The following is a 144,179-nucleotide window of genomic DNA, read 5'->3' on the forward strand; positions in this document are numbered from 1 at the left end:
AAAGCAGTAACAATGAATCCCATGTAAACATACCGTATTTTCCGCACTATAAGGCGCACTTAAAATCCTTTAATTTTCTCAAAAATCGACAGTGCGTCTTATGTATGAATTCTGGTTGTGCTTACTGACCTCGAACCGATTTTATGTGGTACACGACCCTGTCAAAAATGCTTTAGTCCGACTTTGGTAAGCTACGAAGCTGCACCGCTTGATGGATTGTCAGAGAGTTGTCAGGCCCCTTGACTACGGCAACTGTAGTCAAGGGGCCTGGCGGAGTAATCTGGGTCCTAAACTCCGTTTGATTCAGGTCCCAAAGTCAAACAAACACTGCGGCATCACTGAGAGTTAAAAACTGTCTAAAGTCTTTCATCTTTAATAAAACGATCAGCGTTGCTGCTTTACCAGGTGTAACAATTAAGTTTAACATCCAGGCATCCATGAAAACAGAATTTATTACATTTAACGGAGTTAGAAGTTAGCAGGAAGTTAGCAGGAAATTAGCTCGCTAGTTTCCACCTAAACATGATATAGCATGTTCTGACTGAGAGATTTGTTAAAAATTCAAACGTACAGCTCTGCTATCACTTCCACCATAAATGAAGACAGAAAACTAGACAGAAGTGACGTTTGTAGGGTTACTGAAGTTGGACTAGCTGGTATATGATGATGATATGATCATCATTATATACCAAAGAGTGATCGCCAGCAACACAGCTTGTTAGCATAACATAAACATAGTGAAGCTGGAGGATGAACGCTAACTTTTTTCCACTTAATAAAAGTTAACTTGAGGGTTCCTGATGGTCAGGGACAAATGCAATCGCATGGCAGGATGCTGTAAACAGACCAAACTTCAGTCAGAAGAACAACTGAGATAATCCATCCACAATACGAAGCTAGTCATTAATATACTGCAACAACATGGGAATAGAGCAGCTGTGAGAGAATTCAACAGTAATGAATCAATGGTACGGAAGTGGAGGAAGCAAGAAGAACGAGTTGAGTAAAGTTTGACCTATCTAACTGTTTTGTTTCGCTTAATGCGCCTTATAATCTGGTGCACCTTATGGTCCGAAAAATACAGTAAGCACGAACATTTCAAAATAAGACATTGTGAAGAATGGACTTGTCCCCCAACTCCCTGAATCGCAGAGGTTCTCATCCTCTCAAGCCTGATCTCACACAGTGCAGCATCATCACCTGAGGTGGTTCACCTTAACACAAATGTTAAAATTATGGAAATCTTAAACCTCTATGCATTATTAATCAGGCATGAAATTAATTTTAAACCAAAAGTGGACATCTGAAGTTTTCCGATCTCATGCACCGGCACGGTCTCGCTCCTTGCTCCATCGGATACCGATGTTTGGTCGGGATCTAGAGCCCCATGAGTGCCATTTTCAAGAAAGTAGTCTAATAAAGTTCAGCATGAGTCTCTTAACATCTGACATAGACGCTGTGGGACTGAGTGTCACAGTGCTCTGTGGTAAAAGGGTGAATTTTAACCAAAACCATGTATTTCCCGAAATTTTAGTGATTAAACCTAAACAAGTAGTCTTGTTGTCTAAGGCTAACCGTGCAGTTTTGGTGTAAAAATAATCTCATTACTCAGACTCGTCTGGTTGGCAGTCATGTGAATGTGCCATCAGGCGCTCCATCTGTCTCATAGTGCAGACTTTAGTTGGTTGTTGTGTTCACATCAGAGAAAATGCTCCTCAGCCTGTGTGACAAGGCACCCGAGAGGACCAATCATCAACAATCAGTGCTCATCGCCAGGTCAGCTCTAGGCAAAGAAAATGTTTTCAGTTAAATAAGTACTTTGATAAGGTGAGGGAGGTTTGTTGTCATGGTTACGCTAATTAACACATGGTTAAGGTTTACAAAACAATTATCGTCATGATTGAAAAAAACTTACTTACTAACTTTTATTTTCTGGAAATAAAAAGCAGACAGTTGCCTTCTTTTATAACCTGATCCTCCAACACGCCATCCTGTAAAAATCCCCAGATTTTTCTCCAAGCAAAAGAAAACGTGAGTGAAAAAGATAAAGTAACTACAGCCTCCTGGATTTAAAAAAAGACCTCACGATCAGTCGTCTGTTTAACATTTAAAAGACATCATTAAACTCCGGTGGCTGCCTCTGGCTTTGGAGAAAATGGCAGTATTTGACTCCCTGCGATGAAAAGGCACGGGTAGCACCGTGACCCCAAACACCGGTGTTTGCATCCAGGTTCTGATCTGTGGATGGGTGTGAAAATAAAGGTGCTTTGAGTAAAGACTGAGAAAAGATCAAGCTTTGATTAAAACTTTAATAAAGTCTTTGACTTTTTTTTTTTTTTTTAATATTTAACCAAGGTTATGATCTTCTTCTAACCTTAAACAGAAAAAGTTCATCTTGCTTCAGTTTCTAAGACCAGCCGTTAGCAGGAATACAGATAAAATAGACTGCCTATCAACATTTTCCTTATGTGGCTCACTGGATATCTTACTTATATCAACACAGATGATGTTGTTGCATTTTTATGGATTAACAGTCACATATATTAAGGCACATTTTTAGTCTCTTTTGCATTGGAGCTCCTTTCACTCAACCACAGGTAACATCCTCTGTTTTTGTACCTTGTACAAATGCACACAGGCGCACAAAGGTACCACAAAATAAAATAAAACCACACATCCAAACATGTCGATACACATACATGCGCTCTTAAAGGCATTCATCTGTCACTCTCCATCAAGCAGTGAATAATACACCCATCGTTCAGCAGTCCAATAAGCACACGCTGCCCTGAGCTGCTGATAAATGCACAACACAGTGAAAAACAAAAACTTTCTCAAACACACAAAGAAAACCACACAAGTACAAATAACCCTGCATCACACACATAGACAAAACCCCACATACTGTACACACACACTGTGAGTCATGATTGATGCTTCGAGGCTCTGTATACATGTGAAGCCATGGGGGCATTATTATGAAATTATTGATAGTGGACTTTCATCCCCTTGAGAGGTAAAAGGAAACACGCACACAAAGGAAGCCTGGTGAAGACAGAACTGGCCTACATCATACATCATTATTTTTCTTTCCTTTGGCATCATTATGTGACATTTTTCATTAAAAAACATCACAGAGCACCGGAAGCCTCTTTTCCCTCTAAAGAATGACACGAAATGCTGCAAAGAGAACAAAGGCAGCTATTAAATCACATTGTTGCTGGCAGGTGGTAACAGTAGTTTCAGGCCTGTATGCAAATTGATCACAATAACTTGCAGAGTCCATCAGGAACACATTTGTAGATCTTCCTGTAATATGTCTGTAATCATTCCAGCTGAACAAATTGTCCCTGACCCGACTTATATTGGTTTTATTTCCTCTTGGACAACATTCAAGCTTCCTTAATCCCTACTATCATTTACTAATAATCATACCATTCAAACTGCGTACCACAGGGATGAGTGTGTAGTAACTGGATACATTAAATGCCTTTTTTAAAAACCCTTTGTTAGAAAGTCCTTTGCAAGCAACAAACATCTAAAGCCTGAAACTGATGGATGTGAGTAAAGAATGGGTTTCCTCCTTTGGCAAGCCTCCACTGCAGCTGTGTTCAGCTGTTTGTTTTCCCCTTTAGCTTTCTCTTTAGGAAGTGAAATTTCTGTGAACAGTTGCAAAATATTTGACAAATGCCCAGGTTTCCCCTCTCACTGTGTCTCTTTGGGTTATTCTCCATCTGTACTGGAAACTGAATGAAGAGCTCTAAATCTGACAGAAAATGAAAGAATGAGTGAAAGCTCACACATAATCTCTGTGTATTTTCTTAATGGTGTTATTGAATTTAAAATCCTGCTCCTCACATACAAGGTCTTAAATAATCAGGCCCCATCTTATCTTAATGACCTTGTAGTACCATATCACCCTATTAGAGCACTTCGCTCTCGCTCTGCAGGCTTACTTGTTGTTCCTAGAGTATTTAAAAGTAGAATGGGAGGCAGAGCCTTCAGTTTTCAGGCCCCTCTTCTGTGGAACCAGCTTCCAGTTTGGATTCAGGAGACAGACACTATCTCTACTTTCAAGATTAGGCTTCAAACTTTCCTTTTTGCTAAAGCATATAGTTAGGGCTGGACCAGGTGACCCTGAATCCTCCCTTAGTTATGCTGCAATAGGTGTAGGCTGCTGGGGGACTCCCATGATGCACTGGGTGTTTCTTCTTCAGTCACTGTGTGTTAATAGACCTCTCTGCACTTAACCATTAATTATTATTAACCTCTGTCTCTCTTCCACAGCATGTCTTTATCCCATCTTCCTTCTCTCACCCCAACCGGTCGCAGCAGACGGCCCCGCCCCTCCCTGGTTCTGCTGGAGGTTTCTTCCTGTTAAAAGGGAGTTTTTCATGTGATTGTTGGGTTGGTCTCTGTATGTATTATTGTAGGGTCTACCTTACAATATAAAGCACCTTGAGGAAACTGTTGTTGTGATTTGGCGCTGTATAAATAAAATTGAATTGAATTATTATTTAGCGATAAAATTTGGTGTAATTTTGCATCTTTGTGGTGTTAACTGCAGATCAGTTTGTCGAGTGTTTAATTTTGAATAAACAATAAGTTACATTTTAAAATCCAAACACGTCATTCAGTGTAAAACGTTTTTATTGCAGTTAAAGTGAACTTACTGAACCTGAATATTAGGAACCTGATAAAAAAAATGCTGGACTGAGGTTTTTGTATCTAAGCTCCTCATACATTCAGTCTGTTATTGACACTGATGATTGGCTGGACCTTGTTGTAATGAATTATATGTCTGCCTCATGGAGAGTGCTCTTCATGTGGCTGGATGTTGTGAAGTGGTCTTCTTTATGATGCTGTGATCACATATCATCGTGTTTCAGACACGTTTGTGTTTGTGCTGCAGAACTCCCCGGTGCAGTAATTGTTTGAATATTTTTGGCCACCCTTAATGTTCCCTGTTATCTCACCAAATTATTGTTTTGTTTCTGCAGCCTAAGGATGGCCTGCCTTTCCTGTTTTTTGGTGTTTTTTGTGTGCTGGGATCTTATTTGACCACACGTTGTGACAGCAACAGCTTCCAAATGCAGATGCCAAACTTGGAATGGTTTCGAGACAGTTTAGCTGCTTTATTGATGAATAAATAGCCCACACCTGTCCATGAAGCAGCTTTTGATCACTGTCCAATTACATTTGGTGCCTTGAAAACAGGTCGCTACATTTCCTGCAAACTCTGTCTCCGGTTTATATGTCGATACTCTAGAATTAAAGCTTTGTAGGATAAGTTATGTCTAAAGGCAGAGAATGGTTTGTGTTTTTTCTGTACATCATTTTAAATCTGAGCATGAAAGCTCAATAACAGATTTAATGGATGACATACTTAAACATCCGTCTCTGCACATTACTTAAGCATAACCTCGAGAGCTTTTTGCCTCACATCAGTGAAATTATATACTGTTTCTATGCAGTTTTCCATACATAGAGCTGTGCAGACTTCCTCCAAGTGTTTATTTTAACAAACATAATCAGAGACAAACAGGTGAGTGTCCAGTGGGGGCACCCTTCCCCACGATACTGAGAGCCAGAGCTAAACCGGAGTCTAATTTTGTGCAACATTGAAGCGAACACGCAGTGCGAGGCTGCTCAGTAGGCAGATCGAGTTTGATCCAACACATATTGACAGGTATGTGTGGGTACGAGCCTTTGCAGTGAGGTAAAGTTGGTTGTGTGGGTTAGGAGAGGAAGTACAAAACACAGGCTGCTGGTGCCAACAACACCCCCTGAAACGCACACACAGAAACACAGACACACACACGTGTGCGCTCACACTTGTGCCACCTACCCAGATGAAAGAGTTGGCTCTGTGGCAGACCACTGCGCGGCCCTCTTGAGGGTTACTGCTGCTATTTCTGGGATAAGGAGTCAGCAGGCAGGCCTGTGTGCATTGTACAGCATGTTATTTCGCAGGCATTGGAGTATGTTCCATATCTGAAGAGAATGTGTGCGAGTGACTCCTGCTGCAATCATACTGAGGCTTGAGCTTCATTATTAAGTAAACACACACACAGACACACACACAGTCCTCCGAGGGGAGAAACCACAGCCTCGGATTGCTGAAGAGTCTTAATGTCAACAACTGCCTCTAAAAGCACAAGTGTTTGTGGCTGAGCAGCAGTTTAAGATAAGCCGAAGGCTACTGAACGGAAAGACTGATATCATCGCAGCAGAATGTGCTTGCTGTAATGGTGACTGATGGCACGTTCACGAATTAATCAAGAGGGGTAAAAAATGAAATATGGAAGCAGCAGGTGAAGAAGACACTTGTGATAAAATGTTTCATAAGAGAAGCGATGCAGGAACGAGGGAGGCATGTTTGAGATGATTTACAGTAAGAGAGAAGACATGTTGGGGAAAAAGCACAGGTGGTAAAGGAAGAAGAAGAATGATGCAATGAATGATGCGATCTGCAGTCACGGAGACAAGAAATTACACAAAGAGCAGAGGCTTCATTTTAACAGCGAATCATGGTGTTAGTCATGATTTGGGCTCCTAAGTATTTTAGTTTTAGTTGACTAAATATCATGAGATCATAGTAGACTAAATATAAACTCAGACTGTCGTGTTTTTACCAGTGTGGCGCTCCACACAGTCTGCAAAGTTTTCTTGAGAGCATTTATGAAATGTGTCAATGTGTCTGCTCTTTCTTTCTCCCAAGCACTGACGCTCTGTCATGCTGTCGTGAGAAACCGGGATCTAATTCATCGAATGTGCGCATCTGACTTTTCTGCACAAGGAGGCTACTTCTGATTGGACTTATCGCTCCAGAGTATTTTCATCTCATTTTCATTTGTTAATGAAAGTGTGTGCACATTTCATCATAGTTTTCTGTCCTCGTGCGTTAGTTTTTGTTTAGTTATCATCTTGTTTTGATGAAACAGTTTATTGGTCAACTGGAAGCCCTTCTAAACAAGTTCAGTCTTTTTTTTACTTGTGCTGTCTTTGACCTTTAACATGCTAACTGAGGTCTGTAGAGTCTGAGATGGAGCTCTGGGGTTTTTTCTCAGTTTCTCTGAGCAGTGCACGGTGTGACTTCCGGCTGAATTGGATGGGACGTCCAATCCTGGGATCTTTAAGTCTGACGTCATTAGCTGTTTCCGGGACCAAACTCCGCTTCAGGTCCCAAAGTCAAACAAACACTGTGGCATCACTGAGAGTTAAAAACTGTCTAAATTCTTTCATCTTTAATAAAATGATCAGCGTTGCTGCTTTACTAGGTTTAACTATTAAGTTTAACATCCATGAAAACAGAATTTATGAAGTTTAACAGAGTTAGAAGTTAGTAGGAAGTTAGCTCGCTAGCTTCCACCTAAACATGATATAGCATGTTTTGACTGAGAGATTTCTGAAAAATTCAAACGTACAGCTCTGCTATCACTTCCAACATAGATGAAGACAGAAAACTAAACAGCAGTGACGTTTGTAGGGTTACTGAAGTTGGGCTAGCTGGTATATAATTATGTGCTACGTGGTGGCTAGCTACACAGCTATGTTAGCATAGCATAAACACAGTGAAGCTGGAGGACGAATGCTAACTTTTTTCCACTTGATAAAAGTTAACGTGAGGGTTCCCAATGGTTAGGGACAAATGCAGTTGCATGGCAGGATGCTGTAAACCAGCGGTCACCAACACCCGGGCAGGTCCGTGAGTCATTTTGTGAGTGGATTTATTTTTTTGTATTCATCCGCGACACCTTAAAGGCCGGTCTGTGAAAATATTGTCGGACATATGGCGCAAAAAAGGTTGGGGACCGCTGCTGTAAACGTACCAAACTTCAGTCAGGAGAACACTGAGATCATCCATCCACAATACAAGGTTAGTCATTAATATACTGCTGCATGGGCTGGGCTGTAGTTTCATTGTAAGGGTTTAAAAACTGAGCTTTAAAATGAACAGTGGTAATAAAAACTGAGAGAGGCCGACAGTGATCACTGACTGTTTTTAGGGGCTTGTTCAGATTAAACACAAAACATTAAAACATGTTAAAAACACAACAGCCTTGTAGTTTGGACCAGAAAGCAGAGTTCACACGTCATCACTTAAAGACCGGATTAGCAGCTGTTTTGAATGGTTTCCACTTGGCAATAATCTTTCTTACTGCACAACGATGGACTTTAACGGTTTATAAATGACCTTATAACCCTGATAAGCTTGATGAACAGCAACAGTTGCTTCTCTCAGATGTCTTTCCAAACTGCCAAAACATCTGCTTTCATCCAGGTGCCCACACTTACTGATGATGATTAATTAGTGCATGTGAATAGCATCACCTGGTTGCAGTCCAGGTGTACTTTGTTTTTGACTCGCTGCTTCTGCAATTTGGCTTAGTTTTTGTTATCAAAGAGACATAAAGACAAAAACCATTTTATTTCACACAACCAATTCACTCAGGTGAGTCCCTCAGTTTACTGCAACTTTTTAATTTGGCTACTTTTTCAGGCACACTTGCCAGCACCTGGCAGGAGGCCAAACAAATAAAAAGCCAGAAATCAGAAAGCAATAAACCTTATGCTGTGATTAGATTTACAGCAATCTTATTTGGACATGTTTAGCGAGGAAAAAAAAGAAAAGCTTTTGTCTGATGAAACATAATTTGATTTAGCAGCGTGCAGCCAGTGAGTTTGGGACATTAGCAGAGCAGGGTGCTGGAAGCTGCCAAGACCGTCTCACCAGGCGCCCACCCAGGTGGGGAGGAATTGATTTTATATGGTAAAGAAAATATTTTGCACTTAACTTCCTTTCTGTCCACTACAAAATGCCAAAATCTGATTTAGCAAGAGAGACTAATGCATGCAAATCAGATTTCTACTGCATTGTTTTAAATATCCTTTTCTGTTCTGTCCACTCCTCTAAAATATCATTGCAGCTTTATTCAGTCGATATGATAATCATATAAAGTGCAATGGAAATGATTATGTCTATAAATGAGAAGTTATTGTAGGCTATTAAGGGAACAGTTATAATACATGTTTTTATCTACACTTCCAACAAAGCTGAAAAGGATAAATGTCCTTCTGCACAGTGCACATCGCTGCTCTGCACACACATAAGAATGCAAGCTCACGGGGTGATGTGTGAGGTCGTAATACGGCCAAAAATTGAACTATTTAATGCACCTTCCTTTTACTGATATGATTTTGTTTATTGGGGTTGTTGCTGCCGTGTTGGGTTAAAGAAAAATGTTCCCAAAGCCGCTGGATTTCTGCTCGTCCATTTGATCCTTGAGTATGGATTTATGCACGTAAGCAACCCGAGCCAACAGCTGGAACAGTTTTATGCAATGCAGAGTCGGTTCACCTAGCAGCTCGGTTTTACTGTCTTCTAGTAAAAACACAGACTTACTGTATGCACAGGGCTGCCAGTTGCTGATGCACGCTATTCAGCACAGAGGAGAAAAAAGTAGAAGTTAGGTACCAGTTGTGGGGCATCTGCCTCCATGATATCTAAATGCAAACTTATCAAAGCCAGAGAAGGACATCCAGACTGAGCTTTACTCGGTAATAGCACCAAACTTTAAAAAAGCATCTATTGTAAAGGTCCAATTAGTCCAAGACAAATTGGCTTTTTCTTTATTTTTTAGAAAACAATTTCAGCACTATCAAACAATATCATATGAACATATTATTACTATTTAAAACATTCTTTGTTCCCCATTTCTTTGTCTGATTTATTGCCTTGCTATCAATCACCAGAACAGCTCCAGTTCCATCCAGAAACTTTTGGTTTTGATCAAGAGAAACAAAACGATGAAACATGGAATATGTCCTGTGTGTGTGATCAGTGATTCGTGCTTCTGAGCAGAGTTAAAATCTGTGTTAGTAGGTTACACTCTCAGCAAATGCCAACCACAAGAGACACGCCTGAAGTGTGAGTACAAAGTGTGTGTGTGTGAATCTACAGGCTTGCAGACGTTCACACTGGTACACTTGAGTTTGCATGAGCCTCTGTTCAAGAGCGTTGGCTCAGTGCTCGTGCAGAAACTTTGACTTGTGTTCATGCGTGTGCTGTTGTGTGTTTTTATGTCAGCAGAAAGCGTGAGAACCAGGTCGGTCTCCCGAGAAGAAGAAAAACAGTGAAACGATGGAGTGATGAATAAATGAGGGCAGGAGCGATGAGAAGAAAGAAGAGAAAGAAATGCTGATGCCGACAGGTCAGTGGTAACGGCTCTCTGAGCTAATTACACGAGGCTAAGAGCAAACTTCAGTCGTACTGCACAGAGTTACAGCCAATTAAAAACAGTATAGTGCAGGAGCAGTGCAGGAGAAATGGTTTTCCTATATTGGACCTTCTCTCACTGTGGTTTCATATAAACTGCTGGTGTGCTGCCTCCGTCTTAAATCTGGTGCTTTATGATGCACACACACACACACACTCTTGTAATTGCACACAATGCATGCCGTGCCCAACTGTAAGGCAGTTATCCAAAACTGTTGTCACTTTGGGCCCATCAGTACTCTCACTGTTAAGATAAATTATTTGAGTGGGTGACAAATTTCCTGCTGTGATCTTCCAGCTAGTCTCCATCAGGCGTGTGTGCTTTGGTGTGTTTTCATGGGTGCGTGTTAATTAGGAGCAAGCTTTCACGACTCGATTAAATGAAGAGAATCTTTGATCGTTCCTTCTTTGCCCTCTCACGGGTACAAACTCCAAAACAGCCTTAGGACACAAAGTGTGAGGGTGGAGGAGCGAGTGGAGGTGAAGGAGAGAGGGAGCGTAGGAACCAGGAGAGGCAGCGCTGGTTTCTCTGTCTGCTGGCTCGTTCACGTGCTCACAGACGTCTGTGGTTCATAACACCTTCTGACCTCTGCGTCCTCTTCACTTCTCAGCAGCTCAGTTACATTTGGTGAAGCTCAGCCCTGCTTTTGTTCCACTCATCCTGCTGCAGCACATGTCCAACAAGTGGAGGTGTTCATACAGCCAGCATAGCTCTGATCTGTTCATGGAGACCCCTCAGTGATGTAATACCCAATAATAAAATGCATGTGAGCTAGTGAACGTCCTATCAGCTGCAGCTGGGCCTAATAACAATGAACAAATGTTAGCATAATATGCAAAATTAAGCTTTAATAATGTCAAAATAGAGACATTATTATTATTGTTTTTACACCAGGAGTAACTACATTTGGAGAGAAGGATGGAGAGCCAGGCCGTCAGCTGCAATGCTAATAATCTCTGAATGATCTTGTAATATAAAACTAGCTGCCCAGCAAATCATGACAAACTAGTTGAGTTCAGTTTTTGTGTAACTTGGCTTCTTGACAGCTGCCTTTCCGCTCAGATGATTTCTGATGAGGCTTCAGTGAACAGCAGATGGATCAGCTGAAGGTCCAAATGCAGATCTCAGGTCCTTGCTGGTTTTTTCCTGCTTCTTAAGGACGTGACTTTTAGGTTTTTAGGTGCCTGAAAATATGATTTCAAATTTGTTCTTTGCTAAGATTTCTGGGTTTTATGTGTAGACAAAACACCAGTTCATCCCATCTCGTAGGTGTGTTTTTTAAATCCCTGAATGATTCATAGTCCAGAGTTAATTGTCTTAACAAGCAAGTAGACATTCTTTTGAAAATGCTCAGGCAGGAGGACTAGACTAAACATGAGTGGGGGGAAAGCCAGTGCCCACAGAAAAACTTTAACAGCCCTCCAGAGAGCCTGGACCATCAAGACCAGTTTAAATGAGTCTGCATCCTTGGAAAAAGCAAAATACAGAGAATATAGAGACGCTGGCTCAAGACTTTTGCACATGTGATGGAAATTTCTTTTATGTATGTATGTATATATGAATGTATACATATGAATATAAATAAACACAAAACACCAGACTACATGTTGTTTAGCCTTTATTAAATAATAATAATAATAATCATAATAATAATAATAACATTAAAAAAAGAAATTTTTCTGTACAAAGTCTACAAACAACAGTTTGAATAATCTGGCCAGTGCCGTAGGTTTGTGTTGATGTAGTGTACATATGTGTGTCTGTCATTAGTGTGTGTGTGTGTCCATCGAGACAGAAGAGGTAATACTATGTGGACTTCCAGAAGGAATGAGTGAGTAAAGTCACGCAGGAGGAGAGACAACTTCATGAGTGTGTGTGTCTCATTGTTTCTATAGAACTGTTGCAATATATTCTCTAGTCATGTTTACAGTGTGTGTGTGTGTGTGTGTGTGTGTGTGTGTGTGAGACAGAGAGAGTAAGATATCAGTTGGGAGAGAGAAAGAGTGAGAGAGAGCAAGCAAGAGAGACATAATGAGAGAGCTCCAAGGCACTTGGAAAACAGTCCAATGAAAACACAGTTAGATGGACAGAAAACTCTCCGTCTCCCTCCATTGTTCCCTTCCTTCATCTCTCTTTCAACACCTTTTACTATTCCCTTCATCTTCTTTGTTTCCTTAATAGGCCTCCTGGCTATATCGATGCGTGCCCTTGAAAGAGGAGAGAGGAAGACAGAGAGAAAGAACGGGGGCTGCAGGCAAAGATGCACCGAGCGCGACACGTTCTCCTCCTACATCCCCCCCGTTTCCTCTGCTCTTTGAGTTTACACCGTAGAAGATAACAACGTGATATTTCACAGGTTCAAAATAAAATCAAAACCTACTTCCTAGGATTAAGGTTTCATCTGTAAAAGAAAGAGGCGGAGTTCAACGTTTAGTCCTCCAGTCTGAAGTCGTGTGTGTCTCTCATCGTCCACCTGTCCTCCTCACGCTCATCTTCTATCTTTTATTTTGTTTGCTCTTTACTTTCGCAGTCTTTGGATACGCTCACATGCACAGAATAACTGGATTGGATATTAATTTGATCAAAGTTGATTTAATGTTCCCAGTTGAAACTTTTTGGATGGATTTTCTTCTATTAAAAAATATTAATTATGCTCAGTAATTTCTTAAATAACACAAGTGAAGTTTGCATTAGAAAAATCTATATTTCCCCAAACTTTTCTCTGTCTGAACACAAGGTTTGCAGATATTTTTAACATCAGTGTTTTTTTGTTAGAGCACTTCGGGGAATATTAAAGCCGACCTCGAGTCGGCAGGACTCCAACCAAACATGGTTTCTTTTTAGAAATGTCAAACAAATTACTGGGCGTTGATTCGGTTAGATATTCATTTGCAGCACTTTCATAAATGATTAAACCTGTGATAGAAGCTGCATCTTTATCCTGCTTTTCACGTGTTGCATCACAAAGTAAAACCTGTGTTTTTTGTCAAATTTGCACGTTTACCTGCTTTTTCTTTTGCAGTCTCACTAAATGTTTTGCCACCAATAACATTTCTTTATTTTGTGACTCAATTGCGTGCATGAAATACAAACAAAATAGAAACACAACAGCAGAAACACACCTGGGATGCTATCAGCTGTCGAAGATACCTTTAAGAAAGGTAAGAAAGGCTCAGTTTAGGCTAAATGATCGATTGCTTGGTATTTTTTTTGAATAACACATTTGGCACTTGCATGTAAACACAACCATTTATTTGTCTTTGCCTCTGTCTTCCTCTCTACCTGTGTGTGTGTGTGTGTGTGTGTGTGTGTGTGTGTGTGTGTGTGTGTGTGTGTGTGCCTCCTCCTGTTTATCAGTCTCTCCAGCAGCACTGGCCCTCCTCGATGGCTGTCCTCCGATACAGCGTATACTGTAGTTAGCTTAAGGCTCGATTGTGTGTCCAAAAAAGTCGACAGTGCGATTTCCGTTCTCCTCCTGTAGTCTTTCTTTCGCCTTTCATCTTTGAGCGGCCTTTGTTTAGAAGGGTAAAGTGGTGGATAAGCGGCGTGACGACTCATCGCTCTTAATCCCCGCAGCCCTACCGTGCACATACAAGGCTCTTTGGCAATCCATAGGTTGCAATAAAACAATCACTGACATTTTCTTCACACAGTGTCTGTCCATCATTTGGGCATCGTACAGTTTGGAAAGCAAAAAAATAGAGATATATACCAAAAACAAACTCTAGAATACTGAATCTAAAGCACGACTCCATAACAGCATGTTAGATTTTGATAAACCTCTCATTTTCTGCCTTACTTTATCTTTCCGCTACTCTTTGTAAAGACTCATAATCTGTAATGGAAAATAGGCCAAAATAGCTAGTAAAGGACTGAAAGAACACGTAAGACCGTGGAGTCCAACACAATGCTAAAATAAAAGGCTAAAAAAATGGCATAAGAGCTCTACAGGGCGGCTACGAACTGAAGCTGGCTTTTCTTTACCTTTTTTTCCCAAAGAGACACAAGTCTAAAACAGAACAAAAACAGTCACCATTACTCTTCTATGCCACTGGTTTCACGAAGCGCAGACCGGGGCAGACAAAGGAGCGAGCGAGCGCCACATGGCAGGCTAATGGACGTTAAAAACTCACAGAACTCATATCCAACACTTTCAGAAACAAACCAAAAAAAAGAAAATGTCCTTTTTCATACTCCTTTCCTTCTTTGCCATTAGAAATCTAGATCATTTGAGTTGTGTGGTTCAATATCTTTTTTAACTTTTTTTGGAGGGGGGGGGGTTAGGCATTCACTTGATATGTGTTGATTTCAGTCAAAAATGACCCACTGAACCCACCCACTGGTGCCCTGTGGAACATGCTTCTGCTGTTCGCGCTGAAGTTTCACGTCTGCGTCAGTCACGAGGGCGGATCATCAAATTCCTTTCTTCATCAAGAATCCCAACATTTTAGCCCAGACTGTGCTGCCATTTGTAGTCCAAATGTCCAGACTGTCACAGGTGCTGTAGTCCATTCTTCTCGATGTCATCCCAGTGGCTCGTGGGTAATATTCAATGGTAGATCAATCATTAATACTCTTTTTTTTTCATTCCTTCATTCAATCACAGGCTTTTAGAATCGAGCAGGCTGTCTCCTGCAGGCAGAGGAGAAAATGGACTATAGGCGGGGGGAGACGGGGGTCACATGTTCCCCTAGTTTAGGCCTCGTAGCATGTAGGGGAGATAAAGATCACAAGTTCCCACTGGCACATAGACAATCGGGGAAACTCCGGGTTCACCCCGTTAGACATCAGAGCAAGGGGTTAGCGGGGCATTAGGTAGGGGACACGGGGGTCGAGATTACAGATAGTGCTTCGTTTTCAAATTGTCTGAGAACAAGATGACTTGCGGGGGCTCGCGTCTTCCCCCACCATCACTCTCCAGAGTTCCCCTCTGAGTTCTCATGCCTCTGAGCAGCACCTCTGCTGGTTCATCTTAACTTTATGCTTGATCCCGTCGTACAGCTCAAAGTTGTAGTTCTCCAGTGTCGTGGAGGAGCGCGAGGAGAGCCCGCTGTAGGAGCACGTGCAGTAGAGGAGGAATCCCGCGCACACCGCTCCCAGCAGGACGCCTAACGAGCTCATCACGATGATGGTGAGGAGGATCGGGTCGAGCGTGTACAGCCAAGCGTTGTCCTTGTCCTTCTCTGACACCAAGGTGACGGAGGGGGGGTCCATGTTGGAGGAGGGGGTGGAGAAGGAGGATGGCCACCCTGGGAACACATAGTCTGGAGAGAAAATAGGAAATCTTAGCAAGCTGATGTATTCAAGACCACAGTTGTTATTGATTAGCAACTTTGGAAAACGTAATGCAATTAATTACTCTAAAGGTACGATCTGGTGCATGTGGTGAGGGCTGAAGTGTGCACTCCTACTTAGTAAGGCAATCGGGCTAATCCGAATAATGAATGTGTACACACGAATGAGCCAATCCACAATTAAGTGCTGCATTTGGAGTGTTTTATGGAAGCACACACTGCAGACAAGCAGGAAAGCTGTAAACAGACAGTAAACAGACTTGTTTAGCGAGCTAAAAGCTGAGTACTCTCGTCTTGTTTCTGTCAAGGGGGTGAAAGAAACAAGGAGCAGTGGGCACACACACACATGTAATCTGTGATTGTTACAGACAGATGTTTTTCTCGGTGCCCAGAAGGAAGCTGTCTGTCTCACTTTGTCTGCCGTGGAACATGAAAGAGGAGGAGGACGAGGAAGAACGCACACCGTATGCACACGCAGACATTCGCTTTTGCCAGCTCGCTCACACTCGTCTCCTTTCTTTGCACACAGCAGAGATTGTCTGTCACCGTTGCCACGGGCTCTTTTCTGGAGGAGCCATAGGCACGCCTGTCCTTAAAGAGCAATTTCACTTGTCTTTGGGTGAGACTTGTAAAACAGCCAGTATAGCCCGAGGCTGCGAGGAGAGAGGAGGATAACCTCACCTTCGTTGATGGGGGGCTTGTGGTTGAAAACAGGATCTTTTTCAAAATCTATTGGCCTGGGATCTGTTAAAGAGACAGAAAGAATAACAGTATTAATCTAAACCGTCTGGAGCTACTTGAGAGTCCCGCCGCGATAACGTCGCTCCGTGTCTACGCTGCATTTGTAGATGGGTATCAAACAGCTCAAAGAGTTTAAACTTTCTGAAGAGATCAGGGAAGAAAGCTCCTCCAAACTGTTTTGTTCCGCGCTCAGTCTATCGGCGAAAAACAACATCCAGTCTTACTGAACTCTTCTCCCAGACTACCTGCGTAAAGCCAGCAACTTCCATTATGTGATAAGCATCAGTGCTCTTTTTTTATTTGCTTAGAAATGAAAAGAAAGACGCGAGTGGAGGCTGAATTTTAAAAAATGAAAGCACACAAAACAGTTTCATAGAAAAATATGACCTTTATTACCTTCACATTCACCACAGTTTATTTTCTTTTTATTCCAAGACCGTGAAATTCAACAAGCTAAAATACCACTTTAAATGTTCGAGGCAGGCCAGAGTGCAAGGCTTTGGAGGTTTTGAGGGCTCGATTCTTCTTCAGTTTTATTCAAGGAAATTGACGTTACAGTCCCCAGAAATAAATGGAGCAATATCTGAGCAGCTGATAATCATTTACTGCCAGAGCAGAGGAATCAAAAACACATTATGAAGTGAAACTGTAATAGATATTCAGAAGATAAAAGGTGAAAAACTCATTTAGAACATATGAAAAAAGCTTCATTTCCTCAATTAGATAAAGTTGTTCGTCTGTGAGACAGTTTTGGCATCTTGCGATTACACCTTCAATAAACTGCATTTACAAACTTTGCATATTTTCTTCAAAGCTTACAGATGAATTCCTTTAAATGACACCTGCTGCACTATTCGCTCATGAATGTCGTAGAACTGAGTTTAAATGAAAGACTGTTTTCTAAAAATTGATTTTCAAACCCAATTAGAGAACAAACTAAAGGAATTAACCAAATTTTAATTTCATTTCAAATATTAAAACGACAAACAAATCCTATGCTAATTGAGTGCATTCAATTTAGCAAACAGTGGAGCGTTTCTAAATGTAGTTATTTGACTGACATCAATATTTAATGTCCTCAAAGTGCATGACATTGAAAGACAACCATCAAATCTTGACAGAGGCAGAGAAAGTGCACAAAAGCAATATAACAGCAATGTGGCTTAGGCCGGGGATGAAGAAGTTTACAGCCTCAAGGCTGATTTTACTCAGGCGGAGCGAGTGAACTAAACTCAGCTTCATCTGAGGCCGTGTTTCAAAATCATCAAGCCTCTCTGCTTCCAACAGATTTACAGAAGAAACATTTAATTCATTAAGAAATAAAAAACAAAGCTATACACTAAAGTAAGATAAAATCTCAAAGCGTGGTTGTATCTAAATTTACAATCAAGCTGAAAGCATGAAAGGTTGCAAAACTAAAAAGTGATTAAAGAGAGCGTCAGCAGCAGACTTTAATGAATTAATACTCTCGTGTAATTAGATGTAAAAACAGTGCAGTTATTCAGAAGTTAATGAACCTGGTAGCCGTGCTGTAATTATGTTTTAAAGGTTCCTACTGAAATGCAAAAGACGACACGTCTGTAAATCTGCTGCCTGACTACAGACCCTCCACGCTCTAAATTCTCCTTTTTCACTGCAAGCATTGACAAAACATTAAATCACTTAAAGAAAGATAAGAAGAAAAAATCAGGATAAAAACCAGAGGTTTGGACGCTCTTTGGATGACTGCTGAACGCTTTCTAATGATCCTGGCTGAAAGCCCTCGGGCGAGGATCCTGAGAAGAATCATCGCATGGATCTGAAAGGAGATTAAAACTCCCCGTAGCCCCATTTTATCTCCCTTCTCCAATTAGTAAAGAGAAAAATAAAAAAGGATCTTTTTTATTCAGGAAGAGACAGGGATGGCTCTTTGGCACCATTCGCTGTTCCAGAGGGGCCCGAGGACCTGTTAGAGTGCTTGTACGATAATATTTCCACAGGAGGAGGAGGAAAGAGAGAAAAAATAGAGATGGCCTCAGGGCTAGAAATGCTTACCGCAGGGCTTTATGAATGCAATCAGCTCCATTATCTAATTAGAATTATTAAAAGGCTTCAAAGTAGTCTGTGATGGAGAAGGGAGAGGGAGGGAGGGAGGGAGGCTGATTTATAAGGGCCGCATGAAAAGACGCCAGAAACTTGCAAAAGTTCGATAGAGAGTGAGAGAGAGTGCAGGGGAAAAGTGCACGGGTAGCACAACATAAATACACCCGTATATCACTCCTCTATTTGAATCCAGCCCCACATTGATTGGGTTATGGCACAAGGCTGCTAGAATGAGTCATATAATGTGTAAATCATACGCGAGTCGATTGATATGGAAGGGAGAGGGGCTCGGCACACTGGAAATGGATATGCAAGCACAAAATAACTAAAATACTTGTTGACTAAGGCACAAAACAGCATTTTATAAGATGCAGCATGATGAAATAAGCCAATATGGGGAATATCTGCAGTGTGGAAAAAATGCCTGAAACAATGATTTTGATAACGGTGTTTTGAGAGCTTGCTGCAAATCTGGGTTCTTGGCTAATAGAGGTCTGCGGTGGTTAGATGGCGTTTGCTCGTCTGTGTGTGTGTGCAGTGCAGTGAGGCTTCATCACGCTGTCTATTCTGCCAAAAGACTTCTTTCATCTGCTTTTGTGTTTGAAACAACCTGCCCTCCTCCATCTATTCTCTCTTTCCTTCAATCCAAACCACAACCTGCCTCCCTGTTAGCCTCCCTCTTAGAGTAAAAGAAAGATCTATCTTTAGAAAGTATAGAGAGCATTTTTTTCCTTTTACTTCTTTCATCTCCCTCCATCTCTGGGCACATTCTTTGGAGAAAAAGGGGGCTCGCTTAATGGGCCCTTCTCCTCTGAGAGATTTTGCTCCCCTCCATTTCTGCCTCTCATTTTCTCTCCTGTGTTTTTCACTGGGAGGATTTGCAATGAAGGGAAGGAGAAGAACAGGAACAAGTGGGTTTTGATAAAAAGGCTCAGGGATTTGGGCATGAACAAAATGATGTAGGGGGTAGAGATGCTGTGAAGTCCACTCTGATACACCGTCAGCTTCACAATCTAGATAGATTTTTTCTGACATCATGTGAGCATTCTTCATAAAACACGTTAACACTTTAGATTTGCTTTATTATGAGCTCCTATCTTATTCAAACTAGAAGCTTTAAAAGAGCTTTCAAAGCTTTCAAAACACTAAATGACACCGAATAGTTTTTTTCATCCCAGTGTGCAGAATCAATATAATTTTTAGTCAGCAAGTATAAAAACAACTATAGTGTGACTAGTGTGCACCAGCAACACAGAAGGACAGAAAGAACATTAATCAATTTATGAAAAGATTCACAGTAGATGTAAGTAAATTAAGAAGAAAAGTGCTCATGTTCTCTACACTGCAAAAATATGAACCCGCTAATCAGAAATGCATCATGTTACACTTGCTGATTAAATACACAATCAAACTTATGAAAGCAGTCCTGTTAAAATGCCAAGTAAGACCAAGACGAAACATTCAATTCATTTCAGTGTTGTTAGTATTCAAACAATAGTCACATCAAGGTCTTTATAGTCAAAAATAAAGACCTACAGAGAAAACCCCAACAATCAGACACCCCTTATAACCAAGCACCTGGCGACAATGGGAAGGAAAAACTCCCTTTTAACAGGAAGTTACCTCCGGCAGAACCAGGCTCGGGGAGGGGCGGGGCCATCTGCCGTGACCGGTTTGGGGGTGAGAGCTTTCTTTAATATGACTTGTAACTTGTATAGTTCAATTTAAAAACAAACTGTTAACGTTTCGGAGGGAATAAATAAATAATGAAATAATGAAATAATGTGGTTGCACGTCCTTTTATAACTGGTTTGCATAGAAAATTAACCAATGACATTCAAAATCATGCCAAACAGTAGTCAGCACACACCTGCCATCGGTTAAAGAGATTCTGACTACAATCAAATAAAGTTCAGCTGGTCTAACACGACTTTTCTGACACTTGCTTAGTTAACACTTTGTTACTGACTAAAAGAGACCGGGTGCCCCTCCAAAGTGGTCAGGGAGGTTGCCAAGAGGCTGACCGCGACGTTAACCACACGTGACAACAATTTCTGCATCCTTCACTTCTTTCATAAGCATGTGGGAAAATGTTCTACGGTCTGAATTCTGTGGCCACAGTCCAGAAAGTGCCCATCACCAAAACACCACCAGACCCACTGTGAAGCACGGTGATGGCAGCATCATGGTTTGGAGCTGTTTTTCTTCAGCTGGCACTGGGGAACTTAAATAAATAGTAGTCAAGGTGCAGGGAACAAGTCTCAAATACCAACCAACGTTGGTGCAAAACCTTCAGGTGTCTGCTAGAAAGTTCTAGATCGATATGAATTTCACCAAGTCATCAAAAATATCATCACCAGAAAAGCTGAACCCAAAAGAAAACCTGTGGGGTGACCTGAGGAGGGCTGTGCACAGGCGACACCCTCACAACCAGTTTGGAGAGGGTCACTAATGTTAATTTACGATGTGCCATGCTGACAGAGTACTACCTCCAAAATGCTGTGTAATGCAACCAGCTTACTTTAAATGTGAGATTTCCCTCCTTTTAAGGATTTTAGTTTGTTTTCCATGTGAACTGTACAGGATAAACTGTCGGTCACATTAAAGATGGAAAATGTTGGAAATGATTTATCTCGGTCTCAATAAAACCTGACATTTTAACAGGTGTGTCGACTTTTTCTATCCACTACACAGACCATCATTGCAGTGAGTGACAGATGCCGATTAGGGGTGTAACAGTTCAGAAGCAGACACTAAATTTGCGATACATCCACGGCCTCGTTTGTTAGACCTCACCGCCGCTGCGCTCTCATCTTGTTATTGATACGATATGGAGATGATGTAAAAGTTAAGTGCATCAACTCAGTGCAAGACTGTAAATACAGACAGACCATACGTGACAGCCATGGCAGACTAACTGCAGGGTCACGTCTGGTACATTAGCCAAGCTTTGCTGTAAAATCCAGTTTAAATGAGCGTCTGTTTACTGGAGCATTTTTGTGTTAGTATAAACAGCATGCGTTTGCAAATATGGGATGAATATTAGCAGCTGACAGACAGATGTTGCGTCCTGTAATGATGTGCTAAATAGACATGACTTTGTATTGCTTATGATAGCTGGTCATGTGGAGCTGATTAAAGGCAGCTGTTGCCTACAGGAGAGGATTAGGGCCACTGAAGATGAAAAAGTGACGACTCAAAAATATTTTCCTCAGTGGCCCTAATCCTCCCGTCCAGTGATGTCCTGTGAAGGTAGGTAATCGTGTCAAAAACCTGTTTGCTGCTTTTTCTCGTTAATTCAAAAGAAACATGAACTGTACCGTGGATCTGGAGAATCGTTACACCCCTAACAGAAAATACATAAAGAAAAAGTTACATTGTTGCTGCTCTAGAATCAGTCGGCAGTCTTTAAGCAGATAAATGATTTTCCAAAAGGCTTCAGTTGTAAAATGCTCTTTATCAAAGCAAGTTTGGTCTCATTTATCGGACTGGATACCAGTGTTGGATGTGTTAGAAACAAAAAAGGCCTTGGCAATTATGTGCAGAAAGTAAAGACTGTTTGTAGATTGTTGTATTTGCAGAGATTTAAGAAAAACAATATTCCACATTCAAATGATGCACGATAGTACTTCTTTTCTTTTTGTTTCATTCACCCAACCTAATGTGTGCAAGACATACACGGGTGTTTAGTTTGAACATTGACAGACACAGGCATCAGATTATCCACGAGATCCAGGCAACAAACTGTAGAGTCAAACTGCATCCATTCAGACTCTTACTGGACACAGAGGCACTACCTCATATCGGAGGTTATAGGTTTAAAGCACGTTTTTTAGAAAGGCATATCCAGAATGTAATGAAAAACACACTCAAAGTAACATGTGAGACTTGAAAATCTCAGAAGTGTCCGTGCATATATTGGTGCGCGTGTTTCAGCTGATGTGATGCGACGTGAGCCGTCTCAGAGCTGCAGGGTGCATGTGCAGCTGTCTATCTGTCACAGCTGGACCGGCAACACTAATTCTTCCTGTTTTTTTGTTATTAATCTGTCTCTGTCACTATCTCAGTCTCGCAAACACACGTGGGCAAATAAAATTGGGCTTCATTCAGTCCCGGAGACGCAGCCATCACTCTTAATGCTGCACACAAATACAGCGTGTCTTTTCTACCTGTGTGTAAATCCTTCCTCTGTCTGACGGGTATCTGGAGACAGGCAATGTCCAAGCTGCAGATCAGAGCGGGGCAGACAGACAGATCCTGCTCTGACATTTACTGAAGGTGGGGGATATGCTGTTACAACCCTGACATTGTACGCTGCATGTAAATGCAGTGTGTGTCATCCACAGCCTGTTATTCATACTACCTTTACTGTGATTTACTGTGGTCATAATCCAGCTCGCTTTCAGGGTTCAGGTATAGAAGCCAGTCTACGCTCGACATAAAAAAAATTGCCCCACAGTGTCGTTATCAGGCCCTCTTCAGCCATCAGAAATACAACCGAAGCTCTGTCATCTGCTCTTCAGGGGTACAGTTTAATGTCAGGACTTCTTTCTACCAGTTTAGTGTACGCCGATCAGTTAATTAGATCAGCCGTCAGCAACGTGCACTGGAGTGCCTCTGTGCAGATCCTCATCAGTGAAGAGCAGTGATTATGCTGAATACGGCTTCTTTTCACACCCCTTGATCGCTTCATTTAAAAAACATACTATTAAATCAGATGGGCCTTTTCAACACTGGGAATCGTAGCTGTCCTCTTTCTCCAGTGATATGGTGAGCATGGGTTCCAGACTCGGCCCGGTGCTTGGGTTCAGGTTGTTTTGGTTAGGGCTATGGATCAGATTACAGCCTGGGTTTTGGCTCTGGTACCAGTTTTGGCGACCTTGCTGATATGGCAGTTGGTTGTTGCGGTACGTCACCGAATGATGATGACTACTGCTGGTCTTCTTGGTCGCCCAGTGGTACCGGTGGCAGCACAGTATCACCAGCACGGTTATACTGACCAGCACCAAGAGGGCACCGCCTCCCGCCAACACATAGTACCAGAAGGCAGGGACTGGCTGCACCACCACTGTGTCTACTGTGGGCTCCATTCCAGATATGGCACCCCCTGGAGGGCAGGAGGACACATTACTGGTTGGCTCAGTAGATGAGCAAGGCAGGCATGCAGACTGCATTAAAGAGTTCAGATTTAGAGATCTATGTTCACTTCACCCCTGTCAGAGTGTGAGTGAGCATGGCAGGTCTGTCAAACTCTGAGCATCTCCACACACTGAAGCATGCTGCTGCAGTAAAAGTGACACTTTTTCAAACATTATAACTTCAAACTGCAACACTAACATGCTTGGCTAACTTTCCTATTAATAATAATGAGTTTTATTTAAGGCAAACACACTTTGTTCTGGTAATAAACTAAATATATTAGTTTGGCTATCAGCTCACGTATGCTAATAGTCGTTTATGTTAGAAAAGCCTCCTTATCATAATTAACAATATTAAAACTAGAATGACTGTTTAGTTGGACTCTAATTTGTGGTTTCGTTCCTAATTCTACTTGGACAGAATTTTCCACCTGGAGCCTGAAAAGGCTTCTGAATGTGGCCGAAATACCTTCTTAAAAAAGATGGCAGCATTTGATATCTTCTTTATTTGCACATCTTTCACATCTATAATTAAGGTGTGAGAATCCAGACTGTTTGTAAGGGGAAATTTAGCTTATTATATCCATATTTAAAATGTGTTTTGCAGCACTTTAAAAGAATTCATTACGAAAACTAGGAGCGTTCAAAGTCTTCTGAGGACAGAAGCAGAACATTTTTGCTTATTCAGCTTTAATTAGAGCTAATTTATTATAGCGTTTGCCTAAAATCATTGTAAACTTGGAGAGAACAAAGAGCTTGACAGACCTAACAACAGAAGCAGGGGTCATTTACTCTACAGGGCAGTGTGCCGAAACTCTCGTGCTCGCCGCTATTTAAAGGTAAGAAAATAAATCAGGCAAAAACCACTTTAGCTTTAACATTTTGCTGTGTGTTAATATTTAAACAACCAATTAAAGGCTTCATTTCTTATAAAATATTTAACTTACTGTAACTCTTCTCTCTCTTTTTTTGATTTATGCAAACATCACAAGCATTAGCTGCACATTGACACGCAAAGGCCCATGCCATGCGTTCAGATTGGATCAGAGAATGCAAAGCCTTGATTATGCAGTGCTTGGGCGACTTGAACAAAGGGCGGGGAGTGTTAAGTGGGTGTATTTGCTGGGATGCGGCATTTTTATCGGGGCAAGATCAGACCGAAGTTGAGTGCGGAGAGAAAGAGATGGAGAGGGAGAGGGGGAAATTACAGGGGCAGAGAAAGGATAAGAAAGAAGGCATTATTGGAGGAAAGAATGGAGTGAAATAGAGAGGGGTGGTAGAAAGTGAAAGGAGAGAGGGTGCAAGGGTGGGGAAGAGAAGGCAGGGCGCTAATCCTGCCATGATATCTTTAATCCTGCATTAAAGGGTTTGTCTGAAAGTTCAATACTCTGTCAACTCGCAGTGAAAGAAACCCGCTGAGAGAGAGGTTATAGAAGAGAGAGAGAGAGAAAGGAAAGGGGGAGAATAAAGGAAAGACGGTGCATGAGCAAGAAAGACAGGAAGGAAAAAAGAGGAACTAGAACTGAGGCGAGCGAGGACTAGATGGGATGAGAGAGAAGGAGAAAAAAAGAGCTGAAATAAGAGATGGAGGAGAGTTGCAAAGCAGGATACAAAACCTCACGGAACCAGTAAGCTTAATTTAGTCTTTTTTTGAAGTTCAGACGCACTCTTTAAGGGTTTAAAATTGGCTGTGATTGTAAAGCTGCGCTGCACGGAGAGTCTTCCCACCGGTGGATTAACTGACAAATAATTTCCAGGGCTGAAAAAGTTGACCGTTACTTTGCTTTTTGAGGTAGCAAAGGGGAACGGCTGCTAAAGCTAAAATGTGTAGCTTTCAAGGGATGCTTGGTAACTACAGCTTCTGAATCACTTAATTAGCATCAAAGCCGGCCTCTCACTTCACAAACAAAGCAGAAAACCAGAGTAAGCCCCTTTTCTCTGTGTAGACGCACGAGTGTGTGTGCAATAATCAACCGATAGCTTCCAACAGACACTTTCAAATGTTTCTGTGAGCGTCTTCTTAACATCAAACTTTTTCTAAATATATGTATGTATATTTTTACTGTACATTTTAATCCACCGGGAAGATTTTATAGTAAAAAACTTGCCGTCTGTCTGGACTATAATGTGTAGTGAACGCTCTACGAATTAAATATGAGTGCTGCCAAATCAGCGTCTGACCAAATGCGATTTGTCACCATCTCCCCTTCTGTTCCTGAGTTATGGTTGCCATGTAATGACCACAAAAGTGTTTTTGCACAACATTATGATGTCGCAGTGAAGCTGACCTTTGTCCTTTTGGATATAAAGTATCGCCACTTTGTCATTTTATCCCATTAGACCTTTGTGTGACATTTTGTAATAATTAGCGTGTGACCTCTGAAGTCATGGCCAAAAGCTTGGTTTGTAAGGTGATCTTGACCTTTGACCACCAACATATAATCAGTTAACCTTTGAGTTCAAGACACAAATTTGAGGTATCAAATCACCGGACTGGCACAGATGGACAACCTGACAGCGCCTGACAGCGCCTGACACCGCGGCGTCGCCTTCACGGAGCCGACTGAGGCGCTTAGGAAAATGGCTGGTTGCTTATGAGTGCACTGAGTGTTTTTGCATCTGGCGACTGCTTGCAGCAGTACCCACAGGTCACCTGGCAGGGGGCAACCAATCAAACAATCACTGACTTGTAGCGACTGCAGTCACTCTGCGAATGACTGGTAAATGTTTGCTGATATTTGCTGTCTTATTTATGAGTGCAGACATATTGCCAACACATTGCAATCCAGGTCAGCCTCCACTGATGAGCACAAGTTGTCTGCAGTTTGTGTCTTTGCATTAGGGACTCGACTCCACTGGCTGCCATCTGGTTTTATTCTACTTGTATATCTTTTTAAAAGGTTGCCGATGCCGCCCTGCAGCAACTACGCCACTGCGCATGGAGGAATTTCTGTTTTTGAGTTTCTGTCTGGATGCTGTATATGTAAACAACAACAGCTTATGTCGTCACAGGTAATCACTGTGATCATCTGTATTATCACAAACAGCTTTAATGTAATTGCCGACTCAGTCTTATTATCGTTTTTTCACCATCTCCATGCACCAAAGTTTCTTTGAAGATGGCATCTGACTGCTGGTGGTCTCAGAGCTGCAACAGTTTCGAAGGTAACAAGACTGTAAGTTCATATAGTGCAATCATTTTGGTTGTGCCGGGGTTTCCTGTTTTCCTTAAAATCAATTTAGAAATTCAGATTAAGCCTTCGTCACTGCCTCCTTTTAACAGAAGCTTTCTGTGACAGCATGAATATTTCTCACGGTCAACTTTAAAACTGTCAAAAACAACTACGCTTTGTTTGTCTCACATCGAGACACTAAGAAGAATAAACAACACCTGAGGTGTAACTTTATCTGCTCACCCAGAGAGAAACCCTAAAGGGGCTGAGATCACTTCTTAAAAGGAGAAATTTAATCCTTCTTTCTGGGGGTCAGGATCAAGAAATATGGTGTTTGTCAGAACCAGCAGCGTTGTCGTGCTGGGAGTCACATGACAGTTTAAGATAAAGCGAGGATTAGGTCAAATACTCGGGGTATGAGTCAGGTGATGTGAGTTTTCTGAACTTGTCTCCTGGGTTTCACTGGTGCTTGGATGGCTTTGTGTTTTCATTCAGCTTAATGTGCCGGACAATAAGAAGTGCTTCTGAGAGTTCACACTATGTGTTCATAGTTTTCACACACGCACACGCACGCACACACAAACAGAAATATTTGAGGAAACTAGCAAAATAAAAGCAGAGTCCTCTGGTTTAAGCCTCAGCCTTCCATGAACCAAATCACCAAAAAGCCTTTATATTCTCCAAGTGGTCAAAAGTTTTGTTAGCATGAGGTAGAATCTGAAGTCCAGTTTCTATATGCAAGTCTTCAAAGAGACCAGTATGTGTATTTTGTGGGCGTCTAAACAAAAGCACAAACAGCTCGTGGTTTAGGTCCCAACCCAGACTTCGAAAACAAGAGATCCAGTAGCACAATCGCTCTAAGACTTTTTATCGTTTTTCAGACTAGCCTATTTCTGGATGAATGAGAGAGAAAAAAGGAAAGTTGGGTGTGATGTGCTCTGCATTTCATGTAAGGGGGATCAGGGACCAGAGGAGAGGGGACGGCAGGGAAAGGAGAAGGAAAGACAAAATGAGGCGTAAATGAGTGTGGACCAGGAGCAGCTGGATGTGCAGGGAAAGAGGATGCTAAGCTGTTGAAATTGAATCAGGATAAAGGAAACTATGATGGGAAAGACTGATTATAAAGACAAATATGGATGGACTGATAAAAAGCTCTGCAATTTCACTGACACCAAAGAAACAGACCAGAAGCAGCAATTTAACCCTGAGCCTGTGATTTAACCTTCATCCCTACATCATCTGAGAAATTGTTTATGGTATAAAATGAAACACAACCTGAGTAAGAATTAAAAACTGTAACAAATATGGTTCAGTGCACTGCTCATATTTGAAACACCCTCTGTTACAGCTGCACATTGTTGCTAGTCAAGTGTTACTGTTGCAGTATGTATTCATGTGCGTGTTTGTTTGTGTGAAGGCAAAAAAATCTATTTTTACTCAAAAAAACTACAAAATCAAGTGTTTCAGCCCAGCATGCAAGGAGTCGTGCCAGAAAAATGCAGTGGATCCATCCTGCAAACCTGTCCCCTCACAAAGCCCACTCCACTCTGGTTTTGTACATGTGCTACTACAAGAAGTACTGCACATGTGCAGTGATGCACAGTAATACCTTTACCCCCTATCTAGTTAACAGTGTGTGTTGTGGAAGCCTGTATGGTAATAAGGCACTAACAGGGTTTGCAGTGCTGCAAGCTGAGCTAAGCAACAAAGCAGGAAGCACAGACATGTTGGCACAGGAAGTACAAATGCACGTGAAGTAGAACTTACTTTTCAGGCCAGGAAGTAAAGCATGCAAAGGCTCTGGAAAAGAAAGGAAAAACAAATGTTAGTGAAGCTAAGTTAGACGAGGAGCAAGAGTAAATGTGAAAGGATATGTGTCGCCCATGGCGTTGGAAGCTTCCTTCACAATATGAAATGCAATAAAATAACAACAGATGTCCTCAGCTTATATTATAGATGATTACATTTATATGGTGCTGATAGTTTTAATGAATGTCAACACAAATGTTTTTTAATAGAGTTGCAAAATTGCACCGCAGTCCTGGTTAAGGCGTTTGTAACTCAATAAAGCTTTGTCGAGTTCAGAGGTAGTTTAAGACTCCAAAGGCCCATATATCCTCCAGGATGACAGTTATTTTTACAAAATGGAAAGAAAATAAAGAGAGCCAGACAAGAGGGAGGGAAGAGGGAAAGTGGCTCTTGTTATGTCTGTCATTTCTCACCTTCTCTTTGCTTTGTCATTCTCCCTCTCTCCCCGATTGCGCTTTTTTTAAAAGTTTTTTTCTACAGCGTTTTCATCCTCTTTCTTTCCTTTGGGATTTTAACGGCAGAAGAAAAAGACAGACGGAAAACAGGGTGAAAAGGGTGAGCGGCAGAGTGACGAGAAGGGAAATTGAGGAATGAAGAGGAAGGGTGGAGGTAAGTTAAGGGGTCGTGGGAAGACGGACTGAATTTTACTGCTGTTTATTATTTGCTGGAGGACGTGGCATCTTTTATGGAAGTGAGAAAGAGTGACAGAACAGAAAAAAGAAGGGAAAACTAGTTACAGCACAGATAAAGAAGCGGTAGTGAGAAAACTAGCGTCTTTGACTCACAGAAACATTTGACTTAAAGGTGTACTAATGCACTACAGCACTAAAGGCAAATATATTCTGACTGGTCCTAAAGTCCATAATATGACTCATTTCTGCCTTTAAATCTTTTTACAATAAAAACAAAGTTGTTTCTGAACCAAGACTCACATACATTTTTGTGAAATCAGGAAATATGAAGGACTTCAAACTTAACCCAGCGTGTGGAGTGCATGGAAATTTGCCCTTTTTTCTCTGCAAAGCAAATTGTTACAAGTGAGCCGACAGCAGTCGCTGATAGCAGCCTCATTGGTTAACTACTGTCTCTCTGCTCCAGAGTAGAGAGTCTCTCCAGTAATCAAGCACAAGCACGCACGTTATTTTCAGTGCTCGACTGCAGAGACTGAATGGAAGATAATGCTGGAGATGGATAAACGAGAGCAAATAAGGAAACAGCAGGATGGGGTGGTACAGGGAAAGACTAGGAGATAGTGGGAGATATAATAAAAGATAGTGAAGGATCCATGCCCAAAGGGCAGTTGTGACCTACTTTCTTTTTTTTGCGCTTCACTTTTTTGATGTGTGTGTGTGTAAATGAGAAATATTATGATTTTTTTTCTCCCCCATCACTCTCGCTCTCTGGCGAAAACACAGAATAAATGTTCCGGTGTGAAGCAGGGAGAGAGTGATAGCTGACAGACGGAAACACTGACCAGCATATTAATGAAGGTGCCAACAGGTGAATGGGACTTACGTGCACACTGCTCCAGGTCAGCGCTGCTGCTCATGTGGATGTTGTCTATTCTGATATGTCCTCTTGTCGGGTGTTCAAAAAACCCCTCAAACACCACCTACACCAGAGAAAGTGACATACAGGTGATTACAGCTCAGCTTATGTGTTAGCTTCTTAATTCAGGGATTCATAAACACGCTAACACTCAGCGGTTATCTACCTGATATTCTCTGGGGCTTCGAGGAAGGATGGTGCGCCCCTCTTTCCAGTGACTGCCTTGGTCACCTTTTAATGCCCATAACAGGGTCTCTCCCTGGTCGCTGTCCCTCAGCAGGACCCTCAGGCTGCCCTGTGCCTCTCCCTGGAGCTGGTAGTAGAACTGGAGGCAGAGCGGGCCTTGCTCTGGCCCCACTTCGGGGCTCAGCAGCCGGGCTTTCTTGCGCAGGGTGTGGCTTCCGGCATCGAGATGAAGGTAGTTCCCTGAAAAATCTGAAAGAGGCCAAAAAGTTGTGCTGGTTATGATACCGATGTAAACTCGGTGATTCATTTCACACTAATGGGTTGTAATAAAAGATAAATTAGCAGCCTTTAAACTGACACATCATTACTCTTCTTACCACAACATGACACCACATGTATGGCTTTCTGCGTGCTATTTGCATTTTATTCATTAACTGGATCCCAGTTTAATGTATTTTATGATTTGTGACAGTGCTGTGTAGTAATGCAGCAGGATGTGGTTGTTTACAGTTTAAGGCATTACTGCCATCATTCTGTGGTATGGGGCTTAACTGCAAATGAGACTGCCATTTCATCATGGCTGCTAATGGCTATGGATACAAATGAACACACACACACATGCACACAGCTCTAGACTAAACAGCCCTAATCATTCTGAATGCTGACACCTCATTCTGCTGCTCTCCATGTTTTTGCTACACTTAGTCAGCACAGCCATCGTACCGACGCCGTCACGATGCCTGTGCACGTGCGGTGTGTATCTGCGTGTGACTGCTTCCTCTACACACAATCACTCACTCAGGGTTTGTTTTTTTTCAAATTCACCTTCTTTCTCTGCACTCGACCCAAAGACGAGATAGAAAGACGAGGAGAAAGCAAAGAGGCTGAAGGGAAGAGAGAATAAGAAAATAACAAAGAGTGAGAGAAAAAAGGCTGCACTACAGTGTTTTCCTCCCATTCTGAACACAAGCATAATCATTAGCTTGCTGCTGTGTTTGGCTGTTTGTCTACTATGGCTGGAGAGTAAAAGCTTCGGTGGAGCTGCAAATAGCCTTTTTATCGACAGCCCGACACTGTGTGTGACACTTCTCGAGGAGAGACGGAGAAGAAAAAAGGGTAAAACCCCTAAAATAATATCTATCTATATATCTATCTATCTGCCCATCTATCCATCTATCTGTCCATCCATCTATCTATCCATCTATCCATCTGTCCATCCATCTGTCCATCTATCTGTCCATCTGTCCATCCATCCATCCATCCATCCATCATCCATCTATCTGTCCATCTATCCATCCATCTATCCGTCCATCTGTCCATCTATCCATCCATCATCCATCTATCTGTCCATCTATCCATCCATCTATCCATCCATCTGTCCATCTATCCATCCATCTAGCCGTCCATCTGTCCATCCATCTATCTATCCATCATCCATCTATCTGTCCATCTATCCATCCATCTATCCGTCCATCTGTCCATCTATCCATCCATCTATCCATCCATCTGTCCATCTAGCCGTCCATCTGTCCATCCATCTGTCCATCTAGCCGTCCATCTATCTATCCATCTATCTATCCATCTGTCCATCCATCCATCCATCATCCATCTATCCATCCATCTAGCCGTCCATCTGTCCATCCATCTATCCGTCCATCTGTCCATCTATCCATCCATCCATCTGTCCATCTATCCATCTGTCCATCTATCCATCTGTCCATCCATCCATCCATCCATCCGTCCATCCATCTGTCCGTCCGTCCGTCCATCCATCCGTCCATCCGTCCATCCATCGTTGGCTAAGACAGGAAGAAAAACATTTGACAGCTTTTGCCGTTCATCGTAATGAATAATGGATTTGTAACTCAGTTCCTCACTTGGAGGCAATGCAAAAAAAGAGCTAAATTACCGTTGCTCATTAAGTACAGTTAGAGAAAAGTTGAAGTGTTTTTCTGTCGTTCTGCGTTTGATCTTGGCGAACGTACAAGGGGAGGGAATTAATTAACAACTCTCCATGGGAGGGATAGACAGGGATGTAGAATTGGCTCTGAGGGAGGGAGGGAAGTGTGTGTGTGTGTGTGTGCGTGCGTGCGTGCGTGCGCGCGCGCGCGTGCGTGCGTGTGTGTGTGTGTGTGTGTGCGCGTGTGTGTGTGTGCGTGTGTGTGTGTGCGTGCGTGCGTGCGTGTGTGCGTGTGTGTGTGTGTGTGTGTGTGCATGTGTGTGTGTGTTGCAGTCTGTTTACAAGAGTGTTTGTTCACTTTTAGGTATCTTTGTTTATATCTGTGTTGAGTCTTTGTGCTCGTGTGTGCATGAGTTCTTGTGGTGGTGTTTCTTCATGTGCCATCCTCACACTTGTACAATAGGCCTGTATGTGTGTGATTAGGTTTCACGGGACACAGACAGCTGATCAATATATTTCCCATCACATTTAAACACCAAGATAATTGGATGCAGCGCTATGAAGAGAACGAAAGCGAGACAGCGCTTGTCAGTTATCTCTTTTTGTCTCCATTCAGCCCTTCCTTATCAATAACTGTTCCATCTCCAACAACAACTCTTTCGATGAAAATCTCCAGGGTGAAGAATTTCAGTCGTGTCATATCTGAGATCAAAAGAATAACTTATGAGCTCTGTTCTGGTTGGATTTTCCTCTCTTAAAAAAACCTAAAAGGGCTCTTAATGACAAGGGCTGGGGATTTGATTTGCATATCGAGACAGCTTCCAGACAGGGTGCCACGCTAATGTTGCTGTAGAACAAGACTTAATGTCATGTTGCTGTCAAACATGGAGACAGGGACGCTGCTAAGTCAATTACATACACTCACAGGCGCACACCCATAAGGGTGCATACATATACGTGCGCACATTCACGAGATCCTAGTGAGCTGTAGAGTTTTGCCTTATGTCACGGCCCTGTCTGTTTATAAAGCTGCTGCTCGTTCAACCATGAACTGGATGGTTTCAGCAGATACAAAGAAAGCGTTGGTGGATGGCAAGGTCATATATATATATGTGTGTGTGTATGTGTGTGTGTATGTGTGTGTTGGGGGGGACTTATGCCTTGGGTGTTTAATATACAGACAGTTCCACCTTGAGTTGTGGGTGTAAGTGTGTGTGTGGAGCCCCGGGGAGAGCTGAAGAGCTAAGGCAGCACTTCTGTCAAAGCCATCATCTGACTTATCTGACCGCTCTGGGCCGTGTGTGTGCACCTTATGGGTGTGTAGGTACAGTAAGTGTGTGTGCGATTGATAAAACAGTCCTCCTGCTCTCTTGTTAAAAATGGACGGAAAATTGCAAGTACCACTGAGGGAAACGGAGGTGAAGCCAGCGAGAATATATGATATATCAGTATGAATCAACCTCAAAAGGAAATGAATGACTTTTAATAAAAGAATAATTCAGCTGTATGTTGAAGACGAAAACACGAGATAATAAGGATTGAGAACAAAAAGACATTTGTAAAGAAAGATTAAAGGAAAAGAAATTAGAAAAAGAAGAAACACGAAGCCCGAAGTCAGATAATTACAGCATTCAAAGACGCTTCAAGCACAAAATAAAAGAGATAAGCGAAGAAGAACTGTCGTGGATTAGATCTGAAAACGAGAAAAAATAGAAAAGACCCGACAAACAGGATGAGAAAGTAACAAACTAGGGTAAGGAAAGTGAAACTGTTAAACCTAACGGTTTTTTTAAAACTCCAATTAAGACGTTGTGCACACTTTTTACAGATAAGAGTGAAATCCTTGCATCATGGTTGCTGTCAGTGGTTCCTCCCAGCACTGGGATGCATCATATTCCACCACAGGACGACCGCTTTGCTCTTAATTAGCTCAAGAAGTCTTTGTGCTGAGGAAGGTCAGACATTTCAGCGTGACGATGCTTTCTTTTATGTCTTTAAAAAAACAGAGATATTGTGAAATGAGAAATGCCCAGATAATAAGTAATGTTTTTCTGCTGGGCCTGTGGAGTTTTCAGAAAGTTTGAGTGTTTAATTAGAGGAGGAGGCCCACCCATAAATCCTTTTAATGGGTTCTAACCCTGTGGAGATTTCAGAAGATGGAAGGTCTGCTTGGTGAATTTCTACAGTGTGTGCTTGAGAAAGCCAGCAGAGCTGTAGCTATTAATTATTATTCTCCACTTGTAAGCAGTTTTATTTTGAAAATCTTAAGATCAGATTTTTTCGCGTGAAGATTGTTAAGTGATTACGGATATATGACATTATCACAATAAGAGTACAGAACACAGAAGGCATCAGTGACAACACACAGGTGGGTTGCAAAGTGGCTTGCAGAGGAGCATGTAGGCCTCAGTCACACAGGCCTGAACGTGTATTCCTCGATCGGTTGGTGAGGGGTTTCTGGGTGAAATTAGTCGTAAAGACGGCGCTCCACCAAAAAACTGATTGCGACTTGTTTGGTTGCCAGGAGACTGCTGTGGTTGCCTGTAGCTTTCATGGACGACGTGTAAGCTCCATGCTAACCTTGCATGTTTCTAAAGGGAAACTCAGAAGGAGCACTTCTGAGAGAAGGGCATGTGTGTACATGGGGTATATCTTATTTTACTAGGTTTGAATTTGGATTTTGCTAGCGCCTAGCGAGTAGTTGGCGTCTCCTATGCAAACTATGATCGACCACGACAGTCTCGTACCAACCAAAGCAACTTCCTGCCATCACCTTCCAACTGGATGAGGAATCTCGGTTTTTCCCTTATCAACCGGTGGCTCCCGCCGGTCTCCACACCTGTGTGACTGGGGTTTAAAGCAGCTTACATAATGCTCAGGTTAACCCGACCAGATTCAAGATTTATTCAAAATTCTGTCTAAAAATGAGCATTTGTTCTTTGATTTAGACATTTGTGTGTCTGCAGAACCAAATGTCCTCTACAGATTGTGCCTCTTAGTTTAGAGGAAGGCATTATGGGTTGTTTGTAGCTAAATGGGCTAGCGAGGTTATTCTCACATGATGTGAAATTTGCTTTGTCTCACTGAGGAAATGTCAGAATTTTTTTTTTGTGGCAAAAGACAAAATCTTTGTCAAGCAGCCAAGAAATACAGTGAGAGGACATCGTGGTGAGAAACTTTAAGAGACGGGCTCATGTTAGAATTAAAGCAACACATTCCAAAAATCACACATTTTATCCCCTCCAGTCTCCAAAGTACGTGCGTACTCACTTTCTGATCCCAGTGCCAGGTCCTGCCTTGTTCCATGAGCGCCATGCACAGTGGAGCTGCTGCTGGCTGTGTGCAGGGTCCAGCTCACACCTGACTGGGGATCAGCCGACCACCCGCACAGGCTCTGCTCAAAGCCACACACGGCCGACAGGGGCGGAGTGGTGGCTGTGAATCGAGAAAGAAAAACAGATTACAAATAAAGGTTTTAAAAGTGTCTGTTTGGGCTAAAATACTACTGATTACCACCCGACAGCTTCTTCTGAGTGCTTTTAGTATTGTGTTGGATTTAAACAAATTCTTTTTTTCTCAGTTTTCTTTTGTGAGACTCAGTCCTGTAATGGCAGGGTCTTTATTTTGATAGTGCCGTGATGCTGTAATTAGACTGCAATAAGCTGCTACCTTCAGTTGTGCTGAAACAAAAAAGCAAAGGCGCTTCCTTAAACTACATCACAATACGCTCTGCATAAACTCCAGTGAGGCAGTCGGTGACCTATAGCTGTGAAATCATATTCCCAATATGTGAGCCTGTGTTTGTATGAAGATCCTCTGGCTGTGCGAGCTTATTTTCACTCAAACAGAGCTTCCTGTGGGACTATTGAATCTAACAGACTTCAAAGCCCAGAGGCCCCACGGTGCACACTGACATCATGAGTTTGACCTTAAGAGCTCGAGTGTGTGCACAAGTGTGTGTGTGTGCGGATGAGAGATGAGCAGAAATAAATGCATGCGTGCATGCAAGAAATCTGCATATGTGAGAGCGCAGATAGCATGCACTTGAATGAAGAAAGCTTGAGCGTGTGTGTGTGTTACAGCAAAATGTGAAATAGTCATGAAAAATAACCGGTTTGTTTGCATATGTTGATTTAAAACTTTTTTCCTGACAGTCAGCAGAACTTTGAAACTGACGTATTTCAGCAGGAACTTTAGTTAGCACGTGTGGCGCATATTCTGTCCAGAGTGAGGACACTTCACCCCGGCAACCAAGAAAACAGAGCTGAAAAGAAGTGGCGACCGCTGCATTTTAAGTCACAGCATGGTCTTTTTATAAACCGAGCTGTTTTGTGTGGGTACATCTTCTTAATTTGCCTTTAATGATACATTATGAATGTGTTTTAAAATAGACCCTCTACATCAGGGGTGGGCAACTCCAGGCCTCGAGGGCCGGTGTCCCTGCAGGTTTTAGATGTGTCCTTGAACCAACACAGCTGATTTAAATTGGCTAAATTAGCTCCTCAACATGTCCTGAAGTTCTCCAGAGGCCTGGTAACGAACTAATCATGTGATTCAGGTGTGTTGATCCAAGGTGAGATTTAAAACCTGCAGGACACCGGCCCTCGAGGCCTGGAATTGCCCACCCCTGCTCTACATCTTGCCCTATGACAGCAGGGATAGACTCCACCCACCCTGCGACCCTGAACCTGTGCCGATATGATGTGAACTCGGTCACACCACCAATGCCTCCAACGTGGATTTTGTTAGGATGCCTGGGTCGTTGAGTTTTGAGTTTATTATATTATTTATCATTTCTAGTCTTTGGTTTCTTGGTTAGAGTTCTGCCTTATGGTTTACTGTTCCCTCTGTTGCAGTGCCTGCCTGTGAGTCTGTGTCTTTAAGTTCAGTCTGTTTTACTTTGAAGGTCCATGTCTTATGTTAATGTATCTGGTTTTGCTTCCCCTGTTTCTTTACGCCTGATTTGCCCCAACTGTGTTTCCCTCCTGTTACCATTCCCTGATTGCCCCCTCTGTGTATTTAAGCCCTGTGTTTCTCTGTGTCGCGATCTACCCTCATCTACCCTTATCTTGCTGTGTAAGCGTATTTTGTGTTCTCAGTTTTGTTACCCATTTGAGTTCAGCATTAAAGCTGTTTAAGTTCACGTTTGTGTCCGGAGTCTGCACTTTGGGTCCTTTTCCTGCCTGCACACAGCCGTTTCATAACAGATTTTTCATACTTTATATGTGAAAAACATCAGTTTTGTGTGCCTGGCACAAATGAGTGGACGTGACACCGGACAGATGAAAACACGCTTTTAAGAAAATAAGAGGTGAGAAATTCACGTCGAGGAGGCGAAAAAGGTGAAAATTTGTGTCTAGAAACACAAACCAATAGATCAGGTTGTGACGGTTTCACAAACTGTGTGTGTGTGTGTGTGTGTGTGTGTGTGTGTGTGTGTGTGTGTGTGTGTGTGTGTGTGTGTGTGTGTGTGTTTACCAGATCTCATCACAGAGGTTGTCTGTTCCACTCTAGGTGTGGTGGGGGTCACAGTGTCAGGTACAGTGGTGGTTTCTATCAACACAAAAAAATAAACACAAAAGGTTAGAATAGAATTGAATAGAATAGAATAGAATAGAATAGGCAATAGATAATTTGTTTTATTGTTTTCTCTCCAAGACAGTCAAACGCTTTGGGGTCCTTAGGGAGTAGTAAAGCGCTATACAAATACAGGCCATAATAAGCAGAGACAACGCTGGGCTTGGAATAACTAAATCTGAGCTCGTCTTGTTAAATATTCACAGTTTGCTCTGCGACTGCTTCGCTGCACAGTGGAAAAGAGTAATATTTTAACAGTGCAGCTGTGATGTTTGAGCAAAGCCAGGCTTTAGACACGGTGCTAACTGACGATGCTTTAAATTCTCTTCGCCGTTTTCGGGGGTTGACGTTTGTCGGGATCCAGGCAGGGACAGAGTGAGCTGATGCAGTGAGCTGGCACTCAGCTCAGGACTGTGCCACACCGCTCTGTTTATCCACTGCAAGCTGGCATGCACGCTCACACAATGCTATGATGATAGATGCTGCACTCACACTGACCTTGGAGCACAGCAGCGTGCATCGAGTGTATGATAGATCAAACACACACACACTCACAGACCTGCAGAGCAAAGACGTCAGCATTCGGGTATGACAGTGTAACCCCGAAACCTTCTGGTCTTAATAAGCAGTTTTTCTACTGCTGGTTAAGATTCCTTAAATGGCAATGAATGTTTTCCCATCTCTCTCCCTCACACGCACACACACACACACACTGGTGAAAGTAAGTGTGTGTCTGCGTGTTGACGTAAGGGAACAGAAGATTGGCTTGCGTGGCACAAGCCAGACACCACAAACCTCTCACCAAATTATTCTCAGAAGCTACTTTTTTCTTCTGTTCGTTTCGTGGCTTTTCTTTCTTTCCTCCCTTCATATTTCTTTCCTTCTTTCCATCTTCTGTCTCTCGTTTGTCACAATAAATCGGACCAGAATCGGCTCTGCTTCGCAAAACCACTATTGCCACCACAAAAAGCTCTAAACACACATAAACACACATGCTCCCTCTCTCTCTCGACTCTCCTGCACAGAAGTGAAATCGTACCCAGTCTTGTTTCTGTTTTACCACAACCGCAATTTTCGTCTCCATAACTCTTTCCCTCGCTCTCTCTCTCTGTCGTCTCTCCCTGAGGTATATTTCGATTTCTCTTTGCAGCTCTTTCTTCGTCTCTTCCTGTTGCTCTTTCTCACTCTCCTCCACCTTTCAGCACTTTTCTCTGTGCTGTAACTCTGTCCACTGTTATTTGATGTAGATTCTAATCATTCAGTTGAATCTCAGACTGCTGCAGATTTGCTTCGAGTGTAATTGTTGTAGATATTTCCATGACTCACGCGGTGATCTTTCTCTGTGTGTGTGTCTTGTTTAGTGTTAACTGGTAACCTTTGCAAGCCTCTGCTAATAGCTTTGAGTGCACTGCAGTGTTGGGGTTCATCCACTCTAATGTGTGTGTGTGTGCGTTACTTTGAGTTGTTTACACAGTCCACTCACAGTCAAAGTATGCACGATTATTATGTAAGCCCAAACACTCATATTGCTCTTTCAGCACAGACACACGCGCACGCTCAAAATTAGATATTAACATTTAATAAGCAGCTCCCAGCTGCTGACATTAAGCTGTTTTAATTTGGTGCCCTTTACCACTGTAATTAGCCCCCCATGTTGAGGGGAGAGAGGGAGGAATAGGAGATGAGAGGGAGACACCGAAAAGGGAACATAACCCTTTCCACCTCGCACCACCAATTTCCTAATTAGTGACCACACACAGCTCCAGTCAGCCTCCTATTTCGATCTCCATCTCCTCTCCCCCTGCCTAATTCAATTTGGCTCTCCTTTCCTCCCCTCTTCTTAACTCCTCCTACTCCTCATCCTCTTCTTCAATCCACCAGGTTCCTCTCTGGATCAGCTGTAAAGATCAGAAATAATTTAAACAACTTAATTTAATAATATTTTTAAAAATGTTGTTGCAGGAACTTGAACTCTTACTTGCTGAATGGAAATAAATGGCAGGACAAATACAAGGTGGCAGAGTTCAGTCACTCGTGGGAAGATTGAAACTGACGTGCATGAGAAAAACCAATCCTGACGTACATATTCTGCAGATGGGTCCACCAGAGCTGACTTACAGAAACCTGCAGAGACCCTCCGACTCGATCTTTTCCACACACAGACGCACACTTTCTAAACTGAAGAACAGAAGGTGTCACAGGCCCAAGGGCTCATTGTAAAGCTGCTGACTGAGCAAGGCAAAGCGGAAACACAGAGACGAAAACTGTTCAATTATGGAAAGAGCTCTGGGTATAAATCTACCTCTGTCAGCCTAAATAATGACTACTGACACTGTGTGTGTGTGTGTGTGTGTGTGTGTCTAAGAGACAGAGAAAGCTGTTGCTACTCAATTATTGGTGACATGGTGCACGTGTGTAAGTATGGAGGGGATTTCCTCCACTTAATGACTGAAAGACTGAAAGGCATGCCTTCCTTACAGACGGAACTTGCTAACCTGTGTGTGTGTGTGTGTGTGTGTGTGTGCATGTTTGTGAGGACAGAAAATTGGCGTGCTACTATACTTGTGGGGCCCATCAGCCACTTATGAGTATGGTGATCGCTTTGGGGAAGAAGCTGTGTGGAGAGCAATGGCGTCTTCGGTGGATCTGTTAATAATAATAATAATGGATTGCATTTATATAGTGCTTTTCGGGGCCCTCAAAGCACTTTACAATACCACTATTCATTCACTCTCACATTCATACACTGGTGGAGGCAGCTACAGTTGTAGCCACAGCTGCCCTGGGGCCGACTGACAGAAGTAGGTGGCAAGTGAAGTGTCTTGCAACGACCGAGACTGTCCGAGCCGGGGCTCGAACCGGCAACCTTCCGGTTACACGACAAACTGCCAACTCTTTGAGCCACGACCGCCCTATGCTGTTAGTCCGATATGCAAATTGGTGTGGGTCCAGAGCCGGGGGGAAACAGGTTCTGATTAGAGATGGCACGATACCACTTTTTTATGTCCGATACCGATACCGATATCATGAATTTGGATAGCTGCTGATACCGATATGAATCCGATATAGTGTGTTTTTTAATCAATAAAACGTTTTTTTAATATCTTGCTGCATTTTGTATAAGTTTATACTCAAGTTTAAATAAATAACAACACTAAAGCTATTCTGTTATACCTGTATGTAAAAAATACACTGCGCCCAAAATATTTCATAGTTCAGCAACACTGGTCAATCTAATAAACTTAAACCTGCACCATCCTCCCTATTCTGGTATTTTAAAGAGTAGTTAGCAGAAATATTAAGCAACCTAACTAATAGGGTTGCAAACTCCCAGCAAAAGAAAATAGGGAACCACCCCCCACCTCATGATGCTTAATCGATGTAATCAAATTTAATTTGATGCAGGGGGGAAAATGCACAGAAATAAATTATTTTTCAAGAATAATTAAATAGATTCAACATCTTTCTTCAACAGAACTGCAGAATTCACAGATGGTACCTTCCCAAAGGAAAAAGTACTATAGCTTAGTAGGGTATATTAGACTTAACAGTTATATATACAGTAATGGCCTTCTATATATTTTACATCAGATTAAAACTTTGGGTGTAAGAGTCAGATAATTATTTATTAAACGCTCGACATTTTAAATGAGAATAAGAAAGAAAAGTATGTCTTTGTGCCCCCTTTTCCCTGTTCATGCCCTATCGGCCCCCCTGGCTAAACTTTGCTAGATCCGCCCCTGCACAGTTACCAGCGTCAGCTACGTAGAAAAAGATCCTCGAGTAGAAAGTAATATTAAATACATTCTAACAACAGCTGGTCAAGCTTAAACGTGCTGCTGTTGTTCAGCTGCTGGTTTCCTCTTTCTGGTGCAAAGTGGGCCAAAAACAAAGAAGAGAGCCGATCAGCTGATCATTGATCAGTTTCATGATTGAAGTAGCAGCAGGAGGGAGAGAGAGAGGCAGTCGCTCCATATATCTGTTGTTAAGCTTAATGTGGGAATGCTTTACAAACATTCAGAGATGAACTTACACACTTGCTTTACTTCTCTCTGGGATAACTTCCTCGGAGATGAAATGCTGGGAGGCTACAAATACACACAGCCGCTCCATCACGTGATGCATACTGCTGCGACGTGCTACGGTTATGAGCCGAGTTACGCCGTGTAGCAAGTTTTGTGAGGTGCTTTTTTGATATTTAATGGATCGGATTACATTTTTTATTTCTCGCCGATATCCGATCCAGTAATTTGGGTCAGTATCGGACCGATACCCATACGTAATATCGGATCGGTCCATCTCTAGTTCTGATGCGCTCCAGAACCAGTTTCTCAAAGCACTTGGTGATGACAGCATTATACTTGGAAGCAGATAAAAGTAGAAAATCTGATCCTAGTGCTGTGCAATGAGTCTAAAGCAGGGGGCTGTTAAATGCTAAAATATGACATCACATCTCAGGTGATGTTGGAAAACATCTGAAGGCCAAATCAGACAACTGTTCTTAAACCCAGAGCTGTGGCTTGTTTGTACTGTATGTGACTTAAGCTCATTATGACTCCATCTGTAAATGAGTGGTTTGGAAAATGAGGTCTTTACAGCAGCGTATGATTTCCAGACTAAATTGTACAGAAAGCTACCAATTATATAATATTTTTAAATTATTTTTTAATGATAAGTGCTACAGTGGACCACAAGGTTTCACATTAGTAGACAGGGAAGGGGAGTTTCTGCAAAAACTGAGCACATGACTGTGGTTAAAGAGCTGCCAACAATCAAACTTCTGGTTAAAAGGCAGAGCCATGAGCTGTGCAGCTGAGAAGCAAAAGCACTCTTCATGTCAGGAAACTACAGACAGTAAATTGTTCATTAGCCCATTGTGCAACAAAGCACCACAAGGTATACGACTGTAATTGTTGCCTTAAGTGTCAAGACAAGTACGACAACAACTGAGATGATAAAAAGAAGCTGCTGGCAGTGAATGTGTAACTACATCAGTGAAACATGGTGAGCTACAGAGAAAATGAATTTAAGTGCGGAAAGAAACATTAAGCTAAGTAGGCCATTAGGATCTATGGAGAAGAGAAGGACAGCTTTCTTGCTCACACTGTAAAAAAAGTCAGTAAAATATACATCAAAACACCGTCAAATTCCAACGGTAATGGAGCGTAAAACCAAAAACTTCCTTTTACTGTATTAAATAGATTGAATAACCGTTAATTGTGAGACTGGATAAAACTTTGTTTTTTACTGTAATAAAATGTTGAAATTATAAATATTTTCTGTGAAAACAAATAAATATGCATACATTTTACAATTACATATTGTAATGTTGAAAATGTCTGAAAAACTTAGATTTTACGGTATTATTTGAGTAAAACTACATCTTTTGGGGTTGTGCACATTGGAATTCACAGTATAAAGCTGTAGATTTTTAAGCAAACAAAAACATTCATTTTTACAGAAGCAAGATGTTAAAAAATAGGGTCCACCGTAATAAAACAACCAGTACATACCATTAACAAAAAAAAAAACAAACAAAAAAAAGAAGCAAATATCAGCAGTGAAAGACAATAAAACTGATAGTATTTTTTTATTTTAAAATTCAGATACTGATATACAGATTAAAAGTTAGGCCTGCAGTATATCATTGTTAACCTTCTGATAAAAAAATCAACAGCAAAAGAAGATGTTAAAAATAAAGTTCATGGTTGTGAATAAAATTGATTTCAATAATCTTTTTTAATTATTATTTTAAAACAACTTTATGTTGTTGTGTTTCACGCCATATTATCAGACCACCTTAAGTGGGTCCACCTTAAATTTTGAGTTTGTGTGATCGCTGTTGATTGGTAGCTAAACTGCTGGTAAACTGTGTACAGACGTTTTACGTTCGAATTGCAGAGAAAAAAAAAATCTGGTAGCAACATTGTGCAGTATGAGCGAACCATTTCACCAAAAAAAGGGGAAGCAAGGCAAGACGTGGCTGCAGCGGTCTGCAGACGTGACTTCTGATCAAATTCGAACCTCCTCCTAAAGAAACAAAGAGCGACGTTACATTGCGGGATAACGTCACCTGAAAATGACCAATAGCGCGGCGCGCTGCTGAGCTGTGTGCCAACCGCTCTTTTTTTCATGCAGGAGACTCAAGTTGGCTTCACTAACGGACACAGTTTTGAACTCGCAATTTAGCGCCATTTATTGCTGCTTGGACCACAGCATCTTCGGAATTTGTAGACATCCTGGCAGCTTACAATTAGTTCGAGATGAGGTGAGTACATGCAACTTCAAGTTATCTCTGTTATAAAAATCCACCAGCCCAGCGTTTATAGATAATTGTTATAATTAAGTGTTGCACTGAACTGTTAACATTGAAATTTAAACAGCACTGTCTGTTACACACATTACTTGACTTTAACTGTTATTATAGCATTTTGTAGCTGTACGTTTCTGCAAAAGTGATGTCACAAGCTTATGTGCTTGTTCAAATTCATGTTTTCCTGACAATGGTTAATATACATTTGTTAGTTGACTTTAAGTGTAGAGCTTAAGCAGTTTTGGCTTTTTTCTTTCCATAATGCCAGGACAAGCTTTAGATGCTTGTTTTGCCTTTATTTGTTTAAAGCAATATATTTGACTAGCAGCAAGTGTGTGGAGGTCAAAATATGTTCAAGACAATAAAAATGTCAGTGGAGGACATCTGAAATTTTGTTGCAGTGGTTTTCTGATGCATGTGTTTTAAGGTTTAAGGGTGGTGGCACAGCTAAGACCCAAGAGTCTCTTTCAAGGTTAGTAAAGTAAACAGATTCAACAAGATATTTTACACATTTCTTTGTTGTCTGTCTCTAAATCTAATTTTGTCTTTATTATGATTAAAAAGGTTTGTTTTGTTCCTGCCCTTTTCAGACAATGAATTTGAGCAGAAACCATAAGGATACTCAAAGGACCTGTGACTCTCAGGAAATGGTGAGATTTCAGGTCATAATCTTTTTTCTCCATTAAATTCATTTTCCTTTTTCCCTTTACAATGTTGCTGTTTTGTTTTTGTAAACAGCATCAAATGAGAGGGACAGATGGAACAGTTTCAAGACAATGGCAGGAAAAACGTGCTGAAGATTGAAACAAACCTTGGCTGGAAATATTTGGTATGTGTTTTACCGTAAATCAAATTGTTGAAAAACATTCAGCTACACTGCAACACAGGGAAACTTGATTTGCACTTATTTTGTTACTTTAATTTCTTGTCTCATTATTTTTGTCAGTTATTATTGTTTATGGTGTATGCCCTTCTTGTTTTCTTTCTGAATGCAGAAGGTATCTAGCCAGTCCACAATGAAAGCTTCGTTGCACCCCATGAGTCTTCTGGCAGAAATGATGGCGCCTGTATTCTTTGGTTTCCCTAAACATCACACCCTGCCTGTTTATACGAGGCTCTTCAATTAAGTCTGCACCCAAAGATTCAATAAGAGGTAAGCAGTGGTATTATTCAAGTTTTGCTAAAGAAAGATGGACAGGAGACACTAATCTTAATCAGCCGAGCTCAGGTTCATGTCCAGGTGAGCAGTTTCATACGCTATAAAATGTAGATTGAATGATAGGTCTCATCACCATGCATTCAGCCATTAACTTCAAGTTCTATGATAAATCAATAGGAAACTTAAATACATTTTCCAACAAATTATGATTGTGATTAGGGCTGCGTTGTCTGTGTATCACTTTTACAAAAGTAGATTTAAAGGATAACTATTGCCAAAACGCAAACTGGGCTGTTTTTTTTTTTTTTCCCTGTATCGATTTTGATGCGCTCAAATTTATGCCCCGGCCCCCTAGTATTCCCATTCACTGGCTATTGACCACAAAACAAAATCACGGTCAATCTCAAAAACGGCTCGTTTGTCGTAATTATGCTTTTAGATATGTTTGTCTCGTTTACAGTTAAAAAAAAAAAACCAGCCCATGTTGCATTTTGACAATAGCTATCCTTTAAGAACTGTATATTTTACACTTAAGAAATCATTTATCATTAGATCTGTTTTTGGCAGCACGTTTTGTTCATTTCTGTGCATTGTGCTCAAGCACTGATCAAACTTTGTCCATTTTTTTGCTGCAGAGGGGATCCTGCCAGTCCAAAGTGAACTCCTGATGGACATTGAAGTACTCCTGCAGAGCTTGTATTTTCGACACCATGCGCATTAGAAAGTCCACTGAGTCCTTTCCTTCACCAAGGCAGGACCCAGTGACTCATTACTGTTGATAGGTCAGGGGCAGGTAATATTTTGTTTCATGTTTATTCATTCCTCCATGGATTACCAGCCATATATATGGACACATGCTGTATTCTCAAGATCTATGCTGTTTTGTAGGAATAGAGAAAATGATATGTTTAGTCTGTTTTCAAATGGTATGTCAAATTTTCTCATTGTTTATCAGTAATATTCTCTACCTTGGTTGTATATGAGCATCTTTAGATTTTTCTATATTTAGCAGTTGCAAATGTAAAATGTACGGTAAACCATTTATGTTCCTCATATTGTACTGTATTTTTAGCGGTAAAATACCGGCAGCTGTGGTTGCCAGGAATTTACCGTAAAATGTATCTGGTCAAAATAAAATGCTGTAATTTGTTATACAATTTCACTGTGTTTTTTACTGTCAAAGGTTTTAATAAGATTTAACATATTTCTGTTATTTTTACAGTTATTTACAATAGTAGGGTCTATCCTATTACTGTTAAATTAACAACAAATTACTGTAAATATTATTATATAACTTTTTTTTTTTTTTACTGCAAATATCCGTAAAAAGCTATGGAAAGTTGCATTTTTTTACATTAAATTGCTGTATAATTGACAAATATATTTGTTTTTTTCTATCATGATTTTGGTAAAATAATACGTTGTCTACCTTAGAAATTAGGGTTACAAAACCAGTATACCGTATTGTCTTTTACAGATTCCACATTTTTTACACGGTATATTCCTGGCAACCACAGCTGCCGGTATTTTACCGTAAATTTGACATTTTTTTTTTTTACAGTGCACCAAGCACTAATAAACTGGTGTCTCCTTCCAAGACTCGGGCGTGGTCGGATTAAGCCTCAGGTGAGGCACATGATAGGCTGGACGTACGGTTTGGGACAAGGGCAACATGTTGTCTTACGTGAGCACAGAGGTTTATGGCTAAAAAGAAATGAAATCATTTTTAAACATAGCGATTGAGAGCGAGGGCAGTATTCGTGTAGCCCTCCAGTTGGGCTTTTTGATGGATGGAAGGATGAGGAAACAGGGGAAAAAGAGAAAGGCATATTTGAGAAACACTGAAAGGCATGCTGAGCCAAACTTAAATATTTATATTGGAAAAAGACGAGCTTTCACTGCACACTGAGCCCTACCTGCATATACACACAGGCATCCGCAACCAACCTGGACCGCATCCTAAGTGTTTCCATGTGTGAGATCTCAGAGAGAAGGGAAGGAACAGATAAACTGAGCTGTCCTGAAGTAAACAAATCCCTGTTGTGTGGTTAAAATAGTTTAGATTGCTCAACACTTAACAGTAGAACATCACTGTGAGCTGCAAACTTGGCCTTTTGTCTCTGCTAAAGCATAACCCCGAACCGAGAGCACAGCTGCAGGGCATTCGGCTTCTCCGCCGTGGTGGACAATTGATTTTTTGTCGCTCAGCCTGGTGCATTGTGTTATCAGACACTCTGGAACATGGTGTGGTGCAAACATTTAGAACAGCTATCCCTGCAGGATCTTAAAACTGATTGCTGTTTATTTTTACATCCCGGTTCTTCTGTAGACGTTGTGCACTACCTGAGTCTGTTGTGCACTGATTAGATGGACACAAGTTTGAGTTTTTAAAGATGAGAGAGGAAGAAATCACAAGTATAAAAACAGAGAAGAGAAGGTGGGGACTCTGGAGAGATGGAGTGTGTCTGTGTCTTGTTGCAGGAGCCTTGGCAGGACACAGTGAAACCTGCAGAAGCCACAAACATGAACAAAACCTCTCGCAAACCTTTTTTCCATTTCTGCTTTTCCATAAAAAAAAAAAAGACTTTGGACAACCCGGTTAGAAAAACAAAAATCACAGTGACGTGTGCAGCTCTTTCCCAGTATCTGAAAACTATTAAAACATAAAATTACCCAATCTGCATACTAGTTATTGTTACTGGAAGCGGCATTGCATTCATAACCACTTTCATTTCTTCAGTGAAATGAGAAAAGGCAAGAGGAGCAGGGAGAGAGAACAGTGGGTGTAACTGAGGACACATCCTGCAGATCACATGAAAGTGTCTGGACTCAGGCCATGGCCCACATGTGAATGCAATCAGCAAAGCTGGACCTAACACACACACACACACACACGCACGCACGCACGCACACAGACTTGGCTAAATCTGAATGACTTGCTGGAAAACACCTCCAGAATGTCTTTAACAAGGACGATCAGCAGCGCTCCCCTCCAGGGTGCCACTGTAACGACTGACGTGTGTTTTCCTGGTCCAACTTCTCCGCGTGTCAGTGACTGACAAAGGAAAAGTTCTTGGCCATTAGTCGCCTGTGCATATTGCAACACTCGTCATAAAGTCACAGCCAGAGTTAAAGCTTCCTACATGGAAATTTAATGCTGTACGCTTTGCCAACATTCAATCCACATTTGCACCGGGATTTCTCACTCAGGACGACGTGCTCTGTTCTTTGGACAGTCCGTCAAACCCTCCCTGCTCGACGTACTTCCCCACATCCTGCAGAATTTCACACAGCACTCTTTTAGAGTCCATATTTTTAATAAAAAGACATAAACCGTACATAAAAGATACATGAGGCCAATGTAACATTATTCTGTGAAGCCGCGAGCAGAGCCATTTATGCCGTCGTCGTCTTGGTGACATGATAGGCAGGCGGTGGCGATCAGGCCAAGAAACTGCAGGAGAAGTTCACGGTCACAGCAAATCAGCCACACGCTGCTCTTTCCTCCTTTTTTAATCGAATGGGGATCATAATTTGCAAAATGAACACTGTGCAGACACTCATCGTGATCTGAGCCCATTGACTTCTGATGAGTCGCCCCCTGCTGACCATGAGAAAGAGTGCATGTTTGTGGCTCTTCTTGCAGAGCTGCAAGCCATGCTTATCCTTCATTTACAGTCTGCGGTGAAAAGCAGCATTCATCAGCCACGAGTGAGGCTCCTATCGTGCTAATCATTGCCGTTTTGTTGGAACATAATAATAAGGAAGCATAATTTGTGTCGCAATCTGGTTGGCGGTATTTTAAGACTTCCGTGATCCCGAGAGCAGCAGCAGCAGCTGAATAAAAATAACGCTGTTATTAAGCACTCGGAGGCTCCGGACAAAGGCCGCTTTCACTCTGTGTCTGTGTTTGTCATTGTCTCCATTATTTTCCTCAAGCACCCCGCCCATAACAATGTAGTTATCAAATGTGATGAGAAACTAAGCATGTATTTACACAACTAAAACCAAACTCACATCTTTGTGCCAAACAGGTGGTGTGTGTGTGTGTGTGTGTGTGTGTGTGTGTGTGTGTGTGTGTGTGTGTGTGTGTGTGTGTGTACATACGTGCCTGCCAACAGCTAGGTGTGGAGTGAAAGAGATGAGAGTGTAGCAGATGTTCTGATAGCTCACTCATTTAAAACATGAACAAAACTGGCAGCGTGCGAGCTCAGAGTTCAGATCCAACAGTCGGGGTTACGAGACCTAAATTACACGTTGCCTCCGTAGCTAGCGTGAATGATTAGAATGAGTCCCGCAATAATATTCTGGCTTTTGTTTCTGTTTTTGCACCGAAAGTTTGGCACAATAATGAGATGGTAAACGACATGATTGCGTTCCCCCTAAGAGCCTCGGATGTGTAATTTTGGATTTCTTCATTGCAATTGTGCGCTGAGATTGTCTCTCTCATGTGAGGAAATTGTTTTACAGCCCTGTGGCCAGGTCAGCGTGCTTCACTGTAAAAGGAAAACAACGCAGGGGCAGTAATGGAAAAGCAGTTTCCTTTTAAATTCGTTAAAGCTGCTGCTATGACTGACAGTGTGTTACACTGTCTTTGTCTTATAGTAATTGTGAGTACACTGTATGCACTGTTGTGAAGCATCTCAGTGAGGACGAAGGCTGAAAAGTTTCTATTTATATCAAAAACTACCAGGAAGCAAACTCGATTCACTCAATAAAAAACTGTGAGCTGAGCTTGAACAGGCTCAGTATAGACGAAGTTCAGTCCCCAGAAAAAGAGAACAGTGTTAGCTGCATGTTAAACTGGCTGCTTGGATCGATGCGTTCCCGGGAATAAGTGTAAATGTTTGCGACTGTGTTGGAGAGCGTATGACGGCGATACGCTGCTTATTTATTAATGAATTCATTAATGCAAGCCCACTATTTCCTGAGCGGCGAGACAGGCGGGATGCGATTCGACTATTTGTGCTAAAGTGTGAAGAAAAAAGGGGGAATCCTAATTATAGGTGCAGCTGTCTCTGTTTATATTTGCTGAATCTAGAGTTTTGCTGATGTGGAAATGTTCCTGAAAAGGTCACAACAATGCAAAGCTTTGGAGTGTGAGGATGTCAGTGTGCATCTCCGTGTTTCGCTAAACAAAAGAAGATTAAGGATCCTTTTTTAAAACGTGTAACTGTGTGCACGTCAGCTCGGTGAGAAGGACGAACGTGAATGTCTGCGACTCTCTGACTTAGGTGTAAACAGCTGTGTTCACTGGACTGAAACTGATGCACCGTTGAATATTTAATATTTAATCTTCTTTTACAACAACCGGTAGAACAAAAATGTCACGGTTCTGGGTCCGTTGGACCCAGTATTTTGAGTTTATTATGTTTTAGTTTGCATCAGGGATTGTTTTCTTGTTCTCTTGTGGTGTTTATGATTATGATTATTATTTGAGTTTCATGTTTAAGGATTTGTTCTCTGTTGTATCTCACGTTTAGTTTAGTTCAGGTTCCATGTGTCATTCTGTCTGTCTCTCAGTGTCAGGTCTGCGTCTTGGTGTGGTGTTCTCATTTCCTGTTTTATTGTGAAGGTCTGGGTCTCATGTGAGTGTGTTCAGTTTTACCTCTGTCTCGTCTTGTTGATCATTCCCAGCTGTGTCCACCACCTGTGTGTAATTCCCCTGTGTTTCTCTGGGTGTATTTAAGTCATGTCCTCCGTTATTGTAGTTGCTGGTCCGTCTGTGTATCTACCATGTCTCACCCGTGTGTTCTCCCTGCTGTCCATCATCATTCTCCTCTGCTCATTCTCATTCAGGTTTGTGCTTTGTAGTTTTAGTTGTTTCCCAGTATAGTTTAGTTCTCCGTGTTGCCGTTTGCCTCTCCTTTTGTGTCCAATAAATCACCTTTTACACCTTCACGACTGCCTGCGTGTGGATCCTCCTTTTCCTTTTCTACACGGCTCTTCTCACTCGCCGTGACAGTACGGACCAGCCAGATATGGATCCAGCGGCATTCACCCCACCCACAGAACTTCGAAAGCTCATAACGGACTCAGTGTCAAAACTAATCAACCTGTGGCTCGAGCATGAGGGAGAAGCGTTTCTCTACGTTCTGGAAGTCAGGCTGCAACAGCTTATTTCTGATTATCCCTGGCTATTGGACTCACTGCACCCGCTCGTGCAAAACTTCATCCTCCACGAACTACACCTCCAACCCCCCGCCGCTATTGCTTGCCCGCTCGCTTCAACGGAGGACGTGCCGTCCGTACCGCCGGATGAGGAGTTACCCGGCCCATCGGAGCCGTCTCCACGGAGGAAGCGACGTTTGCGCCGCCGGCGCGGCACCCCACAGCCGGAGTTCAGAATGTCAGAGCAGCCGGCTGTGGTGAGTGAAAGGGACACTTTTGTTGACTCTGTTGCTTCTGTGACTGTTGTTTCTGGGACTATTTTTTGCGTATCTACTGAGGATAACAATGATTTTTCTGTCTCACCCATGGCCACTGCTTCAAAGACTGTTTCTCCTATGCCCACGCTCTGTGTTTTTCCTGATAATGTTCTCCCATCCACACTTTCACCACAGTTTAACGTTGGGTCTGCAGTACAGTTATCAGTTCAGCCAGCAGCCCAGCTGCCCTCAGTTCAGCCAGCAGCCCAGCTGCCCTCAGTTCAGCCAGCAGCCCAGCTGCCCTCAGTTCAGCCAGCAGCCCAGCTGCCCTCAGTTCAGCCAGCCACTCCACCACCTATTACAACTTCGCCACCTGTAGCTCAGTTGCCACCAGTTCAGCAGCCTACCCACTCGTTCATTCAGCCTCCATCCTCACTGTCTCGTTCTAAGCAGGGAACACACTTCACCACAATATCTGCTGGTTCTCTTAAGCTGGCCATGTCAGAGACAGTTGCTCCCTCTAGGGCCTCCCCAGAGGCTGGGTGTCAGTCACCAGCCAACTCTGGACCCCTAGAGGTCAAGACGCCAGCGCCAGCAGCCTCACCGGAGAACTCACCAGAACAGTCTCAGCTCTCAGCACCCCTTGAGAGTTCAAGTGAGTTCACCCGTCCGCCTCCGTCCTCTGCTGAGTGTATTAGGGAACACTTTCAGCCCTCTGAGGACTGCATCCCACTGTTGCTGCCTGAGTCTAGCCACTGTGCTGCTCAGTCCCAGCCAGTGTCCACACTGGCGGAGGTCTCCGTACCTGCTGCTTCAGTGTCTGTTTCCACTGGAGGGCCAGAGGAGCCCGTCCAGCCTCAAGTTTCGTCTGCTGGGGGTTCTGGAGGACCCAGCCAGCCTCATGTTTCGTCTGCTGGGGGTTCTGGAGGACCCAGCCTGCCTCAAGTTTCGTCAGCTGGGGGTTCTGGAGAACCCAGCCAGCCTCAAGTCTCGTCTGCTGGGGGTTCTGGAGGACCCAGCCAGCCTCATGTTTCGTCTGCTGGGGGTTCTGGAGGACCCAGCCAGCCTCATGTTTCGTCTGCTGGGGGTTTTGGAGGACCCAGCCTGCCTCAAGTTTCGTCAGCTGGGGGTTCTGGAGAACCCAGCCAGCCTCAAGTCTCGTCTGCTGGGGGTTCTGGAGGACCCAGCCAGCCTCATGTTTCGTCTGCTGGGGGTTCTGGAGGACCCAGCCAGCCTCATGTTTCGTCTGCTGGGGGTTTTGGAGGACCCAGCCTGCCTCAAGTTTCGTCTGCTGGGGGTTCTGGAGGACCAGCCAGCCTCATGTTTCGTCTGCTGGGGGTTCTGGAGGACCCAGCCAGCCTCAAGTCTCGTCTGCTGGGGGTTCTGAAGAACCCAGCCAGCCTCAAGTCTCGTCTGCTGGGGGTTCTGAAGAACCCAGCCAGCCTCAAGCCACGTCTGCTGGGGGTTCTGGAGAACCCAGCCAGCCTCAAGCCACGTCTGCTGGAGGGCCCGAGGAGCCCGTCCAGCCTCATGCCACGTCAGCTGGGGGTTCAGGAGAACCGCACCAGCCTCATGCCACGTCAGCTGGAGGGTCCGAGGGGCCCGTCCAGCCTCGCGTCTCCGCTGGAGAGTCCGAGGGGCCCATTCAGCTGCCTGCTGCTCCATCAGCTCCGCCCACGCCGTCGTCTGGTCCAGCCTCCGCTCCGGCTTCGGCTTCAGCTTCAGCCTCGTCTGGTCCGGCCTTCACTTCAGCCTCGTCTGGTCCGGCCTTCACTTCAGCCTCGTCTGGTGGGCCTCCAGAACTGTTTGCCCGTTGCCGTGTGCACGGTCGGCCGTCTGAACTGTTTGCCCGTCGCCGCCGTGTGCACGGTCGGCCTCCTGAACTGTTTGCCCGTCGCCGCCGTGTGCACGGTCGGCCTCCTGAACTGTTTGCCCGTCGCCGCCGTGTGCACGGTCGGCCTCCTGAACTGTTTGCCCGTCGCCGCCGTGTGCACGGTCGGCCTCCTGAACTGTTTGCCCGTCGCCGCCGTGTGCACGGTCGGCCTCCTGAACTGTTTGCCCGTCGCCGCCGTTGCTGTGTGCATGGTCGGCCCCCTGACTGTGTTATGGACTAGTGCTCAGTCGTGTTTTGGTTCTGGACTCTTGTGCTCCTTTTTTTTTTTTTTTTTTTTTTGTTTGGTCTCTGTCCCTCCTTCCTGGGCCCCCTCCGCCCGCCCTGGTCTGGTGCTCGGTTTTGTTCTGTTTTCTGTTTGGGGCTGTCGGGAGCCAGCCCTTGGAGGGGGGGTACTGTCACGGTTCTGGGTCCGTTGGACCCAGTATTTTGAGTTTATTATGTTTTAGTTTGCATCAGGGATTGTTTTCTTGTTCTCTTGTGGTGTTTATGATTATTATTTGAGTTTCATGTTTAAGGATTTGTTCTCTGTTGTATCTCACGTTTAGTTTAGTTCAGGTTCCATGTGTCATTCTGTCTGTCTCTCAGTGTCAGGTCTGCGTCTTGGTGTGGTGTTCTCATTTCCTGTTTTATTGTGAAGGTCTGGGTCTCATGTGAGTGTGTTCAGTTTTACCTCTGTCTCGTCTTGTTGATCATTCCCAGCTGTGTCCACCACCTGTGTGTAATTCCCCTGTGTTTCTCTGGGTGTATTTAAGTCATGTCCTCCGTTATTGTAGTTGCTGGTCCGTCTGTGTATCTACCATGTCTCACCCGTGTGTTCTCCCTGCTGTCCATCATCATTCTCCTCTGCTCATTCTCATTCAGGTTTGTGCTTTGTAGTTTTAGTTGTTTCCCAGTATAGTTTAGTTCTCCGTGTTGCCGTTTGCCTCTCCTTTTGTGTCCAATAAATCACCTTTTACACCTTCACGACTGCCTGCGTGTGGATCCTCCTTTTCCTTTTCTACACGGCTCTTCTCACTCGCCGTGACAAAAAACACACAGGAGCAAGGAGGAAACAGGTCGGAATGACTGGATCGTTTTTGGATCGTTATCCTCACATCAGTTAGGATGGAGGCCGTTTAAGACGCGCACAAAGTGAAATTTAATAATGCTCACTTTCTCTAAGCCACTAAAGACGTACAATTATCTTAGTGTGTGGTTGTGTGTTGTAGTTTGGATGGTTACTGTGCTGCACACGTGAAGTGGAAGTGAACTGTTATCGTGTGTAATGCACGGATTACAACCAGAAGGCAAACATCTGGCGCGCACACATCGAAAGCCAGACCAGCAGACAACCAGGGCAAGCACAACCGCAGTGATGTGCATCTGCACTACAGTCATGGAGATGGTGGTGCAGATATGGAGTGCACGATTATCACACACGTAGTTTATGAACAGCATAACCAGTGCGCTCGTGTCAGACGTTACTTCTGTTTATGCATATTTTACTTTTTCTTATGGCCAAAAAAAGCAGCTCTCCCCGGGTCCTCCCCGGGTCCTCGTTGTTAGGTTTGTGTTACGCTTGAACCAAAAGGTTTAACTGGAAAAACTGTTAAATATAAGCAGATGGAGTTTAATGGCTTTGACTGCATATTTAATGTAGTATAGGTGAGTCAAACATAAGGCCCGGGAGCCAAAATCGGCCCACCAAGGCCATAAATTTTAGACTTTTAATTGTATTGTCACAGCTTTCCCTGCTGATAAAGAGTCAGTAAAGTCCCCCATGGCCTTTCATACTACACAAAGGTAATTAACTAACAGATAACCAATAAACGCCAGAAAAAATCCTAGTTTTCACCATCTACTATAGAAATGCACTTGTTTTGGTGTTTTTTTACACAGAGAAAAAACATTTTCTGTGCATTTAAAAAACTTTGTGCTTTATAATCACAGGACTGTCTGGGTAACGAGCTCCCAGAACTTTTTCTGTAGTTTCACACTTCAGCTGAACGAGTCGTGCTGACTGGTTTCTTTCATTTCCTACAGCAGCATTTCTTTATCATGTAGAATAACTGAGACTGTTGAACTTGCACTTTGTTGTATTATGTCAGAGATTAACTGTGTCGTTAAACTTTTTACACTTATGTGGCCCACGATGTCCAGTGACATCTCTGTTCTTGTTTCATTGAAGGAGAGACTAAAAGTTTAAAGAGGCTTCATGAAGAGTTTGAAAATATCGAGTGCAAAGACGTAAATCACCACATGCTACAGCACATCGATGGTGTCATGTCAGGACTCAACACCTCCTGAAACGCCGTGATTTTCCTGTATAATCTGCATTATTCTCCGTCCACGGTTACTTGTTAGAAGCTGTATTAAGAACAGAAGAGGCTGCCCTTCTGTCCCCATCATCACCGGCCTCCTGGTTAGGCCTGACACATCTGGGATATAACGTTCCCCTCGGGTTCCCCCCTCTCTCTCTGTTGGAAACCCAAATGGACACACACGTGCTCAGAGACACAGAGTTGGAGCCATCGGTCGCAGCAACAACCCCCTTCGTGTCCACTGGGAACAGGTACGTGTCATTTCCTGTTCTCGTCTTCACCTGTCACAACCTGACTGAAGCAGTAAAATCTGAAAACGCTGGAAGCAGAGAGCACGGGGAAGGAGAGGACTGGTCGTAACAGCAGCAGGTATAGAGGTCTGGTTATGAAAACACAACTCAACTGCTGTTACTGTGTATTACTGTGTAATAACTGGCTATCTAAAGGACACGATCATATTATCATGCATTCAAACATCCCAGCTTTAATAACATTGGATCCATTGTCTCTGCTTCATCTAGTGGAAATTTAAACAGCTCATTATTACTGCTCAAGTTAAGCAGAAGAAAAAAAGTGTCAGGTTTGTACAATGGATTGCTTTAATGCTTAAATTATTGTCGAGCTGAAAAAAAAAAATGCTTGCCACAGCTAACAAGGTCCATGCAACGCTAGCATATTATAATAAATTGTAGTTACACAGCTCAGTAAAGTGGCACACAGAGTAATGGTCCACATTCATCACTTTACACACACTGCACACTAAGAAGCACTCCTGATAAACAACGGCTTCCGCTAAAATATTAAAAAACACAACAGGAAAAGGAAAACACCAAAGTTCACCTAATCCTTCACGACACACTAGCAACATGCTGCTAACATAATGGGCTGGGAACACAATATAGTCCACAGCTGGCCACTATTAGTAAAAGTCCCATGACCTAGACATGTTAATCCCTGTCCAGACATGTGGAAAACCCTCCCGCAGAGCAAATGATTAACTTTAACCGATATGTTGGAGAATCCATGACAGAAGCACAAATACTACAGTTATTCATATATATGTACGTTTGTTTGGACACACACACAGGTTTGTTATCTTAGTTGCTCTGAAAATCACAGAGCTCTTCACAAGCAAACAGAGGGAAGAACCAAAGATCACAGTGCAGCTATTATTAAGTTTAAGAGTTTCAGAGCCTAAGAGCTGCTTTGGGAAACATAAAGGGTTCAATAGTCATTTCAGCTACATGTAAAGCTCAGCAAATGATCTCAGGATAGATAAAGAAACACTGCCGGGTAAAGAGTACTCTCCTGGAGGTCAGCGTGTTATTATCCAAGTGCATCATGCAGAGAGGACTTGAAGAGGGAAATGCAGAAGGTTCAGCACAAGGTGCAAACCAGTGTTCAGTATCAAAAGCAAGACAAACCCCATCTGGAAGCACCCTTCATAATGATGGGCCACCAGTCTTTACTGATGATGCATAAGAAGAAAGAACCACTGGGATGAATTCTCAAGTGTAGGGACAAACTTCCTGCTCATATTCCACCAAATACAGCAAAGTTGCCTGGACAGGCAGTACAGATGGATGATAACCCACAAATACAGTGAAAGCAACTGACACATTTTTGCAGGTCCACAGGTTCTGGACAAAGAATGTGCCATCAAGTATTTAAAATGTAACATCTGGTTTCATATGACACGCTTGAATCCTTGAATTAAAGCTGAGATTCTGGCATTGTAGTGAAAAAATCCAAGTCCAGCACCAGGAAAACTGTGTCGCTGTAGCGTGCGTACATATCAGAGCACAAAGCCACACACAGGGCAGATAAAAAGACGACGAGGACAAAGACAAAAATCTCTGATTTAAAGAGCACGTGTTTGGTTTTGAAATATGATCGTTTAATTTATCGTATATGTGCAGATGTATTCCACTTTCATTCCTGCATTATCCACGCATGCAACTTTATTTCATCTGTGTGTAGTTTGTCCTATCATCCACGTGTGTGCGCTCCTACCGGGCAGGTCACAGCCGAGAACCTCCATCCTCATGCCGATCCCGGCGGGCGACCATCTCTCTGGAAAGACTCGGATGTGCTGAGTCACTATCTCGTCAAACCTCCGCACCTCGGGAGTATCGTAGTGGCCGTTGCCCTCAAAGATCTGAGGAAGAATGTGAAAGGTGAGCACGAAACAGTTTCACTGCATTTGATGCTAAATTCTTTGACATCGTTTCAAAGGCAGTCAGCAATACATTTTTGCCTGGTGCCCAAATCTGTTTGACCATTTTAAAAAATTCCTAAAACAACAGAAAATCCAGTGGAGGCAGTCAAGTGTTGGTATTTCACTATCCCGCCTGATGAGAAACCAATAAAAAAATGGAAGTCTTGATAAATAAGACACTAACTAGCATTGTTTCCCCGCCCAGAGCGACATGTGTCAAAAAAACAACAGACAGAAGATGTTTCCTTTAATTTCCAAATCGTCTTTGAGGCAGAAGAAGCCTCTGGCAAAAGCACAAGATTTATTACAAGCTTCATACAGACAAGACTACAGCGATCCTTTCAAAAAACGTGGGCCGTGAAAGTTGTACTATTGGTTTCATTAATTGAACTGTATCCTCTGTGTTCCCCATTTCTGAAATTTTAAAAACCGTAAGATGAATTTCCCAGGACGCTCATTTAAAAAGACAGGCAGATGAGAGAAAACAGGATTTTAGCATCAGGAGAAAATCCAGGCACTCAGTAGTACTATTAAAGCGTTTTAAGACATAGACTCAGAAAGCAGAACAAAGTTTAAAGTGCCCGTCTCGCAGTGCGTTAGACGCCAGCAGTGCTGAGTGGTGATGCAGGAAAGACATTTTTAATTAACACCCATGAGAGACAAATAGAGGATGAGAGACGAAGAGAGGGAGAGCGCAGGACTCGGGGAGAGGAAGACACAGAAGCACGAAGAATGACGAGCGAGGTGATTAAATTGAATTATTATCGGAGCCGAGGCTGTAATAAAGCGGCGTTTTCGCGAAAAATGACAAGAATGAAAAAGACAAAGACGAGGAGAAAGAGAGGGAGACGGGGGGAAAGGCTCGGCTGAGAGACGGCTATAAATAACTGCAAATGAGTGAGAAGTGACGGCGGACCAGAGGACAGAGGGGGCCCCCGTTTGTGTCAAAAACAAGGAGAGAGTGTGTGTTCTCCTCTACCTTAGCAAACCCAGTCTTGCTGTCAGTGATGTAGGTCCAGTCTTTGCCATTCGAGCTGTGAGCCAGTTTGTACTTCCTGACAAATGCTCTGTTCTCCGCACTGCCCTCCAGGCCTCGTGCACCTTGGGTAATAATGCCACGCACCATCTTGGGCACACCGAGGTCCACCTGCAGCACACAAAACAAAGTTAAACAAAGTTATTATTGCTCGCTCGCCCTCTGCGCCATGGAACCGATCAATTTCCAGATCCCCTGCCCATTGTGGCAACTGTGACTTTCCCGAGCATATAATCAATCAAACGTTGGTTTTCCATTGGGGAACTTTTAATAAGATTCAGCCTTTGGAAATGGGTTCTTCTTTCTATTCAATAGCAGTTAATGACCAAGGTCAGTTCACAAATGCAATCTAAACGATGGCTGAAAACTCCATCAGTGTTTAGAGACCCTGCTGTTGTCACGTGTGTCATTTTACAGTAATTTTGTGGGTTCGGTGGATGTTGTGATCGCCAGTGCAGGTGTGGAAAAGCCCGGCCTGCAGTATTTGATTGACCAAACCGTAGATTACATTATAAAAGACAGATGTGGATGCTTTTTTATGGCTCCTTTAGTTGCAAAAACAAGTCTCTGGGAAACTGATCCCACCCCCGCTTGATTTATCACTTCAGACGACCTTTTCTGATGTTCTGACGTTTATGGTCTCAGTGTCTGGTTTCAAGTGTTCTCCGTTATAAACTGAAGTGCGTTCCTATACTGTGCTGCCATTAAGAGTAAAATTTATGACAAAGCAGGTTTTGGTCAACGTCGTGGCTTCCTTGTGATTGACAGCTCACCCCTCGCCGCTCACACACAGTTTAAAAAAATCAAAAGACAGAGCAGAATGATGCTAGGCTATAGCGACATACCTGCAGCCACTCTTCTCCAACTATGGGTTGCGTTGGGTTGGGAAACCAGCCTGATCGACTGGCCACCAGCCTGGCGGCCCCCATGGAGCCGTGGATGTCCCTCATGGAGGACGCAGTGATTTGCGAGTCAGGAAGCAACCCAGACAACATGCCCTGCAGCTCTGAGCAGGGGGCATCTGATAGATCAGAACACAGAGAGGAAGGAGTGCTTAATGCTACCGCTGAGGATTTTTTATCAAGTTTAAGGCAGGAAAGATGATTTCTATTTATTCTGCCAGCTTATTACAATCAGTGCACAAAACAAACATTGATACCCCTCATTTCTTTTCGTTTTGTTAATAAAAGAAAAGCAGTTTGGGAACGTTTTGGAAAACATTCCCGTCCTCTGACTCAGTGCCTCAAACATCAGTCAGCAGCTAAAAACATTAAAGCAGCAACAACACTGGTGCTAAATGGTTGATTTTATGAATTTAAAGTTTGATGCAGTGATGTGCTCTCCTGTCCTCTGCTGTTACAGCTCACTGTATGTTTACCGCTGGGAATTTCATGCTGCATATGAAACTAGTTATGTAATATTAGAGGCTGCCCGGAAGCTAAAAATCTGAAATCCTCTGGAGTAATATACAGCACTCGGTTCTTTATATGTCGCTCGTAAGAAACAACTGCAGCAACTTATTGAACGATATGCAAACATACATGGAAATAGAGTCTATAGGGCAACAACGGAGTTTGCACAACGCTTGAAAATCAATATTTGGTATGTCGCAAAATCGATCAATGCAGAGCAGTGTCACAAACCACGGAGGCCCCAGAAAAGTGCAATCAAACGTTGAGTTTATTAACAGCCCGGAGAAAACATCAACATATGTCTTCTGACCAAAATACATGTTGTGGACACTTATAAAGCAGTGGGGTACACGCCCCCCCCATGGCGTCAATGACAGATTAAAATAGGTTCCTGACATGAGTCACAGTTAATCGTACATCTTGTACATCTTTAATAGCTATAAACAGACATAGAACTTCTCATTTTGATAACACCTTCCATACAAGGTGAAAATCTTAAGCCCTCAGGGTCTCTGAGGCTAATTCTTGACTCTGCTCATCTGTTACCAAGTAGAATAAAATGCAACAGGTTTGCAACAAGAAGCTGGAAACATTTGGGCCTCTGCTCAGGCCTATTCCTAGATTATATGTATTATATGTACTGTAAGCATGCAGTTATCCTTCTATGTTCTAGTTTCCCTCAGCATGGATCACCTGGACAGTCACGGCAGTGAAGCTTAAGACCCTTAATGAACCGAACATCAACTCAAAATAGGCACAGATATGCAATGTGCATAAAATACTTCTAACCGTACTTGTAATAAAAGTTAACATAATGGAAGGATCCTCAAATGGACATCTTCAATAAACAACTGTAATGCAGTATCTGTAAGAAATATTATTAAATGGAATGATGCTGTAAAGAATGTTATTAATGCAGTTATAATGATGCAGATTATATGGCAGCAATAAAAGAATTTCTGTATCTCCACATCCCTCTTTTGACATTCCAAAAGGACACCACACCTCGTGTTGTATCACTCCTCGGCCCACTCTATGGCATCTAAGTTCCTCAGGTAGATTGAATCCACCCGTCCAAACACGGATGCCACCCAGGACTCCACTGGGTTTCCGATACCTGAGTGCTCATGCATCGTTTTAGACAAATTTTCCGGCCCTCCAGAGCTCGGGTTACTGAGCCATCTGGAGCAGTATTGTTGGGGATAAAGGTACAGCACATGTCGACCACCTTCCTCGTTAAAAAGGCTTTCTTCTAATTTCCCTGAGGATCTTCAGGAACGGTTCTCCAGGCTTCCTGAAGGACATTTAAAGCTCTTTTTGGATGTTTCTGTCTTTGTGTCCTCTGTCAGGATGATCCTACACTGCTTCAGTAATGCTGAGGTCCGAGTCCTGGGGAGACCCATCCATGACTGAAGCTCCACTGTGTGTTTTTTCAGCTAGGATATGCCTTCACTGCACTGGCACTCACTGTTGGACCGCTCTCCTGACCTCCTGCGTACATACTGACAACGACTTGAACTGGAAATGTCCAATTTGCATTCATCGCTCCATCAGACCTGTAGCCACAGTCAGTCCAGTCCAGGACACACCACTTCTTCTTCAGTCCGCCACTTTGGTCCAGTTTTCTTAAATTTTTAAGGACACACTGCACACCAGGCTGAGATATGCCAAGTTTCCAGCTAATCGCACTTTGGGAATCACCTTGTTGGTGCAAAAATCCAATTTCATGTCTGTCAAACTTTGTTATTTTTTATTGAGCCAACTAAAGACATTTCTTTAGTTGAATTTTGGGACAGGCTGCTAGTAACAAAGTAACAAAGACAGAAAATACAAAGACACATTTGCACAGGACTGTATCTGGTAAGTAATTTGGACATAACGGGCCATAATCTGATATTTTCATGATTCTTCAAACGATGCTGGACTGTCCAAACTGTTCTCCGTCTGCAGGCTCCTGCTACACCAAAGCATCTGTCTTTTAACAATCCTTCATAAATGAACGTCGCTTTCAGGTCTGGAATATTTTGGCGACACTGTTTGATCTAATCTGGGAGCAAAATCTTGTGTTTGTGACACAAACAACAACTTGTGTGTTACGCGGCGCGGTGCCTTTGAGCTGCTTTCCATCAGCCCATTTCATTATTTTGCCTTCCTGCTGCTGCAAAGTTGATGCATAATTTTAACCTGCCTACCAAAGGGGGATTCTTCATGGGGAATTGAGCCAGAGAACTCTCAAATGGGAGCACTTAATGAAAGCATGTTGGAGATCAAAGGGATACTGTTTATTACACTGACAAATGGTTTTTAGTCCGACAAGCATCAAAATATGGTACTGCCATGAATAATGACGAAACACAAAAGGAACCAAAAAAACCAAAGTGACCAGTTCTGATCTGGGACGAAGACAAGAGCGATGGAGGAAAGGAAGACAAAGGTGAGGAGGAGGAGTTAGAGGACAAAGGGACGATAAAGAGATAGACAAAAGGTCAAACGGGGAGATGGACTGAAAAGGCAGCAAGTGAATAGGAAAGGGTGAGAAAGAGGGAGCGAGGGAGATGCAAGTGGGAAAGAGAGAGAGCCGGCTGACAGTGAAGGTTGACGGTGATTGATGGTGACATTCTTCAGGTCTTCACGGAGATGAATGTTTAATGCCGTGACGTTTGTGCCTCAGAATGGTAAATAATGAATCAACAATAAACAACAACAGCTCCAGCCAGGCTGGATGGCTCCTTCGAGCTCTACAGCAGACATGAAAACCGATTAGCTAGAAGGAAACGCTGTTCCCCTGTCATTTATTTTGTGTTTCTTATTTCCTGCATCAGTGTATTTTAGCAGCTCCTTTAACGTAGGAGTGCAGCATATCACCTCTACAGATAGCATAGCAGAAATAGTTTCAGCTCTCAAATGCACGCACATGCACACAGCAGTCGGACAGTAAAGGTCTCTCAGAAGCCCATTTCCTCTCACGTATGCTCTGATGTTTCGCCCACACACAGGTGAACACAAACTCCCACTGTGCCGTTTCTGATAACGGGGTCTCACAAGTACGGCGCCGAGGCGCTACTTAGCTGATGCATACGCACAGCTGGACGCACACGTGTGTAGTTTCTACAAATACACACGCTACACAAGCCCTGCTGGGAAAAATAGTAAAAGGTGCTAAAAATAAATGATTGATAAGTGCTGCGGTGCTAAAATAAAATGAGATTAAGGGAGAAGCGATGGAGGGAGGAAGAGCAGGGACGGGAAGATTTAAAGAAGGGATGCTGGAAGAAGGAATGGTGGCTGTCAGCAAAGGTAAAAGAAGGACAGAGGAAGAAAAACATACTGACGAGAGAGAGACGGAGGAAAAAGTAGAGCAGAAGACATAAAAGTGTGATTTAAGTTAATGACATGTCAGTGACTGACTGCTTTATGTCTGCCTTTATAGGCTTGTGTAGGGCATTATCACATTCCCCCTGGCAGTGTGTTTGACTGTGTGTTTGCCTGCATGTCTGTGTGCTCAGAAAAGATACTGCATGGCCATTAGCAGGTATGTTTGGGCTTTTTCAGCAGGTTATGGACATTTTCCCTGAAACTGCAGCAGAACAGTTTCTGCTTCTCGCCACGAGCCTCGGAAATATCAAACTCTGACATCCCTCGTTACAAAAACCAGCCTTGAAAGTGTCAAGACTTTGCATATAAACTCAATGTTTTTCTCATGATGGATGACAGGAATCGCAAGGTGGCAGGGATGAGCAAAAGGCAGGGCGATGCCCCAAAAAACGGGGGTTTTATATGCTCTCACTCCTGAAAGCAGTGAAAAAGGCAGAGTGATATATAATGCAATTTCAGGTGTTAAAATAGAGTAAAAAAATAAAAACACAGGCAAGATACCTGATATATTCCACATCCCTGTCTATCTATCACACACACACACACTCAGTATCATATTGTTTCGGTGTGATTGTGATTTGTGTGGGTGCTGAAATAGCCCTCCTGGATAAGAGCATATCTGTCCCTCTCAATGGCCGCTACGATGGCAGCAGAGAGAGGCCCTAACCTAATAATGATACAGTGGAGCGGGACACACATGCACACAGATATGCTCAAATGGATTGAAACTCTCTGTCTTTTACCATATACGCACAGACGCACACACAAACACAGACAGTCTAATTAAGTTTTATCTATTTATAGTATTGAGCTGATTATGCTGGTTGAAATCGTGTTTGTTTGCCAGGGCTGCAGATGAAAGCTGAGAGCCTGTTACTCTCTGATGTTATCACCCACACATCACACTCTAGTATTATTCTATTAGGGCTGAGTGTGTGTGTGTGTGTGTGTGTGTGTGTGGGGGAGACAGAGAAGGGGTGTATGTATATGAAAGGGCAAGAGTGCACACGAGGGTGGGTGTGTTGCACACATGTGAAAAGGAGAAAAAGACAAGAAGGCGGCATGAACAGAATTATGAATAGGAGTTAATGGATGGACAAATTACAAACCTGTTTATTATTAGATTATACAAATAAAGAAAAACCTTCCACATATTCCTGCACTTGACAAACTGACTTCTGTGTTTTCGCTGGAATCCCAGGAGGAGGTTGACCCCTGTCCCGAGAAAGTCTGAGAAACTCCGCAGGAAAAAAAAGCACCATCTGTCTTACCCGTGATCTGACAGCCGTAGAGCTCGAACCGCAGCGCAATGCCGTTCTTCCACGTCTGAGGTTTAATCCGCACGAAGCGGGCCAGGACCGGCTGTGGGATTCGATTGAGGACCACCTCCGTGGCGTCAGCGTTGGCATGGAAAACCTGCAGACAGAAAGGAACATTTAGAAGTGCGACGTTTGGAGTCCGTCTGCAGAACTGGAGCTCAGTAAGGATAATGGGAGACAGCCCAATATTGCTGAGTCACACTTCTATGAGCTGCATACAGCGATGTGCAAAAGTCATCTCTCTTTTATTTCCTTCCAATGAGCCAGACTTTGTCTTTTTTTTAAATGCTCTTGAGCCAAAGTTCTCCGGCTTCCTGAAGGACATTGGCTGCTTTTCACTCATTTTCAGTCTCGTCCTTTTGCCTGATCCAATTTCAGAGAAATGCTTTTTTGCTTGTTTTTTAAGCTGCTTAATCCTGACCTATGAATCATTGACACATGAAAAAGTCGTCTATTTCAGGGAATGAACAAGAAGAGGCAATGTAGCAAAGAACTAGTTTTAAGTCGTATCTTTCGGCACGCTACGAGAGCCATCTCTCGAGCGCGGTGGAGGCTCTTTTGTGATTTGCTGCTGCATTTTAGCCACCGGTGTTGGAGATCTTGATAAAACTGATTTTGATCCAACATGCAAAACCATGTAAAGAGTGTCTGAATGCCAACAGCTTCCTTTTTTAGCACAACAATGATCCCAATACTCTGGCAGTGCTGTGAAAACAAACACAGTGGAACATGATCAGTCATGGACTGGTCTCTGCAGAGCTCAGACATCAACATCATTGAAGCAGTGTTGAATCAGAGAAAGGTACAAAAGGCAGAAACAACCAAAGAAGAGCTCTGAATGACCTCCGAGAAGCCTGGAGAACGACTCCTGAAGACTATTTAGAATTGCACAAACTCAGTTGTTGCTGTATTTCCATGTATGTTTGCAAAATATACAGAAAATGAGGGCGGCTTAATATTCGTGCACAGTACTGCATACACATGATAATAATAATAAAGGTTATCTTATCTTATCTTATCTTAAATCCCAGCTATTCTGTACAGCAGGATTAACCTTCAAATGTTTTAAACTGTTAATTTAATTTTACACATTGGCCAAATAAACTGAAATTATTGTCCTTTTATCAGCTCACAGATATTTGAGTTGAGTTTTTTCTCTTCTTTGGTTAATTTCTGTTAAATAAATAATGACACAATCTAATATTGTTGATATTAATCCGATGCTGTATGCACTTGACCTGCTGAGGACCACGTGATCATTTGTGTCCTGATATGTAAACTCTTAGAAGTGAAAGTGTGAGACCATGGAAGACCAACAGAGGGGCCTCTGGATGTCTGGAGTTTTGATCTCCTCCATACCCGCTTCACACCCCGGAGGACGGGGCTGTGGCCCCCCCACACACTCCCTAGCAGATCATTACATGGAGAAACCTTTGGAATACAAGCGCGCTGATCCACACAGGTATGCACACGGGTGTTCACTGCTCGTAGACCCAAATTACACCTTTCTTGGCTGCTACTTCGAAGCACATCTGTCCTGCGTGCTGCACAACAACATTGAATATTTAGTATTTACTGCTGTTTACACTTAGCTAGATTAATGCGATGGTGTTGTGTTTAGTATGTTGCTTTGTTTTTTTTCTGCTTGTTTTCTATTCTTCTCTCAACAGGTGATCCAGGAGATTTTTTTTTTTTTTCTCCCCCCCTTTCTCACTGTCCCTCTCCCCTTCTGTTTTTCCTTTCCTTCCTCTTTCTTTCTCCCTTTCCTATCCCTCACTCATGTCTGTCCCGTCTGTAACATCTGAAAATAAAATATAATAAATAATAAAAACAAAGATCGACCAAATGGACCAATACGGCAATGCCACGATGATCCATTTGGCAAAGTAAATCCATTGGGTATCCTTGTTGGTCTTCAGACAACAATTCTGATGGCTAAAGAACCAAATGGGACAGGCGGAAAAAAAAAAAAAGAAGTGAAAGTGTGAGCACTTTCTTTTCCCCTGACTGTAAGTGGTAGAAAGATGACACATATGATACAACCATCTAGTTTCTTTAAACCGTGGCATGATGAAAAACAATAATCTTTTGCTTTGTAGTTAAGTTTACGCCTCTGTCCACAGCTGTGATTCAAGACAACACTTAATGAAACTTAATGTGAGGTGAAAAGGCAGCAGATTAATGTTTCTCCTCTACGTGATTACATAAAGCCACAAAATTAATAAAGTGACTGTTCACCGAGGAGGGAAGGGGTGCAAAGGTTCACTCACACACTCACACACACTCTGAGGGCATGCAGTGTGCAATAAATCACGGGCGTAAGTATGTGGGAGAGCATCCTCTTCTCACGTCCTCTCGACTCAACCACACACACACACATGCAGGAAAACAGCATGAAGAAAAACACATCGTAACCCCCCGATGCACAAACACACACACGGCATGCGCTAACACACTGCGTGCAGACACCACTGTCCCCCCACATGCATGTAATGTGTCTCTGCTCTCACACGGTGCCCTCTGAGCTCTGAGCACACAAGTTCAGATAAAAGGAAACTGAATGCAAGCTAGAAGGACCCTTTTTGTCTTTGACATCAAGGCTTTATATCTCTGTCTATCTGACAGTCTCTCTCGCCAACAGCCATCTCCGCTGGTCTCCCAGCAGGACAGAACAGCTGGGGTTCTGCTCTCTCATTTCCTTTTCTCCCTTCGTTTCTGTCTTTTTCTCCGATGTCTCTATCTCGTCTCTCGCTGATGATAAACGGCTGTAAATTCAAGGAAGATAATCCATGCTGTTGTTTCATTACAGGAGCAAATAAGCCTCTTTTTCCTTAACACTCTTTCTATTATGTTACATTAATGCTGAAAACATCATAGCGTGTTTATTACACAGAGCGGTGAGCCTTGTTCAACAGAGCCAAAGGCATTGCAATTACTTGCTTGGCTACGCATTTATAGATGTTTGCCTTGTTTTAGGTGTGTGTGTGTGCGTGTGAGCGTCTGTGTGTGTGTGTGTGTGTGTGTGTGTGTGTGTGTGTGTGTGTGTGTGTGTGTGTGCGTGTGAGCGTCTGTGTGTGTGTGTGTGTGTGTGAAAGATAAAAATCACTTTTTTCTTCCTGTCTACAATCCATTGAACAGCAGGACTCGTCAGGGGTGACAAAATATGGATGAAAGGAGTTTGTGACTTGGAACAGAACAGAAGCAGGCCACCAGGCCAGCTGGGAATTGAACCCGTGACCCAGTGGGTGTACAGCACAAAGTCGGCCTCTGTGAACTCACGCCCTTACAAAAGCATTCATACTAGAAACTGTGACCTGTTAAATGATGGAAAAATGCCTACAGGCCCCAAAGACTTAATGGGATTGTGGTAGCAGACTGTAATTACAAGTGTGTGTGTGTGTGTGTGTCAGGGTGTGTGTGTCACTGTGTAAAAGTGTAATTATGAAGTCTCACTCTGAGGAGTTGGGGGCTGGCGGGTGCTTTCTGATTTCCCAGGGTGCCCACTGAAACATTTTCAGTGGGCACATATACAATCACACATACTTTTACGTGTGTGTGGATACTTCTGCACACGTGTATGTTTGCGTGAAAGTCTAACCTGCAGCTTTTTTTGCAGCTTAACGTTTGCACAAACAGTGTTTGGCTCCGCGGAGCTGTGAGCAAGAACTTTGACACGAACTTGGTTCTGTTACTGTTTCAGTTACCAGCTTCGTTCAGGGTCATCAGGGATGCATCGCGTGCTGCAGCGCGTGCTGCAGCTTGTACCTGCGCGTGCTGCAGCTGAGCTACTGCTGTCACTGTCTTCATCAGGACTGTGAACTTATATCTTTACCACTTGCAGGGTCACGGGGCAGCTGGAGGCTATCCTGGCTGATATTGGGAAAAATATGGGATACAGCTGCCCGTCCTTCACAGGGTTAAGACACAAACCATGCACACTGCAGAATCAGTTCAGAATCATGCGGGAGATGATTCAGGAGAAAGCCAGAACACCTGGATTTAACCTGCTCGGACACAGGGAGACCTTAGAGGCCAGCCATTCTAGCTGTCAGGCGCCTCTCCTGGTAAGAAATAGCCCCATAAATATTTATAACCTGACCAGCTTGTTAAAAATTTAATATGTTTTTCTACACGTAGGCCATATTTTATGCTGCCACGTTTGTTAAAAGTCAAAATATGTGAACTTTTGATTGTGTGGACGGGTGCCTGCCCGCACATCAGTCTCATAATAAAGTGAATTTTAAGAGCAGGGACACTTCAGAATGAAACATCTCAAAGATGACACACACACGTGAGTTTGCGCACACATGCAAACAAAAATATCGCATTCCCGTAACGGCTCCCAGGTCGTGGCTCCGCAGCGAGACTCCACAGAGAGGTGTAAGGGGATACGCAGCGTCCCTGAGGTCTTAAACCAAACTAAATACACTGTTAACAGTCTCAGTCTAAAAGGCTTCAATAACAATCAGCTAATGGACTACACCTGCAGCCCAGCTCAGGTTATTAAGCCTGTGTTTGTGTGTGTGAGAGAGTCTGTCTGCATTTGTAAATGGGCTGATGTTTCCACCAAGGTAAGAAGACAAGGGAAGCTGATACTGGCAAAGAGTAGGGTGAACAGATGCTCCTCCCCCCTTTGTCTGTCTCCAACACACACACACACACACACACACACACACACACACACACACACACACACACACACACACACCTACAAAAGCAAACAGAAATACTCTTAACAAAATAACATAAAGAGAAACTTCAAATAGTACTTTTATTTCTCAGTGAAGCTCAAAGGTGGCCGACATGAAGTGAATACCATTTTTCCTTCATTTACACACACCTGCTCCGCTGAATAACAATAGAGTTCTGGGTAGCAGATTCTGGTTTGCAGGCAAAAGGCAGCGAATCAGATCTAGCGAGTAACTACAGGAAAGGCGACTGACAAACGAGTGCGCTCACCTCACGGGAAAGTAAAGAACACGCAAGGCCACAGTCAGTCAGCCAGAGAGGGCCGGCACAGACGCGCTGAATTATTCAAATGTCTGTGCCGAGTGTGCGTCGTGTGCATGTGCATGCGTTGAGTTATAAAATAATAAAACACCCCCCATCTCCTCTCGTTCCATCAAAGAAGGCCAAACACAGGCACATGCTGGCGCACACGGAGACTTCGGGGAGGTAACCTGTCTTTGACAGCTGAATCTGAGCGCGTGTGTGTGTGTGTGTGTGTGTCTGTGTGTGTCTGTGTGTGTGTGGCAGAACAATGCACAAATCTCACAGACCAAACGACACACGGCACCTTCGTAATATCCCCTGTTGTCCCTTTTCTCGCTTTTTCTCCGAGCTTTTCTTTCTTCATTTGTCACAAACTCTTTTCTCCTGCTCTGCGCTGACCCGGCCCTCCCTTCTGCTTTTCCCTCACCTCCCTCTACTCTGTCGCTTTATTTTCCTTCTCTCTCCTGACATCTTTCCAGGCTGTGTTGCTGAGACCTCTGAACTATCCAGAGGGATTTGTGGTCAACACCCCTGTCTGCTATTCTCATTATTCCCCCTCTCCTGCTTCATCCATCTATCCCTGTTTCTTTTGCTCCATGATTCCCCTATGAACACTTCTTTCCCCCCGCCTGCCTCTTTCCTTCACTCACTTGTTCCCCTATGAACCTGCATTGCTCCCACCTCTCTTCCTCCTCCTGCTCGGTCTCTCCTCTCTCTATCAGCCTAACCTTTTGCTTTTTTCCTGATTTTTTTTTTTCAACTTTTCTACACTTTCCTCCCATCACGATCCCTCTCTCTCCTGCTCATTCCACCCACGTCTCCATCCTCCATCCCTCTCTCTCCATCCATCCTCCCTCCCACAGATTAAAGTGGGAATAGGAGGTTTTGGTCTTGGCCGAGGTCCAGTTCTGTAATGGCCACAGACAGGTCTGCCTGCAGCAATTCTGTGGGGCTACGTAATGACACTTGTCCCACGTCAAGCTCAAATCTAGCTATATAGAGAAGTTCTCAAGCTCCTAAAGATAAAAACTGCAACTGAGACGACATAATTTCTCACGCCGAGGCCTCGTGCTGCAGAAAACTGCTGCCTTACTTGTCGTGCGCACAACGCGCCACACAGAAAGTTACAGGTACAAATCTCTTTGTGGCTAATGCAAATTCAACGACCTCTCGATTAAACCTTGGCAAATCGCTGCTTCACAATAAGAATAACAAATACATTTTCCCATCTGTCTGTCATTCCCCTTTTCCTCTGGTAGTGTCTGTAAGTACAAATAGGAACAAATTAAGTCTGGATATTACTCCATGCTTGCGCCTGAAAAGTTTCTCCAAGTTAACATGTATTCCATATGCCCCATCTGGTTCACGACAGGCCTTTAATGACATTATCAAATACATTACAGATCACACAAATCATCACGATGCTGTGTGACAGCAGCACCGCCCTTGCAGGCAGGCTCCCAGATGTTTAAAGCCACAGTGTGTGCGCATACCTGTGTGTGTATGTGTGCACAAGAAGTGTCTGATTAGTTAATATGCAAAAAGATAGAGGATGTAAATGCATCTAGTCACATGTCTGCGTGTGCTGTTTGGTGTGTTTGTGCTCCACTATATATGTTTAATTATTTCATGCATGGTGGTTTTGCAAGAACAAACTATCCATGTGGCTTCCATTATTTTTTTGTCCTGCTTTAATGCCTCTTGCCCATAAAACACTAACTCAATAATTCTTCCAAATTAACGCACACAAACCGAAGCATCGCTGCTGCCAAGCACAAAAGGCATTTGTTTAAGCGGCGCAAACGTGCCGGCGTATTTCCTGATGACTTTCTCAGAGACAGGAGGAGGAGGGAGAGCGAATGATGGAGAGCTGTGAGAGCGGAGAGAGTGTAAGGAGAGGCCGAAGGAAGATGTGAAGTGAGTGAACGAGGAGACGTGGAGGGAGCAATTGATGGATGAAGAGCTTCTGAGAGAACTAGTGAAGAGGCAAGTGAATGAAAATGTCAAGAAGGGGAGATGGATGGATAGGTGTACAGTCGGGGCACTTCTGTTTATTTCCTGGATGGCTAAAACAGCTACGACTTCTCAAAATTAATAACTTAGCCGTGTTGATTTAAGGCTTCCGCGAGACAAAAGGAAAACTGTGATCTATCGCATAAACTGATCCAGGATCTGCTTTCAATTATGAAATACAATTTCCTTGAATTATCCTGTTAATGCAGACGCAGCGTTTTACAAACTGCAGAATAAAACACACTGCCAAAAAGGTCTTGGCCACTGCTGTGGAGTGATTTATATCTTTCTAGCTTAAAACACAGACACACACAAACTCACGACAACAACCCCTGAAAGACGATAGAGAAAGTCAGCAGGGCAAGGCCAGTGCTGAGTGGCCGTCTGAGGCGTGTCAACCGAGAAAGGACAAGATGTTGACATCATCGTTTCATCATCAGATAAATGACCATCATCCACTCGGCCGTTTTGTTCTGATCTAACATAATGCTGCCACAACACATTCACAATATTTGTACGTATCTGCATAATATCCTTATTATGGCACTGAGACAGTGGTGTGTAGATGTGGATTAAAAGGGGTGCTGGACAACACTGAGCCGAAGCCTCAGATTACGGCACAGACTGGCACACCAGGGAGCCAAACAGCTAGAAAGACCCTGCCTGTGTGTGTGTGTGTGTGTGTGTGTGTGTGTGTGTGTGTGTGTGTGTGTGTGTGTGACGAGGAGGGGATTGCCATAAATCAGCAGCACACAGAGAAACTCACACACACACACACACACACACACACACACACACGTGCAACTCAATGTCTCCCTTGGTATTCAGCTCCAAACAGCTTTCCAGGGTTGTGGCTGAAACAAGCAGGATTATGCGCGGTGACACCAGCAACTAGCCTCGACACATTAATCTGTTTTGCATATTGGATGTTTTTATTGTCTCGTTGCTCGATGTCACTGTGAAACTGGGCTGTAGCTGCTGCGTGTCTGCATGGACAGTATCATGGCTCATTATTCGGTGGATTTACTTTAGCGCCACTAAAAATGAAGATCTGCAGTTGAGTTATACCTTTGTAGTTGAGAATGATGCATGCATAAAACATGCAAAAGCATTAGAAATGCGCTCCAATCCAAACTTGAAATAATGAAGCATTATATTAAAAATTAGAATAGCTAAAAAGTGCACAGTTGTGCGGCGTCCCTGTGTCTCCCAGCTCTTTGCACTAGCATGCTTGCTTCTGCAGTCCCAGGGAGACATTCACTGCTGAAAATGACACTATTTTCCAGCTTTGGTAGGAGAAAGAGTGAACTGCATTTTTGGTAAGCCATGTTGCAGGTCCTCAAAAAACCCATGCATATGTTCACCAATGATTGCAGAACACTATTAACCCTCTCGCTCCCACAGCTTCAGCCTCACCCTTCCCAGGAATATCACAAACCTGTCATCTCTTGATTTATCCAAGTTCCTAGATAAACTGCTGTGTGCTGTGAGCATTTAGGCCAGTGCCTGTAACTTATGATGGAGATATTAATCTAAAATATGATCGGTTACACTTACACATGCCTGGGAAAAATCAAATATATATATAAAGAAGTTTTCTAAAAGCTATAAACTTTTATTTTTGCCTAGATTTTTGTGGACAGTTAATGAGACCATCGACTTTGACATCATGTTTGAGCTCCTATTATTGTAGTCCAAATTTCCACAGGAAATGTAAAAGATTATTCCTTCCATTTACTGTAAAACAGATGCCGTTTATTACCACATAACACAAATGACCAAAGATATTAGCTTTTTTCCTTAAAAATAAAAGTTAACTAAGCTTAATATGTTGTAAATATAACTGAAGAAATTCCCTCATTTCCTCAATCATCCATCATCCCCATCTTTTATTGTGTGCTGTTTTATCCCACCATCACTTCTGTGGGAGTTAACATTTGCTGTAAGTCTTGTGGGATCTCCACTAAGGAATTCCACATGGTTAGACTGGAGCTCCTGTTTCCCTCTCATAGCAAAGCGCATGCATATGTGACTGCGTGCATGCATTAGCATTCATGAAGAAATAAAGGTTTACAGCACAAAGTCAGACGTGGCGTTAGACCGCAGGACAAACATGTGTGACCACGGGCAGGGGGAGAACGCCTCTGATGGAAAAACCAGCCAAAACCACTGGAATGTTCTTTTACTTTAATTGCAGTCTCAACCATTAAGACTCTTAATGCCGTCTGCTTTATTTCTACCTGGCTGGCCAGACTGCAGCGTGCACACTGATGACACATCATGCCTTAACACCTCAGAGAAAAACAGCTTGGAACCCGGCCCCAATCAGGTCAACGTTAGGCAGAGCTCAGACCAGAAACTAAAAGAAACCAGATGGGATGGGAAAGCAGAATGTGCAGTGTAAATGCAGTTGCATACAATGATGTCAGATATCACCGAGAGCCTGGAGACTCGTGCTGGTTCTGGCTCAGTCATAAAGCCTTAAATGAGGCCAACTGAATGGCAGTGGAAAGGCTGTAATTGCAGACACCAGTTAAATTTTGGGCTTGAGGTCAACTCTTGCTGCATATAATCCATCTCATATTTCCGTCCACCTCTCCCATCAAGATGCCAGCGGAGCCCGACGCCGGTTAGCAGCTCCCGCCTCGTGTGTTTGAACCTACCTTATGGTTTTTGCCGTGTCTGTAGATCATCCAGTCTTCTCCGTTCGTGCTGACCTCTAGCTTGAAGGAGGTAACAAAGTAATTCTTCTGCGTTTCCTTTGAAATGGCGCCCTGTGTGGCAATGCCGGTAAGCACCTTCAGAGTATGGAGGTCCACCTGTTTGGGGAGAGAAAGGTTTTAAACTTTTACTTAATAAGAAAATGATGACAAAGTAAAAGAAAACACAGAAATCCTCAGACTCAAATGTACTGAAGATGTAAGATTTCATTCTAAAGCTATCGTTGATCAAAGAAATGTCTGAAGACCTTTTAAGTGCAACAGCAGTTGAAGACACACAAAAATAATCCCACAAATATACACCTGGAGTTATCTGCATCCATCTCCCCCGTTCGGCACTCTCTCCTCCCCTCCTCATCTACTCCTCTCGGTTTCTTTCCACTCTGCGGCTCTCTCCTGGCAGATCGATAGTAATGACCCGGGGCTCATTTTAATTTCCTCCCATACAATAGCTATAATCACCTCCCCGTCCTGATTGTGGATGCTACGCTACGTGGCTGGCATGCTGCTCGCTGCGTTGCATTATACATGGGGAGCACTGTGTAGGATGCGAAGCTTCAAACTCCGGGATTTCAAGGTCCCTGAAGTAGACTCGAATTTATTTGCTCCATAGTGCCCAAAACAAGTAAACACAGCAGAGCGATGAAGGTATTTAAATAACAACGGAAAATAACAAGACGTTGTTATAAATTCTCTCAATATGGAAGGAGTCTAACGAAACAATAAGTGATGGTGTTTGGGAAGACACTGAACACTGCTAATGAACGGCTGCATATTTATAACAAACACTGCTGGTCTGAAAATACCTGAAGTAAAATGTATTAATATAAATCACTGAAGTTTTAGTGGAGTTACCTGCCAGGATCAGAGCACACCTGTGATTCTTTAACCCGAGTATTTCATATTTTTAAAGACACACACACAGAGGAGCAGATGAGAAAAGTTCGAGTGTAGATTACAACATTTGCTCTCCTCGACTGGAGCTGCAGAAACCTGCAGATTAATCAGAACTTGTTGTGTGTGTTTGCTGTGCAAGTGTGTGCTGTATGTCCCACTGAGGTATCGTACAAAACACCAGGGGAGGTAAAATGCTGCGTTTGTTATCTGTCAGAGAGACAGGTGTTCCAGATTACTTCCACCAAACACACACACAGGCGTGCACCGGCAGGGCCAGACAGAGATCCACCAAGACAACTAATCGATAACACGAAATCGAGGAGAGGAACAGATGAGAGGAGAAGGCGGGGTGAGTATGGGAGGAAGAGGGAGAAAAGAGAATGAAATCCAGGGGGGTTGAGGGCTAAGTGAGACTTCCCAAAGAAGGAAGGAAGGTCCCTCATCAATCACAGAGCTGTTAGAATAACAGAGCCACCAGCACTCGCATCATCAATCTGCACCACACCTCAGTGAGCCAGGCCAGAATAGAATAGAATAGAATAGAATAGAATAGAATAGAATAGAGGAGCTATCCTAAATTTATTAAAGCACGCCTGATCTGAAAACTCAGCCCTGCACTCACAAGCACTAAGCTGTAAGACTCCACAGGGTGCAAGATACAAGAAGGAGAGGCACGTTGGCATTTATGACAGCTGCTCATCAAGGCAGACACACACACACACACGCATGCATGCATGCATGCATGCAGAGGCATTGCTCTGTGCTAGGTGTTAATGCAGAGGAACAGCTGAGAGCCTCTGTGGAACACGATGCCCCGACCACAGAGACACAAACCCAACGCAAACCGGGAGAGATCACATCGTCTGTCTGAGCGTCCGAGGAAAAACAGGAAAAACATGGAAATGAAATAATGTGTTTTATACAAATTGTTTTCTGTCAGCTACTTTTGAGAGTGGCCCTGAGGGTGTGAGGTTTCAGCTGTGAGAGGCGTTGTGCACTTCCTCTTGGCCACAATCTCTTCCTGTGTTTTTATGAGGTCTGAAGTGCTGCTTCTAATCCACGTCTGTGACTACTGTGTTTGTGACACTGGTCCAGCTAACATAAAGGAGACGTTTGTCTGTCATAGACAATATGTGCTTAATAATGTTTAATCTCTGCAGCCCGCCACTAAAGATACATAAATTTTTTCCTCTAAAAACATTTAATGCATAAATATCTGAGTTACTGACACTGCTAACAAACAAATGGATGCTAGGCTCTCATAGCAAGCCACGCTCGTATTGCACTCTGACTGTGTAGTAAATTTAGGAAACCTGGGAATAAACTGAGCCTTGCAGCTGGCATCCAGGCAAGTCAGAAAACTGTAGGAGAAGTTAAGGTCAGCAGTTTGCAATCTGGCGTGCAGCATCTTGCAAAAAAGGTTCCAAGATAAAGATAAAATAAATAAGGAAAGTGTGAATGTCATACATCTGAAACAGGAAGTTGTATCACTTAAAGGACTAAAATTAACACAGAAGGTATGCAGCGGTTAGTCAATCCATGCTTCAGCTGATCCTAACTAGTTAACAAATGCAACCTGTAAAGAACATTCAATAGGCAATGCTTTAGGGGTCGTAGGTCAAACAGGTTTAAGTGATAATCAATCTCGAAAGTCACTCGTCTGCTGAAACAGCCATATCAGGGTCGAGGCTCACTGTTCGGCCTGCTCTTTGATCGATAGAAGTCCTGAAAGCTTCCTTATGGGGGGATAAGGAAGCTTTCAGGACTTCTATGAGGATATGTATGTGGAAACATGTGTAAATGAGTCCAGTAAATGGCTTTAAAAACAGAGTCGTTTTAAACATACTGGTGAGTTATAAATGCTTTCTCCTTTTAAAGAACTGGAAGAAACCCCAGTAAAGATCCCATGTTTACTACTTAGTTACATTAAAGGTTAAAGCCTCTTCTACAAAACACACCTGTAGCAAAACCAATCCCCCCTAAAGGTATTTGTCCCTTTGCAAAGCACAACGCTAAAGCTGCGTGCTGGCTTTGTGAGGCTATCCCTACGTGACAACCAAAAAGGTAATCTGTTGTTTACAAAAGGTGTCTGGCTGAAAAGCAGCCCTCTGACCCGCCTGAGTCTTCCCCGTCTTAGGGGGTGAGTCGGCCTCGCCTTCCCTTCCCATCTCACCCAGACAGCCTCATAACTCAAGCTCAGGGATGGCACAAAGTTGGCACAGAGCTGGAACACAGGAAACAATGCCTTACCCGGGCATCGAGCTGCTAAACCTTGATAGCGCCACACCTCCCACTCGCTCTCTCTCTCTCTCTCACTTGCTCTCCCACATACGCTGACAAATATATCTGCGGTAGAGTTATTATGTGTGATATGTCAACACGAGGAAAAATATGGTGTTAAGATGGGAGCGCAGTCTGTTTTTAGTTTAGGCAGAGTAAACTTCTGCATTTAAGGATTAGGGTCTGGAAATAAAACAATGAAACGTCCGTGAAATAATCTTTCCAGAGGTCGAGGTGTTCGAGGAGCGGCTTTTTGAACCGTGTGAGGTTTCTGGATGGACACACTCATACCTGTATGTACTCCTTGTTGCTGTCGTCCGAGGGCGTCCACGCGTTATCGTTGTAATTGAGTCGGGCCTGTCGCGGCAGCCAGCGTTCGTCGGCGAAGGTCGACGACGCCGCGATCTGGTCGTCGGTGATCTTTCCTGACTCCATGCCGAACGCGTTACTGCAGTGGAAGGCTGTAAGAGGAGGGGGGAGCAGATCTTGACAAATATCCGTGTTTCGTTTGCGTTATTTTGAGAGAAAACACGCTACAAACTCCGGCTTACTCTCGCTGACTTCCTTGTGCGTCATGTTATAGCGAGCCGAGAAGCCATCTTTAGCCACGGCCATGTCCGTGTGGAAGGACAGAGAGAGGATCCCAGTGGATGACTGGATCTCGGGAGGCACCCTGGTCCCACAGTATCGACCGATCAGAGGGCCCACTGTCAATCAAACAGCAGTTAGTCATCATTTATTTGTTTGTGTGTTACTGAACCTCGCACTCGTCCAGCGGTCGAGATTATAATCTTATGTTTTTCATCTTTTAACCTCACGCTTGTTTATTTGTATCCTTCATGACTTGCACTGATTTTCCTGCATCTGCTCATCACTCCACCCCCTCATGTCCTCACCTCCCTCCTTTCATCCATCTGGACACGGTTTGAGAAAGTGCACTAATATATACAAATACACACATACTGTACATCTGTGTGTGTGTGTGTGTGTGTGTGTGTGTGTGTGTGTGTGCAGATCTAAGTGATTCCTCTACTGTCTTCTTCTCTAATACCACAACTTGTATATGTCAACATAAACAGATGAGTGTGATTTAAAGCCCAAGGGTCTGTGTGTGTGTGTGTGTGTGTGTGTGTGAGTGTTACACAAATAGTTGACTCATCCTGCTACTCCTTCTTCTTTTACACACACACATATACACATGAGAAGGTTTGTGGAGGAGGAGAGAAAATAGCCGGCGATCGATCAGTGCTATTGATTTTCTCCCCTTCCCTTTTGGAATGGGTGGATATTTGAAATAGAGAGAAAAGGAAAGCAGGAAAAGAAGACGAGAAGACGAGAGGAGGCAAACACTGAATATTTTTAAAGATTATACATATTTGCCGTTCCATTTTTGGCTTCCCATTTTGGATGGATGGGTTTAGATTTTAGGAGATAAAAACTAACTCAACAGAAATGACTCGTGCATATGTGTACACAGAGGAAAATCTGAAAACAACCGTTTGGTGTCTCTGCCGCTAATCGAGTGAGCGCTGTTTTATTATCAGGCTCTCGTTCCCTTTACATTTTGAATAAATCGATTTTTAGGTCAGCTGGCTGTCTCGCAGCGTCTCCTCCCTCCTTTCACCTTTTGCTGTTAAAAAAACAGACTCTTTCCGCTTGCCTTTTCACGCTTCCTGTCGAGGATTTTTTTATTCCTGACACTAAAAGTCCTTCACCTCTGACTCTCACCCAGTAAATTTCCTTCCCTTTCCAACCCTCTTCATCTCACTGTATTTCCCGTTGCCTCCCTCCATCACTCAAAGCAGAAGTCTTCTCTTCTCTCTGACCCCTGAAGAAAGGGATTTTTTTAGTATCCCTTCAAGCTGCTTCCTCCGTAATGTGCATCGTGTCTCTGTTTTTCCATTGTGCCTAAGGCGAAATTCATGTTTACAGAAAGGAAAGCGCTGTGTTATTCCAGTCAGTCTTTGCTTGATGTTTTTAATGGTTTTATAATACTTGTTTAATATCCTCTGTGTCTATACTCTGACAGTTTTTAAAGCAAAGTTTTAAAAGTTAAAATAAAATTGGCAAAGTTTTCCAAATATTTAAATGCTTCTTTCTGGACGTCTTTCCAGCCCAGCTTTGTTCTCCCACTCCTCCTGTCGAAGGTAGACCAGAGGTCATTCCTTTGCTCCAGCGTTCCCAGCAGTCGATGACTTCTCTTTCTCCTTCTGTTTCTTTCTACCTCTTCCATTGCTTGAAACTCAGTCCAAGGGTTGCGCGCCTCAGAGTTGGAGTCCTTCTAAACTTCCAGTTCTTGTAGCAGTTAGACCAGAAATATCCCACCCTCCACTGTTCCTCCTCTCACTCCCTTTCTTTTCTCCCTTTGCTCAACAGTTGCTATTTTTTTCCCTTGAAAAGTTGCATTGTTTCTCCACAGTGGGTGCCAGCATCCTGCCTGTAAGCTTAGCTTTCATCTACCAACGCATAGCTTCTAAAATAGCTGCTACTCCACCTCGGTCAATAATGATGTAGGCAGGGCAGAGCACATATATTACTCACTTTGCTCTCTGCACTGACTCATGACAAGGCTGAGAAATAGTTTGACATCTCCATCAGCATCATCGCAGCAGCCGTGACAATAACGCAGTGATCACTCGATCCGACAGATCCGAAGCATAAATGTCGTACCTCCCGGGAGCCCGTCCCAAACTTCCAGCCAGTCGTACTTGCAGTCTCCATCTCCACCTGGCAGGGGATCGTTCTCCAGGTCAAAGGTGAGGAAGGTGAGGGTGACATCCATTCTGGGCGGGACAATGATGATGAAGGCGCACTCGAGGTTGTGGGGGTATTTGTCGGGAAATCCCGGGGACTCGACGAGGCCCGAGGGACTGGTAAAGTTACGGGAACAGTCTGAACCTGGGATGAAGACAGAGAAACAAAACGTTGTGTACATTAATCAAAACTTCATGTTAATAGCGGTTAAATGTTGATTTAAATCATTAACTGGAAAAATCTTGGAACAAGATTTGTTTAGAGAAGAATGTCAACGCTCATTACACTTCAAACTAATGACATTACTCCGGGCAGGCACCCAGAGGTGCTGTTTTTAGAGGCGAGCACTTTAAACTCAAATCAGTTTCTCTGTTTCATAACTCCCAGCTCTGCTATCTCAGTTTTATTTAGATACTAAAACATCCACTTCACATAATATATGTCTATGATTGGGGCTACAGAGTGTCAATGAGTGTGCTTAAGTAGCTCGAGTTCACATAAAGGCCGATCTCATGGACAGACACAGGTTGAGGGTTTCACAGAGGACAAAGCTGTAAGATAACAGACGGCTAATTTCTTTGTTTGTTTTTCCAGCTCAAAAAAACAAACACAAAAAGTCAACTCATATTAAATATTGCCTTTCTAAGGTGGTAAATCCCCAACTTTTCCACGTTGTGCAAGACCACAAAAAAAGCACTAATATTCTGCACCGAATGCCAAGTTTCAGTATGCAGAAAGAAAAGGATCGGCCCACGTTTTAAGTGCACTTAAGCCAGACTTTCTATTGCTGACAATTCCTGGGAAAAAGCACAGAGAGTTTCAAACCCGCTGCAATCTTTAAGAAAAATTAGCAACACTGGAGATGTTACGAGACAAACAGAATAAGAGGAGTGAGAGAGACAGACGGTCTGCTGACGGTGTCATGGACGGGTGGTCCAGCAGTTAAGAGGAGCTTTAGACATCATAATACATGCACACAGTCACGCACACATAAACATGCTGTGACAGGGCGGTGTTACCCTCTCTATTAATGCACGCACACAGTGTGCTTGCACCAACTGGACCATTATTCCAGGCCACCCAGCCATAAGACCAAACACTGTCTAAGCCTCTTAGGGTAACTCATGTCTCTCATGAGTTAATGAAGAGAAGTTAGCAGACACTAAAACACTGTGAGCTCTGTGGCACTGTAAAAATGAACCTAAACTATGTGTGTTTGCAACAACCTGTACAATAGACACGTTTCAGCTGAATTCTTTAGTGCTAACAGCTTGTGTTTTATGCTTTTCACAGCAACCCAACGGGTTTTTGGAGCTTTAAGTCTGTTTCATTCTGACTTACATGCATAACTAAACAGATGGCGTGCACTCAAAAAAAATTCACCCTAAATAAACATGAAGCAACATTTTTGAGTAAAATCCAAAATATATAAATATATAAAATCAAAGGTTTATGTGATTAAATGCTTAATCTTTAAGGAAAATGTGTTTGGTATAAACTGAATGTATATTTTATCGGATCAAATGACATTAAAGGTGACATTTTACTTTGTACTTGTGTTACAAAATTACATGGAAGCTGCAAAAATGTTTCTAAATGTATCAAAGTACTGTGGATAAACAGACCCGCTGTAATGGATCACTGCAGCTAATAGTGAGCGTAAGTCAGCGTGTAAAGGAAATTTGAATGACTAAAGACGAGTAGATATTTTAACCAAATGTTTCTGCTGATCATAGTCGACACTCGGCCCTGATGACACGCACACGAACACTTCAGACACCACAGATGCTTAGTTGTTCTTACAGCATCGTCCACATGGCCACAACGATCGCTCATCGTAGCTTTCTATATTTGCGAATGAACAAAATACAACACATGTCTCTGTCTCCTCCCTGCTTTTTTTCAGTCTGTGGAATTTCACTCAGCAAATGCATAAATCTGCCGGGACATGTGACTGATTTATGCCAGCTCCGATAAACCAAAGCATCGTCTGTGGACTTTTCTCACATTCTGCTTTGTTTACCGAATGTCTCCTTTATTTCTGGCATCATTAATTTTCCACAACGTCATCTATCTTTAGTTTGATAAAGATGGCCTGCATGCATATATCCCAGTTCTTCCTCTTCCTCCCTGGTCTATTTTTCTTGTTATTGTGACCTTTTCCCTCGTGCGGTGACCTCAGATGCGAGCAAACACACGCTCACCCAGAGACAAACACTGTCGCTCGTTGCGTCTGGCCCCCCTGCAGAGTCCATCACTGAATAGCGCGAGCCCGTGTGACTATTAGTGCGAGTGCCCGCGCATGTGTAGAGTAAACGCCTGACCAGTTTTCTGCCCGCAGTGATTTTTTTCCCTTTCATTACTTCACGTTAGTGGACTCTGCAAAAACACTTGTGCCCTCCTTTCTCCCATCTTCCTCCAGTCTGTCCCGTCTCGCTCTCTACCTCCACCTTCTCCGATTTCCTTTTGTGTTCACCTTCCTTCCCATCTGTTTGAAGCGGGTAGGTGTGAAAGAAACACGTGTTTAACTTGTAAGGGTTGGGGAACTGCGGTTAGCGTGCCGTGTGTGTGTCTGCATGAGGGTGTGTGTGTGTTGCTGGGTAGATTTGTTGATGGTGCTTAAGGCTCGCAAGGCACTGAGAGATAGGACCAACTTTCTCAGTGTGTGTTTTAAAATTATAAGCTTGTGAGTGCATGTAAACACTTTTATCTAAAATGTGAACATAAAATATAATTCCCATAAAAATCTGCACGTTTGTTTATGTGAAGCTCTACTTTTATTCAAACTCCTTTCCAAGCCTTCACCAGGCTCTCGGGCTCTCCTTTCATCAATCTCTAACAAACACACACACGTCCACATGCAGAGCAGATTTACTGTAACATACACACACTGAAAGGCGACCACACACAGTTTAACAGCTCCAGCGCACCCGCAGCCTTGCTTTCCATATGTGTTTGGATTCCACTGCAGCGTTGTTTAAGTTGGAGGCTGGTGGCGCTGAAACTCTGACATTACATTTGAGCCTCTGTCACTGCATCACTGAGGATTTCTCTTTATAAACTCACTCTGACATGAAAACTAACTGCCATCCCTGTAGTCCTCCCACTCCAGTTTACTAAAAGTTCAAAACACTGTGATTCTTCAGTGATGTGTAACGGAGTGAAACATTGGAAATTTGATATTTGCATCTGTTTTGGAGCTGAAACTCTGCAGATAAGTGAAAGATTCCTAATTAACTGTAAATTTATTGAATATTTTAAAGACAATTCTGCTCTTTGTTGCACTCCTTTAAGCTCGGGGCACCTTTTGCTTGTTGCTAGGTCAGATCTGGATCCACTTTCTTCAATAAAATTCAGCGACGGCAGGAGGGAGCAACGTGATTGGTTTAACAGTCTAATGAACTGACTCGATGGGTAGCTGGACAGAGGCAGAGAGGAAGTGCCTGAAGCCATTAGGCAGAAAGGAAACAACAGCGGTAATCGGAAGGATCGTCACGACAGCTTCCACATTACACGCCTAGTGCATGTATAGAGAGAGGTGGATGAGTGTGCGCATGTGTGGGAAGGTGTGCGTGGGTGTGCTTGTATTACTCACAGAAATTGTTTTGCTCAGTTTCAATCACTTCACATTTAGGTCAGAAACTGTTGCCCACGAGGTCGCGTTTTTAACTCAGTGTGAGCGTTCGGTTTTGGGTTAGTGTTAAAGGTTTAAGGTTAGGCTCGGCTGAAGTTCAGGCCAGGGTGCGTCTACACTATTAATTAGTGAAATGTCCACTAATGCAAAGATAAGCAGTGTGTGTGTGTGTGTGTGTGTGTATTAACATCTCCACGCAGACACGCAAGCTGCCCTGCATTTGTGAGCCTGCATCACTGAATTCGTGTGTGTGTGGTGAGTTCTGGGTCACAATAACAGCTGGGGGCACACTGCCTAGACAGTGAAATTTGATTGGTCGGCTGTGTTTCCATTGGCTGGAATTTTACTACAATCTCCATAGCAACAGGGCTGTAAACAATAACAACAGTAGCACATCATTTTGTTTTGACATTTCCGTTGTTTATATTTTATGTCTGTTTATGTGCTTCGACTTTAATGGCGGCTACTGGCGTGCACGCGTGAGCCTTCCATGTTCGTGTACATGTATGTGTGAATGCATTACATGTGCCTGTGTTCTCCATGCAAACCTACTCCTCACTCCATAACACACCCCAGTAACAGGAAGGGTTTGCAGCCAAGGCGTCCTCTAAATGTTCAGCCAAGCGAGTTAAGGCATTGAAATGCTAACAATCCAACAACACAGGGCACTGAAACTGAGCGAATCACTGAACTTTCTTATAACAAAGACTTCAGTGTGAGCTTCAGATTCACAAAGAATTTTTTTTTGAATTGGAAAGATTCAGTTTAATTTAATTTTAAACTTTATGCTCCTGAGAAATCAAGCCTTCCTCTTCCAAGAAACAGCAGGGCTCTCACCCCAGTAAACAGTGTCTCGGTGCAACGATGTTTACTGCTACTGGAGGAAAAACAGGACAGAAGAAATCAAATAAAATGAGAGAAAGGTCAACGAAGTGAACGGATGAATTACATCAAAGCAAAAAATAGTCATAAATTCAAATTTTGGAACAATTTAAAAGAAGAAGAGCTGTGGTGAATATTTTTTTTTAAAAAGAGGACAATGCATAAACTTAAAGCTCTTCTCAAGAAGTTTCTGTCTTGTTTTGTTCCACATATTTTTGTGCCAAGCAGTGAGACTATATTTACCCGTAAGTGGAGGCCGTGAAAATGCAGGAAAAGAGGAGAAGAGAAGCTTTTTCATCTTTCTTTTTCATTGAACAGAACTGAATGTGCAGGTGCCAAAAACAGATATAAATTTAGATGGTTCTCCATGAGGGTATACAGATTGTCTAGCATACACTCACACACAAAATCGAGTCATCCACACAACCAGACGCTCAGTTGCACCTTCCAGGATAACAAGATCTTGTTAGCCGTATGACAACAGCTTGAATTTTCCAAATGGCTCCATCATTACTGCCAGAAAAGGCTGGACACACACACACACACACACACAAACTAAGAAAAGTCCTGCAGAGGATTCATAGGAGTTGGATTTAAGTGGTTACATATTAAAATTTGATAAGTAGAATGAGTTAAAAGTATTTCTCATATCTCAAATAAAACGTTTGACCATTTAAGCACAATAAATGTGTGATTGTAGTTATGGCTAAATACCCAAACAAGGTATTTGTAATGTTTTAATGTCAGCCTAACTGCACACATCATCAGACCACAAATGGCAGAAACTGAGAAATGCGATGAACAAAAAATGCTTTTCTTGCTCATTAAGCTGCACATTACATACATTTTACTGAATGAACTACAGTAATGTGTTGGAATTATGGAGTTAAGATTAAAAAGAGACACAAACGAGTGTTTACACGCAAAGAAAAAGAGAAATGACTTGATGATAAATTCAAAACAAAGTAACTGATTCACAAATCTGCCTTTCTCTTTTTTTTTGTCGCTCTCTATTTCTCCCTCGGGTGCTTGAGTGTGAACGCTGACACTCATGTTCATCAGGTGGACTCTGTCTTGTGTAACAGTCACACACACACACACACATGCACGCACGCACGGAGGGAAAGACAAGAAATCCCAAAACGCTGGTGCCAGCAAGTGAGAAACACCAACAAGCACACGTGTTGTGTTAGTAACCTCAGCCCTCTGTGTGTGTGCATGTGTGTGTTTGTGTGTCTCAGGGGAGCAGGGCTCAGGACTCAATTAAGCAGGCATGTGTGGAATGCTTTCAGAGGGAACGGGACAAGATGGCCATGGGGCCGACGCTACGCGCCTCTCTGTCTCGCATGCCCTTGATCTCAATTGGTCTCGCTTTGGCTGACCCGTAGCAGCGTGAAGGGGAGCCGTGTCGGATACACACACTTCTACACACACACAAAGTGCCATGAAGGGAAGAGATGTCTTGCCTGGACAGACTAAAGAGCTCTCGAGGGTCCTCGGCTGCGTCTCTTGTGGTTTTCGCTCTGTCTCCATTGACACCAGGGAGATAAACGAGTCTTGGTCGCCTAATGAAGCATGTTCGATCCTCTGCTAGCTTGTAATACAGTTACTAATAGCCTATTCATGGGTGCAGTTCTTATAAAATCCTGTTCACTCACTGTTAAGGCTGCCCGCGTGTGCAGGTCATTTACAGTGATAATGTCCTTTTTGGGAGTGCTGGATAGACTTTATGGGTGCCGATGAAGAGGGCTTTGTCAGCCGTACAACAGTGTCGTACTGGGGTTGTCCTGGCAGTTTAAATTCTAATTTAATAAATGTCATTACAGGTTATTAAGCTTGAGTCTGCAATCCGTGTCACCTGGGCTGGAGCCTATCGCAGCCAACACAGGGGGAGAGGCTGGAGGATGACAAAGGCAGGCATCCACACAAGTCAGAAAAAAGTATGTTGAGTGACTGTGGCTCAGGTGATAGAGCGGGTCACCCACCAATCAGAAGGTCAGTGGCCCCCTGTCTCCTCCACTCTGCTGGTTAAAATACTGAACCCCACGTTGCCCCGATGCATTGTGGGATGGGGTGTACTTGCAGGGACTCCATCAGTACCAGTCCGTGTCATCATGTCTTTGGGCTGCTGGACGAAACTGGAGCAGCCTGGCTTAGGTAGAGCATGCAAACTCCACACAGAAGCACAAATGTGCTAACCACATCCGCCCATGATTCAACCACTGAATACAAACTGTTCAGTATCAAAGGATCTTTATTCTCTTTATATATATATATATATTTAAAAAAAGAGCAGCGTAAGTGAAAACTTACCAGTTTTGAAGATTTCATAGCGGAGCGAGAACCCCGCCCCCTGGTGGGCGTAGTCTGACACAAACTTGATGTGGAGCGCAGGCCCTGAGGATATGATCGGCGGGGGGGCGATGTTGCTGCAGTGCTTCCCCAGTAGGTCAGCTGACTCTGAGTTCCCGTCATGGATCTCTACATAGTCATACCTGCGACACACAAACACACCTCACTAAACACCTGGGCAGAATTTCCAGTGGCGATTCAGAGCTCGGTCGCAGGCAGAAACACACATTCACCAATCACGTTCAGCCTAAAATACACGAGTATATTCGAGAACATCTGAAAGCATTACATTAGTAGACTGATGAGGTGTTTAGAGGAGGAAAGGAAATGATGGTTCAATTACAGGAAGAGAAAACTGTTAAATTCCCCACAAGCTGCTTTTACTCTGATCTTATTAGTTTCTTCTCCTTTCTTTTTTATTTGGCAGGCATCACATTGGATTTGACTGTAAAAAGGAAGCAAAGAGCAGATTGTTTGCATCTATAAGGGGCTAGAGGGACTTCTGAAAGCACAGTTACTATCAGCGGCGGCATGGGTGTCATCGCGATTCAAATAAATACAGCAGAAGAAGCTGGCAGTTCACATATGGTGCGAGATGAAAAGCACCACCTGCGTGAAGCAAAATAGAAAAAGAAACCTTTTTAAGATTCTGTAACCGACTGATCACAGACTCCAACAGCTTAGCTTCGTGGTTTGCAGAATATAAGTACAAACAAAAGGAACGTGTGAGTAATATGGCGAGCACTCTTTTATTCTGCATGATGTCACACACAATGCAGTTTAGAAATCCCCACAAACAGATTCCCACTTTCACACAATATATTTACAAGTTTGATGGCTTTCAAAGCACAAAACAACGCAGCACTTAAACAGCGATCGATCTGTTTCCCATAAATCACAAGATTTCTGGTTAAAGGGTCAAAGTCACAAACGTACACAAAAGCCAAACTGTTTGAACCGCGAACGGACACGAGGCCCTTTGATGGTACAAATTGACTAATGTGGACCGAATGACTCTGGTTTACGTCTCGCAGAAATGTGAGTGGATCGTGTTTGTTGCTCGGCTTGTTTTCAAAGACAAATCCACATTTTCAAAAGGATTTAGGTCATGTCTGTGCTGTTCCCTCCGGCTGTGTTAAATCCTTATGTTTAAATAAGACAGGAAGCACTGCGATACACAATTAACTACAAATAATCAAGATGATCAACAACTAAATGAAAGTTTCCTTGTTTTTTCATATCTGGTACTTTTTAATAGCGCTGTCTCCGAATTTCACGGTTATTTTCAATATTACACATTTATTTGCTACAGATCAGCAGATGGGTGCGAGCAAATGTTTTTTCCTCTGTAAAACGCTAGTACTGACTGCACATCTATTTTTATTCTTTTTTCTTTCATGTTTTCTGAGCACAAATGTTACGGCCCATCTCCGGAGCGGCAGCAGGAGCGTTGCCTCTGTGTCTGAATACCAGAGACACACCTGCCTGGCTCTAAAATAGCTTCCTCAATAGAATTTCCTCCAGCAGCTAATTTTCTTACAGCAAAACAAAACTCTGGCTGACCTCCCCCTGTAGATGTTTGTCCATCACATCGCCTACTTCTGACCACATGAGTCACATGAATTGCTTCAACACTGAGCTTTCAACATTTTTCTAAAGTAATCAAATGGACACGCTTCCATTTACCCTGGAGTCTAAAAGGTTTATACATTTAAATACTTTACAGTGGAAACAGAAAACCTCCCAGTGAGACAGTGGATTAATGGATCATTTACCACTGCATATTAAACATGCAGTACAGACATATTAAAGTTAAAAACATATATAAGGCCAGTTGGTCTTTTCAGTATTTGTCAGCATGCATTAGTAATGCGCATTAAAGTTACACTCATGTTGTTACTTTGTTACAAACGTTCCTCAGCGCTCTGCAGGATGCGCACACATCTGCACTAGCGCTATGATCAGCTGATTTCAGTTCCCGTGCAGGGAGGAGTGAAAACTACAGCGTGGTCTACAACTTTTAAGGGGTCATGACGTGAGAATTATTTTTATTTTTATTGTATGAAAGGACAAGAGTGTGATGGTAAAGTGCAAACTGCATCCAAAGAACCCAGACTGGTGTTAAAGCAGAGTGTATGCAGACCCCAGCATAGCAGCCAGAGCCTGTAATTAAACAGGTAACGACGGCAGTGCTGAGCCGCCACACTCAGCGCTGAAGCCTCCATTACAGCCTGTAAATGCTTCTGCAATAGAAATGCAACGACCCTAAAAGAAAACACTAGAAGAAAATTCATGTCCTCAGAAGGATAGGGATTCGTGTTGGTGTGTCGGACTGTAGCCTAAGGTTTATATTGTTAACTTCATATGCTATAGTGCATTACAGGCCATGGTATGGAGTAATGTCACGTAATGTAACAGAGTACTTTTTCCAGGAATAAAAATCCATAAGCTTTATTAAGAAAAACTCCGATGCTGGCCATGAATGCTGCTGTTTGTGGACAAAGAGGCCAAAACACATTCACAGATAGATGTTTTTTGTCATTTAGAAGGATAGTGATAACTCTACAAAAACTATTCAGCCCAGACTCTAAACCTCATAATGAGGTGCCAGGATTTAAGAGAGACACGACCTCTGTGGTCGAAAAATGTGTGACAACGTGACAAAAACTCCAGTTCGCCAAATGGGCACTCGGGGCCGGCTCCATGCACTCCCATGTTAAAATACTCCACTTTAGAGGAGAAAGGCCGACAGACTGATACAAAAACATGACTGTGTCTGAGGTTAAGTGTACTCACAGCATGTCCAAACAGTCTCTGCAATCCCATCCATCCATTTTCTTCCACTCATCTCTTAAACTGCAATTCCAGTGATTTAATACTATGTTACTTAGCCCTAATTAACAACTACAATGTTAATTAGGGCTAGCACTCATACAATGTATAAATGTGATAAATGAACCTGATAAATAAGCACTTCCCTCATCCGAATATGATTACTTCTGGTTCCAAATTTAAAACAAATACTAAAATAAATGCTAAAAGCTTCCAAACAGGGGTTTGCTAGCCTACAGGTGAAGTCAAGGTGGCGGTGTCCATCTTTTAAGTACAGTTTATGCCTTTAACTCTAGTCAGCGCCTTCTAGTTTGTGCTCCTTCTCATTACTTGACACATCCTGCCATAGTAATAGGTGGTACATTTTTTTACAGAGTAACATTTTCAGCATGTTATACTCTCAGCGAGCATTTTCCAACATGTTCATTCGCCATAACATTTGCCTTGTACAATAAACCCCACGAACAATAGCGATGAAGAGCAGTGTGTGAGCGTGCAGTCTGACAGGTGAGCCACCTCCCAACATAATGAGGGTCACACACCTCCCACTCTCCCATCATGCTTTGTGAGGAACTAACACAGTTATGACGCGAGCTGTCAGCGCACTGCGAGCATGTGTGCGCGCATCTGTGTGTGTGGATGCGCGCGCACGTGTACGTGTCAGAGTTCCTGTCATATTTCCCCAAGAGAACGCCTCATTGTGGTGACAGTTTCCTCCTCCCCTCTCTAGCACTGACAACTTTGTCTAACAGTTACTCACACCAGCACAAGATCTCCTTTTCTCTCTTTGTTCTGGCCTGCGCTGTTTCTAGTGATTTCTATTCTTTTCTTTCTACTGTCATTCTTTCCTCTCTTCCTCTGCGTGGCTTGTTTTAATGTTGTCAGGCACATAACCAGTGGCTAAGAGCCAGTGTGTGGGTAAGAGAGAAGAAGCAGAGATGGTGAAGAAGGATTAGGAGAGCTTTTACATGTTTTAATGTTTAACTCCGCTTCATTAATTGTACTTATAGGGGAAAAACATGAGATTACGAGCGAGATACATAGGCAGGTGGCAAAAAAACAAAACAAAAAAAACAAGATGATAATTTTTCCGAGGCCCAGCTGTCCTCGAGCCGGCATTATCCACTTTTGGAAAGCATTTTGGAAAAAGCTCAGTTTTCAGGTGTAGAAGCAGGGTCAAAACGAAGAGGAGAAGATTTGAGATTTAGCCGGTGCAGCGTGGATGTAGTCTGGGAGGGAACATGACACTGCATTCACTCTGCCAGCTCCACACCTAAGACAGACAGAGACAGGTGTGCTTCGTGCCAGCCGTCCTCCCTCCAGCTCTGTACTTACACGACTACTACACGCTCGCATGAGACCTGCTTCCATGCACATGTAAACACATGTACACACACAGAGCCTGTGGCCATGCACACTGATCTATAGAAGGGTTCCCAATCTGTCTGTGTGTAGGAGGTTCACAGCTTCTAACAAACTGTTTAATCTTACCCCATCACCCCAATACATTTCACTGCAGGCCAATCAGTGATGTACTGAGACTTGCCACGGGGAATAACACGAACCCCAAATGTGCTTCTCCCACACTTCTCCCTAAAATGTATTTGTTAACGAGCTGTTTGCATAACATGGGAGGGAACACTGGAAACCAGGACAAGTGAGGATTGTGAGCACAAATTGAGCTGTGAAAGAAGGCCTTAAACCACCTCTAACATTTGACATTCTGAGAGATTTGTGTGCCTGCGCTTGTTTGTGTTTTGGGGATGTTTCAGAAACGAGAGAAGCCAAGGCTTTTCCAAAGCCTGCCTGCCGGGAAGCAAGCGAAAGATTTGGATACAGATGAACTTCCACCCCTGATTCTTTTAATTGCCTTCCACACATTCCCTCTTTTTGGGTTGGGAGTTGTCTTCTTACACCTGCACGTTTCTTTCAAACATCAGGGGCGCCCTTACAGGCAGACGGAGCGTCTGTGCAGCACACACGGCCGGTGACAACAAAGAGAGCTGAAGCCGGGCCAGGTGGGCGTTTAAGTGTGACAGGATTTTCGCGGAGAGGGAACAGAGAGGACAAACGCCTGTTAAAGCGTTGGTGCAAATTTAATCTATTAAATGTTTTTTGGGGGGATGATATGTTAGCTTGATAGGCTTCTGAGAAAGTTTTTAAGGGAAATGACATTAACTTCATATTCAAGCAATTCACACGTGCATGCATGCAGACACACTTTGCAGCTTTAGTCATGTGAACATTGCAACGGACTTTAAGCTAAGCTAAACATATCGGTGATATTTTAAAGTGGTTCAAAAGGAAGTGAATAAAACTATCGACTCACTGTCAAGACAAGAAATAATTATAGGTTTGGTGGTTTTAGCAAGCCCCTGGGAATCACAAGTGCTTCTTGCAACAGCGCATGTCCACAGCCTGGTACGCTTAGAGTGTTTTGCTCTCTATAGCCACTTTACCCCTTCATAATAGCTCTCCATGGGCTGTACTTTTATCATAAACTTTATTGTGTAAAGTTAAGAGCATGGCTGCTTTGGCTGGCTGCTGGATGCTGACACAGTAGCTGTCTGCTGTGCTTTACCCTCGCTGACCTGCACCTTCCAGCCACGTTTGTGGTTTATTATCTTTTTAAAGCATTTTCAACACAAATCTTAAATAATGCAGTTTGTTGTGTGTTTCATTGTACTAACGGACTTTCAATAAAACCTGTGCCATGCTTTCATTTCCATGATACTCAGCAGGAATTAGCAGCTGTGTAACGCACTCATACAGTGTATGGATGTTCCTTTTTAACCAAGCATGCTAATAAGTTAATGCTCCACCATTTCCAATAAATATGTTTACTCCGGAATAAAAAGATGAGATTGAAGGACAGTGAACGGGCCCAGGATCAGATCCCAGCGTGCCGAGGAAGGTCCGGTTCGTTGGAACCAGCTGCCCGCTGACCTGAGATCAGTTACATCTGTGCCAACATTCAAAAACAAACTCAAACCCTGTTTGTTCACACAGGTCTGCACTCAGTAGCTGTGTGTGTGTGCGCTTGTGGTTTTCACCACTGTAAGGTATTGTAACACCTACACACCCGAAGTCAAGGCTTCAAAATGTGAATGCAAAAACCAAAAGGTGGTGCTGCAGCTGCTCCGCCCATCTTTTTTATACAGTCTGAGGCTAAATGTCGAAACGAAGTATTTGTAAAGCGTTCACAGAACGAAGGAAAAGATCATGTAGCGCTCCCACTTATTTCTTATTCGAAATATTCACAGCTGATTGTTGTGGCTCCCTGCTGTGTGCATACCTGTGTGTATACCTCTGTGTATACCTCTGTGCATACCTGTGTGTATACCTCTGTGTATACCTCTGTGCATACCTGTGTGTATACCTCTGTGTATACCTCTGTGCATACCTGTGTGTATACCTCTGTGTATACCTGTGTGTATACCTGTGTGTATACCTGTGTGTATACCTCTGTGCATACCTGTGTGCATACCTGTGTGTATACCTCTGTGTATACCTGTGTGTATACCTGTGTGTATACCTCTGTGTATACCTCTGTGCATACCTGTGTGCATACCTGTGTGTATACCTCTGTGCATACCTGTGTGTATACCTCTGTGTATACCTCTGTGCATACCTGTGTGTATACCTCTGTGCATACCTCTGTGCATACCTGTGTGTATACCTCTGTGCATACCTGTGTGTATACCTCTGTGTATACCTCTGTGTATACCTGTGTGTATACCTGTGTGTATACCTCTGTGTATACCTCTGTGCATACCTGTGTGTATACCTCTGTGTATACCTGTGTGTATACCTGTGTGTATACCTCTGTGTATACCTCTGTGTATACCTCTGTGCATACCTGTGTGTATACCTCTGTGTATACCTCTGTGCATACCTGTGTGTATACCTGTGTGTATACCTGTGGAAACGTAAAGCAGCAGTGAGTTTGTCACCAAAGCCGTTACCAGAGAGTAAGGAGGATGACTGACTTCACTGATATCATGTAATAGTACTGTTACTGCAGACAGCTGGACAGTGTGAGTTTGTGTGTATATATATAAGTGCGGATGTGTATGTGTCCACCAGTAGTCTCCACGACAACCAATCGATTCCTCATTATGGTTTTAACACACATTGATCAGGCTCAGTCCTTCACTACTGCACGCACACACACACACACACACACACACACACACACACACACACACACACACGCACGCGCGCACGCACACACACACACACACACACACACACACACACACACACACACACACACACACACACAAGATTAGCAGGGACACCTTCAGGGCACCGGGGAGTGTCTGTAAATCAGAGCACTGATATTATCATTATTACCTACCCTACCTTGAGGCGTGTGTATGTGTGTGTGCGTGCTTGTGTGTGCATGTGTTCATGTGCGTTTCCTAAAATCACTACCTCGGAGCTCAACAAATCTTCTAATTTCTCTTTCTGTAACATCAGGTCACTCAAGCAGTGGAGGATAACTTAATCCCTCCTTCCACTGGGGTTGAAGTGTCTGCTTATTAGTTCTGCACTGGTTATGTACTCGAGGCATTTTCTCTAGTTTGGAGAAGAATAACCTGAGAAAGCAACACTTTGACACTTTAAATCGTTGTTGTTTCTGGTTTCTTACTTTTATAGAATCTGAGGTTTGAGAATCGAGAAAAGATCACATGGAAACATTTGAAGAGACAAAACTAAACAGAGGAAGTCTCATTAGTTTGTGACTGTGAGGCTTCACGCTGCACACACTCTGTGTGGACTGAGCTCGTGACAAAACATTTATGTAGGTCTCGTCAACTGGCTGCGTTGCTCACCATCCAGATGTGCTGCCCTGCATCGAGTCAGCACGTGAACGTCATTTTAGCACAAATAGGGCCCTATACAGGAGCTGTAAGTAACTGCAGATGTTGTTTATTGCTTCAGCATATAGAAGCTGTTGTTATTTGGTTGAGTGGCAGATGAGGGATGAACAAACTACTATGCAGCAACAACAACGAGACCCCTCTCTCTACAAATAAATTGGCAGCATGGCCGTGATCCAACCTGCAGGGGAGGAAGGCATCCGCCTGAAGGTAGTTTTCCCGTCTCAAAAGCAGGTAAATAAACTCAAACTATGTGTCGTGGCACAGATTCAGGCTCGGAGAAGAACCGTCAGCTCGTCTGTGTTGGGATACTTGTCTGGACGTTGACTCTCCTGCTTGTAGTGACTGTGATGTTAATTCAAACTTGCAGGCAGCTGCTAAATGCCCACAGCTGGTAATTGAACAGCCACTGTCACTCCATATGTTCTTCCTCCCTCTGTCATATAGGCTTTTCATCTCTCTTCCCACCTTTCTCTTTCTGCCATCCTGCCCTCAGGCTAGTGTCACATCACATCACTCTCCCTTTACTTCGTCTCTTGGTCGCGTCGCTGGGACTTTTGCTCACCAGACAGGTGTGTGTGTGACAAAATAACAGTATCACAATACTACTGATTTAGCAATGTTTGTATTTGATACACCTCAGATTGAAGAGAAGAGAAGAGAAGAGAAGAGAAGAGAAGAGAAGAGAAGAGAAGAGAAGAGAAGAGAAGAGAAGAGAAGAGAAGAGAAGAGAAGAGAAAAGCTAGCGTGAAGTGAAATGATTGATTGAGGCAGAGTACAAAGACAAGGTCTAAATCATTAGTGAAAGCATTAATGTCGGCTGGTGCTTCTCTGTCATATAAATCACTTTTTAACTCACTGCTTTACTTCGTGCTTATTGTTTAAGCCATGCAGCCGTGAAAACGGTGATGTGACTGTCTGCCTTTTACACGCTATAAGGGTTTATTCTAGAGCCAGAATCCACTCCCAGCATCTGCTTCTGCTCCTTATGCAGGTTTATGGAAGCCTCATGCTGCATGTCATTTCAATATTAGCAGATAGCATCTTAACAGGGTGTGGTCCCGCTGAATAAGAGGAGGCTGACTTAGAAAAGGAATTGAAGTGATGTATAGGCACGAATCATGAATAAGAGAGAGCAGATGCATTTAAAGCATTTAAAGGAAGTGTATGTTTTCTGATATGCGATGCTCAATAATGATTTGGTTTAGGAGGGACAAAAAGAGGAGAAATTAGCTGGAAACAGAGAGAGGAGACTGGAGAAGATGAACCCAAAAGGAGAGAAGAGGATAGGTAAATGGAGGTGGATAAAAGATGATAGATGGGGTCTACTGGACGGCAGTGTGAGGGTGGGAGGGGCAAGGAAGGGTGAGATAAATAGTGCGAAGGGAACGGGAAAAGGGCCAGACGGGAAGAGGAGAGGAGGGAGCTGTCAGGATGATTTGAGTTTGCCCCCAATGGACCCTGACGCTGCACTTTTCAGTATGTGTGTGTGTGTCTGTGTGTGTGTTCATTCCAAAATAGAGATCTTGCTTTCAGCGACAGAGCAGTGCAGTGAGCTTACAGGAAGCTCTGAAGCAGTGAACCAGCTGTTGTCTCATACGGTAAACTTCAGGAAGCATCTCTTTGAAACTCTACCTGACAATCCCAGAAGTTTCACATCAATCCAGAGAAGCGCTTTACCTGGATTTCACAAATACTGTGAACACTCACACAGAATATATTTAGGTTACAATCAGGTTGAAGAACTAGAGCCAAAAACCTGGGAGAGAGCTGGACTTCTGTACCATCGTTTTCCTGGTGCTCAACACTTTTTCATAAATCTGTTAGGCTTTAAAAAACTTCCCTCTAAATTTTCTAACATTCAGCTGAAGGAAAAACCTAGTGTGGTGATTTCTGATGGTCACGCTCATCTTCATGCCATATTCTGAGGCTGGGTTTGAACTCCCTCCTAGATATTTTCCATTCATTACAAAACTATTTTTGTGTCCGACCAAGCACAACGCTCAGAATGTCTTCCAGGAGAGACACATATCCAAGCAGCATTGTTTCCCATCGCCCTCTGGGACAGCTGGCATTTCAGTTTTGAGCAATTATAAACCTATTTGATTTCCTGAGTGCTTCATACTGCACTGTTGGGTGTGCTGAATAACAGCGACACCAAGCATGCGTGCCTCTAAGGTGAAATAAAGCAGAACATTTTCATCTCAGGGCAGCGAGTGCTGTTGTTCTATGAGAGGTCGATGGCAACGCAGATGAAGACCGCAGTCGTTTGAAATGCCTCTGAGGCCATCCGTCATCAGTGCTGGTGACGGAGCAAATCGTGGGTTTGTCACCTGGGAGACTACGGTTCGGTAAAAAGCTGTGATTTTGGTTAAACATACCACAAACGTTTAAAAGTGTCTTATATGTTCCCTCGAGTATCCTTTTATCTTTTTCAAATATTCCTAATTGCTTTTTTATGCGAAGGTAAGAGAGAAACAGTATCTCCTGTATGCTTAGACTTGACAATAAAGTCTCGAATTGTTATAAATGAGTAAATGTAACAAACTGGAAATGACTTTCTTAAATAATTGAATATGAAATATCTTTCATCATCTATACAAGCTACATAAAGAGACACAAATAGCTACAGTTTCAGTCAGATTATCGAGTTCAGACTGACTTAAAAATACACACAGGTATAACAAATACAGCAGACTTACATGGACATACATGTTACCACGGTGATGGTCACGTGATGCAAAAAGGGAAGCCATGTTGATTCACGGAGTTCCCGATGTTCCTGTCGTTCCTTTTCATCTCCCCGAGTCCCCTCAGCTGTTTCCCTGCACTTAAATTACTGCTGTACATGAATCTTAATGAAAACATCTCTCTTTGTTCTGGCTTCCACTCCATCGATTTTCTCTGCAGAGCCACCCGAGTGCTTGACAAAATGTGATGCATTATAGATTACAGATTCCCATCTTAAATTGCAATCAGGCCCATAATAGATGAGATTGCTTCATCGTAGTGACATAATAAAAGAAGTCCTGCCTGGCCGGGCATGCAGATTCATAACCGTGCTGTTGTCGCAGCTCAGTGTTGGTGGAGAGACAGATGCTACTGTACGGCGAGGGGGTTGTTTTAATGATAAAAAGTATGGGAGGAAGCATATGCTTGTTCATAATGTACTCTTTGTCTGTTAACACAGATGACTCCTTTGTCCCAATAATGTGAATGTGTGTGTTTTCGTCCCCACAAACTAAAGATTAATGGCAGTTTTCACTTGCTCAGAGCTGAAAATCTGCACGTCCAAGAAAAGAAACACATTTATAACGTCCTTATGACCAAACAGTGTTAAATGACAGAGACATCAGGGGGCTGTGCTGGTGTTTGTGTGTACACTCCCCCCACAAACACAGACGCACACCGGCAGCCTCTTCTCCTCGGCCTCTTTGCCCTCTGAACCTAACAGCTAAATTTCAGCCTACCGTTACACAAACACACACACACACACACATGCACGTACTCAGTGCCTGCAGACTTAAATAGCCCTGAGTTGTAGGGCACTTGTAAGCTTGAGATGTTACCACCAACAGTGTCTCCCTCTTAATGGCATAATCTGCACGGTGACTTTGCAAAAAAGGTGCTTGTCATCACTGGGAACAACCTGGAGTTATTTAAAGGCAGTGTACAAACACACATGTACACAATCAGAATGCATGCACCACAATAAATAAATCAGCTGCTGGTGTTTCTTGCAGATTTCCTCCTCCTGGGAAACGGCCGGGGTTTAAATGGATGCGAGAAACTCAGAGAGGAAGGGGAAAGGAAGTGCAGATGTAGCAAAGAAGGGAGGATAGATATGTCAGAGAGACAAAACTGAGAGAGAAAGAGCATCTAATGTATCAAAGTGAATGCAGAGTAAAAGTGGAAAAAAAATGTTGGGGGCAGGGAGACAAGAGAGAGAAGTATGCTTTTCATTTCCACAGCACAGCGCGAAAGAAGCAAAACTGAGCAAAGCACAGCGGGCTTTTCAACCTTTCAGCCTCTCAACAAACAGGCAGCCGGTTGAAATATTGATGCTTCAATTCCAACAAAGGAATGTCTGAATGATTTTGGTACATCTGAGTGGGGAAATTCACCTATCTATAATTGATACGGCTGAAATGTTAATAACTGGATGGGAATGCACGGGAACGGAGGCGTAGGCTGAAAAGCGTGCACGTGCGTGCGCGCTCACAGTGGCGGTAACGCCCCAAAGGGTCTCCTCTGCTGTTTGCAGGATGCATTCACTCATGATGTGACAGTAAGCAGTTTCTTTTAAGTCAAAGCGTTGGACAGTTAATACATTCATAACTTGAAGTGAGAACTTTCTATATGACTTTGGCAAATCATTCCCTCTGTACTCAGCTGTTTGCAGCCAAAGTGGAGGTAACAGTAGACTCAAACCCTGGTGGAAGCCTGTTACTCAGCCTGCCTTTATCACTGCTTGCTGTATTTTTATTTCAGACTGTCAAAATGTCCTCGTTCTGTGAGCCTCGGTGTGCAACCGAAGCCAAACAGCCAAAAAACAATGATGGACACCAAATCCTCTAATCTGTGTTAATTCTTCCAAAGTGTGAAAACCATGCTGGAACAGTAAATGTGTTGTAATTAGACCCTGATAATTAGAGACAGGGGACCCAGGGAGGTCCCAGAGTGATTATTATGGGATAGCTAAAGCCAGAGAAACAGGAGGAGAGTGGGCTGAAGTTCACCGAAAACACTCTGCAACTCTCACACAGAGAAAGGCTGGCTCACACAAAAAGCCGTCTGCAAAACTTCTCGTCTTTCCTTAGCTGCGACTTAGCGAGCAGCTTTAAATCTCTTAATCTGCTAGTTTTTACTCCTTTTTTTGGCAAGATATATCAAGTCCTTTGTGCATTTTTCGCTTACCTGCAGTCCAGTTTCTCTATTTCAAAGTGCGGGTTAAAGTTCAGGACGATGCGCTGCGAAGACTCAGGGGCCGTGATGACCCAGCGGCAGTTCTGGTGAGGTGGATACTCCAGAGGGTAGCCGGGGGTGGTGATGTAGCCCGCATCGCTTGCATCTAAATTGCCGCCGCATGGTTCAGATGCTGGATGGAAACAGAGAGAGATAAGGAGAAATCATGTTTTACACAAGTCTGGAAACTCAAGTGGATAATATGATTACTTATAGGCTTTGGTCACCAAAATCATCCTGCGTGTTTGAAACGTTAACACAGGTCAATACACGAGTTCACAGTTAGATTAAGTTCACCGATTAACTTCTCGGATGAGAGGTGAAACGTCTTCAAGCAACTTAAAGAAGTCCAGACGCTTTTCTTTGCAAGCTCCTTTAACTACGATGACCTGGATGACTGAGAACCTTCACAGACACATTTCACCGATTAACGTTTTCAGGGAAATTCAGGAGCAAGAGGGCAGAGGCTACGTGACCCAGAAGACTAAAGGTGAAAAAATAAAATACAACTGAAAGACAAATAATAAAACAATGACGAGAGATAAACTTCCATATTAATTTTTATCTGTAATAACCTTCACAGCAGCAGCCGGGGCTACAGTTCTGTCTGCTTATCGATACTGACCAGGAGTACGAGTGAACTTCCAGTTATTTCAGAGCATATTTGTTCATTGTGCATGAATTCTCACAATAAATGAAGCAAAACAGATAAAATGCAGATAAGAGCAGTGTGTGCAGAGACAGGATATGAGTGTGTCTCTGTGTGTGCGGTGTTAAAGGTCAACACAGCATCGTGAAGCACAAAGACTTCATTCTGGCCTGGAAGGACTGCCATGCACACACACAGACACACAAACACACACGCAGACACACACTTCCAGATGCAGCAGTTACTGTCACAGAGCGGACCCACTTGTCAGCACTCATACGTCTGTGTCACATCATAAACAATACTCCTCGTTCACTGCCGCAGATGTACCCTGACATAGATGGGTAACTCATACATATCTGTGACACCCAGCGGCACAACACACACAACTCCACTGTATGAAATCTTTGGCACTTATTGTGCACAATGCTGGCTCTCCTGTTTGATGGACTGCACAGGCTAAATATGCCGAGCTTCTTCATTGTTTAAGATCTGCAAAACACAAGTTAAACCATCGTGGCGAGTATGTGCTGAATGCGAGCTTTGTTGAGTCCGATATAATGGCGCAGTCTGAGCCAGCGACAGACAGAGAACAGTCAACCGCCACGTTTTTTAGTCTGCTCCAAAATAACATCCACCCAAGTGATCCAGGTTAGGGTTAAAGTATATAACACGAGTAACTTGTTCTTCTGCACTGGCAGAAAATTAATAGTAAGTGCTTTTTGTTTAAAAAAAAGAGACTATTATTTCAAATATCCAGGGAAGAATTTCAGCAACCAAAAATGTGATCAATCAGAGCATCTCCAACAAAGCAGATGGATTTTCTGCAAATATTTTGGAGGAAGAAAAGATGGCTACAATAGGCCAGGTTATTCTAGTGAAAACAGCATCTGTGAGCGCCGGCTGCTTGATGGGAAATATTTGGCCGGTGAGCAGCCCCTAAAAATAATTTCCTGTTTTCAAAAGAAGGAAAAACAAACTCACAATCAAGCTCTTGATAGTCAGCAGCTTATTGCTCTCTCAGCCGTGACTAAATATGCATCAAGAAACTCGCCTCAAAAGAAAAAAAGCAGAGGAAGAGCAGCAGGAGGAGGTTAGGTGAGCTGTCTTTGCTACGATCTCACCCGCTGGGCCGTGACGTTTTATTTATCGCCACTGTGCTGAGAGGGATGACATAGCCAAGTCAAACTGCTCGGCAGAATGCAGCATGTTTTAAAGCCATAGCTATTAATAGTGTGGCTACTGTAAACTTACTCTGAGTGGAGTCAACATATGCAAACATTAATACACGCACGCATAAACACTTTATCGGGCACCATCTTCGAAACTAATTAAAAGAAAAGGTCAAACAAAAACGCACGTCGAAAATATCACTTTGTTGCCACGCTCACATGGCTGACTGCGTATCAGACAGTCAGTAAGAGAGGATTAAAGAGCCGGTAAGACTTCAGCGCTCAGCGCACACCGTGAGTGACACTTTGGCATCTGTATCTGGTGTCTACCTCACTCTGTCTGCAAACAATTAGTGATAACCGCTCCGTATCTCAACATTTCTGCCTGCCTCTCTTTGGTCTCTGGCGCTGAGAACCAACGAGTCCTGTTTATGTCCTCCTGACATACAGTGGTACAGGAGTAGGGTTACGTGGGCAATGTAACCCAGCCAGATGGATTTCATCTCAGCACCACCTGGATTAGTGTTTAACCACTCTGGAATCTCACAACGACATCAGCCAAACACCACTTTTAGCACACGCTGCTTTGCTAAACGTAGCTAATGAAAACTCTTGGAGAGGTGATGCAAGGGGTGTAAAATCAATGACTGCGGATTCAAATCTGACTGATAAATGAACTCCTGCTTGGATGTTATCTGAAGGATAAGGAAATCGACTCTGGCACATCCAGAGGTTGTTTTTTTAAATTTTCGTTTTTAATAGCTGACCAAATTGTTCTTTCCACAGACGTTGACTCAGCTACACATGAATCATTTGTGGTTAAAGTTGGCTGGATGCTTTAAACAAATACCTGTGCAACTATACACTTCAGCATTTACCTCAGGAGCTGCGCTCCGTCATTGTAATAGTATCCTTTAGGACCACTTTGATTAAAATAAGGTTATTCCTATTTGAAATCCATAGTTTTCTGTTTTCCACATGTGGGATCTTAAGGTGGGCGGGGGGGCTAAACTCTTGGTACAGAGCAGGCATCTAAAAGACATAAGACACTGACAAAAATGGCATGAAAAGGAGAAACTGGAGTAGAGGTGGGTTGCAAAGTGGCTTGCAGAGGTAGCAGCAGTTGTAGCATAACATTCTCTATATGAGGTTTTCCAATAGGATGTGCATAAAGGCATCAGCTGATTTTGAGCTGTCAGCTGATACAGGCTAGCTCTGGTATCAGGTGTTAGCCGCTAAAGCTAAATGCTAAATATACATATATATATATTCTGGCTGAGTCTCGCTACCTCTCCTCTCCCTGTTTCACCTCTGGCATACGGCCGATAAAGACAGCACCTCCAAGTGTCTGATGAATAAGGCCGGTGTGATATTTAGGCAGGTGCCGTGTGTGCATGAAGTATAGTGTCTGCTTTACTTTAAGGGTCTATTAATCTCCGGACGTGCACACATACACAAAGTCGTTCAACAAACACTGCATCCAAACAGAGCAGAGAGTGACACAAATTGAGGCGATGAGGGCACGGATGACATCAGATCCTTTAGAATGAAGTGCCATTCATGATGAATTTCATATTGCACACGAAACATGTAAATATACAGCCGGTGAAACGTCAGGCCCCTGCAGCGACAGGCCAGCGTGCAAAGGGAGGGACACGGCTCCGGGTTTATGTCTGTAAAACAGGGAGGTGCATAAATACAGCTTCCAAAAGCAAACCTGCTATAATCCTAATTTGTATTCCCCACCCAGACGTGCACGCTGTGAAAAAAGTGCAATGTGTGTCAGAACAGAGAAGATGCTGAGTGGGGGAAATGCCTGACTTCACGTCAAGAATTACCAAATAGGTTAAAGACAGAATCATCCTTTAATCGTCACAGAGCAGCCTGCTGCGAGCAGCTGCAAAGGTGACGGTCCATCCTGGTGAAGTGGGGCTGGGCAAACAGGATGAGTGCAGCAGCTGCCGGCGACAGGAGACGGGAGACAGCAATGCTTGCTTTACTCGTTTTTCTTTTATTACACTAACACAGAGAGTAGAGTTTATAACAGCAGAGGTTCTCTTCATAGGTTTAAGCTTATTTTCCACTAGATTTGATTCAACTGTAATGGTTGGTTTCCATTACAGTTGAGGGGCACTTATTGAAAGTCCAGTGATGTCATTTCTATGCGACACAACACAAGATTGGAGGACATCGAGGCGATGGTGCGCCTGCTGCTCGGCCTGCAGCTTTCTGTCGGACTCCAGGTTTGGGTGTGGCCATGTGCGTCGTTGCCGTTTGATTCCTGTGAAGGAGTGCTACCACCTAATGGAAAACTAGGGAAAAGCTAGCTAGTGGAAAAGAGGCTACAGTGACTGTAGTACCGTGGAAACCTGAATCAGCGTTAAGTCCTGTCTGACTTGGTTTTTTATCATTTGGTCTAATCCTACAGCGTAGCATCAAACTAGGCTCTGGCCGATACTACAGCGCCGAGCGGGTACTTTCACAAGGCGCCATATCAAAACATCGGCGTATTCTTTGGCGCAGTGTGTCCTTGCCTTATCCAAACACTTTCCTCCTCTTGACCCTCGTTTTCACACAGTAAAGCTTTTCTCTCAACCGCATCAGCATGTGTGATCTTCAGGGAGAGGCTGTATTTGCACCACACATTCACAACAAATGCAACCACTGAACATCCCCATTCTGAATACAGACCACACACACACACACACACACACACACACACACACACACACACACACACACACACACACACACACACGATAAGCAGCAGTAAATGGTGCTAAGCAGTCGAGCACAGATATAAGACAGGTCATTGCATTATTTATGGCTCTCTGCCGTTTAGTATTGCATCCTTGATAACACCTATTCAGCAACTTTTCCCCACATTCCCACCTCAGCACACACATACACTCAGATATACCCACAGAGGAATCTATGACAGTTCCCACAGACCCAAACTCGTGCACACTCTTCTCCATGAAGCTGGTTCGCACAGTTGAACCAGATCCTTGTTTGTTGGCCCCAAATGCAAATTTTCTGACCTTGTTTTTAAGCTCTTACTGATTCGTTTTCCCTCTGAGGGAGTCTGATTTGACTCTAAACAGACACTTTTCAGCTCGCAGCAATCGATTTGCTTGTCTGCGAGAACTTTGCCAATCTGTCAGAGTCCACATTTCTTCATGCCGGTCCGACCCCGTCATGAAAGCATTAGTGGTTTAGTGAGTGTTTGTTATGAAAGCAAGAAAATGTGTCAGCTAACCAGAAAGCTTGTTCAGAAACTATCAACCTGTTATCCACCAACAGCAGCGTGAGACTTGCGACCTCGTTACGGTGACCTTTAAAGAGTCGGGTCCTTAAATTTATCAGTATGTTCTGGCCATCTGCATCTGCAGTTTTCCAATCTTTCTCTGCATTTCATTCACTATTTACAAACATTGTGAAACGCCTACAAAAGCTGCAGACACTGAATCCTTAAACGTTAGAGATACAAACACAATTAAAAACCTTTGGTGTGACTCTGGGAATATGACAGACACTGAAAATAACAAAGTGAAATGTGTTGTTTGGATCATACCCAGGTGCTTTTAGTCCCCCAAACCTGGGAAACCTCAGGAATGGACGGAGAAAGAGAAAAGAGAGCAAAGGAGAAAAAGCCAGAGCTGGATGAAAGTGAGAAAGGGAGAGTAATGCAAGAACATCTGTCTCTCATCAGCTGAAAGGAGAAAGTCAGCAGCTCAGAAAAAGCTCACCGGACCAAAAAAATTATAACCTACACACACATACTGTACTCACACAGACACACAAACAGGTGGGGCTGTTTTCTCCAGGTGCCCTGCATTAAGACTCAGTGGAAAACCACAGAGTGAGCGTGTGTTTATATCTGTGTAAAGCAGAGGGAGGGATGAGTGGAAGACTACAAAGGATCTGAAAGAAAGGAAAGCGCGATCGGAGAATGAGGAGAAGGGAGAAAGTGACTCATAAAAAAAGCTGAGCGTGTGATACAGAAAAAGCACCGACATCAGATCAAGTTTCTCTGCTCAGGAGCAAAGGCACACCCTGATCTACGGGGCTTTAGACAGTAGACACAGAATCTAACAATAGACAAAATAAGACACAGAGAAAGACTTCAGATCAATACCAGAGCAGCAGCGGCTAATTGGAAAAACTCTCAGAGGCAGAGCAGCGTGAGGGAAGGAGACCGTTAAAGGTGCAGTCAGTAGAATTCCTCGAGTCGTTGTTTTTATTGGTGCTGCTTTGGTCTGACCCGACTGTCCTTAAGTTCTCTAAGCAAACAAACATCAGTGTGAGTGTGCCAGCTATCACTGAAGAAGCTAAAGATCTGAGTTTGGAGCTGGGAGTGTCAGCTGATGCTGATGGATGGCTGTGGGAGACGTTCTAAGTGCAGGTGAGGCGGTACAAGGTGAAAAATAAACCCTGGCTCTCTAATGGCTGCAAATGCAAATCCATCCATGTGTTTACCGACCTGACGATGACTGTGCAAAAAGAAAAATGGTTGTTGTTAGTAACTAAAACAAAATAATGAACAAGAATTAAACTCAAATGTGGAGAAAATATAATTCGTTTGCCTGATGAGGTGATGATGGCTGTGATTAGTGAGACTCTGGAGTCACTGCTTTCAAAAAGTTGTGTTTTTATTGTAATACGTGCACTCGTTTCCCTAAATCTCACCTCTGACATATACTTTTAATACAATAACAACTAAAAAAGACCAAAACTAACACTGAAAGCAATAAAAACGAGTGCTGTCAGCGTTAATCTCCTTAAAATGCCATAACCGCATTAACACGCCAAATCTCCGTTAGCGAGTTAACACGGATCGCCCCACGCGTGGGGCTGCACGGCATCAACACGTTAGCGTGGTTAGCTCATCAACGCGTTAGCGCCGTGCAGCCCCACGTACGGGGGGATCCGCGTTAACTCGCTAACGGAGATTTGGCGTTAACGAGAGTAACGCTGACGGCATTAATAAAAACTACACTGAATTAAAAAACAAAAGGTCAAACTAAAGACTGATTAGAAAATACAAAACTGGTCTTTGGCCTGCACCACATTTCATTTTTGTGTGCTGGACTGAAGTCTGCAATGATTTGAGCTGTCGCTGCATTACATCGCATGCACGTCACATAACTGGTCATTCTTTACATTTTTATCAGAAATTTAGTGTTTCCAAGCCAGTGATCTGACGTATTGCACATTTAACACAGACTTTTCATATATTTAGACATTTTTTAGTCAATATCTTCTTTAATCTCTTTAGCTACATCTAAGCCCTGCTGTGTGGCTGAATAAAATTGCTAACTTTGATATTATGATTGTAGTGAAGGCTGCTATCAATCATCCTGTATCTTGTATATAAAAAAATTGATTATGTAAGGAATGTTTTTGCTGATCGGTGGGCCGTAAATATGACGTATTCCTTTAAGTCACTGAAAAGAGCTCCTTTTAAGCAGCGTATGAATGAGCGTCTCTAGCGAGTCGTGTGAATGGATCTCCAAAGTACGAGAAAACACAGACTGACAGAGTTCCAGGGACCAGACAGAAAGTGAGCGGCTGAAACAGTAAAGAGATTTTCCACCGTGGCAAAGTGGGGCTAAAAGAAGGTGAGGGAGGTTTCTTAATCGGGGTGAGGGAAAACACTGACAGAGGGAGGTGTGGAGAAAGACACAGAGCACACTATTAAAGAAGAGCTGGAGTGCCATGAAAAGTAGAAAACAACAGGATGATTCGGTGTGACGAGGAGAGAAAAAGGAAAACAACCTGTGGCTTCGTTCCACAGCGCTCCGGAGGGACTGCTGCAGACACAGAAGGCCTGGCTTACTCTCTCACAAACACACACACACACACACACACAGGTTTTTCTTTGTGTGCGAGGATTTTAAAAGAAGTGGGAACAGGCAAATATCCTCATTTGAAAGATTTCCATGATCTCCCTTTCCCTCTGAGGACAAATGTTCTTCACAAGGCTGCAAACACAAGAACACCCACTCGCTCCCAGCATCCTCTCTAATTACTCCAGTCATTACCAGTGGCCAATGAAGACACTAGAATACTAACAGTTTACTAATGGCATGATAACTGTAATTAGAACATCCTGCTGGACCCACTAATTGTCCTTTCCCTTTTACAGATGAGAGGAGAGAAAGAGAAGGGGCGACTGTGCCAAAGGTTAATTGGGTTAATGTTTATTCGCTCATTGCAGCTAGGTTGTTGATGTCGATGGAAAAACCACTCTGTTTTTAGGCTATCATTATTCTAATGACTGAGAGACTAATGTCATCGTGCTTGATGCATGTGATTTTTGTTTCTCTTCTAGCTGCACGGCTCAGTGGCATGTAATGCATTTGTTTTTGTTTGTTTGTTTCTTTTAAAAAACTGGAAAAAAAGCCGCCGTGGTGATCTGAGTCCCTGATGAATACGTGTAACGCTTAATCCTGAGGCCTGGTGGAAAACACCTGCTGCCTGCAAGATGATTAAAATGAAATCAGCTCTAAGGTGTCACCTGCACCAGCTCGGCAAACTCAGCTATCTGATAAAATGTTTTAATAAACCTGACCATCACAGGCCAACGCAACGCTTAGTCCGATCTGTTCCCTGACATCTGTAAAGCAACATTTCATATTCAGTGTCAAACATCCCTTTATTATAATGTCATTTTATACTTATCAAGATCACATGAAGAAAATTAAATCCTTCACCTTCAGTGTATCATAATAGGAGTACATATTTATTAATAAAATGTGCAGTACGTTGCCCAGAAACTCTCTTGTGCGTTTCAGAGAAGAATAAATCTGGGTTAGTTTACTGCAGGTGGCTCCACTCAACTACTGCTTCACACTCTGCTGCCTTCCTCTTATTTCACTAATGCCCCGTAATACTTTCTCCCTTTCATTTTCTCTCTTGCACACGTCCAAACTCTCCTGATTTCTTGCTCAATGCATCTCTTTCATTTTTTTTATTGCTCCATTTATTGCGTGTACTTTATGGGGAGAAAAGTTTCCAATTCATGTTGGGGAAAGCTCGCACGTTACACATAATCTTCTGTTTTCCTTCCCTCAGAATCAGTGGATCAGTCGACAAATATGACAGAAAAGAATAACTCAAAACAAACAGATTATGGAGAATGCACACAAATTCACCAGGAAGCTGATTTAAGGATCGTTAATTGCTCTTAATGATAAGCAGGCTGTTTGAGTTTTTACACAGCTCTATAAAGGCCTGTGCAATTATAGAAAATACTGTTGAATTCATATTTGCGTACTCTAATATCTGCAGTGTTTCAGGTTAAAACCTGGATTTGTAATTACGTGGAATGACTGTTTGTGGCAGCGAGTCAGTTCATTAGGTTCTGAGCTATAACCCCATTATGTGAATGACATGGATGATTTGTTTTATTGGTGGCCAACTGACGCTTACAAAGCATTATGACCCAAATTGATGTAACATTTAATTACTACGAGCTGACCCCACCGGGAAACACAGACCCACTCACACTCACAGCACACGGTGCACGTACAGGAGAAGCTGTTTCATGTTCAGCGACCAAACTAAAACATCTTCACGTGGATGGTGAAGCACCTGCTAGACGGTAAGCCTTTAAGTCTGCCAGACGTTCTTATTTATCCCCCTGCATGTAAATGGAGCTGTTAACTTCACCTCCGGAAATTCTTCCCACTGCTCAGACTTTTAAAATCACACCAGGCCGGTTGGAGCCATCAAAAACAATCACATAAACCAAACCTTAATGCGTACCTGTGGGCAATTCACCACCACCGCTAGCACACTTCTTACACTTAATATCATGGTGATCCTGTTTCATCATCCACCATATTTCAGCAGAGACACTATGGAGGCAGACAGCTGGTCTTGAGTGGCCAATTATGTCCGTTTATCTCCCTTCCAGGCACAGCTGTGATCAAACGGAATGAAGAAACAGGATCAAACAGCGAGGCTAAAAATCATTCTTCCGTTTCGTTCACTGCTTTTTGCTGCTTCCCTCTGCCTGTTTCTGTCTCTGCTGTCTCTGTTACTTCCTCCCTCTGTACTTCCATCCCTCCCGCGTCTCTCTATATATACACTTCTTAGTCTCACTATGCTTTCCTTGCTCATCTCTCCAGAGAGAACAAAGTAGAGGCATCTATAAAAGTTAACTGCTGAGAAAGCTCCATTCTGCATATCCTACTGCTCAAAATGTGTGTGTTTGTTCCAGAGATGCTCAGTGTACCTGCAGGGAAACCTCGAGGGGAGCTCGAGGGGGTCCCCAGGAAAATCAGGCTTCACCTGCTGTCAGCAAACATAAAGTAAGAGGTCAAAAAAGAACAGAATATCAACATGTTCTCATATTTAACCCCACTGTCAGCGTCATTTAGCTGGAAAAAGAACAAACTCCAGTCAGTGGCATTGAAGTTAAACACCTCATTCATCTTCCTTGAATGCCACAGAGTTTCCATCTGAATGTTTCCTGTGCTGGACTGCAGCACATACTTCCTGCTTTGGTGTTGAATATAAATGTGACTAATTTTAAGACAAACAACTGCTGATCAAATGACCCGCTGTTCTTTCTTCTGGACAGGAAAGCCTCAGAACCGTTGCATGCTTTGCACAAAGTCAGCAGTTTTTAATTATTTATAGTATTAATAATCTGAACATTCACATCACCTCACACAGGCCTTAAATTACTAGTTCAGATTTAACCTAATGTAAAAATGCCCACAGATAGCAGGATGCTCCACCGTACAGTTTCTCACATCAGAAGTGAATTGTATGTAAAGAATGTCCTCCCTGTGCCTTCTGTACTTCTGTGGTTCTCCAAAACAACATTTGGCAATCAGGGCCACTCAATCCAAGTCATGAGATCTGCAAAAGCCCTCCGGAATAAGGCAGTAAAACCTCGAATGCCACCAACCTCCCTGCAACCACCCCCTTTCGGTTCTCTCTCTCTCTCTCTCTCTAGATTTACACATATGCATTCACCACAAAGCAGAAAGTGAAACTCGAGGAGAGACTAGAAGTATATCTCCAAGTATTCAGGTCTTTGCACAGGCAGCAATGAGAAACCAGTGCTAACAATCAGTGTGTGCAGCGAAAACAAAAGTCATCAGTCTCCTGGTAAAGGCCGCAGTAGCTAAGCTCTTAAATTTACGTAAACTGAGTCAGACCACTCGGAGTCCTGAGTGTCCATCAGCTGAGTCGAACTCCCCATACACCCCTGCCTGTGACGATGTAACAGAAACTTTGGGTAACGAGTGTTTTATGTGGTGACAAGTAGGTTCGTTGTAACCAAAGAGACTTAAAACGTCGTCTGTGCATCAAGTTCACATATGGAAAAAGATTTTTGTGGCTATCCTCCTCGTGCGTAAAGGTTGTCTGGAGACGAAAACGCACACAGCGATAGATTCTGCCTCTCCACATTTAACAGAGAGTAAAAAGCAAATGCGTGTTCCCTTCTCACATCATATTCCCGCTTATGCACTCGAAGGTGAACTCGTGGTCGGGTTACACAGCCGCAAATCCCGTCGCTCACACGGGCTCGGGAGCGAACGCGAGCCTCCGTGGAGCGCCGGGCCGGACCTGACCTCCGGTACACGGAGGCAGCAGTCCCGTCACACCGGCCGCCACCTCTCCGCGCTCCCGGAATGACAGGAAGTCACCGTAAAGAAATGCGTTCAGCTTTTTTCCTTTTAGTAAAAACAGTTTCGAGGAATTTTAGAAGAGCGCAAGAGATGGAAACGTGCTGGAAGAAGAACTGCTGACAACAAAATTACTCCCGACAGGAATTTACAGAAGATTTCGATCTGTCATCTTTTTATTACTGAACGTCGTTACTGATGTTTTTAAGACGATAAAATCAACGCTGATTAAACCAGCATCCCTTCGAAATCAGCCCTGGATTAAATTTATTTTTTTTAAAAACACGGCTGGTGACGAAGGTACTTCATCTGTAAAGTCATCGTGACAAAATAATTTCTGTTGCCCGTTCGTACTTCCTAACGTTTGTCCCTGCACCGGACCGAGAGAGCTGGCTCACAGGCCGTCCAGCAGCGCGGGTCTGTCTCCTAAATGTGATGAAAGTAATCAACGTCCCTCAAGCAGTGCGCCGTTTCAGCGCATTACTTGGAACGGAGCGGAGATTTGGCTCGAGCCCGTAGTCACCAATTGCGCAATGATGCTTTCCCTGAATTTACTTTCACTGCACTGAAAGAAAACAACTTTTATTCGTTTTGTGATGTGTAACTGCTCTTATTTTCTCTTTTTACACCTTGTGTGACGCTTGGATTTAGGCGGACAGCAACAGCATCAAACTTACCTCCTTCCCCGGCTTTTACCGCTGAAGGTAACAGAAGAGCCAAAATACATCCACAGAGCCAAACGAATAAATCCATCTTTCTCCCTCAGAATAAAACACGTCTTCTCCTCCTGTGTGGTTTTATTTGCTTTATCTGACACACGGCTCCAAGTCGCACTTCCCTGACCGTTTCCACAGTTATCTGTTTTTCTAACGTGCAACACGGTTGTGTCCAAAATCCAAAAGCCGGACACCGTTCACCCGACTCTCTAAGAATAACACGCCGGAGAAAATAAACAGTTCATGCAGTGTGAGTGCGTGCCGCCACTTCTCCTCAACCAGAGCAACTTGTCTAGAAACGCAATTTGAACTCTAAACACGGTTTACAATCCATTGCTGTGCGCACAGTCGGCAGCGCAGGGAAACAGATCAGCAGAGTAAATAAAGAAAATTGTGCGTTTTAAATTAACTAGAAACCAAAAAGATCATCAGAGAGCGCTAACTGCGACGGAAACGGGGAAAAGTAACTCGCGTCTTTCCTCCTTGGATTAAAAATATTTCCAATTGTTTTATGCAAATATCTTCAGGCGCATTTTCTTGGTAAGGAAATTAAATGTGTTCCGATCTAGTTTCCCGGTAATGGTCCGTTCATGCGCAAAAGACAACGCAGGATCTCCGAGCAGCTCGATCTGCGTGCGTAAAGCTGGTAGGCAGAAAGAAACGTGGTGCCTCTCCGCTGTCCTCCCACAACTGTGCGTGTCTGCGCTCAGACGCTCTGCCCTGTTCCCTCTCTCTCTCTCCCGGTAGCACGCGCTCCTTTCCCTCCACTCTCCGCCGGGTTTGTGGCAGCGAGCAGGACCGCTCACTCAGTCCCCTGCCTTGGTGCGCGTGCACGCAGTGCGCGTGCGCGTGTATCGGATTACAGTAGGCACCTCGGCCCGCCTCCATATAGCCCCTCACTGATTAAAGAGCAATTTCATCTCCTCTCTCTCTGACCATCTCTTACCTCCAACATATCTTTCCCACTCTCACCATTTCTTCATTTTACCAAATTTCTTTCTGCCTTCTCCCCAAAATGTTCCACTTCATTCTCTTTCTGTGGCTTCATACTTTCGCCTTTCTGCTCACATGTCTTCCTCCAGTCCTCCTGGTATTAAAGGGAATCGAGTTTGAAAGAAGAGAGGCAGAAAACTGGGAGAGAAGATGCCCACAGCACAGCTTTATGAGCTTTGTAGTATAGCACCAGGAGATTTAAGGTACCTGGTGCTGGTTTACAGCATTACAGGGGAAACATTGATCCATGTATGGTTTGCATGTATAGACCAATCAGAACGAAGGGGAATCTTCCGGTAAACTTTGACTCGGGATTACTATGAGAGAGGTTTACTTGTCATGCAGAGCGGCCGTTGTGGTTTAAAGGCTGAATTCCGGGATGCAAAAATTCATACACACCTTTATGCAAACACATAAGCCCTTGTCTACAAGCCAGGGCAAAAAGCTGTTTACCAAGGGCACATGGGTCAGTGCTGAACAGAATCTAAACGAGGGGCGGAGGACAGACAGGAAAGCTATACAGACGCATGCAAACAAACGCTTTCACCACACAAGCATGGACATGTGCTGACACACACTTGCAGTGGTAATGAAGTTGAATGGAAAGGTGACTGGATTTCTGTCTACTTACTGAACACGCACTAAGACTTAAAACCACTTCACTCTCTTTCCACGTGCACGCTCTCTCTCCCTCCCTCGCTCATTTGCTCACTCAAATCAAATCAAATCAAATCAAATCAAATCAAATCACTTTTTATTGTCACATCACATGTGCAGGCACACTGGCACAGCACATGCGAGTGAAATTCTTGTGTGCGAGCCCCACAAGCAACAGAGATGTGCAAACACAACAACACAAACGAGCAAAATACAAGAATGGCCAACCTGAAACTAATAAATATATGTACAATATATAATAGTGTATGCAATAGATGTCAGTGGGAGGTGTTGGTTTTAGCAACACCAAAGCCTGTGGTCTAAAAAACCAATCCAATCTTAGCTCTTTGCATTGCCTTCCCAGGACACACCCTACACAAATTCGCACACGGATCCACGCAGCTGAGCTCACCACTGACCACTCAGTGAAAAAACTCATGTGGGAAGTAAACCCCATCAAAACTCCTTTATTACAGAGACGATAATCACACGGCTGCCGATGCGTTTTACATCATGTGCCAAATATTTATATTTCTTCTGACACAAGAGTTTCTGAGAACAAGCAGCCTGAAAGGGGGATGTGGGGATTTTGTTTTCCCAAATCAAAGTCGCGTAGGGAAGCAGGTAAATGTTCAGTCTATATTTATGTTTCCTGTCCTCCAATCAGCAAAATAAAGGTAAATCAGTGATCTCAGCTCAGAGCAGCGACACACCACACGCATACAGTCACTCAGATGTTTTCTAACATCTCCGGAGGCCTAAAGGTATTGAGTTCTTTTTCCATGACAGATTTCAGTGTGTGTGTGAGAGAGGGTGAGGGAAAGAGTGAGTAACTGTCACCCTTCTCATTGCTCGGGTCCCTCTAGTGTACGACCTCTGTAACCTGCCACTCTCACCCGTCTTGCCTTTTTCGTGCTGTGTCTTTCCACTGAAACCGAAACCGGTCCGGTCCCCTGGAATCTGTCAGGTGATGAAAGCGCACTGCAGTCACGTGGTAATGTCGCTGTATCGTCTGTCCCAGCGCTCAGAGTCACGGTTTGCAAACATGATTTACTCTGAGCAGTCAGGCAGCAGCTAAGATGTTCAGCAGCAGTTTTTAACTCTAAGTCTTGATTCCTAAACATTTTTCAGCTTTTGCATATGACTGAAAAATGTCTTTTTTTTAGTGGATTTTAGTTTAGTTCTTTGTTAAAGGACGGGAGCAGAGGATGCTAAAGGAAAATCTTTGGAAGTCTGAGAATCCTTCAGTCGGCGGGAAAAATAACTTCAGCTTATCCACAGCACCGCGCCACACGAGCTCAAACCTTCTGGACTTCCCCTCCGCTCGTTCTTCTTTATGACTGACACAGTGTTGTGAAACTAGGCTCTGCTGATCCATGACACCTTTGCCGCCTGCCAAACAGTCGACTGGGTTTCCAAGAAGTTACCAATGACATCATCGAGACTCAGTTTTGGGGAAACTGACAGACTTGTTGCTGGTTTGTTCACAGCACCAACCGTGCCAGTGTTTCCACCTCAGAGAACCACCTGCCTGTGATGAAGGTACATTTGATTGCACAACACAACTTGGAGTCACGATAAAGTGACATTTGGGGGGTACAAATATATCTAAGACACTTACCATTGTTTATTATTTAGTTTACAAAGAGTCATTACCATGCACTGATGCTTTGGCATTTCTCTCATTGATGCATTTGCCATAAATATTTGTTTCCTTACAGCTGCCAGCTGTGGAGCAGGTGTTAAAGTGTCTGGACTGTATGAACTCCTGAGCTCCTAAATCCAGATGTTCAGCCATTAGTTTGTGTGTTTAATGAATGAATTAAATAGACTGTAAAATGTTTTGAAGAAAAGATTTTAAAAATGTTTTATCTTAACTTATTTAACTTTAAAACAGTTAAATAAATTAAGATAAAAATGAAATAAGAAAAAGTTCAAAGATGCTAGAATAGGTCAGACCGTTTGCACCAAAGACTCGATGGAAAGAAATATCATCTTGGATCGGATATCTTGGATTTTTGGAGGGAATAGCAATCATGTTCAGAACATTGTTTGAGTGATCGGTAAACTAGAAATGTCATCAGAAAAATATAGTCCAGATTCTTTGATCGTGTGCTGTTACAAATAACGCAGCAAGACATAATATTTGTCAGTAAACTGCAAATATTACAGCGGCTCCAAACGCCACCAACACCTCAAACGCAGATGAGAAGTTTACTTCAGTGTGTAAAGCCACAACAAAGGCCTGCGCCTTGAAGAGAGCAGCACTGAAAGTTAACACATTTTCACCAGCTCACAGTTTTCCCCACATCGGCTTTGATTTCCAGACCTGAAGTTTACTGTTCAGCCTGATCCTTCATGGAGACGGAAAATCAGTGTGACAGACAGTCTGTGTCTTTACAGGATTTCAGCGTTTGATTGTAAATGTGGGGAAAGAAACCAAGTGTGTGCTCAGTGTGTTCAGCAAAGAGATCGCGTGGACTGAACGTTTGTCTTTGAAAACATCTTTTAAAGACATGAAATGATTAAAGTGCAGCAGAACAGTGAGCACACGTTTCCCTCCTTCTGATTTATAATAAATAAATTGTGTAACTTTTATCACAACAGAGGAAACACTGTAACGCAACACTGAGCTATGACGTTAGCATGTTTGCATTTCTCTCTCTACGTTTCCTGAGTCAGTTAGTCCTGCAGGTAACAACACAGATGTCTTAAGTATAAGAAGTCACTGATGCTACATTTCAACAGTGTGGTCATGATGAATCATTTACTGCTATTTAGTAACTGTTACACGTTCCACAGTCCTGATCTTTTTACCCGACCTGCTGGGTAAAACATCACCGCATCCTTATAAACAGTGTTTCTGCAGAGCTGTGAAGCCAGCCGAGGGTAAGGCGATCCCTGCTCTGCGTCGAGGGAAGAACTTGTCGGCGGTCTTGTCGACAAGCAATGTCCACACCTCGCCAACACGCTGCACCTCTGCTATTCTCTCTTTCTAGTTCACTTATTCTGACGAATGATTTCATGAATTCATGTCTTTCACTCCATTGCTTTCTCAATTTGTGTTTTCGTCAGCACCATCGCTCTGCAGCGTCACGTCTCTTATTTTGCCACCTCTTTATTTTTAGGCTTTTCTTTTCCATTCACGTCTGCTCTGTACTTTTTTCCTTTCGCACATTAATCGTGTCCTTCTCTTTCTTGTTCGTTGTACTTTATAAATATTATTCTTTCAATATTTATTTCTAATTTTCACTCCTGGTTTTTCATCAAAACAGCACATCTCCCCAATCTGTTTTCCCAGGACCTGGAGTGGAAGGCATATTTTCCTGGGAGGTGAATGATGTAGATCAGCTCCTTGGCTTTTTCCTCTTTCTAATATCAGCAATATCCATGTTTTTTCAAAGCCCTCCTCCAAAGAAATTAGATCCCAGGAATCAAGTTCAGCTCTGCCAGGTCTGCTGGGAACAAATGAAAATCACACAAACTGTTCACACACTCAGCTAGTCCTGCCTGCAAGGGCCCAGGGCAGCGCTCTCCCCAGATTTTTTGATCCCCTCTGATTAACGCTCTGAAACTGCTTTTCTAAAAGCCACCAAAGAGGGATCAGCAGCACTGTGTCCATCAACCTCTCCTCATTTGTGCCTGTGAGCGTGCCAGGGAGTAAATGTTTGGGCAAGTGTCTGTATGTCAACGACTTTAAAGATTTCTGAGTGCATATTTGGAAGCTGTCAGAGTGCTAGATATTTTTTATCTCTGAGTAAGTGTGTGTAGTGTCAACCTGTTGACGTCTGAAGGCTCCGGGGACTCTGCAGGGCTGCACTTCGTCCAGGTTTTCACCGCAGTCCAAAATTAAATTTCCTGTCTAAGATCTCTCCCACATCGTGAATCAGGTTACCTCTCATCTCTTCTTTTATTTTCTCTCCTAAAATCAACAGTCATAAATATGGTCCAAGCACAAAGCCAGAAAAACTGAATAACAGGAAAAAGGGACTCTGTAACAACAATGTGGCACACACGAAGTGATGATACCTCACCCACATCTGTCAGCGAGTCTCATAAACACACAGAGTCAAATCAGTTTTATTTATACAAATCATCACCTCAAGGCACTTTATATTGTACAATAATACACACAGAGAAAACCCCAACAATGATACGACCCCCTATGAGCAAGCACTGTGGCGACAGTGGGAAGGAAAAACTCCCTTTTAACAGGAAGAAACCTCCAGCAGAACCAGGCTCAGGGAGGGGCGGGGCCATCTGCTGTGATTGGGGGTCGCACACAGCAACTGAATCCAGGTGTAATAAACCCTGACACAATCGTGGCACGCTGCTCTCCCCTACATAAGCTGCCCTTATAAGCTGAAAGTTGTCTTTTGTTGAAAGTATGACGCTATCAGCGTTACTAGCTCAGTATGTATTTGGTATCAGATTAATATCAAAATTTGCAGTAACACACGCCACTAATACCCATTTAGCCCCATGCTGAAAATTCTCAGTAATGGAAACACACACACTCCCCGCGGCCTCATCAATAAGCCATATTACTGAGCAGATCTTATGGGAGGCCACCGTAAATTAGTGTGTCAACAGTTAACACGCGCTACACTGACATACTCGTTTAGAGCTGGAGCTGTGTCGGCATGCGTGTGTGTTTCTGTGTGGGTGCGCAGCTAAGCAGCGATAATCACAGTACAGCCTGTGGAGACTGCAGGGAGTCCACTCAGCTATTAGCAAGGACACAAAGACGATAGAGAGACACTAATATACGCACAACCCCACACACAGACATTCATTGATCACAGTCGGCCGTCAGAGCTGCGGGGAGTTTGTGAATGATGCCTGCACTCTTTCTAAAAATTGTATTGTCCGGCTTTCTTTACAAGCGTCTCATGTCTTCCATCTTTCTCCCTTTTATCTTCTTTCTCTCCATCGTGCAACTTTTGCCCTCTCGTTCTTCTTTATTTCCACTCTTTTACAATTTCTTTGCTTTCCTTGTAGAACTTTTTCTGTCTGCAGGCCTCTTTCATCCTATACCATTTTCTTCCACTCTGCCTGACTTTCTCATTTACTCCTCTCTCTTGCTATATATATATATTTATTTACCCACTGCCCTCCCTCCATTTCTTTTCTCTCTTTCTCTCTGTGTGGTTTGGAGATAAGTGTCCTCTCTGGATGTTTGACTCAGCTGGTAGCACGGCAGCAGCAGCAGTTAGTAGCTTAGCGTTCCACAGTGGGGAAAAAGCAGGTGCTGCTAAGATGTCAAACTGACTCTGTAAGTACTCGTCGGCATGTGGAGTGGGTATCAAAGTGATATTCATATTGTTTAAGAAGAATAAATTGTACGGCAAGCAAGAAATCCTAGCTCACAGCTTTAGAGTTTTTATTTTAATAACTTGTTTTACGCTCGTCGACTCTACAGGTGAGTCTCTAAATGACTTTTATCTGCTGAGTTGTTGAAAATGAAAACACATTTTTATTTTTTCTTGGTTGTCATGCAGATTTCAACCCTTTAAAGGGTGAAGCATCAAAGAACTGAGAGAAAATAAAATGTTAAAAAAAAAAGGTTTTTATTGAACATTCTGACAAATGTGAAAAAATAAATCCAATATAAATTGGCACATATGAGTTTAGTTTGTGTCATTTTTGCTACAGAAGGCATTTTTGTTACTTTTTTTCTTTTTTCAGGGCAAAAAAATCACACTGATGACTCACAGAAACTCATATCAGATATGATACGTTTGGCATTAAAGTCTGTTTCCTCTTGATTGCTTTGATGAATTATGTCTAAGTAATCACAGAACCGTCGCAAACAACCAAAATTTTTTCATAAACATGCTGCAGCCTTAAATATTCGAATTTTATCAGATGGTAGAGAAAAATACCGCACTTCCAAATAAAGGCACTAATTCGGGACATCAGTCTGAACACAGCCTCCTTCCTGTGAAGCTGAAGTTTTACAGTCATGTGGTTTCCGTGTGAGAGCTGAGGCGCTGTGTTTAGCAGCATCAGTCACTGTCTGACGAGACAGCTTACAGTGAGGGGGGAAGAAAAAAGCCCTTTACGCTCTTTACACCCCTTTTCATCACCCTCCATTGTTCCCCTCACTCTATTATTATTCTAACTTTAGATCACTTCATTGGTCGCCCCATTCTTCTCTGTTTAAGCCACTGCCGACACAGTTTCTGTAATTAGAACTAACTCTACTTTTACTTATGGGGAAGAGATGCACGCATGCACCGTTTGCACGATCCACCACCTTCCATCTGCAGACAGAGCACTCATATGTATGGTGGTATTGTTAAAGGGAAACAAAGGGCGGACCTGTTTATGGGCAAGCTGCTCAACTGTAACCCTGGAATTAAAGAGAAGAACGGGTCACTGCTCACAAGTATGTAGAACGAACACACACATGACAGGATGCTGAGATCCCAGCATCCTTCTCTGTCTAATGACATCATCAGTAACAACAGCCTTAGGGGATTTGTTAGTGAGTCTGTCTGTGTTTGACGAGTGGAGCCTTCTGGCTGTGTGAAGCACAATAGCAGTGGTTTTCTTGGTGGGGTGACTCTTGTCTGTCTTAGATGACACACACTGATAGGATTATGGTTAATAGCTTAATCATGAACTCACAAAAGCACACATGCACGCACACAAATGTGGAGAGAGAGCAGCCTGATAATGATAAATGATGGGTCAGGAAACCTAACGCTGATTAAGTGGCCTCTAACCCCTCAGAGGCTCATTACACAAACTGTATCAGTGTGTGTTTGTTTGTGCGTTACAGTATTTGTGGCACCTCTCTGTGCTTCCTGTCCTCTCTACCCTCTGTGTGCTAATCCTGACTGTTAACACCCTGAACTCATCAAGCTGTTGTCCACACTCACAAACAGATAAAAGGTTCACAGCACAATAGGGCCTCTTTTTTCTTACCTGGGGACTTGTTCTTAGAAAGAGCATGTTTGAACAACATGCACTAAGTCTGCTGTAACCAGCTCATATACAGTACATGTGACATTTCCATCTCCTATAGGTGATTTAAAAAACATATATATATACTTTTTTGACCTTCATGCAGCCACTCCTGTAGGATTGGGGGAATATGATGGGGAAGGCTGGAACAACCGAGGGATAGAGAAATGTCACGACTATCATATCTGATACAGAAATATAAGAAGCTAAAAGCAGACGGAGCAGGGCGAGGAGAGATGGAGAAGGATATTGGACAAAAGCAGTGTTAAGACTGAAAATAACAGTGTTAAAAAATGCGAGGGACTCTCTTTAGTCATACGTCTGTGAGCTTAATGGTTCATAAAGTGCCAAAAACACGGCACAGAACCCAAAACACTGTGGTAAACATAACGCTCAGGTTTGAACAGTCGCGCCGATTAAACCCTTCATCAAGTCAGCAGTGATGTCGGTCGAATTACGCCGTTTTCTTCGAGGAATGTGCACAAAACGTTGCATTGCAGGAAAAATCTGAGCCAGATTAGAATTTTGCGCCACCAGATTTCCACGGTGCCAAATTCAGTGGTCACGGCGCATTTGCATGAATTTAAGTAATCAGGTCATAGAGGGGAAACAAGATTATTCAGTGTGGTTTTTTCAGGGGGGTGCACGCCAATTCCAGAAACAGGATTCTCATTTACATAATTTTCAAGGAATCACTTTAACAAGCGTTCATGTAAAGGCAGAAGTCAGGCTTTTTAATCCAGTGAAGTACTCCTGGGTTACAGTTCTTATCCAGTCATTGTTTAAACAACTAAAACCTCAACTCCCCTTATCAAAACTATATATTTGGCATGAAAATAATTCATTCCTGCCAAAAAAAGCGCATCTGTAGCGCTACACCTTAACAGGAGGAGAAAATACAGAGAGGGTGCTGAGAAAAGGTCACAGGGTGCTTTAAGAATCCCACAATACCTGCAGTACAATGGAGAACAAAGCATTTACTCAGATTAACACTTCTTAACATCGACAGCAATGGAATGACCTGGTGTCAGCTTGAGCAATGCAGTCTTACCTTCACCTGTCTCTGCTTTAGAGGACAGACAGCAGGGCAGCAAAACAGCAACAGACACTTGTGAGTCCAAATGAAATGCATACACACCATGGTGCTGTCACGGCTGCTTGCTCTGCTCCAGCATATCAAAAAACAGACAAACACAAGCATGCTAACAAGGTCAAAACTTTTTATTTCATAATAGGGTGCCTTTAATGCACTACAGTATAATAACACGATGATTCACTCTGGCAGGCAGCAAGTTAGCAGCTATTTCTTTGGAACAAACATGAAAAAAAGTGGGAGGATGACATATGCTCGCAATCACAGATTTAAAATAACTCCACCTCCAGAAACACTAAATTAAAATGTAAAAAATAAAATAACTTAAATATCAAGACTGTGATGATGTCAATTAGAGAGGGAGTTACCAGCGAACAAATGCAGTTTTGTAGCTGGGTATCTATTTATAGGACAGAGGGAGGGAGAGCAGCGAGGACTAGAAGGGGGAGGAGGTGATATAATAATTGGAGTTACTTCCAGGGAAAATCCTATTTTCGCAATCTGGCAGAGATAGACAGTGAATGGAAGGAGGATTGGGGGGGAAAGGAGGAATACAAAGTTGGTTCCTGGAGAAAATCCCATTTTTTCTGTCTGCTTTAGAGGAGAGGATAGACAGATGGCTGGCTAGCTGACTAGCTGGACGCATGGGTGGATGGATGAATTTGTGGTGGTGGGACAGCTGATGAGACCTGATAAAAACAAAAAAAAAACCGGACGGATGGATGGAATGTGATGCTTCTTGTAAAATCCTATTTTTTGCAGCTGGTAGATTTAACACCTGGAATTGTCAGATTACAATAATAATCTGCTGTGCAGAAAAAAACCAGTTTGTGTGGATCTGGATGTGTGTGTGTGTGTGTGTGTGTGTGTGTGTGTGTGTGTGTGTGTGTGTGTGTGTGTGTGTGTGTGTGTGTGTGTGTGTGTGTACTGAGCAAGAATAGATGAGAAGGGGAAATGAAGGGTTGCTATACTGGCCCACAAATGTCATTTGGGGCCACTTCACTGACATGGTTGACTGCATCCTCTGTTACCCCCGTGCAACAAACACACACACACACACACACACACACACACACACACACACACACACACACACACACACACACACACATACAGATATTAGTGGACACTAATTGATTGAGGAGCTTTGGCTGATGGACAGCATCTGAGATCAGTGCAGGAGATGGGTGGTGGTGGTGGTGGTGGTGGGGGGGTCAACAGCTGTTTCATTTCCCAGACCTACTAAAGTGTGTTAACAGACACCAAACACGCACAATGACACACTGAATGGCTTGATGACACAGATTGAAGACAGATACACACGCGCACTCCTATAATGCTATCATACAAGCTTGACTGAGCACGTGTGCTGTTTCTGAGTGGACACAAAAGGCAACACACACACACACGCACACACACACACACACACTCGACCATGGGAGCGTAACATGTGCTGTGTCAGGTCACCTTTAGATTGATAACAGAGATCTGGAGTGATCGTGTGTGATCATTAAACCGTCACGCTGAATTCTGGGTCAGAAGCTCAGAGGTCATTAAACTGCTGACCGGCAGCAGGCCAGACAATAAAAGTCGCACGTGAACGACAACTCGATTGTCTCAAAATCACACGACTTCAAAGATTTATGAGCTGTCTAAGCTCGTTGGAAATAACAGTCACACATTAAGTGGAATCTGAAAAATGTGCATAAATTGGCCACAAAGTTGCATTTATTCATAAAGAAGATGTCCTGATGCATTTGTGTAAGTAATGAGCTGCAGTGTAATTTACCACACGCACATTTCTCATGTCACAGAAATCTGTTACTAATTAAAATTCTTCTCTCCAGTTTTCTCATTATTTTTCTGTTTCTCTCTTTTTTTGTTGTTTCAACAGTTTCCACTCTGTACATTCGTGCTCTGTGCAGTGTCGTCACCTCGATTTTCTCCCTCATGCTAAAGAAACGCTGCCCAACTGTCTAATTCACCTATCACGAAAAGCCCAGTCAGCATTAAAAGACTACTAGAAGGAAACTGTGTGTGTGCATGAACTCTTTGTGTGAGACTGCAAAAACTTTGTGCACTAAACCATCTTGAATTTATGTCGGATGTCGTATTGTGACTCCTGTTTCTGTGGGACGTGGCCACGTGCTGCTCCTGTTTTAAAGGCAGGGGAGTTAATCCGACAGAAAAACTGCCAAACCAGTTTTTCCCTGACCATCGTGTTCTCACTCTTTTTCAGATATGCTTATCTGCAAACGCTCTCTCCCTGTCCTCCTAAATTCTCTCTACCGCTTTCAAGCAATGCATCCTTTCCAAGATAAGAGTACATTTAGCAGATTTATTGATAGAGGAAGAGTGTAGACGGAAAGGAGAAGATAGAGGGATGAAGAAGACCACTGTAACTCAGTCTTTTATGTTTTCTTCTTTTCCATTTGCTTCTCTCTTCCTCGTCTTTATGGCTCTGGATGGTGTTAGCATAAGGCACAGGATGAAATACAAAGGATTTAATGAAGCATCTCTCTCACACACACAGACACACACAGACAGCTTCTCCTTTTACAGCCCTATCTTTTTAGGGTTCGTCTCTCACTGCAGAGTTTTACGGTGGCGTAATAAAACAGAGGAAAGACAAATGGTCAGTGAAGAATTGCTTCTGCGAGGGACGTTTACCGTTCACTTGGTCACTCAGCTGGTCAGTTAGCAAGTCGGTTAGCACAGAGTCAGACAGCCAGGGCCCAAACCAGGTGGCCAGGCGGCCACATTTGTATTTTAACTTACCTTTTTGCTTAGCAGCAAAATAAAATAAGAAATATAATGAAATTCAAATGTTCTGTTAAATGCAGTGAAGAGTTCCCACAGTTTTAAGAGCTTTTTTGAAGAGTTTGGCTGCTCAACAAGGGTTAAATCACTGTGAAACTCAAGTCCTCATAATCACAGTTAACCTCTAAGTGTGACCCCCTGCTGCTGCTCCTGTCCGTCAAGACTGGGACTAATGGGCTAAAACACAAACAAAACAAACAAGCATCCAGTCTCAGTGAGAAAGCGCTAAAACACAAGGTCTGTCTATCTGCATCAGCAATCTCTGTGTCCCCATCACCCTTACAGTCCTCCAGATACACACATGCCAAGTCGAAGCTGTGGAACTCAGATTCAAAAGTTAAATTACAGCTGAAAAATGGAGGATCCTGTGGAACCCATCCAGGCATGCTGGGAGATGTAGGCCATCAACTGTGCCTTGAATGTTTTTATCAGAAGTCCAAAATAAAGAAGTTCTGTGTAAAAATATCCATCTGCTCGTGTTTCTGCAATCCCACTTTTTAGTGACAGTGCTGTACTCTAAAACAGGCCAAACATAAGGCCCGGGGGCAAACATCAGCCGGGCAAATACTCCAATCAGGCCTACAGGACGGCTTTTGGAAGGAGGGCTTAGATTTTGGGCTTTTAACTGTATTTAAGTTTTACAGCTTTTCCTACTGATGAAGTGATAAAGACCTCTCCCATGGATGTTCATACTATGCTAAACTAAATAAATAATAAATAAGCGACTCACTGAGAGAGAAGTTCCTGTTTTTCACCGTCTACCACAGATATTTGTTTTTTAAGCTGATCTTTAAAACCAGTTAAAAACATTTAAAACACTTTCTTTCTGTAATTTTACAGAATTATTTATTACAATTTAACCTTAAAGAGTTGTGCTGATAGATTTCTTTCATTTACTGTAGCAGCATTTCTTCATCATATAGAAAAACTGAGACATGCTGCTGAAACTACACTTCTTTTTCTTACATTAACATATTTGGGGGACTCAATGTGTAGTTAAACTTCTTCCCACAGACAGGTTTCAGTGGTCTGGCCCACTTAAGATCAAAGTGGCTGTCTGCGGCCCACCATGAAAAATGAGTTTGACATTCCTGCCGTAAAGTAAGAAATAAACTGAATATATCCCAGCTGGAAAGTTGGATCATGGAAAATGAATAACGAATTAAAAAGAAAAATGATAAAGAAGACAGAAAATCATAAAAACAGCCACTGGAGTAAATGTGGGAGTAGATCACAGTTGTTGTGTGATTAATTTTACCAAAACACCTGGTTTTAATTAAATATTTTAATTTGGATTTGAATCTTCTGCCACCTCCTGCTGGACGTGCACTGTGTGATGGCATACTTACCTGCGTGTGCGCTCTGGTTACAGTGGTTTCCAACGTAGCCGGAGGTAGGGAACGGTCGTTTTGCTCCCTGTCAATAAAAGATTATTGAAGCCGTTAACTGTCATTTGAATATGACCAAACAACTGTACCTTGTTGTATTTCATATATGAGTCGACCAGTGTAACTCCCACACAGGTTGAAGTTTGCTAACAAGTTTTATCTCAATGTTATTAGGCGAACGCTAGCATGCTAAGTTAGTCACTAGAAGTGAGTAAAAGAAATCTCTGCCGCTCTTTCATCAGAAGACAGACACACAAACACACTCAGCTTGTGTTTTTCTGTGTTTCAGGTATGGAGATGTTTGTGTTTTAGAGATGTTTTGAAAATGTGGCTTTCAATATTTGTTTTTTATGCATTAAGTTGAGTTGCTATGTTTAGCAGAGGTTGTTAAATATAATCACAGAAGTCTGTTAGTATAATGGATTGGATTTATATAGCGCTTTTCTAGGCACCCAAAGCGCTTTACAATACCACTATTCATTCACTCTCACATTCATACACTGGTGGAGGCAAGCTACAGTTGTAGCCACAGCTGCCCTGGGGCAGACTGACAGAAGCGAGGCTGCCATATCGCGCCATCGGCCCCTCTGGCCAACACCAGTAGGCAAGTAGGGTAAAGTGTCTTGCCCAAGGACACAACGACCAGGACAGAGAGCCCAGGGATCGAACCGGCGACCTTCCGGTTACAGATGCGATTCCCAACCCCCTGAGCCACGGTCGCCCCTAAGTGTGACTTTAGTCAGTTTAGTTAGTTTAAAGGTGGAACTTGTGTTTTAGAATACTGAAATCTGCGATTATGTTACTAATTAGGAAATTGATTGTCTCATTAATTATTTCCTTTTAAGTCATATTTTAGTGTTATATTATTTTTATGCTTCTTGTTAACTTTAAAGAGCTCGCACTTTGAGGGCTTAGGGAGGGGCGGGGCCATCTGCTGTGACTGGTTGGGGTGAGTGGATGAAGACGGGACAAACATGTGTTAGGGAAGACAGCCAGAGATTATTAATAACAAATAATTAAATGCAGAGAGGTCTATTAACACATAGTGAGTGAGAAAGGTGACCGAAGAAGAAATACTGGGCCTGTGTTACTGAGTCTTTAGAAGAATGCCAAACTAGTTTCAATTCAATTCAGTTTTATTTACATAGCATGAAATCACAACAACAGTGGCTTCAAGGCACTTTGCATTGTAAGGTAAAGACCCTACAATAATACAGAGAAAACCCCAACAATCAGACAACTCCATATGAGTAAGTGCTTTGGCGACAGTGAGAAGGAAAAACTCCCTTTTAACAGGAGGAAACCTCTAGCAGAACCAGGCTCAGGGAGGTGACTGAAGCAGAAAAACTCAATCCATCATGGGAGTCCCCAGCAGCCTACACCTATTGCAGCATAACTAAGGGAGGATTCAGGGTCACCTGGTCCAGCCCTAACTATATGCTTTAGCAAAAAGGAAAGTTTGAAGCCTAATCTTAAAAGTAGAGATAGTGTCTGTCTCCTGAATCCAAACTGGAAGCTGGTTCCACAGAAGAGGGGCCTGAAAACTGAAGGCTCTGCCTCCCATTCTACTTTTAAATACTCTAGGAACAACAAGTAGGCCTGCAGAGCGAGAGCGAAGTGCTCTAATAGGGTGATATGGTACTACAAGGTCATTAAGATAAGATGGGGCCTGATTATTTAAGACCTCGTATGTGAGGAGCAGGATTTTGAATTCTGGATTTAACAGGAAGCCAAAACAGGAGAAATCTGCTCTCTTTCTAGTCCCTGTCAGGACTCTTGCTGCAGCATTTTGGATTAGCTGAAGGTTTTTCAGGGAGTTTTTAGGACATCCTGATAATAATGAATTACAGTCGTCCAGCCTGGAAGTAATAAAAGCATGAACTAGTTTTTCAGCGTCACTCTGAGACAGGATATTTCTAACTTTAGAGATGTTGCACAAATGGAAGAAAGCAGTCTTACATATTTGTTTAATATGTGCGTTGAAGGACATGTCCTGGTCAAAAATGACTCCAAGGTTCCTCACAGTGTTACTGGAGGCCAAGGTAATGCCATCCAGAGTAAGAATCTGGTTAGATACCATATTTCTAAGATTTTCAGGGCCGAGTACAATAACCTCAATTTGATCTGAATTAAGAAGCAGAAAGTTAGCGGCCATCCAGGTCTTTATGTCTTTAAGACATTCCTGCAGTTTAACTCATTGATGTGTGTTATCTGGCTTCATGGACAGATAGAGCTGGGTGTCATCTGCATAGCAGTGTAAATGTATGCTATGTCTTCTAATGATACTGCCTAAGGGAAGCATGTATAATGTAAGCAGAATTGGTCCTAGCACTGAACCCTGTGGAACTCCATAATTAACCTCAGTGTGTGAAGAGGACTCTCCATTGACATGCACAAACTGGAGTCTATTAGATAGATATGATACAAACCACTGCAGCACAGTACCTGTAATACCTGCAGCATGTTCTAATCGCTCTAATAGGATATTATGGTCGACAGTATCGAACGCTGCACTGAGGTCTAAGGGACAAGCACAGAGATGAGTCCACTGTCAGAGGCCATGAAAGTACTTCTGATTTGAGGCTTTCTTTTTTAGAGGAGCTGTAGTATCCAGAGTCATTTGCAATAAAATTATTAACAAGATAATCGACCTCTGTTGGAGCAGCGTTCAGGTAGCTAAGATGATAACAGTGGATGAAAAATATTCTTAAACTTACAGCACTGTCAAAAAGTGCTTCGAGGTTTCTGGTAGTTAGAATGACTCGGGGATGCTGATTCATTTAAACTAACATAATCATCCTGCTGCAACCAGGTTTCTGTAAGGCAGAGTAAATCGATTTGTTGATCAATTATTAAGTCATGTACTAACAGAGACTTGGAAGAGAGAGACCTGATATTTAATAATCCACATTTCACTGTTTTACTCTTTGGTTCAGATGTGGATACTGTATTGTTCTTTCTTTGTGATTTTTTGTGTTTGAATCATTTTTTGTTGGTTTTTGGTTCGTTTTTTTGTTTGTGGAGCAGACACATCTATGAATGCATCCGTACTGAAATCCAACTAGCAGTGTTTAAAAAGAGGCATTGTGATTGATACACGAATATATGATTGAAATAACATCAAATTAGACTGTAAGTTTTTTAAATTAGGACGACCCGGTGGGGAGGGGATTGTGGGTTTGTAACAATGTACTCCATAGCAAGTTTCACATAATCTCCACTCTTCTTCTTCCAAGAAACGTAGAGATTGGTGCCCCCTTTCAACCATGCAACTGTTTTCATTTATCTGATGACAGTTTAACGTGTCAGTCTTGAGTAAGTGCAGCCAAGCTGACAGATAGGCACGCACAAGATTACAAAGTATTGGCTTAGGATGTTTTTATGGACGCTGTGCCTGCCAAGCGTGACAGCTAATTCCAGAATTTACTAAATTTGTGGAGGTATTGTTTCTCTGTGGATGACATAAGCAGGCAGCTTAACAGGACCACAAGAATGTTCGTCCATGATACACAACAACATGTGCTGCCTAGTTTGTGAGTTAGATGGTAAATAACGTGCACTGTTGCTCCTTTTTCAAAGCGTTAATGTCTGAATGACATAAAGAGTTTCACTTTGGCGGATAAACGGATAAAAACTGTGCCATGTAATACCAAACAAACATTTAAAGATTTAAAGGCTCCCAATCAGAATACAGGAGCAGCACAATGGACACCAGATCATCATCATGACCAACTTTGACCTACACTGGACTACACAAGCTGCTACTACATAAACAAAAGGTAATAATTAGTTTATCACATTCAGTGTTTTAGAGAAAAAAAGATAAATACGTAACTATATCTCTCCTGTGGGATTTCTTGACTAAAAATTGTAAGTGTGGCTCCAACAAACGGGTTAATAAAGCGTTTCATCTCTCAAAAAGATCTATGTTACATAAGCTAACCAATCAGTGTCAGTGTTGACCATCAAGCCTATAAAACATGTGTACTGTGTGTGACGTCAGTAAGAGCAGACGACCCTGATGAGGTCACACGAGGCTATAAGTACTCGTGTGAGTCAAAACCTTTCTAATCCTTCCAACATGTTTTACCCCTCAGTCGGCTGATGTCATCATCCCAGTGGGCGTGCCGGCGGTGTGGACATCCAACTTTGTGAAGGTGATCATTCGAGATTGAGGTGACATAGGATTTTAAAGTTGATATGTTTTCTACTCAAAATCTCAGATCTCAGTGACCTTGACCTCAAAGTCAAGGTCAGAGGTCAAGTTCTTGGAAAATCTTGTTAATGTGATACTTCAAGAAGTCACCGAGGATGTTCAAACTTTTACCACGAGTGCATCAAGCAGAAGGCCGATGGGTAGTACTGGTGACTGACAGTATTTTTTTACTTTCAGGTCTCTGTGATGTCATTGAGAGTGGACGCTTTTATATGATGATCTCAGCCACTGTGAGCTCAGAAACCCCACCCACCGGCACTTCAAGCTTTCTATTTGTGAGGGCAGCAAATCAGAATTGCTTGTTTTAGATCAAAGATGAAGTGACAGGTTGAGTCAAGGCTATACAAGTACATAAGAAATATTCTGTAAGCCCATGAATTAAAGCAGGAAGTAAGTATTTAAGATTAGGTTAAAATCCTCTGTAGAAAACCCCAGAGCAAATTAAGTAACCTTTAAAACGTTATTTTCTTCAGTAAAATTTACTAACAGCTCACTTAATAGAGGTAAACTTAAAAGTATTTAACACAATAGATCTGAACAAAAGTGAATTTAATTTAAATGAAATGAGCGAAATGGGAGGGGGAGGGAAATAAGTCTTCCACAGGTGATGAAAAGGCAGCGTGCGAGCGTGTCATTTAATGTATTGTTAGGCTAATTTCTCGACAGCCTCCTGCAGAGACACATTGTTTCATTTCAATATCAAACGCCTGTGAGGAAAAGCTTTGTAAAAGGCGCACTAATTGTTGTAATGGTCTGTTCTTCTGCACCTCTCCCGCAACCTCTCTCTCCTCCTTTCACACTGTATTATAATGACCCGCTCCCGTCTTCCTCTCTCTCTCGGTCCACGCACACACCAGCACACATTTTTGAGTGACAGTTTAATGAGAAGTGCTTTTCCATTAAACAGACAAAAGGAGAGAACGCATCAATTAACACCCACTTACAAACAACACACACACACGCACATACACATTTCTAGATGCGTGAGATTTTGAGCTTCTTTCTCTATCTCACACACACACACACACACACACACACACACACACACACACACACACACACACAGATTACAGATGAATTAATGAAACAACTCATAAGTAAACCAGTGCATTGATCCCAGTCACATTTTATGAACGCTGTTACATATACACTAATATATATTTATTTTAAAACCAAATTTCAGTTGAAAACGATCTATGTGCAGATCTTTATCCAGTGTACACCTGGCATGTGAGTGCTGCATTAAACAGCAGGCAGACAGAAGACTGGCTGTAAAAACTGAGACTGGTGGATTCTTCCAAGGACCAGTGATGAGATGGAACTGAAGGTAGCACATGGGGTAAGGCGGCTATGGAGGTGGAAAACAGATTGGAAGTTGCTGCAAAGCAAATATGACAAAAGAGCAGTGCCAGCAGGAAGCTGTGGCGAGGAGGACCCACACAAGAAAGACGGAAATAATACATGTCAGTCTAGCTACCATGTGTTGGCTTAATTATTGTGATTGGGAAGATCCAATCAGAAAGCAAACATCTGTGTCTGTAAATGCTAATTTTCTTCTTTCGTTTTAAAACTTTTTACACTTAAACTTGGGACTACGTTTACTAAATGATCTCAATCCTCACAGGTGTGGTTAGTTTTCATTTTTGCTGGGTTTTTTTTTTTTAATATAGTGCAAAACATATTTTTTGTGTGTGTTTTGAGAAAAGAACTCCCAGACATACATATGCAGCACGGTCGGTCACAAAAAATCAACGGGTTCCCGTCCAGTGTTGGTCAAGTTACTTGAAAAAAGTAATTAGTAACTAATTACTGATTACTCCCCCCAAAAAGTAATCCTGTTACTTTACTGATTACTTATTTTCAAAAGTAATTAATTACTTAGTTATGTCAGGGTCCTGGGTCTCCTGACCAGCGTTTTAGTTCTTTGTGATTTTTGTATTATTGTACTTGGTGTGAGTTTCTAGTTTCGATCCCTTGCCCTTCATGTTTCTCTATGTCCCCTCTGTTCTGTGTAAGTCTGTGTCTGCATGTTTGAGTTCCCCTCTGTGCCTCTCGGTTCTTAGAGTCCTCTGCCTTATGGTTTTCTAGTTGCTGTCTCCACTGTGTCAAGTTCGCGTCTCTGTGTGATCCTTCCTGTTTTACTTTGTAGGTCCGTGTCTTATGTGAATGTGTCCTGCTTTGCTTGTCTCATCAGTTCTAATTTCCCCCAGCTGTGCTCTCCTTCTGTGTCTCATTCTCCTCGTTACTTCCCAGTGTATTTAGTCCCTGTGTTTCTCTGAGTCAGTGTTGCGTCGTACCCTCAACAAGCTGTGTGTGTTTTGCCTCCGTGTTACCAGTGGTTTGTTTCCAGCTCTAGCTCCAGTTCAGTATTTCTGCTTCAGTGTTTTAGTCCACCAGCGTTTTTGTTGTCCTTTGGTGAGTGTAGTTTAGTAAGAGGTTTTCCCAGCAATAAAGCTGCGCTTTAAGTTGAACTTCTGTGTCTGAGTCCTGCATTTTGGATCCACCACTCCTGCTTGCCTGCCTGCCACACAGCCAACCATGACAAGTTACTTTTTAAAAACACGATTTACAACCTGAAGAGGTGATAAAGCGATAGATCTTTCAGCCCAATTCTACTTTTTCTGCATAATCATCATACAAAATGTAATCAAATGGAAAAGTCTCTTTTTAAAACTTGTTTTATTAGTTTTAACCTTTTCACTTTATGCATCAAGCAAAAATTTAACTATATGCACCATTCTGACTGGAAGAAATTAGTTTAACATTTAAACCTATTTTCTGCACATTCCAGCACATAAAATAAAATATTTTTGTGTTTACACTCAGTCTTTCAAATAGATGCAAGTAAAACACAGCAGAAAATAAATAAAGTCAAAGACTCGCGGTCCTGTTGCTCTATTTTCACCTGTAAAGCAGGAGTGGGGTAGGCGGAGGTTTACCCTGGTGCAGGTGTGCCACGGTCAGTGGAAGAATCCACGAGTTTCTCTGTGAGTTTCCCATCACGTCGTAGCTACTCGCTGCTTGCTCGGATGTTCAAGGTTCTTTATTTGTCACATGCATAGTTATACAAGTATAACACACAGTGAAATGTAGCCTGACACGCTCCTCGACATGTGCAAAAAAATTGGGGGGGGGGGGGTGTAGAGGAAAAAACATTATATATATATATATATATATATATATATATGTGTATATATATATATATATATATATGTGTGTGTGTGTGTGTATATATGTAGTATATACATTGGGTGAATGTGCAGCAGTAGCAGCAAGCAGGTGAATTCTGTACATTAATATGAATAGATATCTGACTATTTTACAGGATAGACAATATAAACATATTTAAAATTAAAGGAATTGAAATGTACATTGTGCCTTGGTTTAGTGTCTGGAAGAGTCCTGACTCAGTCAATTATAGATGTTTAGGGGTTTTTTGCTGTAAAAAGAAGTTTTCTTCCCACGCACAGCGGACACTAATGTTTTTGTCACTTTTTATGGAATCAAACTCAAAGTAAGGTCAGTACTTCCACGCTTTAAACGCTGCACGCTCATACTCTCTCCTGCACTCGATATGTGATCCATTGTTGATCTGCACACAGCTGTTGTCACGAACGTCGCACTCGCTTACGTCACTGTCATGAGACATTCTCGCAAAAAATCACGGTTTTAGTAACGCAGTAACGCAGCGTTCCTACGGGAAAGTAACAGTAATCTAATTACCGTTTTTGCAATAGTAATCCCTTACTTTACTCGTTAATTTCCCAGAGGAACCCACCCGAGGGATTAATAAAGTTTTATCTTATCTTATCTTATCTGCCCATCTCTGTTCCCGCCTCTTACACAGTCGTCAGTGCGCTCTCAATGCAGCCGAAAGCCCCATGACATCATTCGTATGCGACAGAAACAACACGAGGACAACCAGTTGACGGTATATCTGCTGTTCAGCATGGATTTTGTCAGACTTGGAGACCACGGTGTTGTTCTTTGTGCACGCATATGGCCCGTTTCAAAAATTAGGATCAGATCACTTGGAACCCCGGCCGAGTAGGTACTAATAAAGTACCTGGTACCAGGTACTACCACCTAATGGAAAACCGAGCTGAGGAAAAGGGTTGTTTGTAAATACAGGCAGCACTTTTTTCCACACTGATGCAACCTGTTAGTAAATCTGGCCCTTAGTCAGCAAAATGTTTTCAAAGGTTATATTTAAGGTCTCGGTCACACCGATCTAGAGACCAGTGGCTGCTGGAGGTTTTTGGCTGTCAGGTGAAATTGCTTGCGAGGAACGGCATGCACCTTTTTGCAGCTGCTTTGGTCACTAGCAGATTGTTGTGATCGCCATGGTTTGATAGTGTTTACAGGCAAGATGCCAACCTGCCTGTAAACACTCAACAATGTTGAAGAAGTGCTCGTCAAAGAGCAAAAGGACAATGTTGACCTGTAAAGTAAAAGCTGTGACATATGCCGAAGCTTTTGATGAAGCCGATTTGATGCGTTTCATCCGTCTCTGTTCCCAGTTTATGTTCAACTTTTCAGTTTCACTACAGCTTGGCAAGAAGTTTGCAAGTGTTTGCAGAAAAATTGGCAAACAACAGGCAAACAAAGCAACTGCAAGATTTTCAGTGCAGCACCGTTTTTTGTGCCCGGTTTCATATTACACAAATAAACCTCCAGAAATCATTCAGCCTCTACCTGCAGAATCCAAACTTTTCCTCCAGGCAGAGCTTGTAGCTGGTTTCTGAGGGATTTCTAGCTTTTGTTGCTGGAGCCTTTTCTGTCTTCAGCTATTTATTTGTACTTTTGTATTTATATGTTCTATTTCTATTGTATATATTAAACGGCATCTGTGGGTGGACAGCAAAGAAAGAATTTCATTGCACAAAGAAATGCCTTTTCTCTTGTGACACATGACAATAAACACTTTGATCTTGATCTTAAATGCCAGGAAAGCATAAATAACACATAACAAAACATAAAACTTTTCTAATGACATGTCCTGAATGACTATTTCACTGCCTCTGCGTTTCAAATCAAAACAATGTCTTTACTTGATCCTTATACAGAAAAGCATGCGTGTGCACTTGCTTTACATATAAACTGTAAGGATATTAAAAGCTGAAATTCAGCCTTGTAAATCAAAAAGTAGCAGAGAAAAGTCAGAGAAAGCAACTGAGATAAAGTCTATATTTGGTAGAAAAAAATCTGTGCATTTCTCCCTATATATTTGGTTTTCTTCATTTCCCTTATTCACTTTTCATTTCCTGAAAATATTCTGCTTCCTCTGAGCATATGCAGAGGGATTATAACAAATACTTCTCCACATATATTCTGTGGTGTTTGTGTTTATTTCTGGAACACAGCTCAGTATATTGCCAGGCAACTACAGCAGTGCGGAGAGTTTCAATTTTATACTCTGTGTGCTGTAGGTGAGTAATCTGATGGTGTGTGTATGCTTTTTGTATGAATTTATGGGTGTGAATATTACTCAGACTAAGAAATACTTGAGGTCTAGTTATGAATGTAAAATATGTGAAGGTCAGCCACACCTCATCAGAATAACGACAATAAAAATAGATTTTGAAAGGTGGGGTTAGAAATGACCGCACTTTATGCAGGTGATTTCTTGCTGTCATAAAGCAAATGGCTGTTGAATGTGCAATCACCATAGCAACCAAAAAGCTGGAGGAGAAGCTTGTTGGAGAGATTTTTTTAAATTTAAGACCCACATGGAGACGTGTGGATGAAGCAGAAAACACACCTTTGTTAGCTGGAAGTGAAGTCCAGGAATCAAATAACCAAGTAAAATAAATCCAGAGAGATGCAGGAAAACACACCAGAGGGGCAAACGGGCAAAAAACACACACAACAAAGGCCAAAGGGGCTGATGTTGTATATACAGGGAAGGATAATCAGGGTAGTGGACACAGCAGGGTAAGGCAGGTGAAGACAGTCAATGACAAAATTAAACACAAGACAGCAGAGATACATAGTTACCAAAGTAAAGCAGGAAATGAGGAACAGTGACTGAACTGAGGAAATATGAAACATGAACTTAACAGAGAGGGGAGGGTGGATGAGGTAAAGGGGAACAAATAACAAGTCCAGTAATACATACTAATGCCCGTGGCTGGACTGGGACAAATCGGTCCTGCCATGTTTGGTTTTTATTATCGATATTGGAACAGTTTTCCTTTTTAATCAGGTTAGTACAGTTGTTGCATTAGTGCTTAGCTTTAGCTTTTAGACGTGGCTCATGGTCAAAGTCGCTTGAAGTTACTTGAATCTGTCCCTTTCTAATTACGTCCCTACGTCCCCTTTTAATTTCACCTCCGTCTTTCTCCTCCTCGCTGTCTCCTTGAGACTGCGCTCTCTCCTCCTGCTCTTCTATACGGAGTCACAGCCTCCTGCGACTGTGAGGAGTTGTTGCTGGTACAGCTGTTGACGGTGCATCAGCAGCAGCACCGTGTCAGGGTTTCTGGGTCTTTGACCCAGTATTCTTAGTTCATGTTCACTGTTTATCTACTGCCTGTTCCACTTCCTGTTTTATTGTGTTAGCCTTGGTCTGTGTGCATTATGTTCAGTCCTCTTCCCATTATCATTAGTTCATTATGTTCAGCTGTGTACTCACCGGTCTCTCATTATCATCATTATCACCAGTCTGTGTATTTAAGCCCTCTGTTCTACCCATTCAATGTCGGGTCATTAATGATGTATGTCGTCTGTATGTCCAGTCAGTCAGTCCTTTGTTCATTCAGTCAGCCAGCCATTTCCTCCCTCTGTACGGTTTGCTCACTCCTTCGGCAATAAACATCCACCTTCACCTACCTGCCTGTGAGTCCAGCGTTTGGGTCCTCCTTCTCTCATCCACGACACTACCCTTGACAGAATGACCCGACCACGCGTTGTGGACCCAGCGGACCCTGAACTTTTCGAGCGGCAGGAGGCAGCGCTCCTTCGCTGGACGGAGGGGCTTCGGGGAAAACAGCGGCTCTTCGCGGAGAGAGAGCACGTCTTCGAGGGGACTCGCCTGGCTCTGGGCGGGCCTCGGAGACGCCACGTTCCCCCACCTGCTGCCTCAGCTGCACCGGAGCATTCGCCGCGGAGAGTGGGCGTCACAGCCCAAGCTTCGGCCGCTCGCTCTCCCGCCGCTTCGCTCCTCGCTCGCCCGCCAGCCTTTTCACTCTCCAGCCTTTCCGCCTCGCCACGGCACAGCGGCTACACCTCCCATCTCGGCTCAGCGGAGGCTACCGCGCCAGAGGCTCAGCCGTTTACCCGGCCCGCTTCCTCTTCCCGGGGAAAGCGGCGCACACGCCGCCATAAAACGGACTCTGTTCAGCAACTCCCGGTGGTGAGTTCCAGTGACTGTTTTCCACACCCCTCATCTGATTATCCACTTAAAACACACAACAGACTCTTTTCTGATCCATGGGGAGTTTCCCTCCTTGAGGATGATGTGGACTGGGAAGATTTTTTCTGCTCTGGCTCCCCAAAGACTGTTCAGTCAAAAACTGTAAATAGTGGTGGCAGAAAGACCAGAATACAACCCGATAGACCTGTCAGTGTCACTCACCCAGTCGTTATTTCCACTCCTATCAGTCAGCCTACACCCACTCCAGTGCCAGCTCCCAGGAGGAGGGCAGCTGCGACCCAGTCTACCTCCACACCCGCTCCTGTTTCTCGGGTGGGGGTGACTGGTGTCCAGCCACCTTCTGTGCCTGTCCCAGCGCCCAGGCTGAGGGCAGCCAGAACCCAGCCTGACCTCCCTGGAGGCTTGGAAGAGCTAACCGGTCCACCTACTACTTCACCCTTTCATCCACCTCCTGATCCAGCTTTTCACGCCCTCGCAGTATCACTGGTTAGACTAGCTGAGGTATCCCCTGCTCATGCACCAGCTTTATTAGCCTAGGCCGTAGCTTTATCTCCCTGTCTAGCCCAGTCTGTAGCTCAGCCGTCAGCCACACCAACCTCAGCTCCGTTGTCAGCCGCGCCTGCCTCTGTTCCTCCCTTAGCATCTCCACTCCAGTCAGTTCACTCTCCTGCTGTCCAGTCTCCTGCTGTCCTCCAGTCACCTCCTGTAGCTCAGTCCCCTGTCCAGTCTGCTCCTGTTTCCCAGTCCCCTGTCCAGTCAGTCCAGTCGCCTCCTGTTTCCCAGTCGCCCGTACACCATCCTGTTCGGTTCCCGGACCTGCAGCCACAGCACCCAGAGCCAGCTGTGAGCTCTCCTGCTCCTCAGCCAGGGGTTTCCGCACCCGCTGGCCCGGCCGCTCCTCAGCCAGGGGTTTCCGCACCCGCTGGCCCGGCCGCTCCTCAGCCAGGGGTTTCCGCACCCGCTGGCCCGGCCGCTCCTCAGCCAGGGGTTTCCGCACCCGCTGGCCCGGCCGCTCCTCAGCCAGGGGTTTCCGCACCCGCTGGCCCGGCCGCTCCTCAGCCAGGGGTTTCCGCACCCGCTGGCCCGGCCTGTCTCCAGCCAGAGGCTTCAACTTCGACTGGTCAGGCCTCGGCCTCAGCTGCACCCACGCCCGGCCCGGCCTCGGCCTCAGCTGCACCCACGCCCGGCCCGGCCTCGGCCTCAGCTGCACCCACGCCCGGCCCGGCCTCAGAGCCTTCGTCTGCTGCAGCCTCAGAGCCTTCGTCTGCTGCAGCCTCAGAGCCTTCGTCTGCTGCAGCCTCAGAGCCTTCGTCTGCTGCAGCCTCAGAGCCTTCGTCTGCTGCAGCCTCAGAGCCTTCGTCTGCTGCAGCCTCAGAGCCTTCGTCTGCTGCAGCCTCAGAGCCTTCGTCTGCTGCAGCCTCAGAGCCTTCGTCTGCTGCAGCCTCAGAGCCTTCGTCTGCTGCAGCCTCAGAGCCTTCGTCTGCTGCAGCCTCAGAGCCTTCGTCTGCTGCAGCCTCAGAGCCTTCGTCTGCTGCAGCCTCAGAGCCTTCGTCTGCTGCAGCCTCAGAGCCTTCGTCTGCTGCAGCCTCAGAGCCTTCGTCTGCTGCAGCCTCAGAGCCTTCGTCTGCTGCAGCCTCAGAGCCTTCGTCTGCTGCAGCCTCAGAGCCTTCGTCTGCTGCAGCCTCAGAGCCTTCGTCTGCTGCAGCCTCAGAGCCTTCGTCTGCTGCAGCCTCAGAGCCTTCGTCTGCTGCAGCCTCAGAGCCTTCGTCTGCTGCAGCCTCAGAGCCTTCGTCTGCTGCAGCCTCAGAGCCTTCGTCTGCTGCAGCCTCAGAGCCTTCGTCTGCTGCAGCCTCAGAGCCTTCGTCTGCTGCAGCCTCAGAGCCTTCGTCTGCTGCAGCCTCAGAGCCTTCGTCTGCTGCAGCCTCAGAGCCTTCGTCTGCTGCAGCCTCAGAGCCTTCGTCTGCTGCAGCCTCAGCCTGTGCTTCGCCTGGTCCCGCCTTGACTGGTCCTGTGCCCACCGGGCCTCGGCCAGTACGCCTGACACTGGAGAGCCGCCGCCGCTGCCTTCCGCGCGGCCGGCCCCCGGACCCTCTTCGCCTGAGTGGCCGCCGTCACCTTCCGCACGGTCGGCCCCCTGAACTGTCTCTGTGTGGACTCCGTCCCTCCGTCCTGGGCCCCCTCCGCCCGCCCTGTTCTGGTTTTTCGTTCTTTTGGCCGTCGGGTGCCGGCCTTGGCGGGGGGGGGTACTGTCAGGGTTTCTGGGTCTTTGACCCAGTATTCTTAGTTCATGTTCACTGTTTATCTACTGCCTGTTCCACTTCCTGTTTTATTGTGTTAGCCTTGGTCTGTGTGCATTATGTTCAGTCCTCTTCCCATTATCATTAGTTCATTATGTTCAGCTGTGTACTCACCGGTCTCTCATTATCATCATTATCACCAGTCTGTGTATTTAAGCCCTCTGTTCTACCCATTCAATGTCGGGTCATTAATGATGTATGTCGGATGTCAATGTCGTCTGTATGTCCAGTCAGTCAGTCAGTCAGTCCTTTGTTCATTCAGTCAGCCAGCCATTTCCTCCCTCTGTACTGTTTGCTCACTCCTTCGGCAATAAACATCCACCTTCACCTACCTGCCTGTGAGTCCAGCGTTTGGGTCCTCCTTCTCTCATCCACGACACTACCCTTGACACACCGACAGCTAACGTGTTGTTATTTGACACATTTTTTTCTGCATTTATTTTTACTTTTTCTGTCTTGGCTTTTCAGCTCCAGACTTTTGCCACTAAATTCTGTGTCAGTATTGAAAATGAACCAATGGGCTGCTGTCAGTGCTTGTAGGGCCGGCGCACAGCGGCCTTTCAATAGACCCATCAGCCAAAAAGTGCTTCAGCCCACCGGGAAAATGCCAGATTACCAGTCCAGCCCTGCGAATGAGAAATACACACGAGAAAACAAACCCACGCTAAACTCATCTTACCAAAGGTTCAAAATTACAGGAACTCAAATATGACAGGAACAAAACAACTGCACTCAACCTACAATCACTTCCTTCACATCTCTACTTGGATTTTTTTGGTTTTTTGTTGGTTAGATGTAAAAATACATTCACAAGATTAATGCAGTCTCACAGCAGCCAATGAAAAGGTGAGCTAGTTCCAAATCTTTGTACAGCTCGGAATAATACTTAATATTTTATGCTGCGGTTCACTAATGTGTTCCTCTGTCTGCAACAATGTTCCCACTAAGCCTTATTGTGATTGATCCCTGAACTGAGCTGAATGGCGCTGTGTGCCAAAGACAAACATGCAAGCATGCTCTGACGTCATACGGACACAAAAGCAGGAAAAATAAAACACCAGAAAGATAAACTGAGCATTTAGATCTGGCTGAAGCCTGAGTTTTACTGTCAGTGTATCTACAGTAATACAGAAAACAAGAAAAAGCAAATAGTTCCACTTTAGGAGCCCGTGGGTTGAATATTAGTATAGTTTCATTTACTCTACTTTTTCTAGAGAGGTCATTGAATTAGGAACATTCAGACTGAGAAGAAGATGAGCACTGGAGATTTCATGGATAAGCATCAGCTCAACAGGACTCAGTAAATAGTGACAGCCACTAAAAGAGCTTTGGAAAAGCTCCAGGTTGAGTCGTTTTCATGCGATAATGCACAGCAAGTGTACATGCGCTGAGAATAAAGATTGCAAAGTCAGAAGGAAGCAATGAGAAGGGAAAGCAGGAGTAGTCAGTCAGGCAGACAGAAGATGAAAAAAGATGACGTTTCAGCGTTCATTGCTCTCTCCCTCAGAGAAACTGTGTTCACGTATATTCATGTGCATACACACAGAGACTGAGGAAGCAGGAAAGGGATGATTGGACTTCACCAGGAGTTCATATCCCATTAAATGAATATAAACAAACAAATGAGTACCGGAGGTCTTTGCTCATGGACTGTATTCAGTCTAGTCTTTCTCCTCCAGGAACACATCCCCTCACTCTCACAGCTCCCACACAAAGAAAAAATATACATATTAGTCGCTGATAAAATGAGGCATCAGCAGCCTGACCCAGTCAAATCAAGCAGGTTGCTCTCAGAGGTTTGTGTTACTGTTCCTCCTTTGTAGTTCAACAAGGAACACAACTTTCTAATAAAACTGTAGGTCAAATAATAAACTTCCAATGTGTGACTGATTACTCTGTACTGGAGTGGTCACAGAGAAAAGTCAGAGATATGAAAACAGCCTGTTCTCATTCCCAGGGCGTGAAATACTGCAGTTTCATCAAAGTCGCAGTTGTTGCAAAAACACACAATAAGCACCCTTAGGCATGACTTCCATGATACACCGTCTTAGGCAACGCGTGATACACGTCTTACACTCCCAGCTCCTATAAAAAAACAACAATTTGAACATTAAAACACACCAGGTACACACAGTGTTGCAAAAACAGTATTTTTAATCCAAACCATAAATTTCCTGTAACACTTTACAATAGCCCACAGATAAAGATGTAATTCTCTCGTAATTAAGTGTAATTACAACGTAATTATGACTACTTAAAGGTAGGTGCACTATAGCAGGGTAACAAGTCAGGTTTTTACAGGATACAAAGAAATAATTACACTGTGCAAATAATGCATAAGTAATTTTAAATACAGCATAACTCTGTGTTTTTCACATCAACGAAGAAATAGTTACATTGTAAGAAAATTTAAGTAGTATATAAGTAATATATTCTAGGATTTTACAAGAAAGGAGACAAATTATACTGTAAGCAATTTGAAGTACTACATAATTTCTTTGTAATTTTACAGAAAAATAAACAGTTTTTCTCCATCTCACATCGTAAATACTTTTTGGGTGCATGCACTGTATTATAGAGTGGATTAATCTGACCTTTTTGCATCTTTATTTTTTATTTTTTTTGTAATATTTATCATGTTGATGTGCATTATCAGCTTTCTATGACTCAACGGTTTTTTTAATTTTACCAAGACAAATGTGATTAATAAAAACAACAAGAAAAAAAAGAATACCATAAATATTTATTCACCTATGATGTAATCGAGTCTTTCCTGTAAAGCACCCACAAGTTAGGCAACACTAAGCCACGCCCCATAAAACCTGTGGCTCAAAGAGTGCAGTGTGCTTACAGTTTGTTTACAGTTGCAGGTTACAGTTGTTTGGTTTTCTTAAACAAACTAAACTTAAACTTACTTACACTGTACCTTTAAGTATTTGTAGGTAAATATAACTACAAAATAAAGCACATTGAAATTGCATTCAGTAACAGGGGAATTGTGTCCTCGGTCATTTCTAACCCAGTCGTAGTGCCGAACCAGCTCACGAAGTAAAAGTTAAAACAGTGAGCAACATTCAAACACACTGGGGAGCGAAAACCAAAGGAACAAAAGAGCCAACACAAACCACATTCTCCTGGCAGACAGCACTGTAACGTTCGCCATCCTCACTCGTCCAGCCTCCTGACGCTGACAAGCCAGCTCTGTTCTAGGATGCCCTCTGGACCCAGTGGAGGTGGTGAGTGACAGGAGAACGGCGGCTAAGCTGTCATCCCTGATGGACAACATCTCCCACCCCATGCAGCAGACTGTGACAGCACTGAGCAGCTCCTTCAGTGGGAGACTGCGGCACCCACGGTGTGGGACGGAGAGATTTCGCAGGTCTTTCCTCCCCACTGCTGTCAGACTCCATAATAAAGACTTTAACTGATCAAGCACACACATCCATACATATGCAATAACACTAAGTGCAATAATCTTTTCTGTCATCGTTGTATTTTTACTCAGTTGTATATAGTATTTGTATTCTATTTTTATCTTATTGTATATTTATTTTATTTTATTCTACTGTATATAGTATTTTATTTTATTCTATTCTGTACAGTTGTGTACTGTATTTATTCTTATTGTATTCTAATTTTTGCCTCATAACTTTTGCACTGTCCACTTCCTGCTGTGACAAAACAAATTTCCCACGTGTGGGACTAATAAAGGTTATCTTATCTTATCTTATCTTATCTTATCTGACACTGTAGCTCTCTGAAAGAGGACCGTTGTCTCTTGCCATCCATTATTGCTGCACTGGCTCCAGAAGGACACCAAAGGACACCACTCTGTGAAGCCAGCAGCACTGCAAGAAT

At 43.3% G+C, this 144,179-nt stretch overlaps 1 protein-coding gene across 3 annotated transcripts; it reads right to left on the bottom strand.

Annotated features, from left to right (window-relative positions):
- Positions 1–14,183: 14,183 nt before the first annotated feature.
- LOC146616659 (neuropilin-2-like) lies at positions 14,184–113,276 on the bottom strand. Of its 3 annotated transcripts, XM_085374869.1 has the most exons (18): positions 112,475–113,276; positions 100,282–100,462; positions 87,608–87,789; positions 80,695–80,922; positions 78,576–78,731; positions 78,316–78,485; positions 74,791–74,946; positions 65,075–65,219; positions 59,862–60,037; positions 58,960–59,127; positions 57,776–57,920; positions 37,630–37,704; positions 35,422–35,586; positions 30,232–30,500; positions 30,033–30,129; positions 28,476–28,508; positions 16,256–16,318; positions 14,184–15,544 (listed from the first exon to the last, which is right to left on the bottom strand). In XM_085374869.1, exons 1-18 carry the CDS (start codon positions 112,548–112,550, stop codon positions 15,219–15,221), a joined length of 2,811 nt encoding a protein of 936 aa, XP_085230995.1. In that variant the 5' UTR covers positions 112,551–113,276; the 3' UTR covers positions 14,184–15,218. The 3 variants fall into 3 exon arrangements, with proteins under 3 accessions (XP_085230995.1, XP_085230997.1, XP_085230996.1); XM_085374871.1 differs by lacking the exon at positions 28,476–28,508; XM_085374870.1 differs by lacking the exons at positions 14,184–15,544; positions 16,256–16,318 and adding an exon at positions 17,352–23,504.
- Between the last annotated feature and the right edge of the window lie 30,903 nt (positions 113,277–144,179).

The sequence above is a fragment of the Diplotaxodon limnothrissa genome, linkage group LG16 (assembly GCF_057381915.1).
Source record: "Diplotaxodon limnothrissa isolate DT_005_m linkage group LG16, D_limnothrissa_male_GT1.1, whole genome shotgun sequence".
Lineage (NCBI taxonomy): Eukaryota > Metazoa > Chordata > Actinopteri > Cichliformes > Cichlidae > Diplotaxodon > Diplotaxodon limnothrissa.

Bases quoted from the DNA above. Each gene is read 5' to 3' on its own strand.
- LOC146616659 (XM_085374869.1), bottom strand. From the start codon at position 112,550: ATGGATTTATTCGTTTGGCTCTGTGGATGTATTTTGGCTCTTCTGTTA. The intron at 57,921-58,959 runs GTAGAGGAGAAC...ATTCTTCCTCAG, and splicing joins GCAAGACTGGGTTTGCTAAG to ATCTTTGAGGGCAACGGCCA. The intron at 35,587-37,629 runs GTAAACACACAC...CTCGATTCACAG, and splicing joins AACCTCTGTGATGAGATCTG to CCACCACTCCGCCCCTGTCG.